Source organism: Mustela nivalis, assembly GCF_964662115.1.
Source record: "Mustela nivalis genome assembly, chromosome: 4".
NCBI lineage: Eukaryota > Metazoa > Chordata > Mammalia > Carnivora > Mustelidae > Mustela > Mustela nivalis.
The window spans coordinates 15,714,885-15,859,063 of NC_139023.1; the positions used below are offsets into that span (position 1 = coordinate 15,714,885).

At 33.0% G+C, this 144,179-nt stretch overlaps 1 protein-coding gene across 2 annotated transcripts; it reads left to right on the top strand.

Annotated features, from left to right (window-relative positions):
• The first annotated feature begins 13,069 nt into the window (after positions 1-13,069).
• On the top strand, positions 13,070-115,403 carry TECRL (trans-2,3-enoyl-CoA reductase like). 2 transcript variants are annotated; one of them, XM_082728035.1, is made up of 12 exons: positions 13,070-13,393; positions 39,774-39,825; positions 70,314-70,358; positions 76,297-76,385; positions 84,537-84,652; positions 89,784-89,889; positions 91,141-91,213; positions 95,361-95,404; positions 104,702-104,759; positions 112,852-112,937; positions 113,467-113,512; positions 114,405-115,403. In XM_082728035.1, exons 1-12 carry the CDS (start codon positions 13,160-13,162, stop codon positions 114,530-114,532), a joined length of 1,077 nt encoding a protein of 358 aa, XP_082584161.1. In that variant the 5' UTR covers positions 13,070-13,159; the 3' UTR covers positions 114,533-115,403. The 2 variants fall into 2 exon arrangements, with proteins under 2 accessions (XP_082584161.1, XP_082584160.1); XM_082728034.1 differs by having other exon boundaries at positions 76,297-76,400; positions 114,405-115,401.
• Positions 115,404-144,179: the final 28,776 nt, after the last annotated feature.

The following is a 144,179-nucleotide window of genomic DNA, read 5'->3' on the forward strand; positions in this document are numbered from 1 at the left end:
ATCAAATACTAAGGAATGTCAGAGGTGGATTTTGCTAAGAGAAAAATGAACATTTAGAAATTTGATGAAAGTACTGTGATATAATTATGCTGTGGATTAGGGAAAAAAGAAGAAGCTGCCAGCATAATGCATTAAATAACATATGCATAATTTAGTTAAAAGAACTGTTTCATGATTACTTACTCTCTTTTCATTTAACAAAAAATGCTTCCTATTTTTCAACAGCTATAAGCATAAAAAATAGTAACAATAATAATACAAAGAACACCTCTAAGCCAGATTTGCCGTTTTTTAACTTGTGTGTCTATACCATATTTTCTTAAACTATTTGGAAGTTAGTTTAAAATATCATGGTCCTTTCCCCCTAAAGAATTCGACATTTATTCCCTTAGTACACTCTCTTTCATAACTATGATAAAATTATCTAACTTAGCACATCAAATCTATATGATAATGTTGTTTTATATGTAATTCATGGTTTCTTCAATTATCTCAAATTCATCCTTTTTTTTTTTTTGAAGTATAATTGACACACTCTCTTATTGGTTTCAGGGATACATCACAGTGGTTCCGTATTTTTATATATTATGAGATGATTTCCATGATAATTCTAATAACATTTCACCATACAGGGTTGTTATGATTTTATTGATTAATTCTCTGTGTTGTTATGTATACCTTACCTCCCCATGACTTATTTATTGTATAACTGAAAGTTTCTACCTGATCCCATCTCTACTCAAAAATTAAATATTAATTATTGTTCATGTTTCTTGAGTCTTTCTTCATTTGGAGAAGTTATTTGCTCATTGACTTACATTGTAACTTTTGAAGAATTTAGTACAAATGTCCTGTTTATTTTTATCTGATATTTTCTTAGGATTATGATTAGAATAAGCAACTGGTTGGGGGAGGAATATTACAGAATCGATATTATGTTCTAAGTACATCATATCAGGGGATATAAGATAACAGTTAATTGCATTTTTGTTAATGTTATAGTAATAGATCACGTATGGTGATGGCCACTAAGTTTCTTCAATGAAACATTACATTTTCCTTTTTGATTAGTGATTACTTTATGGGGAGATATTTAAAACTATATAAATATCCTGTTTTGTTGTCCTTTGAAAATCTTTTGCCTGAAAAAGTTTTGTGATGGTAGCCAAGTCGTGTTTTTTTAGTTCTATTATTCCTTGTTAGTTGGTATTCAACTGTAAAAAATTGCCATTGTTGGGCACCTGGGTGGCTCAGTTGGTTAAGCGTTTGCCTTCCACTCAGGTCATGATCCCAATGTCCTAGGATTGAGTCCCTGTTCAGTGGGGAGCCTGCTGCTCCTGCTTTCTATAAATCAATCAATCAATCAATCAACCAATCAATCTTGGGGGGAAAAAAAGAATTGCCATTGTTTACTATTTATGTGATTATATAGACCACTAGAAGATACATTAGCCAGGATTTATCTTTCTGATAAGTGATTCCATATTTATTTATTAATTTATTCATTAAAATTTATTGAATGCCTTTCATTTTTGCATACTAGGAACTATGCCCTATTATTTCTAAGATAGATTAACTAGGATAAATTCTGAAACTTAAGAAAATAAAATTCTTTTATTAAAAACTGCATAATATATTAAATCAGAAGACAGAAAAAAATGACTATTCAGCACAGTGCAGTTTAATTTTCTAATATAGCAAACATAATGACCCATTAATGGTCTACCTCAGCCCTTAAGGAAATTGAGTAACTCCAGGTATCATTCGACTCAGGTAAATCCCAGAAAACTGTGATGTAGGAATGCAGGGCCAGTGACTCAGGGAGCAAACACAGACTGAATAAAAGCCGGAGGAGAGTGAGCCTATGCATTTGTCAGAGGACATTATATTTGCTATTTCTTTCTTTTTTTTTTTTTTAAGGTTTTATTTATTTATTTGACAGATAGATCACAAGTAAGCAGAGAGGCAGGCAGAGAGAGAGAGAGGAGGAAGCAGGCTCCCCGCTGAGCAGAGAGCCCGATGCAGGGCCCGATCCAAGCACCCTGGGACCATGCCCTGAGCCGAAGGAAGAGGCTTTAACCCACTGATCCACCCAGGTGCCCCACATTTGCTATTTCACTAAGACTGAGCCTGCCAAAGAATAACACCAATTGCTCTAAACCATCACACACACACACACACACACACACACACACACACACACACACTCGTACCCACAAACGGATGATATCCTACATGAAGGATCCCTGAGTTTTGAAAGTGTGCTGTTGAAAAATGCATGTGTGTCTACCATTTTGCAGTCGCAGTTCTATTTTAAGCACTGAATGTAAAGATAAATAATAGACCCTTACATATAATGGGTGTGGTCATGAGAAGTGACACCGGGAAGTGATTAGGAATTTAGCCTGGTTTGTCAACACTTTTTGACTATGGCTTTGGTCAAGTTACGTAAATTCTATGTGCCTCAGTTTCTGCATCTAGAATAAACCCCACCCTATAGAGTTGCTGTGTGGATAAGCAGGGAGCTCACTGCCTGGACCATAACCCTAAGGTTAGCATTCTGCAATTCTGTGTCCAAGTACTTCAAAGTACACACTACCCCACCCCCCAACGCCACCCCCGAAGAAGATTTAAACTATGTAAAACTTGTGGTATAAGATGTAATAAAATTCAAATAATATGACAATGCCAGAGAATCTTAAAACAAGATAGTTCAAATATCGATAGTCAATCGCTCTGCTTCCAGTTGAAAATATACTTTAAACACCTCAGGTCTAATTACTTAAATTTATTTAAATGTGCATTTAAAGGATTGAATAAAAATAATAATATTGAATTTCAAATTATGAGGGTGGTTAATACCCTCACTCTGTACTGCCTCATTTTCATGTCGCTGATGTATTTTACATTTTCTTGAAGATCTATGGAAACAAAGAAATTCACCTGCTTCAATCCTACCACCTGAATGAAAAAATCAGCTACATGTATTAAGAAATAAACAAACCGAGTTCTTGATTCTCAAACTCAACCTTAAATTTTTGTTTGACCACGATTTCCCTACAACTTATAAAAGTAGAGGGGAAAAAAGTTACCTAAGAAGTGTTGAATTTTGTTGCTCTTATTTTTTTTTTTCAGGTTCTTTTATGAACATTGATTAAGAAGCTCTATAGCCCACACCATTCCTGACAACAAATCCCCGAAAGAAGGATGAGAAATAGGCTTGGCCTCAGCTCCCAAAATAAAGGGTAGCCTGTGCCAACACACATCAGCGAACAACTGCAATCTTAAGACAGGCTCGGGGGAAGGCCAGGCCCGAATGATCTGGAAACTCTCCAGGAATGATTCAAAGAACGCAAGAGAGAGCATAGCCAACTGCCCTAATAAAAGCACAGTGTGCAATTAGGGGAAATGAAGCAGGCAGAGCTGAATTAGAGACTGAGATTGAATGGTTTGTGATGAGTTTGTAATTTGTATAAATGATTCAAAGGAAACTTTCAGTGTTCATTCAAATCAAAATTAAAAAAGATAAACACAACCAAGATAAACAGCAATGCATGGCCAGCTTGAAACTCTGAAATTAAGTTCTTCCCTTCCTTTTTGTTTTCCTCTTCCATGGAAATTTAATTTTACAAAAAACCTTGAACCTTAGACACACAAGATGAGCTATGTTTTATTCAGTTTTCTTTAAGAAAAGATTAAATCTTAGTTGAATGGATGTGCCTTTCGATGAACCATTAATTCCATCATAGTCTTGGTGAAGAACAGATTATTTTCACTCCAGTCTGATTTATTAATTAATAATAATGTCAAGGATTTCATCGTACATTTTTACAAAAATTACTTAACTGTCCAATAACCTTGTGAGGGAAGGACTATTATGGAGATTTATTTGTATTTTGTTATGGCTGACTTTAAACAGGAAACAAATTTTAAATATTACTTGGGTACAATGTAGGATTAGTTTCAGGTGCAGAATTTAGTGACTCATCACTTACATAATGGAATTTAAATAAAAACTTTAAAAAAAGATAAATAAACTTGGAGATCAGTTACAGGTATCATTTGAGATCATGCTGAGAATTTTCTCATTTCATGAATGTTATAACTACTATTAAAAGAGGCCACCCAGTTTATCCAAAATCACACAGCACACACTGGCAGACTTAAAATAAGAATCTATATCTTTTTCTTGGGACGACTGTGTGGCTAGGTTGGTTAGGCAGCTGCCTTCGACTCAGGTCATGATTCCAAGGTCCTGGGATTGAGCCCCGCATCAGGCTCCCTGCTTAGCAGAGAGCCTGCTTCTCTCTCTCCCTCTGCCTGCTGTTCTGCTTACTTGTGCCCTCTCTGTCAAATAAATAAATAAAATCTTTATTAAAAAAAAAAAAGAATCTATGTCTCTTTCTTTAATACCAGAGCTCTTTCCTATACGTTTCAGCTACACTGTCTTTTTGAATAAGGGAACTATGATTTATCTGTAATTTGAACTGATGCATTTAACATTATTTTTTAATTGATAATTGGTTCAGATCAACTATCCTAATCTTTTGATCAAAAATCTGTTTTTCTCTTCTGTCCCTTTAGTATTTAGAGTGGTTTATTTCATGTGACCAAAATAGTTTTTCAGTTACTATGTATATTTTTTCAATTATTATGTATCAGTTGAAATGTTAACATCAGTGATTTTAACCACTTAGTAGTTTCAGGACTTTCAGAAGCTTGAAAATAGATCAGAAAATAAAATATTATTTTGGGAAAGTTCATATCCTCTGAAGACTCAGAAAATAATTTATTTCTGTATTACTAAGGTCCTTCCTATCCGATTTTAGCCTGCTGATTCAGAGCCCATTTAACAGTTCATTGGTATCACTAAAACTGGGAAAATTGGAGAAAAAATAAGACCATATAAACTTCACAGAGGAAGAGGATAATATACTTGCAGATATTTTGGGGAGTCAATGGAACTAGGTTAGAACACTGTCCATCACTGTGGTTATTATGAATAAATTTCATTTTCCTCTGAACTAGTACTATAACTATTCAGGTTTAGAAAAGTAGAGAACAGAAATAATTTGAATGCTTGAATAAGTGGATGGGGTGAAGAAAGGCATAGATCTGACTTGGGGAGACATAAATCTGATTTTGGAGACCAACACTGAGAAAGTACATTGTAAGTATACACTGAGAGTGCCTGGTTGGCTCAGTCAGCAGAGCATGAAACTCCTGTGAGTATATATTGAATGTCTTCTAGTTTTCAGAAACTTCTCTATGTACTTCACATGCATTGTCCTATTTGACTTCATATAAATTTCATGAAATTTGTAACATTATCAAAGTGTGAAGATAATAGAAACTTAAGATCCCATAACTATTTAGAAGTAACTTCTTGAACCCATACTATTTCCACTAAATAATGTTATTTCCTAGACACATGTTGCTTGTTTATATATTTGCCTAGGTTCTAAGAATAGCGTACCTTGTTGTATATTTTGATATTCTGCTCATGCCTTACCTTCTTAAACTCTAATTCTTTGTAACTAATATATAAGATTTTCCCATAAGCATTCAAAGATGTTCTTAAACTCTAGTGACTACTTTAGTATGATACCATTCATTAATATCCCGGTTTAGAGGGAAAAACTTAATTTAAATGATGATTTGTTTATTCAACAATGTTGGATACTTACTATATGCCAGGAATTATTCTATGCCTTAAAGGTAGAGTGGTGGACAAAACTAAATCTGATTTCTGCCTCATGAAACTTAGGTGCATGACAGTTCTTGGTTAAATGTCACAAACATGTAAAGGTGACTACAATTTCCATTGTTTGGTGTTCATCTGACAATGAATGTTAAAATAGAGAAGTGAACTACTTCTCTATATTTATATTTATATATTTTATTTTTATATTTATTATATATTTTTAATTTATATTATATTTATAGGAAGGAGTAACAATCATTTATCCATTGATGGGCTTAAGGTCCCTTCCTTTTTTTTGCATTTTTGCCATTGATTCAGAGCAAAGGCATATCAGTTTTGCAAATCCCCAATCCTATGATTTTAGGAGAAATTCCATTGTTAATCTGCAGATATTCAAATTTGACAGACTATGATTTAGAAAATATACAATGCAATTTTGGAAACAAATGGAATATCTGTGATAAAAAACTAAACCAAGACACAGAAAAGCCAGAATGCCCTCACAGTACTGAAGAACAAAGTTGGTTGACTGACACTACTCACCATCAAGACTTACTCTAAAGCTACAGTAATAAAGATGATGTGACGTTGGCAGAAGAATAACCAGATCAATGGAATGAGTAGAGAGCCCAGAAATAGACCTACACAAATATAATCTACCAATTATAGGCAATGCAATGGTGAAAAAGTAGTCTATTCATCAAATGTTGCTAGTACAACTAAGCACCCCAAGCAAAGCGAATGAATCTATACACAGATCTTAAATATTGCACCTAATTATGCTAAGCAAAATAAGTCAGTCCGAGAAAGACAAATAGCATATGGTTCTACTTAAATGTAGAATTTAAGAAACAAAACAGATGAATATAGGGGAGGGGGGAAAGGAGAGCTAGAGGAAGCAAACCATAAGAGACTCTTAAATATAGAGAACAAACAGGACTGCTGGAGGGAGCTGTGCGGGGGATGGACCACAGGGATGCTGAGTATTAAGGAGGGCCCTTACCGTGTGGAACTGAGTATGATATGGGAGTGATGAATCACTAAATTCTACTCCTGAAACCAGTATTATACTAAATGTTAACTCACTAGAATTTAAATGTAAATTTTAATAAATAAGTGACTGTTGGAATAAAATATGTTTACAGGCCAAAAAAAAAAAAAAATCACATGAATTAACACAAATTAGATCATAGACCTAAATGTAAAATGTAAAAGCATACAGCTTCTAGAAGATAATATGGAGGAACTCTAGTTTTTTTTTTGTTTGTTTGTTTGTTTTTGTTCTTTTATTTTCAGCATAACAGAATTGTTTTTGCACCATACCCAGTGCTCCATGGAAGAACTCTAGGTTATCTGGTTTGGTGAAGACTTCTTAGATACGACACCAAAAACATAATCCATGAATTAAAAAAAAAAAAAGATAAGTTGGATCTCACTGAAATTACTGAAATTACAAACTTCTGCTCTGCAAAAGGTAATATTAAGAGAATGAGAAGGGAAGCCACAGACTGGAGGAAGATATTTGGAAAAACACATATCTGATAAAGGACTTACGTCTAAAATATACAAAGAACTCTTAAACTCAATGATAAGAAAAAACATTAAAAAATAGACAAAAGTTCTGAAGAGACACCTCACCAAGGAAGATATAGAGATGGCAAATAAGCATAAGTAAAGATGCTCCAAATATGTTTCACATCATTTGTCATTAGAAAATGGCATATTAAAACAATGAGATACCAAGTCACGCTTATTAAAATGGCCCAAACCAGACCATTGGCAACACCAAATTCTGGTCAGGATATGGGACAAAACAAACTCCCATTTATTGCAAGTGGGAAGGCAAAATGGTGCAACCACTTTGGAAGACTGATAGTTTCTTACAAAGCTAAACTTAGGCATACCATTCAATCAAGCAATCACAGTCCTAGTTATTTAACCCAGTAATTTGAAACTTATATTCATATAATCTTATAGCAGCAATCAAGATGTCCTTCAATAAATAAATTAATACATAAAATGTGTTATGTCCTTACACTAAGGTCTTATACACACATACATGCACATGTGAGGGAGAGAGGGAGAGAGATCTCAAGTTATGAAAAAGCATGGAAGAAACTTAAAAGCATACTGATAAATGAAAGAAGGCACTCTGAAAATACTGCATACTATATAATTTCAACTACTGATATGGTGGAAAAAGTGAATTTAAAGACAGCAATATCAGTCATTACCAGGGGTTGAGAGTGGGGTAACTGTGCGAAGTTGGAGTACAAGATATTTTCAGGTCAGTGAAACGTTTATGCATAATACTGTCAAGGTGGATACATGACTTTTTATCTTTTTCAAAAACTTAAAAAACAAACGGAGGATTTTGGAGGAGAGGGGGGTGGGGGGTTGGGTGAGCCTGGTGGTGGGTATTAAGGAAGGCATGTATTTCATGGAGCACTGGGAGTGGTGCATAAACAATGAATTTTGAAATACTGAAAAGAAATAAAATAAAATAAAATGAAAAAAGAAAAACCACCAACTTCAAACTTTGCACCATAATAAATGTAGTAGTTGCAAAACAAAACAAAGCAAAAACTTAACTAATTAGTTAAGTTTTAGTTTTAGACTAATCTCTAAAACAAACTGCAGATTTTAATAAATAAATATCTGTCATTATTAGTTCCATTTTAACAAAAATTTCACATTAATACAAGATGTTACTAATTGAAGATTTATGTTGTGGGGGAAACAGGGAGAATGTGGAAATCCTGTACATTCAATTAAGTATTTCTCTTCTGTAAACTAGAACTGCTTTAAAAATAAATCTATTAATTATTTTGAATAACCTAAGAAGAAATGATACTTCGAATGGAAAATGAGCTGAAATGAATAACTTTCTGTCAAAAGTAAATGAAAACTGTGACGGTAAAGAACAATAATATCTTGGGGCATCTGGGTGGCTCCGTTGGTTAAGTCTCCATGCAGCTCTAGTCATTCATGATCCTGGGGTCATGGGATTGGGCTCCTTGCTTAGTTGGGAATCTGTTTCTCCCTCTTCCTCTGCCCCACCCACCTGCTTGTGCTCTCTCTCTCTCATTCTATGTCTCTCTCAAATCAATAAATAAAAAATCTTAAAAAAAAAAAAGAGAACAGTTTCTTAACCCTTTTCCTTCAAACTTCATTATAAATAAATCCAATTAGAATAAAGACTCCTATTTGACACTTCATCTTTTTGTAAATTTTTCTACTTTTTAAAAAGATTTTGTTTGTTTCTTTGTTTGTTTGTTTGAGAGAGGGAGCTCATGAGCAGGGAGAGGGGCAGAGGGAGAGGGAGAGGGACAAGCAGATTTCCTGCTGAGCAGGGAGCCCAACATGAGGCTCAATCCCAGAACCCCAGGATCATGACTTGAGCCTAAAGCAGATGGTTAACTGACTGAACCACTAAGATGCCCAAACTTTTTCTATTTTAAACATATTTTAAATTGGAATCTATTTTACCAAGGTGCATCCCAGGTCTAATATTAAACAAATATTAATTAGGGATGTTATTTCATTAGTATCTATTTAGCAATAACCTTATAAGCACAACTTAGCAAATATAAATCATTTTTTTCAAGATTTTATTTATTTATTTGACAGACAAAGATCACAAGTAGGCAGAGAAGCAGGCAGAGAGAGAGGAGGAAGCAGGCTCCCCACTGAGCAGAGGGCCCAATGCGAAGTTCAATCTCAGGACCCTGGGATCATGACCTGAGCCAAAGGCAGAGGCTTTAACCCCCTGAGCCACCCAGGTGTCCCCAAATATAAACCATTTTCTTTTTAAAACTACTTCAAAAATACATAATGCAATAAGGAATAGCATAATATCTGAAAAATTTTTCGTTCTCTCCCCAAATTTTTTACTGGAGGTATTTGGCACAGTTCACTCATTAAGATGTCTTTCATTTCCATTGTTTCTCTTTCTCCATTCCTTATTTTACATGATGGTGATGGTGTGTGTTTATTTCATGCTTTGTATTTTGGAATAGTTCTACAAAAACATTGTAAAGGAGGTAAGGAGGGCGTTTAGTGTGCTTTTTATCCAGCTTCCCCTAAGTTTAACATCTTGTACAACCATGGTATTTTATCAAAATTCAGAAATTAGCATTGGCACAACATATCACATAAACTACAAATGTTATTCTCTTTTAACCATTTTTCCTAATTTCTTTTTCTGTTCCAGAAAACAATTTCGATGACATGGCATTTTTTTAGTCATGTTACTATATATTCTTTTTTGATCTATTACTGTTTCTTAATTTTTCTTATTTTTCAAGTGTTTGACAGTTTTGAAGACTATTAAGTATTGTCTCTCAGTTTGTGTTTGTCTGATGCTTTCTCATGGTTATAATGAGAAAGTGAATTTTGGAAGAATAAAGGAGGAAGTATCATTCTCTCATGACATTAGTGGGTGTACATGAGACCAATATAACTCTGCATGGTGATATTCAACTGGACTTCTCAGTGGAAATTCTGTCTGCCTGCTAGTTTTCTCCTCTATAAAGTTTCTATTTTCCCTTCCATTTATTATTTTTTACAAGTGTGTCTATAAGTGAAACCCACACTCAGGAGGAAAGTGTCCATATACATTGTTAGTAATTGTTGGGTAAGGAAAATTGTCCCTTATCCCTATTTATTTATTTATTTATTTATTTTAATAATTTATTCATACAAATATAGACTCATGGATATTTATAATATTCTTTGAGTTAGATTACATTACCATCAATATTTATTTTCTTAATTGAATTATTCCAGCTTTGTCAATGGGAGATCATTCAATTTGTCCTTTAGACTATTCTTTTTTAAAAACAGAAACTATATTTGAGGAGATATACAGGTTGTTTTTATGTCATCTTAATATAAGACAATAGTTTATCTGAGCATTCTGTTAGCATCACACCATTCTGCCCACAACTCCAAGATACACTTACTGTTGACTGTAAATATGTATGTTTATTGGGCACCTACTGTGTGCCAGACACTATTGTAGGCACTGTAGATGGTTTAAGGGATGAGATCAATGATATAACAAGGTACTGATGATACAGACCTTGTAGACATTTACATAGAACTTTAGTTTTTTGTTGTTGTTGTTGTTGTTGTTAAAAGACTCTGCTGTGTGCTCAGCAGATTATTGCATTATCTGCTTTAGCATAGACCCCGATCAGTCTAGCTGCTGTATTAAAGTGATTCTGGGGGCGCCTGGGTGGCTCAGTGGGTTAAGCTTCTCCCTTTGACTCAGTTCATGATCTCAGGGTCCTGGGATTGAGCCCCACATTGGGATCTCTGCTTAGCAGGGTCCTGCTTCCCCCTCTCTCTCTGCCTGCCTCTCTGCCTACTTGTGATCTCTGTCTGTCAAAAAAATAAACAAAATCTTTAATAAAAATAAAGTGGTTCTAGATTGGCCAGTGTTGACACAGGGAGACTAGTTTGGAAAAGCAATACAGATGCGATTGGTGTTTTGAAGGTAGCATGGGGTGGTGAAAAGGCTGTGTTCTGGATTTCCTTTATTTTTTTTTAAAGATTTTATTTATTTATACAAATATAGAGAGAGGCAGAGGAAGAAGGAGAAGCAGGCTCCCTGCTTGGCATGCGGAACTCGATCCCAACATCCTGGCATCACGACCTGAGAGGCTTAACCCTCGGAGCCACCTAGGCACCCTGTGTTCTGGATTTCTGATGGATTAGAACTGAGGTGTGGGAAAAAGGGAGATGTTAAGGATGATTCCAAATTTGAGTTCTGTTCAACTGGGGTGATGAAATTGCACCACACATGTGCGTCTGAATGTGTCTGTAATTACATGGACATGCAAACACACACACACACACACACACACAGATATATATATATCCCTGTCTTCTCTGTTTTCAAAATATTAAATATTGAGTATAATGGTTGTCTAGAGGACAAAAATGATAACCGAACCATGTGTAAATGGCTCTATATTGCATAATGTTTGGTCAAAATTAAAAATCAATATGTTAGAAAAAAATCAATATGTTAGATTGTTTAATGATAAAAGTAAATATTTGCCTCATAGCTGTATAGATTCACCATTCTATTATTATTATTTTAAGTACGCCCCACAATATGGAGTTAGAACTCACCACCCTGAGATAAAGACCTAAGCTGAACTCAACTCAATCACTTAATGGACTGAGCCACCCAGGAACCCCACAACTTTCTGTAATGTTAACCATTTTGCTTTTAATGTATCATTAGAAATGACATCTCAGAAGACTTTCCTGTAATATCCCTTTGAATCAGTGACAATATGTTTTGAATGTTTTTCAATGTTTCTTTTTTTTTCTTTTTAAAATTTTATTTATTTATTTGACAGAGAGAGCTTAAGCAGGGAGAGCTACAGGCAGAGGGAGAAGCAGACTCCCCAACTGAGGAGACTGATGGGGGACTCGATTTCAGGACTCTGGGATCACGACCGGAGCTGAAGGCAGATGCTTAACTGATTGAGCCACCCAGGCGTCCATCAGATACACTGGTATCTGAGTACTTGGAGTATTTTACACAAATCTCTCCAGGTTGTTTAACATTTTTTGTTGTTCATTTTGAGATTTCAATTTGCCATAGTTTACAGTTGTGGTACATGTACTGTTTAGTACTAATTTTGTATATAAATTCAGAGATTTGTCAATAATATATAATGTGTAGAAATGTTCAAATGAAATTTACTTCTCTTTCCTCAAGTTATAAAACAGCTTTTGACATATTCTGATCTCATGGATGACTTGCCAACTTTCTATTCCCTGTAGAAAGTGAAGAATTCATCCATTTGTTCCATATATATACACATTTATATATATAATATATATTACTTACATTACATTATGTTATATATAGCATGTTTGATATTTCTATATTAAATATGTTTATATATTTGCATTTATGTATATGTATTTAAAACATGCCACAAATCTTTATCTTAGGCAGCATTTATAAAAAAAATTGCTATGTAATTATGCAATAGATGTTTTTAAATTTATCTAAAAGATAGTCCTTTGCTAATTTTAAATACATCTAAATGTGAATGTGTGAATAAAAATATATGTGCTTGAAGATTAGTGCATACAGAATTCAAAGATAATAAAAACTCTTTCTACTCTTTTCTCGCTTCGGGATTTCAGATAGTAGTGACCATATTAAGAAGCAGAGTTAAAAGGAGAAGCAAGAAATAATTGGAATGCTGGTAAAGTAATCCTCTACACTGCCGCAATTTACAATAGCACGTTATATATAGAAATAGATCAGTCATTGTTTTCAAGCCGGCTAAATAAAACTGAACTCTTGGAAAGGCATAGCACTTGACCTTTCCTGGTTTCACCAGCAGTATTTAAACTGGTGCAAGGCAACTTACTTGCAAGTGTCTTCTGTTGACATGACAGATTCTCCTACTAGTTCACACAATGTTCAAAAGGCACAAGTCCCTTCCTTCCGAACGCAAGAGAGAAATATTTTCCCAAGGAGTTACCGGGTCCACGCTGAGGAATGACTTGAGAAACTTTCACTGTTTGTCGCAACTTGTGCTCTCAACAGGCCCCCTAAAAGCAGCTCCAGTATCTAAACATTCAAAAACTGTGCACTTTGAGATTGAAATACTTGATGCACAAACAAGAAAGCAGATATGTATTGTGGATAAGGTAAGTGACATTCATTCATTGAATTTCTCTTGTCTGCCCCAAAGATTGCTGACCAGTTCATTCACTGCTTAGAAGTTTGTCTCAAAATATATTCCTGGCTTTTAATGTTAGTTTTATGGATGGTAGGATAGATACTTCATACATTGTTCCAGTAGAAGATATGTATTGTGTCTTTCACAATCAGTTTAAATAGTAGCAAATAATTACTGGGTTCTGTTTTTTCTTGCTAACGCTGACAGTTGTCCAGAGGTAAAATTTTCAGTACTCAACTTCTCAGTGTCATAACACAATTTCTCTAGGTTATTCTCTTCATGTAGTTAATTACATATTCAAATTACCATAGAGTGTTATTAGTGCTCCTAGAAAATAACAAGCAAAAGGTGCTAAATTTACTAAAAAATATTTAGCATATATGATAAAGTTTAGTTGATTAAAAATTATTTGGAATTAATTGTCTTGAAAAATGAACATCTCACTTTTTATGAAAAGTTTACTTATTTCAAAGTGCTTAAGCTCCTAAAAAACAGTCTTGCTTAATATGTTACACTTTTATATTCATATCACAAATCTGTCACTCAGGCAAGATAAAGTTAGAAAATTAACACATAAATATACGTGTACATCATGGATATACATATGTGTATATAATATCTAAAATGTTTTCAGTGTTTCATAAGTTTGAAAAGTCACTGGTAGTTTAATTTATTGCGAAAGATTGGTATTTTTAAAAACAATATATCTTCATTTATTTTTCTTTAAAGACATTCTAGATAAGTTTTTTGTTATTGTTCTAAAAATAAAATCCAGTCACTGATTTCTTTTAACTATACTCAACCTATAATTCTAGATAAGAAGGCAAGAGACAAAACTGTTTACTGCTTTTAATTACAGAAGATCATGTGTATTTTCTCACTTAGTAGTTATGACGCTGTGGCCAACCTGTTTGTTGGGTGACACTAACTTTTATTTACAGATGGAAATAAAAAATAACTGTTACAAATTCATACAGGTCATAAGTGGAATGCAAGAGATTCAGAATTATTTCCAGGCAATTCTAAATCACATTCTTTTTCTATAGTACCACTAGAATGATATATAAATAATGAATATGTATTGCTAATAACACTTATGAATTTCATGCATGCTACAATTTATTTCTATTTTAATATCTCAAGAAAATTTTGGGGTTTTAGATATCATACATGAATAAGGAAACAAACTGAAACAATTATCCAAATTGCTAATGTTTGCATTATGTCACTCTTGAAAATTTAAAACTCATAAGAAAAATACAATAATGTATTTTTATTATTTTATTATTCCATTTCATTTTTTATTTTTACTTTTATATTTATTATTTTTGTATTTTATATTTTATGTATAACATAATGTACATTACATCATATCATATAAACATATATTTAATATCTTATATATAGTATATTTTATATATAATATATTTTATATAATATATAATATACTATAATATATAGCATATATTTTATATAGTATATATTTTAATAGTATATATTATATATAAATATTAAATATGATAAATATACAAATATATAAAATATATAATATAAAATATTATTTATAAAAATAAAAATGTGTTTATTATATCATTTATTAGATTGAAGGCAAAAAGATAATGAATAAAATGGATGTTAAATTGGTCAAGGATTCCCAAAGACCAAGATTCTAAAATAAGACTGGTTTTTGTGTCCTTTCTGGTATGTGTCTAAACTTTGATGCAAAATCTACCTTAAAGTAATGAGAACCTGCGAAAGGGCTGCAAACTAATTTGCCCATAAATTTAAATTTTGAAATTGAGATTGTATCTGAAGGTAAAACATGGAGTTTTACATTTTCAGTTATTTATTGCAAAAATACATACATACATGCATACATACATTAAATAAAATAAGCAGGCAGAGTGCCAGCATTTTATTTTTTTTAGATAGAAATAAGGATTTGCCTTAGGAATTTCGGTTCAGAAATTTTGCCTGCATTTGAATAGTTCTGGTAATAGGATCTCCAGTGGCAAACCTTTGGGGAAACTCAGTAGGCCAATGAGGGGATTACTTCTGGATTACACACCACCTTGATTGCACAATGATACCATCTGATGTGCACCTCACAATATAGAAATGTTTGGCTTGTCAGAAGAACTGGATTTTGTTTTCCTTCATTTTTGTTTGTAATTTGATAAATTCTCTCAATAATGCAAGACATTTAAAAGAAAAAAATCTGGATTAATGTACATCTTTTTTGCTCCATGACTCTTACAAGTTCAAATTTATAAACACGAGAAAGGTTGATTTTTTTTTTTGTTGTTGTTGTTGTTGTTGTTGTTCAAGATACTGTTTTTCTTGGACAAAGTAACAGCTATATTAGCAGTAAGGTCATCTTAAGTGCCTTAAACTTGTTCTTGGCTCTACTCAGTATACTAAATAAGTGTTGTTTATGACTGAGTCCTGGTCTTTCAGTAAGCACTGTGTTGAAAAGTAGTAAAAGTTAAAGGTCATGTACTTTGGAACTAAATATATCCAGACCAAATCCCTGCTGCCTCAATCATATTTATCAAGGCTCAGGGAAGTTGCTGAATTGCTGATCACCACCATGTTATTTAGAAAATAGGTTAATAAAACATATTTTTGTAGGTTTAGACTGAAAAATAGGAATAATATATGTAGCATGCTTAGCATGGTGACTTGAGCATAATGTGGGATAAGCTGTATTTTTCTTAGTTTTAATAATCATTTGGAGAGATAAAATTAATGTGCATAAATAGTCAAGAAAAAATAAGTGATGAGCGTTGTGATACTGGCACAGACTTTAATTTTGACCTCTTGGTAATTGCCCATTGACATGAATTGTTATGATGTTTAGGTTAGATAGAACTATTCAACGACCTTGAGTGGAATGTATGTGTTTTAGTAATATATGCTGAACTCTAGTAGAAATTTAGTTTACATCTAGATACTTTAATTTAAAATTCAAAATTGACAAAATTGTTTCATATTCATGAAACAAAGCATTGAGAGAATTCTTGGGGTCAAAGAATATATACTGAATCAGATTCTTTTACTTAATGTCATACACATAACACACACACACACACACACACACACACACACATGCACACCAAAAAAACAAACCCAAACCTTTTGTCTTCACTATCTTCTCTACCTTCTGCCCATTTCTCTGATTATTTTCATCCTGTTCATATTGCCTACCCACATTTCTCTCTTCTCATTCTATCCTAAACCTACTCCATTCAAGGATTTATATCCCTAGCTTGTAAGAATTTGAACTTGCCAAGATCACCAGTGAATCAGTGGTAAGTTCCTTGCTAAATCCAAACGTTATTCCTCACACTTTATTTTAGTGTGTCAGCAACATTTGCTACTGATAAGCATGTCCTCCTTCTTAAAACACTTTTCCTGTGTGAGTTTCAGGTTCATAGACACATATTTTTAAAAACCTACTTCATTGTTTCTCTCTTTCCTCTTTCCGCTGCTTCGTCATCTGACTGAATGGATTATGCATTGTCATGAACTCGGTCATCAGAAGTTCTCCCTATCTTTTCTAATCCATCTTATTGTGTCCAATAGCTTTGAATATTATCTATTCATGACTTATAAATATGTAACTGCAGCTCCTCCTTTTCTTCTGAATGAAAATTCATTTATTCATGTATGTAGACACCTATGCATGCCGCTGTGTATGTATTTACCTATACATCTCTCTGTGCATCTATTTATGTACTACCTGTCCATGCATTCGGATGTTTGCTGGGCATCTCAAACATAGTGTATCTGAAACTGAGCACTTGACCTCACCCCCGGATTTTATCACAGAGTTTCCCAAGTCAGTAAGTGGCAACTACATCCTTCAAATACCTCAAGCCAAACACTTAAGAGACATCATAACTCTTATCTTAATCTCACTCCCCCCACACGCAATCCATCTTCTCAGTGATACCTTCAAATATATCCAAAGTGACAAATTTTTACCACCTCTACTGTTAGCACTCTTAAATCTTTCCTCCACTTCTGTTCTTAGCACCTTCAGTACATTGCTTACATAGCAACTAGGACTAGCTTGTTATACCATTTCAGCTACTATCATTTCCTACATAAAATTAGACAGTGTCTTCTTTAGATCTATTTAATTGTCACTTTTTCTTCGGGGCTGTTATTAACTACTTTTTTTTTTTAATTGTAAAATCCACCAGTATTATCTATTACCCTTTCCTGTTCTATTTCTTTGCTACTACTTAATACCCTCTAACACACTGTTTATTTTTCTTTTTTCATTTTGCTTATTATTTGCCCTGCTCCTGGTATGCCAACTTCACAAAATATGGGATTATTTTTTTCAAATTCTTGTATCTCCAACACTTTGAACAGTGATTGGCACAAAGAAAGTATTTAATAAACATACACACAAAAAGTGCTTAACCAACATGTATTGAATAAATGATGCCAGTTCAAGAAATGTGTGGATTTGACAATGCCCACGTGTTTAGAAGTGATATTTTGGGCTGGAGGAGTAGGATGGTTGAAAGTACTTTTTACTATACTCTAAATAAAATTATTATTGAAAAAATATATTCACAGTAAAAGGCATTTGATTAAACCATTTCACTAAATGCCAAAATTCTTTCTGGTTTGCCCCCAACAAAGATGTATAGGATTTAACTTTGTGTTAGTGTATAATTTACTGACAGTCATGCTCTGATAATAAAAAGCTAATAAGCTTTTCATGAGGCAGACAATGAAGATGGGGATATTTATTTAACTAATTTAGATATGTCCCATTTGTGATTAAAATAATATGACTAATCAAGGTTAAGATAGGGAGCTGACATAAAATATAAATACCATTCTTGGTTTTATTGGACCATAAAATATATATGAAAAATAGTTTTTAAAACTTTAACAGTGAGTTATTTTCAGTTGCTCACTATCCCTGTCTCACTTCTATTTTGTAAAATGTCAGAAGCTTATCTAGTGATATATTGATGATTCAAGAGCACTGCAAGAACTCTAAAAGCTAGGATTGATAAATGTTTCCAATATCTTCCCATTCTTTTTTCTTTAATCTTTTCTCCAAGGAACTTGACCTCAAGAGCCCTCTTTCTCTTATTATTTTATTTGCTCTATGTCAAAACTTTAAAAAGCATTTTAAGGACTACTTATAGGAGTACACTTACTGTGATGTGCACTGGGTGACGTATGGAATTGTTGAATCACTGTATTGTGCACCTGAAACTAATAAACCATTGTATGTTAAAGAAAGACAGTTATAAGTAAAGGAAAGCACTCAGTTATTTCCTAATCCCTCTAATGGTAAAAATATCAGATATCAGTTTTTACCAGAAAAACTAGAGAGAATTATAGGGTAGTCAGATTAAATAAAAGTTGCAATTTTGATACTTTAGTTAGAAATTTTGAGAATTCTTTTTTTAAAGGTTTTGTTTATTTATTTGACAGACAGAGATCACAAGTAGGCAGAACGGCAGGCAGAGAGAAAGGAGAAAATAGGCTTCCCACTGAGTAGAGGGCCCCATTCGGGACTCGATCTCAGGACCCTGGGATCATGACCTGAGCCGAAGGCAGAGGCTTTAACCCACTGAGCCACCCAGGCGCCCAAGAATTCTTAATTTCTAATGCTGCCACTTAATATTTTACCTTGGGAAGCTTGCAGCTAACAATATATAGGCCTCAATTTGTTCATTTATAAAATGAGAATGGGGGACGCCTGGGTGGCTCAGTTGGTTAAGCAGCTGCCTTCGGCTCAGGTCATGGTCCCAGCGTCCTGGGATCGAGTCCCGCATCGGGCTCCTTGCTCAGCGGGGAGCCTGCTTCTCCCTCTGCCTCTGCCTGCCATTCTGTCTGCCTGTGCTCGCTCTCTCCCTCTCTCTCTCTGAAGCAGGCTTCCCGCTGAGCAAAGAGCCCGATGTGGGACTCCATCCCAGGACCCTGGGATCATGACCTGAGCCGAAGGCAGAGGCTTTAACCCACTGAGCCACCCAGGTGCCCTGTACTAATACTTTCATTAGCCCAAATTCTCATGTTCTCTTTAATTTCATGATTGAGACAGAACATCTGATTCTGACTTCTGATACAGACAATGTGTTTCAGGACAGAGGTGTTATTTTCTTTTCTTTCTTTTTTTTTTTTTTTTTTTCATCCTTCAATCAGCATCTTCTTTTTTTGTTTGTTTTCTATTTTTAAAGATTCAAATTTTTATTTTACTTTATCTAGTTAACATAGAGTATGATATTGGTTTCAGGAGTAGAATTTGTGACTCAGCACTTCCATACAACACCCAGCGCTCATCATAAGTGCCCACCCTCTTACCCATTATCCATTTAGCCCATGCCCCACAACCTCCCCTCCAGCAACCCTCAGATTGTTTTCCGTAGTTAAGAGTCCCATTTAGGATTTGCCTCCCTTCTTGTTTTTTCTTTCCCCTAGGTTCATCTGTTTTGTTAAAGGTGCTATTTTTGAAGAATATCTTTTTCTCTTATTTGATATGAAAAAAAGTTTCCAAAGTTTGTTTTTATTTTTTATATAGAGACATAAAATAACATTAATTAACATTCAAACCTAGAAATTAAAAATATCTTTGAAGTATCTTATATAATAATAAATTAAGCAACAGATACGCTCGACATGTTTATGTCATTAAAAATTAAAGAATTGAGATGAATGATTCCTCCCCAAATAAGTAATTAACATAATCATTTTCTGTGAGCCCAGAGGAGGCTCAGTGTCCACTCCTTTTTTTTTTTTTTTTTGATATACTTGGAAATTCCATACTACACCATGAAATTCTAATTTCAAAGGAATCAGTGTACTTTGATCTTAGTATATTTTAGTATCATCTGCCCTGCCTTAGATTTCTTTCCGAAGAAAAGAACCTATTTTATTTAACAAATACATAATGCCATGAAAGGCAATGTGATGCAGTGGTTTATGCCCAGAAGTCAGGCATCTGTGTCTGTATTTGAGCTGTGCAAACTATTAATGTTTTATCCTTGTAACATGTTACTTAACTAGTCTAATTCTTGCTTTTACAAGTAGGGTAAATTACAAATCAAAGCACAATAAGTATGTATCTTCCAGGAATATCTAGGGTTCTTATATTCTTGTAAATATGAAAAACATAGCAATGTGTCTACCACATGTCTTATTTTCTGTAAATGAATGTTATATTTTTAAATAATGGCAGTATATCAGTAATATTATTATTCCACTGATGAGGAAAATAATTAAACTAATATTATAACTGTAATAACTTTGTCATTTTTTATGACAGTCATTATGATTCCATTCTGAAATTATTAGGAAGCCTTAGAATTAGGAAGTATGAGGGGCACCTGGGTGGCTCAGTCGGTTAAGCCTCTGTCTTCAGCTCAGGTCATGAACTCAGGGTCCTGGGATTGAGCCCACATTGGGCTCTCTGCTAGGTAGGGAGCCTGCTTCCCCCTCTCTTTCTCTGCCTGCCTCTCTGCCTACTTGCTATCTCTCTGTCAAATAAATAAATAAAATGTTATAAAAGTTAGGAAGTATGGTCATAGGGACCATCTTTGTAACATCAGTTTCTATATCCAACTATCTTTTATAATATGCACTGGGTACTTGCGCCATGATAAACCATGAAAGGTGCCAATGGATATATAAGAAAAATATATGTTTATAAAAAATAAAATTATATTAAAAAAAAACAAAAAAAAAAAACAAAAACAAACAAACAAAAAAAAAAGAATTGAACATCAATATATAGTAGAGAAAAATGAATATACTTTAGAAAACTATTCAGGTATAGCATTTGTAAAGCAAATATAAACTATTGAGTGTATTCAATTAAATTATGTCTACATTTTCCATTTTTGAAATATATCACCATGGAAGAAAACTGTTTATATGGTGAAGGTATAAAGAAGATGTCATTTTAATTCCCGTAATATATGAGATGCAGTGATACTCTTTTAGAAGGTCAAACATAGATGAATAAGTTTTGGAGGATGCATCTTGAAAGAGAAGAGTTGAAATTTACCAGATTCACTGGTTCTCCAACTCTCTGTATATTTTGATGTCTCATAGTGTCACAAAGAACCTTTTATTAATTCAATAGGTATTTGTTAAGACATTTGTCTAGTGTTCTATTACATGTTCAAGATAATGCACTAACTTGACCAGATATGCAATTCTTATTCTCATAGATTTCTGTTCTTTCCTGTGGAAGCCAAGCACTGTATAAGTAATGTTAACTGCAAAGGTATCTACACAGTGAGAGGAAACAAAGTAATTTGAAGTGGTAAACAAAGGGAGATAATCTGTGAAACAGATGATTTTCCTTGGAGGAATGATGTTTATGTGTGAGTACAATGGAAGAGAAATATGAGAATATGACAGATACAGGAGATAGAACAGGACTTCTTTGCTTGTAAAAAATAACAGCCAAGTATGATGCAAGTATGATGTTAAACTCTTATTTGAGCAACTGAGATCCTGAGAACGGCATAATTTATGAAGTCATTTTTATTGGTTTTTGTTTATTTTTTGCTTCTTTTTTTTTAAATCCTTTTCAAGTTGTTATTTAAATTCCAGTTAGTTAACATACAGTGTAATATTAGTTTCAAGTGTGCAATTGTTTGCTTTCTTGTTTTTAGTGCAGACAAGTAGAGAAGCAGGTAGGAAGCAAGCACTCAGTTTTGTTCTTTTTAAGTTGAGGTCTTTGTGAAATATCCAAAAAGAGATAACCTGCAGGCACTTGGGTTTGAAGTTTTAGAACTCAGGGAAGTGGTCATGTTTAAATATGTCGACTTGGGGATTACAAATGTATAGATGTCTCTTGCATCTACTGTAGTATAGAAGTTAAAAATTTAGAAAGAACAATATAATGAATAAGGAAAGAAAAGAACCAATGATAGAGGCCTGAGGAATTCCAGTATGTACAGATCTTAAATAAAAGCGGGGATTGAAAAAGAAAATAAGGAGAAGTTTCCAGAGAAACAGAATAAATATGGTAACTCTTTCCTCACAGAAACCTAGAAGAAATACTTCAGTGAGAAGGGAAAAACCAGTGGATACAGCTGAGAAGCAAAAAGAAATAAAACAAGTACCCCTTGTAGTAACTGGGATAATGTTCATTGTTTACTTTAAGCAGATCAATTTAGGTACAATGATGTGGGGAAAAATGCAGTCTAGATGAAACTCTATGGGTAATATGACATTTGAGTTTCCTAGGAAGCCTTTCTTTCATAGGCAGCAGAAGTCTTGAAAGCTTTATTGTGTCACCTCCTTCATTCTTCAACTCTATATTGACTCCTGTAGTCTGATTCACATACTTTGGTTTATATTTTACCCTTCTTCATTCTTCCATTTTTAACATTCTGTATTACTCATCAGCCCCCCCCCCCAAAATACTGTACATTTCCATTCTTTGGGTTTGGGTAAAATTTGACTCCTCTGCCTGGAATGTTCTGTCACAATCTTCTGTCCATTCCTCATGATCGAACTGAGATGACAATTTCTTTGTGTGCCATTTACCATCCCCAATAAGCAGATATATTATATGTCCCAGGAACTATTGGCTGAAATTTCCATTAAATAGCCTAGTATTTGAAAATGAACATTTGTGAGCTATCCCAAGAGTTTGAAAGATTAATTTTGTTCTTGTTCAATTATACATTTTTTTCTAAATGAGAAATATAACTAGTTTATTAAAATTTCATTTTTTCTAGCAATTTATTTCATTGTATTTTACAAATATATCATAGAATTTCTTAAGGAGTAATATTTTGTTCTACGCAATTAGGAAGCATTGAGCTGCATGACATGAAAATGACCTAAGTGCTATTGTGCAATAAACAAATATGTATTGGATGCAAAATTGGAATGTCATAGCCAGGCTCCTCTTGTATTTCATTCTAAAAATTGTATGTTCTTGACTAACAAGGTAAAATAATAACTTCCAAACATCTGAATTATAAATATACTACAAAAATTATAGCTGAAATAACATGTCTTCAGATCAAAGAAAGTAAATAAATCATGTTTTTCTAGGAAATGTAAATATAGGATGAAAAGAGAAACGTTAATGCTAAGGAAGAAAATTATGAGGGAGTATTATACTATTAAAAGAAATCCTGTTTCCTATTAAGTCAAAGCTGAATTAAAATAGTTAATTTTAGAAATGCAGGTTTAAAAAAGTGCACAAGACACAGATAACAGTATATGTAAAGAAACTAACAATGAAATTGTAGCTATAGTTGACTTTTGAGCAATTTTGGGATATGGGGTATTGACCCCCATGCAGTTGAAAATTCATGTTTAACTTTTAACTCCCCCAAAACTTAAGTACGAATAATGTACTATTGACTGGAAGCCTTACTGAAAAGATAAATAGTTGGTTAACACATATTTTGAATATTATATGTACTATATACAACATTTTTATAACAAAGTTACTAGATAAAAGAAAATATGTATTATTAAGAAAACCACAATGAAAGAAAATACATGTACAGTGCTGTACTGCAAAAACAATCTGTGAACAAGTGGTCCCACACGGTTGAAACCAATATTGTTCAAAGGTCATATATCCAAGAAATATGTTATTCAAATTAGATAAATAATTACTTTATGAGAAGCTACTATACTTTAGATTACTTGTGGCTGAAAATTAAACATATTTCCTTGCCTCTATATACAGGAGTCAAATTGGAAATATAGATTACGAATTTTAAAACAAATTATAACATGGCAAATAGCATATATAAGTTTAACACGAATTATATTATGAAGACTAGAGAAAGAATACTTTTTTTATCTGATAGAGGTTTAGGCATAAAGATGAGAAAAGCTAAACTGAGTGGAAGGAGGGACTCAAAAGGATTTTAAAAATATATATGTTACAATTAATTAGCATGGGTAAGGTAGAGATAACATCCCAGAGGGTGCCTGGGTGGCTCAGTAAATTAAGCTTCTGTCTTCTGCTCAGGTGATGATCACAAGGTCGTGGGATTGAGCCCTGCATCAGGCTCCCTGCTTCTCTCTCTATCCCTTCCCCTGCTTGTACGTGCACTGTTTTCTCTCTCTTAAATAAATAAATAAATAAATTTCAAAAAATAAAAAGAAACAAGAAGGAACATCCCAGGAAGAATTAGCATAGTGAAGATATCACAATCCCAAATTTCTACTACAAAGCTGTCACAATTAAAACAGTATGCTAAAAATAAATAAATAAACAAAATAAAACAGAAAACCAGTATGGTATTGGCATAAAAATAAACACACAGATCAACAGAACAGAATACAGAACTTAGAAATAAACCTACACTTATGTGGTCAATTAATCACGGAGAAAGGAAACAAGAATATACAATGAGCAAGTCTCTTCATCAACAAAACAGTAAGATAACTTACTTAAGGGAAGAAGATATATGACATACCCAATAAGGGGTCAATATTCAAATGCATTAAGAACTCATACAACTCAATACAAAAAATCAAATAATACAGTTAAAAATTGACCGAAGACCTGAAGAGACATATTTTCAAAGAAGACATGCAGTCAATAGACATATGAAAAGATGCTCAATATCACTCATCATCATGAAAATGCAAATCAAAATCACCCTATCACCTCAAACCGGTCAGAACGGTTAGTATCAAAAGGATAAGAAATAGCAAATGTTGGTGAGGATGTGGAAAAAAGTAAAACCTCATGTGTTATTTGTGGGAATTTATATCGGTGCAACCAGTGTGGAAAATGGAAATACCATATGATCCAATAATTCCACTACCGGGCATTTACCCAAAGGAAACACACACACACGCACATACACATATATATATGCCCTCCTGTGTTTATTGCAGCATTATTTACAATAGCCAAGGTCTAAAAGCAACCAAAGTGTCCAGGAGTAGTTGAAATCATATAGAAGTTGGTACACACACACAGATGCACACTTGCACACGTGCCACGATATTATTCAGTCATGAGAAAGAATGAAATCTCAGCATTTGTAGCAACATGGCTGGACCTAGAGGACATTTTGCTCTTTTCTTGGCAAACGCCATATTATTTCACTTTTGAGTGGAATCTAAAAAAACAAAACAGAGAATAGAAACAGACTCGTAAATTCAGAGAACAAATGTGGTTGCCAGAGGTTGGGGGTGATAAGCAAATTAGGTGAAAGGGATTAATATGTACAAGCTTCTAGTTAAAAAATAAATAAGCTGTAGGGATGAACAGTACAGCATAGGAGTTATAATAAATAATTTTGAAATAACTTTGTATTGGGACAGATAGTATCTACACTTATTGTGGTAAGCATTTCATAATGCATATAATTGTCCAATCATTATGCTGTACATCAAAAACTAACATAATATTGTATGCCATCTATACCTCAGTTCATATGTGTATGTGTGTGTGTGTATAAAAAACAATAAGCTAACTTACTAAATGCGAGAATCAACAGATTTTGTGTGTGTGTATGAGTGTGTGTGAGTGTGTGTGTGTATATATATATATATATATATATATATATATATATATATGGTGGACAAAGAGCATTCCAGGAAGAAGAATTAGCATATCAAAGGCAAAGAAGCAGAAAAGTAGTAAGCAAGCAAGCTTTCTGGGTTACTGTAATTAAGTTGATGGTTTGATGATGCAAAATGGAACTAACAGAATAGATGGTTTGGCTGGAATGGAGGGTAGAGGCCTAGTTAACTTTCTAGCATCTGGCCTTTTTCTTTCCTTTCAAATCAGGGAGATAATATTTTAAGGTACAACATTCAAAAAATTAAATCTGGTAACAATGTGGAAGATAGACTGGATTATAGAAAGACTGAAGACAGGGGCGCTGGGTGGCTCAGTGGGTTAAAGCCTCTGCCTTCAGCTCAGGTCATGATCCAGGGATCCTAAGATTAAGCCCTACATTGCATCAGACTCTCTGCTCAGCAGGGAGCCTGCTTCCCTTTCTCTCTCTCTGCCTACTTGTGAACTCTGTCTGTCAAATAAAAAATACATCTCTAAAAAAAAAAAAAATACATCTCTCTCTCTCTCTATATATATATATATATTTAAACATTTTAAAAAATAAAAAAAAATTAAAAAAAGAAGATAAAAGAAAGACTGAAGACAGAGAGCTTAGTAAAACTGAGAAGCAAATCTTCTGGGAGCCTCTTCTGGGAGCCTGTTCAGACCTGCCACATTTAGGAGGCACCATAGCACCATGGTCTTTGCTTGGGTTTTGATGATACCCAAGCACCTCTCACACTTAACCAGCTTGTGACATTGGGCAATGTCCTTATTTTTCTTTCCCTTAAAATTTTACTGAGACCAGCTATGTCACTAGAATCATCTGAATAAATGCCATCTTCTAGTAGAGATTTACATAAGAAAATGCTATGGCACAGAACCTTGAATATTGCTAACGAATTAAAGTCTACAAATGTTAAAATAAAACAAAAGTTTTCATATCATTTAAATATATTAAAAACTATAAAATGAAGGAAGGTTTAACAAAATTTTCACACTGTAATAAAAGTGTGGAAGTTAATTTATTTTCTTTCTGTATGTACTTATAACCCATATTGAAGGAGTAAATAAAAAACAATTTAAATCAAATATGGGGCACATCTTTAAGACATTTCTGAGCCTTAAAGTAATTAATACATACACATATATTTCTGATTTAATCTTTACTAGTCAACACCCTTTATGTAACAAAAGAGAATAGTTATGTAATAAATATACTGTAGTTTCTATCTAATGTTGTTATGATCCACATAGATTAGACAAGTGTATACATCTGGGTACAATAGAATAGAATGCAGTAGTATAGGTAAAAGGAATATGATATTCCATTACTATTTTATTATAGGTAAAAGGTATATGATATCCCATTATTATCTTATTGTAGATAAAGGGAATATGATATTCCGTTACTGTTTTATTGTAGGTAAAAGGTATATGATATCCCGTTACTATCTTATTGTAGATAAAGGGAATATGATATTCCATTACTATTTTATTTCAGTTAGGTTTGGTTTAACAGGGATTTTGCTGTTTGAACTTATAATGAATCAAGACAATCTTCTATATCCAAACCTGTTACGAATTTGTCAAATTAACACCCAGGGTGCCTGGTGGTGAGCTGAGGTTTGACAACAGACCACAAGAGAAGTGAAAATAAGGAAGCTGATTACCCACAGGCTCTGGAGGACGTCCCCAGCGGGTTTCAGGGAGCTACACGGGAGGCGGGAGGAGACAGGGTGCAGATAGAGACAGACAGGACCGGAGGCACATGTCTTTATTAGGTTATGTGAGTGGAGTGCTGGGGACTCCTGGATTAAGGCTGAGTTAGTCAATTCAAACCAAAAGATGGGGTTTAGTAAACCCCAAAGAAGTCTTACCATAAGGGCACATTAAGAAAAGTCATTGAGAAACAGGGAAGACTGTTAGTCCCAAAGCCTGTTGGAAGCGTTCCATCAGAATGGACATTTAGTTGTGACTCCGAGGGCTGCTATCTTGGGCCTGTCCTTGTCTGAGGGCCTAGTGTCAGGAGAAGGTCACTGCAGGCTGCTTGGTCACACAAAACAGACAGCAAAGCGGCAATATCTCAGCTTAGCTAAACTCTTGAAAAAACCTGAAGATGAGCAGAGTGTCTTGGTTATCAGAAAGTTCATGTTGAAGGGATTCCTAGTTCTTTCATTATCTCACAGTTCAAACAAAAAAAAGATTAAAAGTTGTGCTTACATATTTCTGAGAAATAATTTTGCTTTGATATGCTTGTGCTTTTCTTTGATTCCTTTCTCTAAATAAACTAAAAGAAATTATCTTTTAGGCATGTACCTTACCAGATTAACATTTTACTGGTACTTTTGGGTAGCCCAGTAAAGAGCTATCAATATCATTACTGAATGAGTTGCTGTGAACTTAATGTTACTTAAATATAAAATACTATTTTTAATTGTTCCTTTTATAGACCTTACTGCTCAAAATTATCCAGTAACAACTTTCTTTCCTGTACTGTAACTCGTAACAGTTGTATTTAACAAATGAGGAATAATTTAAGGCAATGTTAAGAAATCAACATTCCATTTTTGCTTTGTTTTGTTTTTTCAGTTATCTAAAGGCCTCAGGGCATGAGGTCTGAAGGTATAATATTGCAGAAAGTGGAAACTGACGTTGCTATTATTTAAGCCTTTTAATATCCTCACAATAGGCATTTGTGCTTCTTAATAACACAGAAAATAGCAGTGATGAAATTTATATTTCTGTTAGAATTTGTGTAATTATACATAAATGTGAGTGATCTTAGATTTATGTTCGCTTATATTGCATTTTAGCATCTGCTGTGAAAACTGTGCTATTTGCATGGCTACATGATAAGAGCTCAAAGGTTTGGAGCCAATCATTGTTTTAAGGTGGTATTACCCATAAAGTAAAATGGATTTGCAAGTTCTTACAAGAGTATCTTTCAAGGGCAGAACCCTAGAATATGAACTTTCTCTTCCCTTCCTCCTCCTTCCTTCTTTCCTGTTTCTTTTTTTTTTTTTCTTTTTTTTTTTCATATATATTGAAGAGCACCGATCTTCAACTATAATAGACCCTGGGAACACCATCATGAAAACCAAACCAAACCAAACCAAAAATATGTTCCTTCCTCTTCGGAAAGTCTCTGTATTTTGATGGATAATCACATGTAAGTTATCCAACACAAGATAATATGACACAAGCCAAAATAGAGGCACGAACGAACTGCTGACTGAGTCCAAGTGGGTGATTTTCTCTCTCTCTCTTTTTTTTTTTTAATTTTTTATTTTTTATAAACATATATTTTTATCCCCAGGGGTACAGGTCTGTGAATCACCAGGTTTACACACTTCACAGCACTCACCAAAGCACATACGCTCCCCAATGTCCATAATCCCACCCCCCTTCTCCCAAACCCCCACCCCCAGCAACCCTCAGTTTGTTTTGTGAGATTAAAAGTCACTTATGGTTTTCTCTTTTACTGCAGAAACTGAGAGTGGCTTTAGAAACCTCCTCCAGTTATAAACAGTGAGGGCAATCTGACAGATCATCCTGAGGGTATCTCTTAACAGTAAAGGGCAATCTCCTAAAGTAGAAATTATCTCCTCTAAATGCCTTATATCCTCAGCTTTTCAGCCTTTAACGAAGGCACAGAGCTACAGAGATACCTCTGGAGAATTGGGGAAGGAAGACAAAGAAGAATTCTCTACCCACTTTAGAGGTTCAAATGTGCAAACTTTTCAGGCTCCGTAACATTAATATGTTATATTTTATTAGTGGATTTTTAAACTGACAGTCATCAAATAATTTTCAATCCCTGTTGATCTACTGGGATTCAACTAAGTAACCTGAGTCCACCAGTCTGTCACCACATAAAGCCTATGAATGTCACACTCATTTATTTTCCTATGAGAAGTTAGTTCTCTTTTTAGAGAGATTTATTGTGAACTGACTACTATATCAACATATTGGATATTTTATTTGAAAATTTATCTTATTCTTAAGTCAAGAAAGCTGTACCTCTGCCTTCTTATAAACGCATCATTTTAACACCATTTTGTGAAAACCGTGTATTAATTATCACCTGTCTTTTTTCTTATTGCAGTTGAAGTTGCCTTATTACACATTTTCACTGCCTCCAAAATAAACATTTTATATTACTTCATGTTTGGGAGTTTCTGACTTTTTAATTATTGGCTATTTGATTTCTTAAAAATAAAAATGTAATGTAATTATTTCTTTTAACAAAACATTCCATGAATTACTGGCTATATAACTAAGTACTTCATTTGTCAGTACTGGTCTTTGTGCCATTTAATATCTATTTATTATCTCATTAACTTCATTTAATAAAATCCATTTGTAACCTGAATTTAATTTAATAAAGACTTTAACATAGAATGCCTGAGATGTTCTAGATATATTCTACTACTTTTGTACAGTTAGGAAAATTTCAAAAAGCTTTCACACTAAAATTCCTGAGAAACTACTTTTGCCTGAAGAGATATTTTATGTATCTCTTCAGGCAAAAGTAGTTTCTCAGGAATTTTAACTCAACATTTTAAGAAGCATATAAGCAGCAAGAACAACCACAAACCCTGAGCTGTTGCATGCTAAAGGGAAATCTGCTTAATTTCATAATGAGAATAAAAAAAAAATCAAGTACATTTTTCTACAACTATAAAAAAAATAGATCCATAATTGTCTTGTTTGCTTTTACTTTCAATCAGCATTTCTGGCATTGCATAGATATAATGTTTTCTTTTTTAGATTCCTTTTTATTTAAATTGGGTTTAATTAACATAAACTGTATTATTAGTTTCAGGGTAACATAATGTCTTCTTAGATTTTTATTGGCAATAGAATTCCTGTAACTTAAATTAATGGTCCATGTATATCATGATTTAAATATGTAAGTACAATTCCACTAAATACTTATTTTTTGAGCGATTTCTTCTTGGATCTATACTGTGCTATAATAGAAAAAAAATCTGGACTGACAGTTTAGCTCTCTTCTGCACACAATGACACTATATCCCCTCTGCCAGATTATGTCTTTTGTAAATACTCACATCATTCACCATCACATCCATCCTGAAAGGAGGGACCAACATGTGGAGTTCTATAATACATAATGCATGTGAGATGGAATGTGATATTTTTTCAGATGGGCCCCTGCTGTTGCCTCATGGTTATTCATTTGGGAGGTTGGAGACTCTAACACTCAGCAAGCGATTGCAAGATGATCAAAGTGTTTCCATCAGTAGAGAATTCACATGTGAAGCTAATTCTTAAATGAGCTGACAAAGAAAGTCTCACCTTACTTTATCAATCTGCTTCGATTCTCTAGAATTTTTCCCTGTCTGTACTAGATTCAATCAATCAGTAAATCGTTTTATTCTATATATGATATACCTCTGAACTTTACCATCTTAGTTCAAATCATTACCACTTCCAACATACCAACTGATCTACCAAACCCCATGGCATGTGTAGCAAAACAATAAACATACTAGAGTCTGTATCTTCTGTACTTATAGCTCATACCTGTTCCACAGCATCACCAAGTGAAACAGAACTTGCAATTTGTTATTATAGGTGAATCGTTAATTATTACATTATCATTTTAATCGTCACCTAGCTTCTGTTCAATTTACAGAAGCCAGATTGATTCTTTTAAAACTTGAGTTATACATGCCACTGCTCTGATGAAAACCCTCCAACAGCTCCGTATATCACTCAGGAGAAAAGCCAAGAAAATTCCCTATTCTTGAAGGTTATTTCTTACTCCCAACCTTCATCTCTCTGGTCATGTCTTTAAACACTCTGTTCCTGAATTACTCTGCTCCAAACACACTGGCCTGCTTGCTGTTTCTCGAATACTCTGGATGTGGTGATCCCTCACAGTCTCTGTCCTTCATGCTACCTCTGCTGGAAGACTTTTCTTCAAGCTCTCTGCGTAGTTTGCTTTCTAGTTTGGGCTTTTGCTCATATATCTTTTTCTTCCTATCAGAATCATATTTCTTCTTTCCATTATGCTGATATCTTACCTCTTTTATGTTTTCTTCTTAGAACTTATCATCCTTGAATATATTGCATATGTATTTATTCTCTATCTCATTTCTTAAATATTCTTTATAATTGAATATTAGTTCAATGTGTGCCATTGTGCCATAGTATTTTAGAAAGTGCTTTCAGGTATAAAACTACTTATATTTAACCCAGTTCTGCTTCTTATTGGCTATGGGACAGGACACAGCTCTCTTAACAGGTAAGTGCATCAGTCTCCACTCTGTTAACCAGGACCTAACTCCGGGTTGTTAGGAGTTCACATGAGTTAACTGAATAGAAAAGTACCTGGTACATATAAGACACTGTGTAAGTGTTGGTTATTATTTTAAAATAGAATGAGAGAGAGAAAGAGAAATAGAGAGTTTTTCTGCTCTAAGACGTAGAAAATTTACTGGTACATAGTTGGTGCTCAATTAATACTCTTGAATGAAACAAAAAACTCCACACATATTTACATATCATAATTGTTGTTAGCTTGGATCCTTTTATATTAACAAAATAAAATGTTATTTGCATTTGTATAATGGCAATTGATTTGTAAAATAAATATCTAAAATATAATGCTTGGAATTAATATTATGAATAGCATGACATGACAGTGAATACTTCCTCTTTTTTTAAATTCATATTATTTAAGTTACTGGTCATGTAACTTCAGGAAGATATTCATATTTCATGACTACAATTTCTTAATCTTTTAAAAAGTCTCAGTGTCATTTACTTCATAAGATTGCTTATGATGACCAAGTGCTATCTGTATAGTTAATAAAGCAATGTTTACAATGATAAATATTCAATACATTTTCCTCCATTCCCCTACCTTCACCTTTTTCACCCACTCTGTTTTGTCGTGTACCATGGTGAAGAGTAAGTTTGGAACCAGGGTATTTGCATTCAAAGTCCATTCTTGTAAATTGTTACCTGTGTCCCCAGATAAATTACTTAACCACTCAGAGTCACAGTTTTCGTTCATGTAAAATGAAGATAATAATGTTGTATCTGAAGCCATAAAGATGGTATGTGAATTAAATTACTTAGTAAAGGTAAAGGTCTTGGAATTGGGGTGGACGCTTTTTCAGCATTCAGTGATGTTAGTTACGACTGTTTGCAGTATTCTTAATGGTTTTCAATGTGGTTTCTCCATTACACACTAATTTAAAACAAAAACGAGATACACAATTTAATTAAAACATTACACTAGCTAGCAAATGCATATCAGTGATGAAACATGATGATCTATATCAAAGTAATAGATGAAAGAATAGCAAATAGTATATATGAAGCATTAAAATTGATCTAAATTCTAGGTTTCAGTAATACTCAGATTCTTTAGGTCCATAATAGCTGTTTAGGGCACTTTATGTTCAGAAGAGAAAGTGGTAGAACTCCTTACCTGTATTATACATTTTTATTCAAGTTTCATGCTTTATTTAGTATTTACACTTAAAATTGTCTCCATTGAGATTATAAATTACATGGTTGCCTTTTCTACATTTAAGCCTTTGAGAAAAGTGCATTCTAGAAGCCTGTCCTTCAAAACAACTTTTGAAAGAAATTAATAAAAGTTATTGTTAAGAAACAATGTTTAAAATATATATTATTTAACCTACCTATATATCTGTATCTCTCCATCAAGAAGATGAATACTAAAAAAAAAAAAAAAAAAAAAAAAAAAGATGAATACTTAGATGAGGACATAAGGTGTGTCTTTTACAATGTAAGGGATATAGGGTCAAATATTTGATGATTGGAAGGATAAACTCTTGTAAACATTAACGCTGTTTATTAAGAATTTTTGGCAGGTTCTCACACAGGAAATTGGTAAAATTAAACTTGCCTACTTCTTTGAAGTAACTTGTTTTGTGCTTTGAAATGAGGGTGAGAGGCATGCATTTATTTCCTGAGGGAAGCTTTCAGAACATAATCTAATTTCACCACTTTTTTTTTTTTTTCAACTTCTGCCTAGGAAATAAGCAATGTTCCATATGATGTCTGCTTCTTCAGTATAGATCCTAGAGTGAGGAAAATGCACAGTCGATCCACCAGCCAGTCTGTGATATACGTGTAGTGTATGAGAAAAATAAGTGTGTGTTATTTTCAACCACTTTTTCTGGCACAACCTATTTTAAGAATGCATTTAATGAAACTTGAATTAGCATGATTAAACGTTTTCTTAAAAAGTGATAGTTTAAATGTTAAATATCATTTCATGATTTTGTCAGTTCATTACTAAAGATCCTTTAATCATTAGAAAAACTTAGAACAAAGATAGAGAAGTTTTCTATATCATTGTCATTTTTTCCTCTTCCATTTAAACTGTATAGAAGAACTACATCAACCTTAAAAAAAAAGTCACAGAAAAGGAAATTATCAACCAAATGAAAAAGCAACTTATGGAATGGGAGAAAATATTTGCAAACCACATGTCCACTAAGGGGTTTGTTTATAAAATAGACAAGGAACTCATACCAATCAAAGCAAAAGATCAAATAATCCAATTTTAAAATGGGCAAACAAGGTTAAAATAGTATTTTTCCAAATAAAACATACACGACAGACATGAAAAGATGCTCATCATCACTGATTATCAGGAAAATGCAAGTTAAGACCACAATACAATATCACTTTGCAACTGTAGACAAAAAATATCAAGTGTTGGCCAAGATGTGGAGTAAAAGGAACACCGTACACTGTTGGTAGGCTGTAAATCAGTACAGTCATTGTGGAAGACAGTATAGAGGTTCCTCAAGAAAATGAAAATAGAACTATCATAAAAAATAAAAAAATAGGGATGCCTGGGTGGCTCAGTGAGTTAAGTGCCCAACCTCAGACTAGCTGGGCATGAAGCCTGCTTAAGATTCTCTCTCTCCCCCTCCATCTGTCTCTCCCCCACACACTTGCACCCTGTCTCTCTCTCAAAAAATAAAAATAAAATAAAATAAGTTAAAACATAGAACTATCATATGATCCATTTATCCAATTTTGAGATATATATCCAAAGAAACTAAAGCTGTCATCTCAAAGAAATTCCTGTAGCCCCTTTTTATTGCAACATTGTTTACAAAAGCTAAAGTATGGAAACAACCAAAGTGTCTATAAACAGTTGAACGAATAAAGAAAATATGGTGTATATATATGTGTGTGTGGCGGGGTTGTGTGTATAAAATGGAATATGATTCAGCAACCAGAAAAAGGAACTTTTGTGATTTATAGTAATTTTTTTTTCTGCCGTATTCTTTCTGTAGGATTGCTGTTTTATTGTTGCCCTTTTCTGTTACATGGGGTGTATACATCAGGTGGTAAAAGGTACAATACATTCTACAGCTGAGCACCACTTTCTGTAACTGAACAGGCAAAGAAATTACACTGAACATCAGCATCTGGCAGTATTTTTCGGAAAAAAAAAAGTGACTAAAATGGGTTTAAATTGATTAACACGATTAAATCACATCTAATATTTGATACTACATGATTCAATACAGCTATACGATACAATTATACAAAATGTGTTAACATCAAAGAATACAACCAAAATTAAGATAGCAAACAAAACCTATATAACTTTTTTTTTTTACAGGAAAATACTTTTGAAGTATGCATGTAACTGCCCATTCTTTTAAAGAAAATCTACTGCAAGCAAAGTTATCAACCTCCAGAAAAATCACACATAGCATTACTAAGCATATCCCCAAAAAGTGTACAATATGCACACTTGGAAAATACAAAATTAAAAAAATTGTAAGCAACAGGTGAGCTTCATATTTATAAGAATGTGAAAAGAAGTCCCATTTTTAGCACTGTTGTATAAAGAATTGTCTTTTGATGCGAAGTTCATGAACTGTCCTCCTGTTGGGACCATACTTTACAAGTTAAATAAGTCACATGCCAAGTTAAATAAGTCACAGTGAAAATGACAAATACTGAATGATATTACTTATGAATGGAATTAAATAAAAACAAAACGAAACAAAACAAAACAAAAAGACCTAACTCCTAGAACCAGAGTAGAAAAGTGGTTTCCAGGGGCTGGAGGGTGGGGGAAATAAGGAGAGGTTGGCAAAATGGTACAAAATTTCAGTTATAAGATGAATAAAGTCCGAGAATCTATTATATAACCCGATGACTATAGGTGATAACACTATATTGTATGGTTGAAATTTGATGAAAGTGTAGAACTTGAATGTCCTCACCATAGACAAATAATATGAGGTGATAAATGTGTTAATTAATTCAATGGGGGAAATTCTTTAACAAATAATGAGTGTGTATATCAAATCCCCACATGGCACATTTTAAATATCTTACCATTTAATTTTTCAGTGCTACCTCAATAAAGCTGAAAATGTATCATAAAAATATTTTAGTTATGATCTGAAGTTTATTTATAAGTAAGATAATATTTGTTCACTCAGAGTACTTCTTATCTATTCCAACTAAAATCTATGCAGGATACGCAAGTATGTATTCCATTAGCTAATGTAAAACCTTCCAATGGAAATTCTTAGAGGAATATTTTTCTCCTTCTTGAATGAATTAATCTTAAAATATGATTCTCTAGGTTAATACTCTTCCATGTATCTCAAAAACCAGGAACAAAATGTTCATGCCAGTTAGCAATACTGCACCAGATATTTTGCCTGTGTGTGTATGTGTGTGTGTATTTTCATGCCTCTGTATTTATTCATTTCTATTCAATTCATCTTTTATTCTGTTTTCTGTCTTTATTGTTGGACACATTTCTTTTCTACACAAAGTTTACTGACAATTTTTGGTTTGTGCGTTGTAATTACTGTCAAATGAATTTCAAAGAAGTTGTTGTTTTTCCTTATCCCTTAATTTTCATTTCTTTAAGCAGGATAAGCAGTATTCTGAAGACATCTGTTCATTTCAAGGAGATCCTGACAGAGTAGCTAAAATTTAGTTCTAAAAAGTAGCAATAGTACAAAAGAGTTTAATTGTGTAATATTGCAGTATGTGTGTAGGTGGCAAATTCAAGCAAATCCTAGATTTCACTTCAATGTGAAAAGCTTTAAGTCTATCAATTCAGGGGCACCTGCATGGCTCAGTGCATTAAATCTCTGTCTTCTGCAGAGTTCATGATCTCAGGGGCCTGGGATTGAGCCCCACATCGGGCTGCCTGTGGGCTCTCTGCTCAGCAGGGAGCCTGCTTCCCTCTCTCCCTCTGCCTGCCTCTTGGCCTACTTGTGATCTCTTTTTCTCTGTCAAATAAGTAGATAAAATCTTAAAAAAAAAAAAAACTCTATCAATTTAGAATATTGGATGAAGTAATAATGACCCAAAACTCAATCATGATCAGTTGGAATTAGAAGTAAATTTTGATTCAACTAACAAACACCATTTACCTTGTCTACTTAACATTTTAAGATTAATTTCCTCTAATGAGAAAGAAACATTAATGAAGAGAATTTCAGGATTTCAGATGTCAGAATACTTATCTCTCCCATCTGCACAATTAATTGTGATTTATAAAAGTGAATAAATTATTGTGATGATAGTTTGTCTTTTTTAAGAGGTATTAAAACTTGCTAAAAAGTAGAAGTTATTATGAATAAACTTCCTGATGAAGCTACAGAGACATGGATTTTAGTAATCAGAAAGTCTTATATATTCTGTTAATTATCATCTTTTCCTCTCTTTGTGCTCTGAGTACAACTGAAGGGCTGGAGGAGTTGATCAAGCACAGTCTTGTGGCTAATTGAGCAATACTGTCTGAATCATTTAATAGTTAATTATTTTTTTTTCTTCTGTATTTGACTAAAATTGCTCCAGCTAGGGCAGTTCTCAAAGATTTATTCAAAATCAGCACTTTTCTAACATGTGAAAGTCAAATGTAATTTTTAAAAAGTAAATTAAAAACTTTGTTAAAAGCTTGCAAGAACAACCCTTTTCTGCATGTAGGTTTCTTTCAGGAAAGTATAATCTTCGTTTTGAAAATTTGCAAATTCAGAGAAAAAAATGCATATATCAAATTAGAAGACTTTCATTTAAATTATTCTGGTAAAGCATGTAGCTTTTCCCCAGAAATGTACTCGAGAAAGACTTTTCATACCAGATTTAAAAACTTCTGTTTTCACATGACTTTGCATTCACAGCTTTATTTTTTATTTCAACAAAAGTGACTTTAAACATTATTACATGCAATATGGTACACTAGATATTGAAGCACAGACTAAAATAACACCAGGTCATTGTACTCAAGGACTTCAGAGATAGTTGGAACAACTAGCATGTAAACACAAGATAATATGCATTCATCAAGTGATAGCTGAGTAACAGTGAACTCTAAGGAGTTATTGATCATGAAAATTATTTGTTTTTCCAGATTAGATGGCTCTTGAAATGAAGGGTGGACAAATAATTGATACTCTAGAAAATAGTATGTGGATTTTAGGCATTCTTATAAGAAGAGGAAGCAACATATAAAATTGTTCTGTAATTAAGTAATGGTAAGATAAAGCCATGAACAATGTTAAAACAAAGCACCATGTTTTAAAAAATATAATTCATATATAAAGCTAAATTATCAATATTAAAATGAAATATAGTTATGTTCAAGTATATAAATATATATTACCCTCTCTAAAAACTGTTTTAAAAATATTGTCTACCATCTTCCAAACAAGAGCAATATTAGGAGTTATTTGGAATTTTCAAACAGATTTTTTAAGCTCCTTTGCTTATTTACAGCACTACCCAAATGAGAATTAATATCATAATTCATTCTGTGCTTCAATCTAAGAACATTTTTATTTAGTAAACCATACACATAGAAGAAATCAGAAAAAAAAAATTCTGTGAATAATGTAGCACACCCTTGGTTGTAAGTCTATTAATAAGAGAGTGGAATATGGTACAATCAGTGCACTCATTGTCATACTTTTAATATTTATTTAAATATTACATATAATAATGTTAATTAGAATTGCCTGGAGTGTTATTCTGTGCCATCCTTTATGCACTTTATTCTTCACTTCACTCTCCCAAAATAGCTGTAAGATTTAAGTATAGCAATAAAATACACTGTGAACACAATAGTCTATATGTGTTTAGAGAACATATGGTCATGGATATGTCCTTTGCAATAGATCTTCAAGTATTGTTGTTGTTGTTTTTAATAAGCCCGTGAAAGGGATCAGGGGTGGAGAAAAATTTCAGTTTGCAAGTTTGGTATGAACAAAGTCAGATGGTCATAACAATCACAAACTTAATTATACATCTAATATATATAATGTTAATTTTGATAGAACTATAACATTTTGGGATAGGATATTTAATAACGTTACCAGTAAGGGGGCTTGGATAGGATATTCTGAAGTAAACAATTCCCTCTGTTGCTCATATAAATCAACTTCATATACTGAAGCTCTTCTGTTACAAACTCTTTTACCTTCTGTCTATCTCATATATTTAGTCATATTTTAATTGGCAATCTTACCAGTTTGGAAAGCAGAAATTGAATATCATGGACAAAGAAGATTCAAACATTTATAGAAGCTCATAAATTAACACAATTATTGCATCATACAAAAACAAAATTTAAAAAAGCCATACAGATGCAATATTTCAAGGCTGTCAAAGCAGTAATGATTAAAAAGTCAAGCAAAACACCTTGGTTATTTCATAATAATTTTATACTTTAATAAATTATGTTTTCTTCTTAAAATACAGGAAATAAATACATATTTTTCTCTAAATATTTTATTTTCCTTTTTAGGTGGTGCAAACATCTACTATTCACGATGTTAAACAAAAATTCCACAAAGAATGTAAGTTTTATATATAATTTAGAATTTATGTTACTGTTTTCTCAAATTAGTTCAAATGTATCTGTAAGAATAAGTTCCATATTAGAATGGAAAATTGTATGGAAACCATATTTTTATAGAAACTCAGAAATAATATGATATATAATTCTTGACTGTGAGCATTTTCATATCTAACTCTAATGTACAATACTCTTAGTTTTTCACAAAATTATTTTCTCCTTCATATTTGCACATTTTTGTTATATCAGGAAACATTCTATTTGAGGGACATTATTGAGACCAAGTATTTTCTTATATGTAAGGAAAACATTAATAAAAAATTTTACTCCAAGTATTTATACTGGCCAAATCTCTCTCACATAGGATTCCTTTATACAGTAAATTAAAACTATATTATTTACTTTGATTAATAGCTAAATTTACCTCATTAAGAAGTCTCTTTGTTTTTTACTTAGAAATATTTATATGATGTTTATTTAAATTAGATTTTTATTTTATAATTTTCCGATAAAGTTTATTCTTAACTTAAACAAAGTCAAATCAAAAATAAAGTCAAAAAATTGCAGGGAGACCAGAAATCAAGATCAATCAAAACACCTGAGAGAAAAAAGAATGAAGATAAAAGACAAATAAGGAGAACTCTCCCCCTGGAAACCTAGTCCTCTGGTGACTGTGTTTCCTTCTTTACAAGATTAATAATTCCTATTATAACTGCAGGGCCTGCAAATAAACAGAATCAGAGGTATCATAATACAAAATTTATTCTCTGTCAGAAAGTAAAGAAGTAAGTTTATAAAAAATCTAACAATTGTAGTTACATACATAAAACTACTATTATTTGAATATATTTATGAAACTTAACATGATATTCAATGTTATCGGGTTTTAAATATCCTAAACATAAAATATTAAGGCAATCAAGACATAACTTTGTTTTGTTTCATTTTTACCATTGTAAATTATTAGTATTAGTGCCACTTTTCTGATTGCTTTTTATTATTTGGTACATACATTAAACGGAATCTCCAATTGATTGCCTGAGGGTAGGGAAATAGGGAGATGGATAAAGTAGGTAAAAGAGATTAAGAAGTACAATTTTCTATTTATGAAATAAATAACACATGGAGATGTGTTATACAGCATAGGAAATATAGTGGACATAAAAGTGGTGTATGGTGACAGATGATAACTTTACTTCTCAACATGATCATTTCATAATATATATAGGTATTGAGTCAGTATGTTGCACACCTGAAAATGATGTATTATGTGTCAGTTATATTTTAATAAAAAAAGAAATACAGTATTCAAACAATTTTTATTCATTGTATTTCACTTCAAAAACTTACTGGTTTTTAAGTTTTACAAAGCACAAAAACATTTTTTGCTGTGTTACATTACAGAGAATTATCTGTAAGTCAATAAAATTGGAGATTCTGTTTAGCTTTACCTTTTTCTTAGTTCTATTTTCAAACTTTCCTTACTGTGATTTTCTTGCCCTGTAAAGTGACTATCTTTTCCTCTTCCTGGTTTTGTAATTTTTTAGTTCAGCTTGTTTTAAGAGTCATCTTTTAGATTACCCTGATGATACCACAGCAGTCAGACTAGTGAAGAAATAGAATAGGAAGGAGACCACAATTAAAATATTAGCTGTTAAAATAAGAGAGAAAGAACAATGGTTTCATGAGAAAGAGATTCTAATAAAACTTTAAATTATATGTGTTCACATACATGCAATTTCATCTATTTCTTTTCTTCTCCTTTGTAATCTCCAAAAAAAATTTATGAAATGCCTCAGCCTCAATACTCAGTCTTTCTGTACCTCCACACATGCTTTTTTCATACTTGTGATGATTGTTCTTGCTTGTATCTTGAAGCCTCTCCTAGAGACTCTGAGACCATCACACTCACGGCCCTATAGGACATACTCTGTTTACTCTCATTTTCTCACAAAGGTTGTGCAGAAGAATTAAATCTTGTTAGGGCTGAGCTGAAAAATTAAGAATCATGGAAATCTAGGTGGCACTCTGACTAAAACTATGTAAATATTTTATAAGATTTCAAAAGATTAAAAAATAAAAACTCTATGTTAAAAAACAAACTCAGGGCACCTGTGTGGTTCAGATGGTTAAATGTCTGCCTTCGACTCAGGTCATGATCCTGGGGTCCTAGGGCAAGTCCCACATCTGGGTCTCTGCTCAGAAAGGTCTGCTTCTCTCTCTACCCCTCCCCGCTGCTCATGATCTATCTCTGTCTAGTTCTCTCTCTGTCAAATAAATAATTAAAAAAAAAAAACTCTATTACATATTAAAGCTGAGTAGCATAACCTTATTTCATGTTACTCAAATCAACAACTATTCCATGATTTATTTATTTTAAATTTAATTTCAGTCTCTTTTTGGGGTACAATATGACTTTATTAGAACAATTGTTAATATTTTAGAACATTATAAGGACTTATAAGAAGCCACAGGCAACTGTGTATGTACTAATTTAAATCTGTAATGTTATATTCCACTTTGTGGCTTTGATCAATCAACAATCAAAATGTTTTCGAGAATAACAAGTAATTATAGTGGAAAAATTCTGCCCAAATGTTACAATTTATTTTGTTATGCTTTATCACACTCAAAAGTATTTAAGTTCTTATAGTCTAGATTTCCTTAGAAGACTGATGAATACAATAGCATAGTTAAAATAGAAGATATATTAATAAATAGAATTTAAAGATTTTTAAAAGCAAAGGTCTAGTGAATATATGCTTTCAGAACTCTGTCATTACTTGTCTTAGGAAGGAAGGCAAGGAATCTAAAGCAGAGATTAGAAATACCATTATTGTACAAAGTTGTATAAAGGTAGGATTTCATCTAAATAGTTTTAAAAAACACCTTTTTTTTTTTCAAATCTTTAAAAACCTTTACTGATTTTGTAGCTAAAAGTGATTTGCAATCACAAGATAAAGTGCTCTGAATACTATTATAATTTCATGCATAATCTCTAAAAGAACTAGCCATCAACCACTTATTGTGAATGATGACTTCTGTGATTGTTTGGTGAAAGTAAATACCATAGTTATAATTAAAATGAATGAGGAAAATACTCTCTAAAGATCTGGTATATAAGAGAAGCCATTTTAGCTTTCTTTCTAGGTTAACAGAACTGTATATAAACTTCATTTAAACCAAAGGCTGATTAATGGCTTCCCTAAGCATACCTTGTGCACCTGCTTATAAATGAGTAGCCTAAGGGAAAACTATCTATTCCATGGGTATCAGTCAGTGCTCCTACTGCCTCAATTCCTTAACATTAAAACTTGTGATTCCTGCCTATATGTTAATCTATAATCTTCTGAACTTTTACAAGAAGTACAAAGTATATAACCATATAAAAACTCTTCATTCTCCAGAGCACTTTCTTTCCTGTGAAGAGCATGTTTCCCTGGCAACTATCCTAACTTAGACTCAAATAAGACTCTCTCTTGAAAAAAAAATTAAGTATGTATATATGTGTATATATTTATAATTTATATATATGTATATATATGTATGTGTGTATATGTGTTGTATGTGTATATATATATATATATATATATATATTCTTCTAGTAGAATTCTTCTCCTGAAGTCAATATTGCACAATATGTTCACTAACTAGAATTTAAGTAAAAATTTATATATAAATATATATTTATATATAAATAATAAAAAAATAGTAAATAATAATATATAATATATCTTATATATTCATTTATGTGTGTATATATACATATATATGTGTGTATGCATATATGCACACATATAGGTACATATATGTATATATGTGTACATATATACATACACACATGTATATGTATATATGTACCTATATGTATATGTGTGCATGCATATGTATATGTATATACACATATACACACACATGCATGCACAAATACACACACACATATATATCCCTTTTTTAGTACTGTGATATATCATGTTGATTGATTTGTGAATATTGAACCAGCCATGCAGTCCAGGAATAAATCCTACTTGATCAAGGTGAATAATTCTTTTAATGTACTATTGGATATGATTTCTTATCTTTTGGGAATTTTTGTGCTCTGAATACTATTATTCATCAGTGGTATTGACCTCTAATTTTTCTTTTTAGTGGTGTCTTTGTCTGGTTTTGGAATCAAGGTAATGCTGGCCTCATAGAATGAGTTTGGAAGTTTTCTTCCCATTTATATTTTGGAGAAGAGGTATTAACTCTTCTTTAAATGTCTTTAAATGTCTTGTATAATTCCCCTGTGAAGCCGTCTTGCCCAGGACTTTTGTTGGGAGATTTTTGATTACTGATTCCATTTCTTTGCTGGTTATGGGTCTATTAAGATTTTGTATTTCTTCCTGTTTCAGTTTTGGTAATTTGTATGTTTCTAGGAATTTGTCCATTTCTTCCAGATTTCCCAGTTTGTTGCCGTATAATTTTTCATAATATTCTCTTATAATCATTTGTATTTCTTTGGTGTTGGTTGTGATCTCTCCTCTTCCATTTGTGATTTTATTTATTTGGGTCCTTCCTCTTTTCTTTTTGATAAATCTGGCTAGGGTTTTATCAGTTCTATTACCTGTTTTGAAGAACCAGGTCTTAGTTTCATTGATCTGTTCTACTTTTCTTTGTTTCTTATTATTTCTTTCTGCTGTAATCTTTGTTTAAAACTCTCTTATGTTTTAGAGACTCTAAAAGTTTTGTTCATTTAACATTGACAAATCCAATTTTAAAATTGGTGGGATATAAAATCTAATGAACATTTGAAGAATACTGAATGGGATTCAATCTTCATGTAATAATGAATTGCATAAGATTTGTTAAATGTTTTCAGAGTTACATCAATGTTTATATTTTCAAAGCATATATCAAAGTTTGTATATAATTGACAAGAATAACCATGTGAGATTTTGATTAATATGAGCATTTGTACCAAACACTTGATGATTAGTTTCTTTCTAGATAATTCATCAGAAATGTTTTGGATCTTTATTTGACACTAAGGTTTGAACACTTCTTCTTCTTTTTTTTTTTTTTTTTTTTTTTGGAAAATTGTAGGTAGTAAATGGTTTTTAGTGTTTCTAGATCATGCTTCTTCTTAAATTATCAGAAAAAATTAGGATGCTGTGACATTTTGATTTATAGTAAGAAATGTATATTTGGTTTTCATCTCAGTTTCTGGCACAGAGCTCCTAAAAACCTTGGGATAGCTTAAGTAATGATAGCAACAAAAATTGTCTTTTGTAATGTTAATGAGACAAATTTTGGACTACACCTAAGAATGGGGGCTTGTTGCTAGGAGGTTTGGAACTTTCAGTCTCACTCCCAGGCCTCTGGGCAGGGGAAGGTCTAAAGTGTGAATCAATTGTCAATAACCGAGAGGACTGAATACAGAGAGCTTCTAGAGAACATGTGGAGATTCAGGAAGTATGTTTTATTTTTTCGGACAAATCATTGAAGATCTGAGACATTTCTCCATCCTTGTATTCATCTCTTCCACCAGACTCTTTCTGAGTTATATCCTTTTGTAATAAACTGGTCACCTAATAAGTAAAATATTTATCTGAGTTCTGTTAGCAGCTTTCTCAAATTATTGATACCTGAAGAAGAGATCATGGGAAACTGTTTTATAAGCAGTTGGTCAGAAGAACAGGTGACAAACTGGACTTGCAACTGGCATTTTTTTTTTAAAGATTTTATTTATTTATTTGACAGGGAGAGATCACAAGTAGGCAGAGAGGCAGGCAGAGAGAGAGAGGAGGAAGCAGGCTCCCTGCTGAGCAGAGAGCCCGATGCGGGACTCGATCCCAGGACCCTGAGATCATGACCTGAGCCGAAGGCAGCGGCTTAACCCACTGAGCCACCCAGGCGCCCCTGCAACTGGCATTTGAAGTAATAGAAAGGTAGTCCTATAGGACTGAACTCAACCTGTGGTATCTATTGGTACCTCCAGGTATACAGAGTCAGAATTTAGTTAAATTGTAGGATGCCACGGTGGTGTCCCAACCGCAGATAGTTATGGAGGAACACCCTCCCTCCCCCTGACACATGTTGAAATTGGTTGCCAAACCCAAAATAGATGTTTTAAGCCCTCCAAAATCAGAAATAATACCACCATGAGATAAGTATTCCATGAATTTTTCTACTCACCAATTTTTTATGGACTGGTAACATAATCGTCAAAATTGATAAACAACCATGTTTAAGATAATTAGAGGAAACCATGAAGGGCAAGGAAAATGAAAAGAAAAGCTCTTTTCCTGTGATTTTATCTTGTTATTGTTTTCTCTTCTTTTTTCAAATTAAGGTGTCTCAATTATTAGTATCCTTGTGTTCTTCAAACATTATTCCTAAAAAACATAGCTCTCTTAGCTTTCATTGCCATCCCTGGGCTACGGAAATCTATTTTTATTGAAAAATCTATTTCTAAAACCTGTAAACATTTTCTCCACATAACTGTCCCTTGATAGTTAAAACCTCTAATTCTTCTTCAAATGTATTTCTTATTGTTAAATTGCATACTTCCTGTCAATGATTACAGCATTATTTTTTCTTTTTTTTTTTTGGACATTTGAATCACTTTAAAAATTGTTTATTAAATTTAAAGTGTCTCTTAAAGTATCCCTTTCCCTTCCCCATGTGTGCTCATGTTTTTCTATATTATTTGGGATAATCTATCTTTAAAAGATTCACTAAATCATCAAGATATAAATGCCTTTTTGTTCTCTATGAAAATATTTGATTTTTCTTAATTATACTCTCATTTTTAATTGAAATATTATAGCTGACATCAAAGTTGAGTTGTTGCTATCAAATATTGTGCCTTATAATATCTTTGTATGTCTTATTCTAGTTCCTTTGCATTGATGTTTATAGTAAGGAAAATAAATATAGCCAACTTTTATCAAATAGTCACTCCTTGTTACTAATATTGTAAGAATATTTCTGGGCAGCAAATATTTAAAAATACAACTTTTTGATTATCTAGTAGTATTTTAGTTTTTGTTTTACGGATAAAATTCTTAGAAAGATTAAATAACCTGCCCAGGGTCACATAGCTAATAAATGGCAAAGCTGGAATTCAAACTCAGGGAATATGACTCTGTAACCTATACTCAAACCACTAATCTCCATTGTCTCTATTTTACTGAGTCATAATTTTAAGTTGTTTTTCCAAGAAGAAGTTCAGATATTACCTGTATATTTTACTTCAGAAATGTTATCCTTATTCCCCCATTTGCAAATAGAGGACTAACTTGAAAGTTAGTTTTAAGAAATTATGTAATGAATAATATTACTATAATTCTATGCATAGTTCACATTTGGTTATAAAAATTGAAATCTCTCTAATGTCACATGGCACCATATAAGATCAGTTGTTAAATTAAAAACAATGGTTAATAAAAATGATGATTAATAATGTTAATAACAATAAGAGGAGTGAGTGCAAATAAGGTTTGGAATTGTCAATGGAATTTTCTCCTGTAAGACGGATCTCAGCAATAGTGATATGTGAACTGAAGTAAAAAAGTGAATAACAATCAGTTGAAGTGTATCTAGTGCGTTCTTTCAGTGTCATCAAAGAAGTTTCTGAAAGACAAACCAAGTCATTTTACCCATGGCCTATGTTTTATCTATTAGTTGGTATCACCATACAAAGTTTCATTGATGTTTATAATTTATTGGACTACTTGTCTCTGAGTTCCCCCAGAGAGCATGAGGTCAGGGGAGGATGAGGGGAGTAGGAGAAAGAAGCAAGAAAAAGCAATGGAATTAGCAAACCAATCGCAGTTTCAGACACATAAAGGGATGTATAATTTATTGTGGCAGTTGAAATGCATATAATTCTTTGCCAAAAGGCCAGGAGGACATAAACAATGATACACTTTGAAAGGTTCAAGGAAAATAACTCAAAACAAAGATAACACAGTAGAAGGATTTATGACACATAGCATAGAATGATGAGTATTCTCTACGCAACCTGAAAGGAGCCTCCTGGACAAGGCTGTAGAATTCCCTGATCTCTCTATGAAAGGAGCTAGAAAAATGATAAATGTAACCACGGGAAGAAGTGGCAGAATGTTTTTCTTTAAAAAGCTAACTATTAACTCTATACGTAGTTAATATTCTTTCTATAATAGTTTCCTCAGCAGCAGAAATTATGAGTCTCACCAAGAATTTAGATAAAGGTATGGAAAAATTTGACTGGTTATTCAGTCTTGTGTTAACAGACTAGGTTACATTTTGTGAATGTTATGGGAATTAAGTGGCTAGTTCCCTTCTAGAAATCTAATCACCACAGTCCAGTAAGACCCTACACTCATGGGCAAACATCTCACTAATTTTTTTTAATATTACAGTTAAATTTTAAGATTGAGATAAGTTAATAAATCCTGTTAATACTGATGTACTGAAAAAAATAAAAAAAAATACTGATGTTCTTGTCATTGAAGAAATTCTAAGGAATGTGCTACTTGACATAAAAAAAAAATAGATTATATGGGTCTCCCTGAGCTAGAAATAACAAAAGAAATATATTAGTTAACCACATTCTAGATAAGTCTCATGCAAAATATTTCAGGAAAAGAGTGAATTTTTATAAATCTCATTTAACCCATTTAAAATTTAATAGGATTTTCAAAATATCTCTTCTTATTAAGCATGTTATATACATCATTTTAACCGTTTTTACTCCACATATTCTTGTTTTCTTCAATAAAGAAAGAATTGATACAATTTGAAGCCCAATAATATTTGGTAACTTAAAAAATAGGAAATATTTTTCAAGTTTTCCCATGATTGTCTCACAAAATTATAGTTTAGGTTTTTTTTGTATTTTCTTTTTTTATATAAAGATTTTATTTATTTATTTGATAGAGAGAGACACAGCGATAGAGGGAACAGAAGCAGGGGGAGTGGGGGTGGAGGAGGAAGAAGCAGGCCTCCTGCAGGACAGGAAGCCTAATATGGGGCTCCATCTCAGGATCCTGGGATCATGACCTGAGCTGAAGGCAAACACTTACCAACTGAGCCACCCAGGCACCCAGGTTTTTTGTATTTTCAATTTATCTTTTAAAAAAATCCTTTTTGGGGGGCACCTGGGTGGCTCAGTGGGTTAAGGCCTCTGCCTTAGGCTCAGGTCATGGTCTCAAGGTCCTGAGATCAAGCCCCACATCAGGTTCTCTGCTCTGCAGGGAGCCTGCTTCCTCCCCTCCCCTTTCTCTCCTTTCTCTGCCTGCCTCTCTGCCTACTTGTGATCTCTCTCTCTCTCTGTCAAATAAATAAATAAAATCTTAAAAATATTATATGTATTTTTTTCTTTTTGCTACTTGAGTAACAAAAATTATTTAATTCAACTTATTTCAACAAATACTCATTCAAGTTAAATTATCAAGTACTATGCTGTACTGCTATGGATGGATATTCATTGTCTAACCATCAAGACTTTGTAGCATACAGAAACACATCTGTCTATACAAGCATACACACATACACACAAATTGAATGATTTTCCAGAATTGCTTAATGTTGAATTCATTCATTAAAAAAAATAATTAAAATTTTATTTTACATTAATGTTAGTAAATGTTACTCTGTATGGTCACAGATGCTCTCTTGATTCTTTTTTTTTTTAAGATATATTTATTTATCTATTTGGCAGACAGAGATCACAAGCAGGCAAAGACGCAGGTATAGAGAGGTTGGGGAAGCAGGCTCTCCGCTGAGCAGAGAGCCTGATGTAGGGCTCGATCCCAGGACTCTTGCGATCATGACCTGAGCTGAAGGCAGAGGTTTAACCCATTGAGCCACCCAGGCACCCCTGCTCTCTTGTTTATTAAAAGGAATTGACAGGATATATCCAACTTTATTTTTCATAAGTCTATTTCAAAATAGTCAACAACTTATATATTAAGAGAGAGAAATGAAATCATAAAAAAAAAGTAATACTGGAAGAAGATTGCTTCTCTAATCTTGAAATTTTAGAGATATTGAGGATTAATTTGTTCAAAAGTGGCAAGTTGAGGTAAAAAAGGGAACTAAAAAATGTATCATCCACCAACATATTAAGAACTGCAAATGTTTTGAGATAATATTTTGAAAAGGCACTACATGTCACATTTATTTCATTACAGTGTACATAGGTACTGCAAGCACAAAGTGGAATAATATATTGTTCAGAACATGGTTTCTTATGGTATCTCATTAATGCTTTCTATTGTGAAATTCAGCTAATGACATATAGAAAAATACAATTTTGTTTTCTCTGTTGTCTTAACTGACTAAAACCCTTGTCATAAGTACTTCTCTTAACTTCCTTACTTAAGCCAAAAATGTTTTTGTGGCTTCAGTTCCAATCATAGGGTCAACCACTGATATATATTAATGCACCAGGTGTTGAAAATAGACCTCTTCTCATTGTGACTACTTTAAAATACTGGTCAAATTTACATTGCTGTGTACTTACTGTTATCAGAAACTCATAGAAGTGTCAAAAATTCAGTTTACCTATGTGATGCATTATTGTTTGCAGAATCTTAGGAACTAAGTTGTTAGGAACAAATGCCCATTTGCCAGTCAAGTTTCATATAATACAACTATCATAACTAATATAATTCCCAAAGTGCATGAGGTATGATCTTGTTTGTAAGTTGTTTCATCTCTCATATTGGAACATTTAAATCTGTGGATTACTCTGCAACATTAGGGCTGCTTTGATTCATCTTTAATGACAGGCTGATATTCCCAAAGGCTGATATTATAAAATAATTTTGTTTTATAATCTCCAAAGTTCAAAATGGTTGAGATAGAATTATTTGAACTTGAGCAAGTGACTATATTATAGACTTGCCAAATATAGAATAAAGATATTCTATCTTTAACAAATGAGTGATTTCAAATTTATATTTGAATATGTGATTATGTGAAGAAATTTAAATTCAAAGGAAATAGATATCTGGACAGTGAAATATCTGGACTAGTTATGATACCGTATAAGGGAATATTCTCAATAATGCAAAACCAGAAAACACAGAATACTAAAGCCACTGGTATGATGTCATTATCTTGCAAACTTTAATGAAAAGGCAATGTTCTTTTTGTTTTTTACTTTCTTTTCCTTTCTCTGTTTTTGATTTTTCTTTTTTGCTACTGTTTTTTGGTTAAATTATGAACATAAAAGATTATGGACATAAAATGGTGTGAGTAATGTAAAATAGCAAGGGAGCCTATTAAGACATGTCTTAACAACATTAGTCCTCTCTTTTCTGAGACTTTGTCCCTTAAGGACATTTTCAGAAAAACTTAGAATGCGTCACATTGAAATTCTATGTAGACAATCTAAAGACAAGAAAATGACCTTTTTGAATGCTTTATTAATGATATTTCATGATTACAAGAAAATGTCTAAAATAGGTTATTCTTATATATTTTGTCATCTAGTTGATTAAAATATCTTTAATTTTTCATGTTTCATAAAAAGGTCATATTTAAAGTTACTTGGATCTTACCTCAAATATTTTGAAAAATAAATAATCTCATTGTTAAATTCAGATGTGCTAACGTGTATCACAGTAGTTTCTATAATCCCAAAAGATATTAGTGTGCAATGTCTTCTTTTTTTTTAAGATTTTATTTATATATCTAAGAGAGAGAGATAAAGAGCATGGTTGGGGGAGAGGAAGAGGGAGAAGCAGACTCCCTGATGAGCAGGGAGCCATACCTGGAGCTTTACCCCAGGACCCTGGTTCATGATTTGAGCCAATGGCAGATGCTTAACCTACTGACCCACCCAAGTGGCCGCAAATGTCTCATTTTCATGTATAATTTTTTGGTTTGATATGTATGTATTTTGTTGGCAAAGCATCAGATTCAATTAATGAGATTATTTTTGCAAGATAACCATAGCTTCACCTTATACTATAATAAAATAATGAACACACAAGATAAATTTCCAAAAATACAAAAATTCACAAAGAATATTATTAATGTCTTTACTAAAAGCTAGAGATTCTTCTCTATGACTATATATACAAATTCACATATCTTACATAATGTTCTCCAATAGCTTTTCTATCAACATATTTTCTAGGTATATATTGATCATCACTGGAGATATACTTTGGATGGTTGATAGACTTTTTTGGATACACATTCAAATTGTTCTATAATAAAGAAATATTGTGTTTACTTACTCAACGATGTTGAACATTGAAAAATGTTTATTGAACATTTAACATGTACCATGCATCAATATACTGACCAGAATAATTCATGGTTTTGAACTTCTTTAGGTGTATTTGTAAAAATAATAACAGAAAAGATTGCTATCATAAAAGAAACCTTATTTGAAATCCTAACATGTATTTCCAAATTTTCTCTCCTGGTTTATAGACTTAAAACAGTAGTTTAGAGACCTTCCTTCCTTTCCTCAATGGCCCTGGATATTAACAAGTTAATAAGTTTTGATATTTGATGTGTGGAAAAAATAATCAGTATTTATTGATTCACTTGTGAATTTATATTTTCTTATTTGAGATTTTAATATTTTATTCTGGAAATTGTCCATGGTCTTAACACATATCTTTACCTACTTTGATGTTTTTGCTTCTTAACAAGATAGAAGATCTTTATGGGTTAGTATATAGGACATAAACACTTTCCCCCAATTTTGCTAGAAAAATTGTTTTTATTATTCCAATTAATTATTTATTTTGGTGTGTTTTCTGTTTTGTGTAGCCTATTAAGAAGTATTATTTTCATCATCTAATCTTTAGAGACATTGATTTATGTCTTATTCTCACACTTGTCAGTTATAGTTTTATTTTTCACCTAACTTTAAAAGAAAATCTGTAATTTATACTGGTATAGGGGATGGAGTACCAAATTCTCACCATTTTAATTATATTTTATTTTTAGGATTTTATATTCTAATCGTATATTATTATTAGTGAATTAATAGAGCTATTTTCTTTCTTTCATATTTATTTTTATTATATTCTTCAATTTTTTACAAAACAATATCAAAATGCTAGAGAATTTCTTTTATGTTACTTCTTTGATATCATGATTTTGCCATTCTTTTACTGATAATTTTGGTTAAATAACTCCTTGATATCTTTTTCATGTATTGTTTAGGGTTCATAAGCTTGAGTTACAAACATTTTCAGGGACATGATATTGTGTATATATAATAATCCAAACATTTCCATATTACCATTGCATTTATTTTTCCAGTAATTACCAAAACTGAGCCTGCATACCACTCTCATCTTTCCACCAGTTACTTTAATGAGTACTAATTATTTAATGAAATGGGTTGGAGTAAAACATTCTTAGAATAAATCCACATTGATAAAGCTTTAATTATAGTATCTCCTAACTGATAGTATGGTGATACTATGTACTATCTGTATACCATGTGCACTTTAATATACAGACCTCAGGGGTACATATGTGTGTGTGATCACATGGTAGAGAATTGTCATAAAATTTATATGTAGTTAAAATATTTACATTTTCTACTATAGAGCTGAGAAAATATAGAGATTATCTAAAATTTGTTTTGAAAAAATTAACGAATGCATTTATATGAAAAAATAAATCTTTTAACTAACATTTTTAGTGTAGAAAAAACATTTTCAAGAACTCCAAACAATATACATTATAAATATTTTTTAAAATTTTTTATTAACATGTCAAAACTTATTATAGCTTTATGTTCTTAAGAATAGGTTATCTTAATTCCCCTTTAGTGTCTTTTTAGTCTAAAAACTTAATGTTAATAATTTCCAAGATGGGGGCACCTGAGTGGCTCAGTTGGTTAAGCTACTGACTTTGGCATAGGTCATGACCCCAGAGTCCTGGGATCGAGTGGTGCATTGGGCTCTGAGCTCATCAAGGAGTCTGCTTCTCCCTCTGACCCTCTTCCCTCTCATGCTTTATCTGTATCTCTCAAATAAATTAAAAAAAAATTCCAAGATGTACATAAATAATGTGAAAAAGTAAAAGCTTTAATGTAGGAAGAATATTTTTGACATTTTTATAGTATCTTTTTGAGGTTGGCCAAATGTTTATTAAGTGAAATCTATAATTTTGTCACAATCTGCAGTACATCTTTTTTTATTATTATTATTATTAACATGTAATGCATTATTTGCTTCAGGGATACAGGTCTGTGATTCATCAGTCTTACACAATTCAATTCACAACACTCACCATAGCACATACCTTCCCCAGTGTCCGTCACGCAACCACCCTATCCCTTCCACCACCCTCCCCCCCAGCAACCCTCAGTTTGTTTCCTGAGATTAAGAGTCTCTTAGGGTCTGTCTACCTCTCAGTTTCATCTTGTTTTATTTCTCCCTCCCTTCCCCTGTGATCCTGTCTTATTTCTCAAATTTCTCATCTTTTATTGAGTTTACTTTAAAAATTTAAGTCATAAAGTTTTCTCTCACTTGAAAATCTCCATGCTGTAAGATGCATGTCATTTGAGTATATTATTATTCATTCTTCTTTGTTTGTACTTACCTACCCAAACTTTCTCTATTTTCTTTGAGGCATCTAATAAATTCTGGCTATTAGAGTTCTTCTTCATTTTAAGCCCTGGCATTACTTTGAAAATTACATCTAAAGTGATAATAATCCAATGTCTCAAAACTACTTGCTTTTTCTGGAATTTTCACTTCCACTCTGCTTTAGCTACTTACCATTTGTCCACACCATGTGATTTGATATTAGTTATAATTTTAATATTTGAAGCCAAACAAACAACTTGTCCATCTATGATTCTAAACATTTCACTCTTTTGTTCTGGAACTCAGAGAGATACAGTCTCTAGAACACTATCTTTCTTCTGATTTATCATCTAGCTTAAATTATATTTTGTACTTTATCTAAACTGAGCTCTTACTAGTTGATCCATATCGGTTTCTAACTTAAAACTTCTGTATATTATCTAAACTGCTCCCTTACAGATTAATCCAGATCAGACTCTTAGCTCCACTGGGCAATCGTCTCTCTAAATCCTTAGTCGATTTACTCCTTTGAGTATTTTTTTTTTCCTGTATCTTCAAAAGCTTTCTAAAAATTCTTTCATCAAGAATTCCCCAACTTGCATACCACTTACAGCAATACCATGACTCTTCCTTTCTCTGTCACTCAGCACTCACTTCAAAACACTTTACTTTGTCAGTATGCCAAAGACCTTTCTAAGGTCACTGGCAGTTTCCCTTTTGTTGGGGCAGTAGATCATTTTTAGTTATGTGTAACCTGAACTCTCAATTGCATTTGACTTGGTATACAGCTTTCATTGTCTTTTTCTGTTTATTTGATTCTAACACCGTCCACTTGATTCTAAGACAGATTTTTTTTTTTTTTTTTTTGTCTTCTCTCTGACCCTTCATTCTCAGACTCTTTGAGGACTTCTCATTTGGCTTCTTAAAAGCTAGTATTTCCTAAGTTGTCTTCAACATTCTTCCATTTAATTTGACATACTTTTTTTTTTCTTTTTTTGTGTGCTCTCAACAATTCCCATGGTTTAGAAATTAACACTAATGAGTGAATGAAATTAAAACTCTTTCCCAGAACTTTCAGCCATATAATAATAAACTGCCAATGTAGCTTTTCAATATATTGTATTTTTTGCAGACACCTCAGCAAATTTCTTAGAATTTTGACACACAAAGCTAAAGGAATAAATTCAATCTGGAAACATTCAAGGTATATTCCCATACTTCAAGAACGGATGAAAATGGAAATGAAGTAGCTCAAGGGACAATATATAATGAATTTAGTCCATAGTGAATTATTTTGCAATGTAAAAATGCCATTAAAATGCTCAAGGTTTATTAACATAGAAGATTTTGAACTGAATTATTTATCTGCCTCTGCTGAAAGTTGTTTTTGGATTTCTCACTATTTGCCACAATTTGATAATGAGAAACCATACTCATCCTAGGCATTCCTCTTTTCTTTTTTTTTTTAAGATTTTATTTATTTGACAGACTGAGATCACAAGTAGGCAGAGAGGCAGGCAGAGAGAGAGGAGGAAGCAGGCTCCCCACTGAGCAGAGAGCCGGATGCGGGGCTCCATCCCAGGACCCTGAGATCATGACCTGAGCCGAAGGCAGAAGTTTTAACCCACTGAGCCACCCAGGTGCCCCCATCCTAGGCATTCTGTTTATATTTGAACTACTTGGTTTGGGAAATGGAAAATTAATGTATTTGCCTAGCCCCCAAATAAATGAAATAGACCAGTTATAAGAAAAACTATATGTGTATGTGCATAGGTATGTGTGACTGTGTAGATATATGTACATACAGCCATATGTATGATTATACCTTTATTTACTTAATTAAATTCTTAGGTTGGGTGTTAAAATACAGTTTTCTGAAAGTAGTGTCTAACTATTAAATAACTGACTGCGACTAAAGACAAATACCAATTCTGTACAATTGGTATATCTGAAATCAGCACATTACCTTCTTATAGTCACAGTTCAAATCTGTGTAATTTTTCATGCAGATGCCAATAATAGTCTTTTGGATACATTTTTCTCACACACTTATTGGCTCTAGTATCTTATCTCTGCTTATCCCTCTGACATCAAGTTCAAGCTCCTGATTGCATATAAGGCCTTCAAAATTTTCTCACTCTCTATATATCTACATGTGTATATGTTTCTTGGTGGCAGCAAAGAAAACTCTATTTAGTAGATAATTTGAAGGGTGGGGTGAGGAATGTTTTCTTGGTATTATTCCCAGATAACAACTGTATTTTCCTTATGAGATTATTTCTATTTGATTATTTACTTGCTATATTGTTTCTGTGATAATAATCAGTTCACATATGATTGATAAATAGAATAATATTAGCCTAATGTGGAATTTACAATTATTCATATACATTTTTTTTTTCTGAACATAGTATCATTTTGAAGGAGGAATGAACAGTAGTTAAATGCAGAGAACACAACATGAACACATTACCTTGTGGACCAATAGATACTATATCACAATACCTATTTCTTACCTGGCTCAATTTGCCCACATGTTCTACCTTGGAAGTGTGGATTGTCTCTTTGCCTCTTATTGTTATTCAGCTGTTGAAAATATTTCTTACACACAATTTCATCAACCTTTCTTTTACTTTATTAAAACAAAGTAAAGCCGCACATTTTCTGTAGTTCATTTTTTTTTCATTTATTTTAAACATCTTTTCAACTGTGTGGTATTTTTATTGTAATTATTATTGGTTTCTCTTAGTGATCACAATACAGAGTTGTACAGATTTTGTGTACAACTCTGTATTGTGTACAGATTTAAAATAATATACCCCTCATTACTTCTCATAACCCATTATTTTCAGGGTATGATTTTGCAGAAGCTATGTTCCAAGAATGTATATATTTGTTAGCAGAAAATCTTATATCTGTACAAATGATTGAAAGGTTTTATGTTGCTTTGTTTTAAAATTAAAGTTAATATCACATTTTAAACTAGTTAATAGTAGTTTTGGGTACGTTGTAAATAGTATTTCATTTAACACTCACAACATCCCTAATAGTTAAGTGCCTTTGTTATATTTTAAGAAGGTTTTTTCCCTTAACAGGTAAGAAAAGCAAATAACTTGCTTAAATTATAAGATGACTAGTAGATTGTAGTAAGGAGTAAAATATAGACCATGAATGTCTACAAACGTAGTTAACTAGCAAAGAAACATTGACTTTTTTACATAGAGAAAAGGATTTATTATGTAATAACTAATATCACACTTGGTTAAATATATATATAACTTCTACCAATTCTTTTTCAATAAAAGGCCATATATTTATTCAAATCTTATAAAATCACATTCCTATGTGCCAGGTAATCTTCTAATATCTTCTAATCATTGCATATACAATAGTAATAAAAATTATGTCTATCTGTTCTCACAGAGGTTGTACAATTAAAAAATGTACAAAAAAAACTTTAGAAGTACATAAAATCATTTTAGATAGGAAGATCAAAAGCAGAGTAATAAAAAAAAGTATGGGATTGATATGGGGATTGATATGGGATCGGATTGCATCAGGGAGATTCTCTGTATAGGAGTCATCCAAAGAACGCAAATTTTATACAGGAAATCAAATAGTTGAGTAAAACAAGGTTTATTTAGTGTTTGCCCAGGAGTGAGACAGAGGAAAAGTAGTGCAAAGTAGTTAATCATTGATTAGGTTGTGTGTTGCAGCTCTAGACCCTTGAATTGAGCTTAGAGATGAATGAACATGTGGGAAAAATAATTAATAATAGAATGCAATTGTTGGAAAGTACTTGATAAATCAAAGAATATTTTAGTTAGAAATAGTAGTTTAAGTCAATAGGAAGGAGAAATGGCTGTGATGAGAAAGATGCTTGAAATTTGTGTTTAGGAGTGGTGAGCATAAGACTCAGGGAAAGAGGCGCACCTGGGTGGCTCAGTGGGTTGAAGCCTCTGCCTTCGGTTCAGGTCATGATCCCAGGGTCCTGGGATCGAGCCCCTCACTGGGCTCTCTGCTCAGCAGAGAGCCTGTTTCCCCCCGCCTTTCTCTCTGCGGACTGGTGATCTCTCTCTGTTAAATAAATAAATTAAAAATCAACTGAGGGTTGCTGGGGGGAGGGGGTTTGGGACAAGGGGGTGGGATTATGGACATTGGGGAGGGTATGTGCTTGGGTGAGTGCTGTGAAGTGTGTAAACCTGGTGATTCACAGACCTGTACCCCTGGGGATAAAAATATATGTTTATAAAAAATAAAAAATAAATAAATAAATAAATAATATATATATATATATATTTAAAGACTCAGGGAAAGAGTGAGTGAATAGATAGAAAATCTTAATTTGAGTAAATTGAGGAACAAAAAGACAGGAAATTAAAGTTATACTAAAATCACCAACAGAGATTCAGAGCTCAGCAGTAAACAGAAAGGATGTTCTGTGTGGCACTCAGAGGATGGACAAGATGCTACTGATTCACAGGAAGAGGAGGAGCTCTTAATGCTGTACTGTGAGCCAGATGTGAGGTTCACTCCCAGATCCCTAAGATTATGACTCGAGGGGGAAGCAGATGCTTAACTGACTAAATTCAACTGTCCTGTGTCAGATGTTTTCATAATTATTGGTGTTTAGGGATAGAAGAAAGGGCTGAGCTCTTCTCTAATGTGGCTCTGGGTCATGTGTCTCAGTCTAGACCTATCTGCAGGTTGTAGAACGAATTGTGTGTCTAGATTCTAGCATCAGCTGTTACATGTTACCTGTGTAGTTTCAGGAGAAAGTCTCTAACCCATGACTGATTGTTTGAGGGTCTCACTAGATGTTGTCTCCTGCTCTGCAGAGCACTCAGGGTAAAGATTACCTCTGTGATATCCTGGATGCTGAGTAGTCACATGTGTCAGGCAAAGACAGCCACTGTGTAAATAACCATCATAATATGAAGATTTGAATTACTGAACTCCATGCTCCTCAAGCGGATAGTGCACTAAGACTCTATAAAACATCTATGCTGCTTCTGCCACTGCTGTCTATGTGTTTCTCAAAACAGAGATCCAAATCTGCAGAGTTACAAGGCACTCCTGTGGCACAATGGAGGCACACTAGACTTAAGCCCATGGTCTTTTTTTTTTTTTCTTTTTGAGAGATAGAGTACAAGAGAGAGCAAGCACAAACTGGAGTTGGGGGCAGAGGGAGAGGGAAAGGCAGGCTTCCTGCTGAGTGGGGAGCCCAATGCAGGGCCCTATCTCATCCCAGGACCCTGGGATCAAGACCGGAGCTGAAGGCAGATGCTTTAACCCACTAAGCCACACACAAGCAGCTGCTAGTAAAAATATGGACACTGGGGGGCTTGGGGGGCTCAGTCTGTTGAATGTTTGGTTTTGGCTTGGGTCATGATCTCAGGGTCCTGAGATTGAGCCCTATGACAGGCTTCCTGCTCAGCAGGGAGTCTGCTTCACCCTCTCCCTCTGCACCTCTGCCCATGAGTGGTCTCTCTCAAATAAAATATCTATAAATAAATAAATAAAATATAGACATTTCCTTGCCTTTATAATTCCTAAGAAAATGACCAATGCTTTAAATACTTAATCCATATTCAAATTTCCCCTACTGGCTCATAAATACCTTCTTAAATTTGGTTCAAATCATGATCCAAAGTTCCAGGTTTCACATTTATAAATTTTCAGTTCCATTGCTTCTTGGCCTTTTGGCTAAGAACAAGCATAGGAATCTTCAGTTCCAACAGGCTTTTTTTTTTTTTTTTCCACTTTTGTTTTTTGGATACTACTTATTGAGGTGACTAAGTCATTCTCTTGGATAATTTTCACATAATTGTGCTGCTTCCTCATAGTGTCATTTTGCTTACTCCCTCTCTACTCCCTGTGTTTGCTATCACCTACAACGTAGCTGCAAACGTTTGTTGAATTCAGATCCAAATTTTGCAGCAGGAACAATTCATAGGTGATGCTTTGTTTTTCTAAAAACATCAACTAAGTGCCTACATAATGTCTAGCTGTCCTGCTTTAGTGATGTGATGACTGGTCAGTGAGTTAGGGTGGTGACAGTCCAAAGCCCAATTATACAGTCTGGAACCAGCTCCGTAAAATGGCGCTGAAAACATCTAAAGCACGGAAAGGAAACAAAGGTATTACCTGCAAAAATGTAATTGTCTTTTAGAAGACTCACAAGAATCCAGATAAAATTGAGAGGGTATTTTTTTTTAAGATTATTTATGTGTTTATTTGAGAGAGAGAGAGAGATTAAGAGAACTAAGGTATTATCTGCATATCTGCAAAAACGTAATGGTCTTGGGGCACCTGGGTAGCTCAGTCGTTAAGTGCCTGCCTTGGGCTCAGGTCATGATCCCAGGGTCAGGCTCCCTGTTTAGCAGGGTGTCTGCTTTTCTCTCTCCCACTCCTCCTGCTTGTGTTCCTTCTCTCACTTTGTCTCTCTCTGTCAAAGAAATAAAATCTTCAAAATAAAACAAAAATAAACATGTAATTGTTTTTTAGAAAACACCCAAGAATCCAGATAAAATATTGAGGGTATTTTTTTTTAAGATTATTTATTTGAGAGAGAGTAAGAGAGCTGGTGGGAGGAGGTGCAGAGGGGGAGCAGGGAGCCTGAAGAATCCCAGGACCCTGGGGTGGTGACCTGAGCTGAGGGCTGTCGCTTGGCCAACTGAGCCACCCAAGTGCCTTAGGGTGGCAACATTATTGTAAAATGTGTGCGTGTGTGTGTGTGTGTGTGTGTGTGTGTGTGTGTGTGTGATGTGATGTGTATCAGTGTGTGATCAACAAACAAACAAATAAATAAATAACATGAAGTCAGTAACAATGATAAATGAGTAATTGTGGAGAGCATGTTCTGAGCTAAAGTAATGAATATTTTAAGTGGAAAGACCAGTCCAAGAGAGAAGCCAACAGAAAGAAAGAAAGTTAGGTTTGATTATATGAAATCCACAAGGAGAATGGAGGAAAATATTTTGGAAACAACATTTAATAGCAAGGATTCCTAAGACATTTTCATACCTCTAATTGGAAGGGTTTAGTGTGAAGAACAAATACTTAGTTAAAAATCATGCAGGGGCACCTGGGGGGCTCAGTGGGTTAAGCCTCGGTCTTCGGCTCAGGTCATAATCTCAGGGTCCTGGGATCGAGTCTCACATCGGGTTCTCTGCTCAGCGGGAAGCCTGCTTCCTTCCCTCTCTCTGCCTGCCTCTCTGCCTACTTTTGATCTTTCTCTGTCAAATAAATAAATAAATAAAAATCTTAAAAAAAAAAAAAAGAATCATGCAGAGAAGTTTTCTATTAAAAGAAGAAGATGGAGGGACTTTTTTGAGTGGAAATTGATCATTCAGAAATTTTTTTGCTATTGTCAGACTGTAAGTGCCCTCAAGTGTATTCAGGGAGTATTAGAAGGCATGGAGAGGTGGACAATTGGGTCTGATTAGTGACTGTGCAAGGCAAAATTGGAAGAAGTATCATTATGTTGATAAATATTCTGGGAGACTTGATAGCTAATGGTGTCCAGTGTAAATGGGTATATAGGCATGATGATCAATTCTGGTAATTTCTTAGAAGTGTGGTAGGTAATTTGGAGAACAAACTGGTTATGAATTTAAGTCGGTGAGGATAAAGGAATAGTCTGTTTATAATCTGTGTGCTCTTCTCCTGGCCCCACATTATTCTTGCTTTATGCTTTGTATTTACTGTGAAATTGGCTTGTTACTTTATGCTTCTTCCTTTCATGCTCTCTTTTATAATTCTGAATATTTTTATGCAGCTTTAAAATTTTCCATTTTTAGAACCATGTCTGTTTTCCTGCAGAAGCCTTGCTTTGTGATTGCTGATTATACAGTGTGATAGCACTCTGTCTTTCTTATTTGAGCACTTCATAATAGCAAATTCTTTAGCAGATGCATTTTCTTTTCAAGGTCAGCAAAATTATATGCATTGGTTGGTGCCAGCTTTAGTGTTAACACTTTTTGTTGTTGTTGGGATGAAATAAGAAATGGTTCTTTTATTTTTCAGATGTATAAACACTATCACACATATCATATCTTACTGGCTTCCTTGATTCTATTTTATCTTGATCACTTAATTATGTAGTTGGCATTTATAAGACTGCAAATAAATGGTTTACAAGGAAAAGAATGGTCCATTTAGTTCTAGTGAAATACTGTGCTGAATGAATCATTTGTACCAAATGAAACAACTGACTCAACAATATTAAATCAACAGCCAGTATTTTAGTGAATAAGGAGCTTTGTATAATATGTTTGGTGTTTATTTATTATAAAAAAGGAAACAGAATTCATGTGTCTTCCCTTTTGTTCAGGTTTTCTTACAGGATTATAGTGTTTGGAAGGACTATAGCAGTACTAATTAATAAAGTAGTGTAACCAAGGAGTCAATGCAAAGAGAACAGGACATTCTGTCATGACATCATGTTTCCTACTTAGCATTCTATTACTTGATTGATATCTCCTATACTTTAATTTCATTTTGCACATATAAGAAGTTTTCAGTCAGAGCGTATCTTTTGACTGAGAGAAAAAGAGACAGTTGTATACTTTGGATATTAGAAAAAGGAATATATGTGGAAGTTATTAATAAGAAAAAGTTTGGCTTAATAGAAACAGGTTTACAATATCTGTCAAAATTTAAAAAAATAATCTTTTGGGGATCCTGGGTGGCTCAATAAGTTGTGTCTGATTCGTGATTTTGTCTCAGCTCATGATCTCAGGGTCATAAGTTTGAGCCAAATGTCAGGCTCTGCTTTGGCTGTGGAGCCTGCACAAGATTCTCTCTCTCTCTCCCCCGCTCTGCTCCTCCTTATCTCTTTCAAATATAAATAAATAAATAAATAAATAAATAAGAAAAATCTTTTTATCAAAATCTGAGATTAGTCAATGTTTCTATATTCTTCCTTAATAATCCAATGTAATTAGAATTATCTAAGTCTTAAGAATGCTTTCAATTTTAGGGGTGCTTTCCATTTTGTATGCTATTGTTGTCCAGTATTTTGTTTCTGTGTATGCATATACGTTATTATTACTGTTATCTATATTATTTTATATAAATGAATTCCATATATGTATATATATTCTGCTATTTTATATAGAAGTATCCCCATATATGCCATTTCCTTTGTTCAAAATTTAGTTTACCTTATCTTTTCATCCTTGAATTAACTTATTTTTCTAAAAGTTGGTCCTTTATACTAATAAGAGGCAGAATGAGTCTACTGAGTGTGAGATTTCTCACTCTAGTAATGTCCCTGTGTTTTCTTTAAAAGATACACCATTTAGAAGAATTGTCCAATGCATTTTATTATTGTTATTTAGAAATCTGGTACCAGTTTAATTGCCATCCATGAAAATTTGAAAAATGTGAAAATACATAAATATAATAACAGACTCTATATGGAGTTATCTGCCTCCAGAGGTTAATTAATTTTGCTTCCTTGGGCAGGACTGTGGAGGTTACAGGTCACTTGAATCCAAACAGGAAATGAGATGATTCAAAATTCAGCTTCAATTCTTGTAGGAACTGACTTATTTCTGATTTGCTCTTATTTTTCAAAACCAATTGGGATATTGTGCTTTTACCAGGGCTTCTACCTCTCAATTGGGGATGTAGCCCATTCCTTCTGTTACCTTAGGCTTATGAGTTTGTGGGAAGTCCTGCTCAGCTGTTTCTTCCCATAAAAGCTGATATCTCTAGGGGATTGTGACTTCAGTTGCTAGACTCAGCTTTCTGGACTTTCTGCCTTCCCAGAGCTTGGTTTTATAATTCTTCATGTTTTGTGGGAAATTTAAGAAAATATTTTCCATACTTTTCTAGTTGTCCTCAATATGAGGTATGGGAGGAATATATATACTTTACCATTGTAATTAATATTTTTTCTTATGCTTGCATATGCTTAATATATTTTTCACTTTTAACCCCTATTTCTTTTAAGCTGTTTCATATTTTCTTAATCATTTCATGTTTCTACTTTCTGAGTAATTTCCTCTGGTCCATCTTCCACCTAACTAATTCTCTCTTCTGCCTGGTCTAGTTGTCTGTTCTATCATCCCATTATTTTGTTATTACTAAAAATAAGTTGATGATAAATTTGATTTCTATAAATTGTATTCAGTCTTTTGTCAAATAAGCTACTGTGTATATAAACAACAATAAATTATGTAAGTATATTATTATGTTATATACTATATAATTATATACACATATGATTTACTTTTTCTTTCAAGAGGTTTATTAGAAATAACAGTTGGTACACTTTAATTCATAATGTTGTTTTCTTGGAGTGGTACAATATGTGACTCTTGATCTCAGGGTTGTGAGTTCAAGCCCTACCCTGGGCCTAGAGATTATTTTAAGAAATAATAATAATGCTACATTTTCTTGAGGATTTTTTGTTTGTTTCTTGTTCTCTGTTTTTTTGTTTGTTTGTTTGTTTGTTTTCCCTGACAGGAGTCATTGTTATTTTTTCAGCACAGTTAGAATCTATTTCCCATCTTGTATATATTAATTATTTGGAAAATAAGACTTCATTGTTTCTAAATCTTTGGAACTGTCATCTCCAAGATTAGCTTTGATTGCTACGTTAGTATCTAGTGGCAGGTCACAGTGAATAGGTCAGACAAATTTGTTTATTTTCTTCTACAACCAGTCCTGGAATATTGAGGAATTAACCTGAGCCATGTAGAAGCTTGTAGAACTTCATCTTTCTTCCATTAAACTCTTGAACAGAGCCAGCTCTACATAGCATACTTCTTAGGTCTATATTCTATTTCTTTTATTCTTTATATTTTCTCACACAAGCCATAAGGAACCCAGGATGTAAACAACAAAAATTGGTCATAATTTCATTAATTCTCAGAAGTCTCTGTGGTTCAATATGGAGGTTCCATCACATTTATTAAATTTCTTTAATCCCTAACTGCTCTCAGAACTTATTCTTCCTACTGGGATTGGTGAATCAAGAAAAGGGTCAGAGTAAAGGGCAAGTTTTACTGAGGGTTATAAGTGAGGGCCTAAGTATTCTAGGATTCATGGATTTCAAAACTTTTTGATGGTGATTCAGAATAAGAAATTATTATTGGTCTTATAAAAATAAAATGTACTTATACAATTTAAACTATTGAACAAAAGTTCAAGAAACAACATTTAACCCATCTAGAATTTATTGCAATACATTGTATCCAGGGTCATGTTGATCCATCTCTACTTATTCTATTCTATTCTATTCTATTCTATTCTATTCTATTCTATTCATTTAAGTGATGCTAAGAATAATACACTAATTCCATTTTTCAATTTATTAATAACACAATCAACAGTTTGGAAAATACTACTTTGTTAAAATAAATATATTTTAATTACATCTTTAAGTACATATATATTGAATTACATATATTATTCATTTAAGATATTATTCCTGGGACACCGGGTGGCTCAGTTTGTTAAGTATCTGCCTTTGGCTCAGGTCATGATCTCAGGGTCCTGAGATCAAGCCCTGCATTGGGGTCCCAGCTAGCAAGGAGTTTGTTTCTCCCTCTGCCCATCCTTGTTAGTGCTCTCTCTCTCTGATAAGTAAATAAAAACACAAATGAATTAAAATAAAATAAAATAAAATAAAAAGTAATAAAATAAAATGTTATCCCTTAGTGATATAAACACTTCCAGTTTTCAAGAAATGAATTATAAGTCATGGTTAGAATATGAAAAAAAAAAGTTACACAAATCAAGTTTAGTATCTTGATAATTTTGGAAACTGGCAGATGCATTAGATCCTCTATGTAGTTATAATTCATATATAAGCCAGTTGTCTAACTTTAATGTATTCCACGATATAATATTCTAGACTTTTCATCCATGCTAAAAATCCTTATGCAACATATGTTCTTTATCATTTATATTGTTTTTTTTTCTGCCATTCTTCAAACCTATTCTACCTTCCTACAACAAGCACAGAATATTTCAGCAAATGTATTCTGTGCTCTTTGAAAAGGTGACTGAAACCAATTTAAAGGCTTATATAATCAGTTAATAACTATGTTTCACTAGGACACACTGTTAAAAGGTAACAACCTATAAATGCCAAGTTTATTCCAAAAGTACATTTATAGTTTATCCATGTTGACAGAGTTAGAAGGACATGGGTTTCCCAGTAAGTGTTTAGAATTTCTAACTTCTCTGATGTATCATTGTGGGTTCCGCCAGTATTCAGCCATTTAATTCACAGACAGATATATGGGTTTAGAATGATAGTTTTTCATTTCCACCATATGAGGCAGTACAAAGTGCTGTTGAAAGCAGGATCTCATGTGCATATTATTTAAATAGACATAAATTGGGAGCTTTTATATACACCTGTCATAGGTGCTCAATCTCCATCTGTTCAATATAAATGGATTCCAATTATATTTGTATTTTCTGCAATTACCCATATTCAAAACTCAGTTAAAACTATGGAAGTCTCGGGACGCCTGGGTGGCTTAGTGGGTTAAGCCTCTGCCTTCAGCTCAGGTCATGATCTAGCCCTGAATCAGCTCTCTGCTCAGCGGGGAGCCTGCTTCCCCCCCCTCTGCCTGCCTCTCTGCCTACTTGTGATCTCTGACAGTCAAAAAAATAAATAAAATTTAAACAAAATTTAAAAAAATCTATGGAAGTCTCTGTTGTATGCATTTTCATCATATTTTCTTTGTAGCAGATTTTCACTATGAGTAACAAAAATAATTATTTAAAAATATCTTTCAGAAAATAATGTTAGTATACATTCCAGAACAACCAATAGCTACATAAATAATAATAATTTTATTAGTAAATACAAATACAAAAGTGTCTTTACCTTCATATCCTCTAATTTAAAAAATTAATATCTAAGTTAAATTTTGTGTCTGCTCATTTGTAATGCTATTATCACATTTTGTTGGATATGCTAAATAGTTTTATTTTATTTTTTAATTTTTTAAATATTTTATTTATTTATTTGACAGAATTTTCAAGTAGCTAGAGAAGCAGGCAGAGAGAGAGGAGGAAGCACATTCCCCCTGAGCAGAGATCCCGATGCGGGGCTCGATCCCAGGACCCTGGGATCATGACCTGAGCCAAAGGCAGAGGCTTTAACTCACTGAGCCACCCAGGCGCGCCTCCTAAATAGTTTTAAATATGTGATTACAATTTTGATTTATAGTCATTTGTCCATGATAATGTGCATATATACATTGTCTTTTTGCAATAAATTTAGAATCTATTGAGATAGTCTAGTTATGTCTTATTATCATCATTCTTATTACCACTTTAAAAAGCAATGTTTTGAAAACAAAAGAGCAATGTAGAATGTTTCTTTGATGGTACTCTTCTTTTATTATAAACCGAGTTAGTTTGCTTAATACTGGATATCAAAGTTAAGAGTTAAATTTTCAATAAAATCTTTAAAATGATAGCAGAGTTCATTTTAAGAGAAAATAAATATATTTTGGTAATTGTGATCCATTTTTTTCTATTAGGGCTGTGTTTGGTAAATGTATTTTGATTTTCTTATCCAGGTAGAATTTTTTAGTAAACTATGTATTTATTCCTAATGACAGTATAAGGAAAATATACTAAAGTGATTGTCTGCTATGATCAATGGGCTTCCAATTATTAAAAGTCAATAATAAATATTATTCTAATAGTATATATTACTCTTGGTAAAGAAAATAACCCACTTTCAGGTACCAATATAAAAAAAAAATAAGATCAATATTCCTTAGTTTTAAATGAAGGTGTTTAAACATTGTATTGAAGAATAACTTACATAAAGTGCACAAGTTCTATGTCATATACCTTAGTACATGTCCACAGGTTGAACATCTATGTAACCAGTCCCCAGGTTGAAAAACTGAAAATTAGGAAAAAATTAGAAAAATTACAAAAACAGAAAAACCCTAAAGCTCTTATCATAGCTATCCACCATGCTTATCAGCACACTGCCAAGATTTATCTCCACTTATGACACTGAATAACTACTTTATGCACTTCCTAAGATTGAATCTGTCTTCCAGAAGAAACTATTAGATTCTTGGCATGGGGAGGAAAATGTATATACATATATTCTGCCCATTTTTAAATTGGATTATTCATTTGTTTTATTTAAATTCCAGTTAGTTAACATACAGTGTAATATTGATTTCAGGTATAAAATTTAGTGATTCAGTGCTTACATACAACAGCTGGGGCTTATCATAAATGCACTCCTTAATCCTCATCACCTATTTAACCAATCCCTCCACCTACCCGCCCTTTGTTAACCATCACTTTATTCTCTGTAGTTGAGAGTCTTTTTCTTGGTTTGCTTCTTTCTCTCTTTTTTTTTTAATTTTTTATTTTTTATAAACATATATTTTTATCCCCAGGGGTACAGGTCTGTGAATCACCAGGTTTACAGACTTCACAGCACTCACCAAAGCACATACCCTCCCCAATGTCCAGAAGGGGGTGGGATTATGGACATTGGGGAGGGTATGTGCTTCTTTCTATTTTTACCCTATGATAATTTGTTTTGTTTCTTAAATTCCACATAAGAGTGAAATGATATGGCATTTGTCTTTCTCAGACTATTTCACTTAATGTGATACTCTTTAGCTCCATCCACATTATTGTAAATGGCAAGCTTTAATTCTTTTTTGTGGCCAATATTCCATCCAACATATATACTACCTCTTTATTTATTCATCAGTTGGAGGCACCTGGGTTGTTTCTATAATTTGGTTATTGTAGATAAGATAATGCTGCTATAAACATTGGGGTGCATGTTATTCATTTGAATTAGTATTTTTATATTCTTTGGGTAAATACCTAGTAATGTAATTGCTGGATCATACAGTTAAAGACCTAAATGTAAGATATGAAACCATAAAAACCCTAGAGGAGTAACAGATTACTGCCTAGAGGCAGTAACCTCCTTGACATTGGCCATAGTAACTTCTTACTATATCCATCTCCTGAGGCAAGGGAAACAAAAGCAAAAATAAGCTATTGGGAATTCATCAAAATAAGAAGCTTCTGCACAGTAAAGGAAACAATCAACAAAACTAAGAGGCAGTCTTCAGAATGGGAAAGGATATTTGCAAATGATAATTTCTGATAAAGAGTTAATATCCAAAATATATGAAGAACTTATTAAAACTCAACACCCCAAAAATGAATAATCCAATTAAAAAAATGTGCAGAAGATATTTTTCCAAAGAAGACATCCACATGGCCCACAGACACCTGAAAGGATGTAAAGATGCTCAATATCACTCATCATCAAAGAAATACAAATCAAAACTACAATGACTTATTTCAGAGAAAGACAACTATCATATGATCTCCCTGATATGAGGAAGTGGTAATGCAACATGGGGGCTTAAGTGGATAGGAGAAGAATCAATGAAACAAGATGGGATTGGGAGGGAGACAAACCATAAGTGACTCTTAATCTCACAAAACAAACTGAGGGTTGCTGGGGGGGAGGGGGTTTGGGAGAAGGGGGTGGGATTATGGACATTGGGGAGGGTATGTGCTTTGGTGAGTGCTGTGAAGTGTGTAAACCTGGTGATTCACAGACATGTACCCCTGGGGATAAAAATATATGTTTATAAAAAATAAAAAATTAAAAAAAAAAAAACTACAATGAGATATCACCTGACACCAGTCAGAATGACTCAAATTAGTAAGACAAGAAACGAGAGGTGTAGGTGAGGATTGGGAGAAAGGGGAACCCTCTCATACTGTTGGGAATGCAAAGTGGTGCAGCCACTCTGGAAAACAGTATAGAAGTTCCTCAAAAAGTTTAAAATAGAATTACCTTATGATCCAGCAATTGCACTATCAGGGATCTACCCCCAAAATATTAGATTTTAAAACGTGTATTGCACTTGTGCTAACAATTAAATGCTTTCTTTTTCATTGAAAGGTCCACAGTGGTATCCTTCCCAAGTTGGCCTTCAGCTAGAACAAGGTAAGAATCAATTTTCACTGATTTATTTATTTAATTTGGAATCTATTTTCTGTCATCAATAGATAATGTTTATTTATCACTTACTAAATGGTAGGCATTGTAGTAAGTGCTCTAAGTCAGTTATATTGATTCTCCACATAAGTTTGTGATTCATTTTTTGCATGAGAAATTTTAGTCTCAAGGAGATAATTTTCACATATCCACCATCGTGTACGTTGGAGGCAGGATATGAGCTAACATCTTTCTGTTTCTAAAAGTTTTACTGCTTTATTCCCTCATTCTATTATCACTTAAAATGTTCTCAGGGATACTGCTCAATAATTTTTTCCTTCTTTCCCTTTTCTTTCTTCTTTCCTCTTTCTTTCTTTCTTTCTTTCTTTCTTTCTTTCTTTCTTTCTTTCTTTCTTTCTTTTTTACAGCAGAATAAATGAGGTAAGGAAGAGCAAAAATGAATGAATTTAAGGGAAAATATCATATCCAGTATTAAGCCTCAAGTTTCTCAAACTATTAAATCCTATTTTCCATTAAAAATGTATAAGTAGATACACTTCAAAGTCACTGTTACTAAGAATCATTTTCAGTGGGGCCCCTGGGTGGCTCAGAGGGATAAAACCTCTGCCTTTGGCTCATGTCATGATCCCAGGGTCCTGGGATGGAGCCCCACATTGGGCTCTCTCCTTGGCGGGGAGCCTGCTTCCTCCTCTTTCTCTCTGTCTGCCTCTCTGCCTCCTTGTGATCTCTCTCTGTTGAAAAAATAAATAAAATATTTTTTAAAAAAAGAATCATAGTCAGTGATATTACATCAACTTGACCTTAAATTTGGACTTGTTAAATAAGAGCTGTGGTAGCATATAAATTTTGGAAGAATACTTACACGAAGTCAATAACAGTAAGTTTACAAGAGGCATCTATTAAGGAATTTCAGTCTCTAAATTTTTCCATACAGTGATGAATTGTTTTTTTTTTTTCTTTTTTCTGGTACCTTTGCTAATACTCAGTACTTAAGGACAAATGATGATTTCCTCACATCTCTCTAAGGTGTTTTGTTTGTTTTCATTGTTTCTTAGACATTCCAGGTTTCTCCAAGACCTCTATGCTGAAGAAATAGGAATCATGGTATTCTTGGACGTCATACTTTCTTCATGATCTCAAATTCTTCCAAATTCAAATGTGCAAGACAAATTTCTATCTGGCTAGAGATTAAAGGAGAAGATTCATTATCTTCCTTATTTTTGCCTCTGCAGGGCCCAGTATATGACAACTATATAAACTCCTTTCAACACATGAATGTTCAAATAACATAAAATTATATAGTATTTTTACTAAATTGACTTTTATATAATGAAGACTCTAGAATGCCATAAGCATCAATATAAAATATAGTTCAATTTGAAGGATACTACAAGAAACTAGGAATTTCTGTTTATTCTTCCTAATGAATGTGACTTTTTACTTTCTCCTCACATATATTTATTTTTTTCCTTCCCATATATGTACAGGATATGATCTGAATGAAATATAGTCATTAAGTGTCCTTGAATAGAAATGTGATGACATATTTGAAAAAAAAAACAAAGGGTCAATTATTTTAGCAAGCTAAGCAGGATGTGGTACAAAGAGGTTGTTTGGAGTAACACAGAATTTTGAAACCTGACTCTTCTTACCTATCTATAGAATCTTCTTTCATGAAGTAGAGCTAATAAATAAAAAGCTTAACCCATGGTTTGGTTTGTGTTTTATAAGTGTTAAATAAGGTCATATTTATAAAGCACTATAATGATTGACACATGGTAGATAACTTCATCAATTAGTTATAACTGATGTTATAAGTATTAATATTAGGGAAATAAATCTTAACACTAAAACTAGATAAGGCCTAAATATTACATTTATTTCCTGCCATATTGCCCAGAATGCTTATACTATGAACAAGGACATCATGCAGATTTAGTCTTTACAGTTTCATCACACAAAAGACAGCAGTAAAACATAAAAGGAAATAACAAACAGACTTTAAGAGCAAATTAACAACTTTTTTTTTTTTTTTTTTAATTTTTAAGCTCAGTGGTTGTGCTGAGCTGAGGTGGTCTTAGCATTACTTGTGTGGGTCCACTCAATCAGCTTCAGTCAGCTGGTGGGTTCTCGGTGACTGGTTGATCTAGGGTGGCCATGACTGTAGCCAATCCTCTCCACCCTATTTGGTTTCTCATGCTTCAGCAGAATATTTGGGACTTGTTCTCATGGTGGATTCAGGGGTGCAAACAAATGAGCATAAGCACTCAAGAATTCTTAAGGCCCAGGCTTGGAAGTGTCCTATCCCTTGCCCTACATTCTGTTAGCTAAAGTGATTGACTAGGCTAAGCCATATTCAAGGGAGTGCAGAAATAAGCATCAACTCTTGTAGGAGATACTAAAAGTCATACTGTAAATGGTGTGCATATGGGAAGGGTAAGAACCTACAGTCACAACTGTAATACAACGGTCATAGAAACTGGTAACTAAAATTTGTCCTTTCTTCCTACCTTGATTAATATACTTAATAATGTTCTGGAAGCACAGAGCTGAATTTCTAACACTTAAACTCATTGGATTTCTACAATAGAAAGGTAAAACATGGGTAGACTTGGTCATTTCCTTCCTAACCCTGGCTCTAATCATCTATGCCCCTTATATAAGAGCCTTGACAACCCCCTAGGTATATACCCTAGCATCTGGCCCATTTAGGGGGAAGAAAAGCCCAAAAAAGAAGATTTTTAAAAAAACAATTTGGCAGAAAATTTAGGGGCCTTAAGTGGCTGAAGCCTGATACCCATGGCACTGGTTCTTTTTTATGAGTATGTTCTTGGCGCTACACATTTGTTTCCCTTTGGTAAAGGACATAGGCATAGAAGGCCAAAAACAGGTTTCCCTGTTTACTGAGTCTGAGTAGTATGGTTAATGATATGCCTGGATTCTCTCCTTCTACTCAAATGCCATAATGATGGGACTTCATTTTAAAAATATGCCAATAGTCTGTTTCTCGAAGTCATCAAGAGTGATACAGGAGTAGAAACTAATCCCCTCCCCCAAGGTGTCAATAGATGTATGTTGGAAAGATGTTTTCAGCGCTTTCAGGTTGTACAGAGATTTCAGATTATTTCGTCTTTATTAACATTTCTTGTTGTTATACATGATTGTCAAAATGATAATGGCCATTTGTATATTGAAGTCTTTACCTTGATCCATGTTGCATTAACTTCCTATTGCTGTGTAAAAAATCACCATAAACTAGGCTTAAAATAACACTCATTTATTAGCTTGAAGACACAGTATGGCAGGATTCTTTGTTCAGAGTGTCAAAATCAAGTTGTTGGCTGAACTGAATTCTCATCTTAAGACTTTTAGAAAATTCTATTTCTTTTTTTCATTCTTAGTTCATTCTTATTGTCTGAAGATTTTTTTTTTTTTTTTTTTTTTTTTTTGTGGCTCTATGACAGAGGTTCCTATTTCATTGCTACTTGTTGCATTATATAGGCCATTACAGTTCCTAGAGGCTATTTGCTTTACTGGCCATATGGTTCTCTCCATCTTCATCCAGCAATCTTTTTGATACAGTACCAGGATTCTAGTACTTTGAATCTGAATTCTTCTCACTTACCTATTCATGCAGATTCAAATAATACATGATTAACTCAGGCCTACCTGAGTAATCCCTCTTATAAAGCCACAAAACATGACCCAGACAAGGGAATGATAGTCTACCATATAATATTGGCTTTATCAAATATCATTTTCAAAATTAACACATAAAAATTGCACATTTTTACCTTACTATAAAATATCTGTAATTGTAAATCATTGTAATTGGATTCTGAAAATCATCTAAAAATAGTCATAAATTTATATTTTTTGTATCTTGGAAAAATAGAGAATGGAGTGTGCTTCAGTGGTTCAATCAGTTAAACATCTGCCTTTAGCTTAGGTCATGATCCCAAGGTGCTGGAAGGGTCCCCACTTTGGCTCTGGGTTCCCTGCTCAGCTCTCTCTCTCTCCTTTTATCCCGCCCCCACGCTCATGCTCTCTCTCTCTTGCTTTCTCTCTCTCAAATAATAAGTTAAATCTAAAAAAAAAAAATAGAGAATGAAATGGCACTTTTTCATGACTGGGGATAAAGATAAATCACAGATAGATTGGCATAAAGAATAATAAAAATACAAACAACCACAATGACAATAATAATGGCTTTATACTTCTGAGATTCATTTAGCCCTAGTCCACTTTTCTTTCTGTGTGGTATATCTTTCTTTAAATAAAACAAGATATATTTACCATTGTCTCATTTATGAAGATTTAAGGTTTTACAATTGTTTTGTAATTATAAATAATGCTAAAATGAACATCTTTGTACATATCTTTCAGGACACACATGTTGGGCTTATCTCGTGTTTATTATTAAGAATGGAACATTTCCTTTACATGTCTTCTAAGACATTAGTTGCTTATTCTTCTCTGATTTCATGAGAAACTCCTTTTCAGTAATCTTTGCTCTATGTTTCTCTTATTACTTTGAAAGCCATAGTGTTAGAAATCTCTTTCAGTTTCCATTTTCTTTTCAAACTGAACACTTAAATAATCTCATCACATGGCATGGCTTTACATGTTAATAACTTTTGAATATCTACAGACACACCTACCCAACTGCCTATTTGCTAGCTCCTACTTGAATGTCTAATAAATATCACATACTTAACATACCTTAACTGAAATCTTAATTTCTACCCCCAAATCCTTCTCCTTCCCCAGTCTTCTCCCTGCCAGTTAATGAAATTTAATATTCCTAATTGCCCAGGCCAAAAATCTAAGAGCTGTCTTTATTTAACTGAAATACTTTCTTCTCAAGCTGAACCTGCTCTGTGTTGAAAACATATCTAAAATTGATGAACTTTTAACATTTCTACCAGTGCCATCTTAATCCAAAAAATTTCTTCTTGATGAATTTCTTCCTAAGTATTCTTACCTCCCTTCTTCCCAGCTTCCACACAGCATCCATAGAGATCTTTTAAAACATACATCAAGTCAGTCTGTTGATAATTACAATGACCTCTAAAATTTACTTGCCCTAGTTTATCATATAATAAAAGAATTTAGAGAACAGTTGACATTTATGAATACTGACACCCCAAATTATACTTTAAAAATACATATATATGTATGTATGTATATATATATATATATATATATATATATATATATATAATTTATTTATTTTAGAGGGAGAGAGGGCATGAGCAGGCAGCGTGGCAGAGAGAGAGAGAGAGAGAGATGCACTGAGCAGGGAGCCCAACACAGGGCTTGATCCCAGGACCCTGAGATCATGACCTGATCTGAAGGTAGACACTCAATCCACTGACTCACCCAGGTGCCTCCTACCAAATTATGCTTTAAAAATACCTTGTATCATATTCAATTATGATATTATCTAATATTACATTTTCTCAGAACACAACAGGATAGTAGCTAGATGTAGGCTGCACTTTGTTTAGGTAGAGGTGGGAAACTACCATATATTTGAAAAATTGTGGGTCACCTGGGTGGCTCAGTGGGTTAAAGCCTCTGCCTTCGGCTCAGGTCATGATCTCAGGGTCCTGGGATCGAGCCCCACATCGGGTCCTCTGCTCAGCAGGGAGCCTGCTTCCTCCTTTCTCTCTCTCTGCCTGCCTCTCTGCCTATTTGTGATCTCTGTCGTATAAATAAATAAAATCTTAAAAAAAAAGAAAAATTGTTAGATATTTTATAAAATGGGTTTGTTTACATTTTGCTTTACTTTAAATATTTATTATACATTGCAATTTTTATGTATGATTTATCCTTACTATTCATAATTTTTCACATTAAAAATTATTTGTTAAAATCACTATGCCTTGAAATTATATTAAAATATTTTTCCTTATTATTTAAGGTGGGCCTTTTCTGAAGGACTACATATCGATTCAAAGCATTGCAGCTTCCTCCATTGTCACTCTTTATTTTACAGACCTAGGTCAACAGGTCAGTTGGACTACAGTAAGTATCAATTTGAAATGCAATATACATGTCCCACATTTTGATAGGAAAAATTTGACAGGACTATTTTTATCAAATAAATCCATAATGAAACAAAATACTGTACAGAATGGCATTTTAAGTGCTTACGATGAACTGTGGCCAAAATTTTATACAGGAATTAGAGCCATGGAAATACACCGTTGGAGGAAGGAGAATAAATTCTTTTTCTGAAATGTTGGCTCTTTTTCTGCCTTCTCTGTGCATTGTTAGTTAAATAATATTTATTCAGTTTTTCCTTCTAGGAACCGAGAGATAAGAAGAGTCTTTTGACATTGGAAAAAGAGGCAATAGAATATTCAATAAGAAATGTTCTAAGGCAAAGGTTTTGGAAAATCAGAATGCGGTAGTGAGACTTCTTTGAGTTGAGTGGTCATGGAATGCCTTCAGCTCTCCTTGAAGGAGGAACTTTCAAAGTGGTGGCAACTGACTCCAATGGCATTAGAAGAGTGAAGACTACAGTATGGAGAATTAAGAAACAGAGATTAAGATATGGAGGATTAAGAAACAGAGAAAATACTTGACACTAGTTCGAAAGCATTGACCTATTCATGAGATATGGAATTGAGAGATGGAGTAGCTTTAGAATCAAGAGGAAATACTAACTGACTTTGTGGCAAAAAGTTAATTGATAAATAATTTTGACACTGACTTACAAAGGATAGTGCAATCATTCTATTTTTTTCAATTCAATTGTTTTATTTTATTTTTTTTAGAGTTTTAAAGTTTTTCCAATTACATTCTACTTCATATCTGTGATGGGATTGCACTTTTAATATTTTATATATTCAGATAGCTTTCCTTTTTGCCATCATTAACAATCCACATAATCAGACATAGTGCTTTAAGTTTTCCGTAAAAACACTCAATTTTTAAAATTATTGCAAACACAAGACAGCTAATTTGTTATAACTTAATTCTCAAATAGAGAAATTCAAGTTTGCATTTATTAGAATATTGTCACAGCTTTTATTTTTCAGACAATATCTCCTTTAATAAAAATTATTTTTCTGTACTTAGCTCATTATTTATATTTTGGTGTTATTGGTAAAGTAGTTCCTTTAGTTTTCAAAGTTCCTTGGTTGAGCTTTTCAGTATTAGTTTGTTGCATAAAAAAAACCTGAGTTTAGAGTATTCTGAATCCTTGTAAAGTATAATATTTATAAAAAAGCCTGCTAATGCATGAATTATGTAAGCAAAGGGTTTAATACTTAAATGTGATATCAACAGACCTTTACTAAAGGAGATTTTGGACAAGCACTTTCTGATATCCAAAGGTTAAAATATTCATAGCCTCTGTCCACATTATGATGAAAAGGAAATTCTGTCTACAGAAGTTTTGTCATGACTAGTGACATTAATGGTGAGTTCATTAGAAATTCCAACTGCATCATTTGGATAAGCACTGAGCAGAGAAAGTAAAGTGCTAAGGTGGAATTCTAGGACAATTGTACTAGAAAATTACAGCTTATTTGAAAGGAAAATCATTTAGGTGACAAAGAGAACTCTGGAAATAGAGTGAATATTTTTAAATCAACCCTATTGTTCACACCATCTTTTGCTCCAAATGAGTCAATCCTATTAAATGCTAAAAATATACGCATTACATTGCAATCATACCCACTTTATATCTACTAAATTATACAATAAAAGCAATATTTACCACTCATAACATTCTTGTACATTTATAAAATACTTCTATATAAAAGCATTATCATAGGGTTAGGTTTTCTTGGATTTCTGTTTTTTTTTTTTTTAAAGATTTTATTTATTTATTTGACAGAGAGAGATCACAAGTAGGCAGAGAGGCAGGCAGAGAGAGAGAGGAGGAAGCAGGCTCCCTGCTGAGCAGAGAGCCCGATGCAGGACTCAATCCCAGGACCCTGAGATCATGACCTGAGCCGAAGGCAGCGGCTTAACCCACTGAGCCACCCAGGTGCCCTGGTTTTTTTTTTTTTTTTTTTTTTTTTTTTTGATACAATCTCTATAGCAAGGTCAAAATTAAGATTTTAAGAATATTTTTCATCAAGTAGCAGTGTGCTGTCACAGAATATTGAGAAAATATTTGCCTCATTGAACTTATTGAAAGACAGGATAGAAGGTTAGTATAATAATCCTCATTATATAGATCTTATTAATTAAAGATCCAATTCACTTTTCACCATTTTTATGTTCATTCCTGTGTGTCCTATAGTTCTATGCAATTTATACCTTGCAAAGATTCAGATATCTACTACCACAATCAGATACAGAATTGTTCCATCCCCACAAAAGAACTCTTTCATATTAATCTCTATATTTATACACTCGTTTCCATATTCCATATCCTGGGGCAACCACCAATCTGTTCTTCATTTCTCTTTTTTGTCCTGTGTCAAATGCTATAAACAAAATTAGACAGTCTTTCAATTTTTTTTATATAGATGTTTAATTTTCTCTAAGTGTAGTGTCTTTGGGATCCATCCTGTTTATTATATGTATCAATACTCAGTTCCTTTTATTGGTGAGTAATATTTGGTTGTAGGAATGTAGCAGTTTGTTTATCCTTCACCCCCTGACAGGCATTTGGGTTGCTTTCAGTATTTCACAATAAATAAAACTGTTATCAGTTTTGTGTAGGTATTTTATGAACATAAGTTTTTATTTATCTGGTACCTTTTACAGTCTAGATAAAGTATTTTGTCTGCTAAGTGGTTTGCAAATATTTCCTCTTAGTCTTAGCTTGTCTTTCCATTCTCTGAATAAGATTTATGGTTGTCTTTTTTTTTCTTTTCTTTTTTTTTTTTTTTGTGCAAAAAGTTTTCAAGTTTAGTGCAGTGTAAATTGCTAGTGTTTTAAGGATTTTGTCTTTGCTGCCATATGTAAAAACCCTTTGCTTTGTTCTAGATTTGGGAGTTTTCTCTTATGTTTTCTTCTAATAGTTTAATAGTTTTTTATGTTTTACATTTTAATCAGAGTCTATTTTTATTGTAAAGAAATACCTAATTTTATCACCAAGCTTAGTATTTTCTTTCAATTTGTTTCCTGTGTTCTACAATTCTCCTGTTCTGTTTTTATTTTTTTTCCCATTTGGAATTAGTTGTTGTGTTTTATTTTCTATTAGCCTCTTGGTTATTTTGGCTATATGTATATATATATTTTTACCAACTGTCCTGATTACCCAAGAGATTATAATATTCATCTTTAAAATACTGAACACTAATAAAATTTAATTTAGGTTTACTGATGTGAAAATACTTCATAGATAATTGAATGACTTTATGATATTTAATCTCTTTCTAACTAACCTTCTATTGTGGTATATTTTAGTTTTCTAGGTACTGTTAAATAAAAATCCACTATTATAAATTTATATGTCAATAGTTATTTAGATTTATAATTTTTACTTTAATTTAGTTATTCCTTCTAATGCTGAGTTTATATCTGTGAGCATTATCATTCTTCATGGAGAACAACTTTAGTGATTTATTCTAGTTCTGCTGTTGATGAATTTTCTCAACTAGGTTTATCCTAACATGTATTTATTTAACTATTTGGGGAGAATGTTTTTGTGGAAAAAATAATTCCATATAAGCAGTTATATTTGTCTTCACTTTACAAAATTTCATTATGTTGATTTTTGATTCCCAAGTTCCTGTTGAAAAGTCCACTATGCTCTTTTGAAATAATGTGTCTTTTCCCTGGTTCAAATTAAATTTCTCTTTTGTTTGACACTGTTTGACTATGATGCCCATAGTTACAATTATGTTTCTATTTATCCTGCTTTGGGTTTATAGTGTTATGCTGTTTGGTATAAATATTTAATTTGAAAAATTATCATAATCACTTTAGCATCTCATTTCCCACTGTTCTCTTTGTATTCTCCTCCTGTGATTCATATTTCAATTCCATATTTTTCTTATTGGAGGTCTCAAGTATCTGCTAAAATACTCAAAACTTTTTTTTATTTTTTTGAGTATATAAAATATAATTTTTAAATGTGTCTCATAATTCTACTATGTAGATCTTCGGTTTATCTCTTTTGAATATCTCCTGTTTCTTTTGGATATGATTACAGTATCTTTACTCCTTTTATACATTTATATTTCTGACCTAGTGCAGGAAATTATATATGAACAACTTGGTGTCTTTTTTTTTAAAGATTTTATTTATTTGATAGAGAGAGAAAGAGTATAAGCAGGGGGAGTGGCAGGCAGAAGGAAAGGGAGAAGCAGGCTCCCCTCAGCAAAAGGGGACCCCTATGTGGGACTTGATCCCAGAACCCTGAGATCATGACCTGAGCCCAAGGAAGTTGCTTAACCAACTGAGCCATCCAGGCACCCATGAACATCTTGTAAAGGCAACTTGAGGCGTAGAATCATGTTACTCTGCTGTCAAACTGATTTGACAAATCTGATCATCCTCCAGGTAGACTAATGCCATTCGGTCTAGGTGTCTTAATCCAGTTGATGGCTGTAATGATTTCAGGCTGAGCTTTAGTACCTGTAAAGACAGATCTCCTTCTGCTTCATCATGGCTCTAGATCTTAACCCAAATCCTGGTGATTTTATAAGACCATTTCTGTCTTTAAAAGGTGCCAACCAACAATTTTTGTCCCTCCCTTCTCAGGCACCCTCTAAAGATTTAGTCTTCTTAGGATGCTATCAGACTTCAAATCCTAGAGTCCATCACTATTCTTGAGTCCTATTTAAAAAATCCTGACCTTCTATTTCTCAATGACTCAGTAGCTCTTTGAACCCTGAAAAACATTTTGATCAAGTTTTCAAGCTGATGGTTTGAATGGTTTGAATAACAATGGTTTGAATAACCTAGAATAAAATTCTTCCTTACATGTTATGAATATAATGGTTGAATTAAAACAAAACAAAACAAAAGAAAAACTTCTTTTAATATTATATTAACTTCAGTGATTTTCATTCAGTACAAAGTGGTATCACTGCTGAGAAATTCTCTCATAATTTAAATAGCTTTCCCATCATTAGAAGATTAAGGATGGTACCACTTTATTTTATCAGTAATTTTCAACAACTCTGAAATATGCAATTTATTTTGTTTTCAACTGTCAGTTGTAATTTTAAAAAAGAAGTAAAGCCAACACCATCCCAATAATAATAGCACTAAGAAGTTTTCTTTTCTTCGAGAGGATGAAATGCATTAAGCCCAGTCTAAGCACAAAGATTCTAATCAGTTCTCAACAATTGTAGCTGTGTGTTTCAAATTACATTTCTAAAACATCTTATTGTCTTCTTCCTTTTTCGATTTAGACATCCCAAGTTGAATATTCCACTGAAGTTCCAAAAAAAACTCAGTTACCTAGGATGCCTTGTATCCTATGCCTTCTATCAGTTTAAATTTTACATTTACTTATTTTTTTAAAAAGATTTTATTTATTTATTTGACAGAGAGAGATCACAAGCAGATGGAGAGGCAGGCAGAGAGGGAGATAGAGGGAAGCATGCTCCCTGCTGAGCAGAGAGCCCAATGCCGGACTCTCGATCCCAGGACCCCGAGATCATGACCTGAGCTGAAGACAGCGGCTTAACCCATTGAGCCACCCAGGCGCCCTAAATTTTACATTTAAAGCAGCACATTAGTTTAGTACAGTGATCATTCTATAAAGGCAAAGCATGAAAATAATTTCATATTAGACATAAATTGGAATTTAAAAGTAGTATAATATATATAATTATATAATTATAATTTATTTATGGTATAGCTATGTTATATATATACATATGAAAGTACATTATATATAAATTATAACTATGATTATATATATTATAATATAGATGTTATATATATTTATCTTCAAGGTAAGAAGAAAGTATATATGCTTATTTTGAATATATAACTTCTAGCAAACTTTTGGTTTATAATGGACTTCCTAGTCTTTATAAATTCATCTGATATCCTACGGCTTATAACTGTCATATTTATTTATTTGGCTTTGGTTTTGGATTTGCTTCTTTTTAGTAGGAGAAGAATTTTTTCTTTTCAGAAGTATGTCTTATTAATATTTGTCTATCTGGTCCTTGTTTTTTATTTAATTTAAAGCCATTTTCTGATTATTTTCTAAGTTTAATAAAACATTTCTTTCCCCTTTTTTTTCCCTATTTGCACCCAAATGGACCTTTTTTTTGAAAGATGTATTGTCCAAATGTTATTTCTTATCATTCTCTACTGCTTTCAGGTCAGGATATAGCCTTCATACTTTACTACTGTTTTAACCTCTATGTTTCAGCATGAATAATATTTATGATAAAATATTGGGCCTCCCTGAACATATTACTGTAAGCCAGCAGGTTCTCCTGATTTATTGTTAGGGTATGATGGAGATAAGACTGTAGTTTAATTTCCTGATCCAAAGAAACTTCATATTTGTGATAGCATTTTTATTAACTTAATAAAGAATGACATGTGGTCAAGGTTGACTATTTTTCATAACATTTTTCATTACTGATATATTACTAGAGGATTTGCTCAAAATTAACTTGACTAGAGATGGCATTGAAATAAGTATTTTAAGCTTTTTGTTGTAATAAAATAATTACTCTAATTCAGGAGTATTAACTGAACTCTATTATCAGACATGCAAAAGTGGTAAATACTTTTCTTTACCTCTGAATAGTCAGGCATATTGTATGCCATAAATTAATACAGTTTAACAGTAAAAAAGTTGCTTTGCACTGACTTAATCAGATGTTGCATGTTTACCTCATATAAAAGTCTTCCATGGGTAATGGGATGGAAAAAGTATACCTTAAGAAACCTACGTATAAAAATGTTTATACTTGGGGCACCTGGGTGGCTCAGAGGGTTAAAACTTCTGCCTTCATCTCAGGTCATGGTCCCAGGGTCCTGGGATCAAGCCTCGCATCAGGCTCTCTGCTCCTCGGGGAGCCTGCTTTCTCCTCTCTCTCTCTGCCTGCCTCTCTGACTACTTGTGATCTCTGCCTGTCAAATCAATAAATAAAATCTTTAAAAAAATATTTATACTTGTGTGTATACATACACACAGACATAATTATATATATATATATATATATATATATATATATATATATAACATGCATATATATCATGCATTCTAATCATGTAGTTATACAAAGTTCTAATGAAAAATAACATAATTCCTAATCAACATGCACACCTGAATATTTGAGTAAAACGTGCAGCTTTAAGTTTTTCTTTCTTAGAAAATGAGATTTGGCAAAGACAAAGCAAAGCAGTAATGGCAGTTGAATTTATCATTGTCATGTCTGAATTCTCCCTCTTTGAACACTCAGAGATAAATTATTTTATTTTTTCTGTATCAATTCCAGAGTGACTTTAACCTGGTTTTAGCATCAAAAGAAAACTAATAATGGACCATGATAGATTTAGAAAACTATCAGAAAGCCAGTTGCCAGAGAATCTTTATACAATCAATCTTGTTTCCAATTATCTTTCCAAATCTTAATGATTATCTCTCTATAGATCAGATATCTCTCTCCATATATAAGGTTGACTCAACTCCAGAATTCAGAAGGCCATCCTTTTAACTATCTACTCAGACTCATTAGAATTAAAGTCTAAAATTTCCAGAAGAAAAAATTAATTTTTTTCAATTTGAATCGATGTCAAATCAATTAAATTCAAGACGACCCAGCTGTGTAAATTGGGAAAAAAAAAAAAAAAAGTCACTGAGGCTAATTCCATTCAGTGATAAGAACAGTTCACATTGAAGATGGAGTGTAAATGGGTCTGGGGAGACACAAAGAAATATGTTTATGATAGTTTGGTTGGTTAAATGAAAACCACTGTGTACAAATTATGAAGAAATAATTACATTAGTTTCATTATTTGTTTTTATTTTAAATTCACCACTTACAATTGTCCTTTCCTTAAGTCTTAGCTAGTTATTTTAAGTAAGACTCCGTGTGAATTATATTAGCACCTAGTATAATTCATTTTAAAGAACAGATAATGCTATGTGTCCCTTTTACAAGTTCATTCAGCAGGCTAAGTCTGTAGACATACTTATTGTGTTTTTATGTAAATCTTAATAATATCTACAAAAATTTATTTTTTTTATTTAAATCAGCTTCTTATTTTCAGGTATTTTTGGCTGAATACACAGGACCTCTGCTGATATATCTCCTCTTTTATTTGAGGATCCCATACATATATGACATGAAGGAGAGCTCCGGAAGATTACGCCATCCAGTGGTACAGTACGTAATATATGTAGTACCTCTAGATAAATTAATACACAGATAAAATTTTAAAGTTTGTTTATAAACCAAATTAAAGTGGGTTACATTTAAGAAAATATATTTTAAGTAACTTTAAATAATGTATACACATGAGCTTGCAAATTTATAAACAAGGAGCAAGTAAGTATACCTTAAAGCATAGATAATGTTAGTTCATAATGATCACAGTGAAAGAAATCTGGATATTTAAAGTTATAAAGTTGTGAGGTCATATATAAAGGGCTTAAGATATAAAACTAAATAAAATAATAAAATATGTACTTTTCATGGGCAACATTTATAGGAAAGAAACAATAACCTAAAAAACAGGAAAAAACAGAAGGGTTTTATAAGTTACCTTTAGTAACAAAATTCAAAATAAATTTTACTTTAAAGTAAAAAGTAAAAGTAAAGTACAGAAAAAGGTGAGGGTGATTATCCAAGCAGAATATATAACATACTGTGAGAATAATCTCTCTGTGTCTCTCTCTCTCCCTCCACCTACCAATTGAAAAGTAAGAGAATAATTATAATTATATATAATTATATATAATATAATTATAATTATTATAACACCACTGAGATGTGGTGTTAGCAATTTGTTAAAAACATAAAAAAGAACCTTATTTAATGACTAAACTCTAAATAAATTAAGAAACAAAATTTAGGTCATAAGCATACTAAAAGAGAGTGATACGACTCCTAACTTTCTCACATCATAAAGAGCTTTCCTTTACACTTAATTTCTGTACCACAGCTGCACTTTCTTGTCTCCGATACCTACCATGTTCCCTTTCACGCATTGACATTGACACACATTATCCCTCCTCCTTCATCCCAGTAACCTCTTTCTTATCTCTTACCTAAGCTTGAAATAGAAGTTCAGTATTTCTTACTCATGATAGCTATTCCTATTCTTCCCAATGCAAGTATGCCACTGAAATGTTCTTCCTTTCTACAATGTATTACTTTAAAATTATATGTTCACATAATCACTTGTTTGTGTATTTCCCTCTATAAAGTCCTAAAATGGATGTACTTTGGTGTCCATTTTATTTTCACTGCTTAACATTACCTGATTTACAGGAAACACTCAATAAGAATATTTTGAATGATTAGATAGATGAACCAATTGCAAATATATTTATTTCACATTGAGAAATTCTAGGTTATAAAAGAGAGGAACCTGACCTGGGTGGGAGTTCTGAGGTGGCTTTTCTAAGAAAGTGGCATTTGAATTATTTCTTTGTTTTCTGGAGCAATGAATCAGATTTTAAATAGGAAATTTCATGTGCACATGATTTATGGTACAAAGAAATTTGGTGCTTTGTAGGAGTAAAAAGAAATCTAGTATGGCAGAAGCGAAGAGAGGCAAGGGAAATTGTGTCTTAGGGATGATGGTCAAGTTGTGCAGGGCCTAGTGGAACATTACCAATTTTCTCTCTAGTGAAGGGAATAAGGGAATGACCAATTTGTTTAGAAAGTCTGGGGTGGAAAGTTCAATATAAAGACAATATAAAGACAATATAAATGTACTCATATTTTAGATCAACATATTACATCTACTAGATATATAACGCATCATAAAAAAAAAAAAACACTTATTTTCCTAGTGGCATTCTAAAGAAATTGACTGACAGTTGGTTACTATTCTTAAACACAAACACAGAATGTTTTATAACATCTCAGTGATAAAAATGTGCACTATGTTGTTCCAAAATAGCAAATATGTTAAGTTTGTAGGAAATCATTTCAGAGCAGATACACACAAACACACAAACTACTTGTGAAATTTAAGTGTCTAGCAGAGATCTATAAAATAATCACATGGTTTCTGAGGCAACCCAACTTTAAGATGAGTGACTACTATTTCTCAAAGTTAAGAAGATGAAATTTCAAATGCTGTGTCCATTTGCTCCACACTCTGTTAATTCTCCAAAATGGCTTTGAATCATTTCACAGAGTTCAAAAATATTTTTCTGCTAGCTTAGATCTATATGTGACTCAACTACCATAAAATTCTTTGGATTGCTTAGAAATTTTTGCACACTGGAACTAAGGCAGTATTACCTATATTACCTCCATCCCCATCAAGTAATGAAAAGGGGAAGAACCGTTTGGTGAAACAGATCCAGTTAAACTTGTTTGAACTTTATTCAATCAACAGTAGTTAAGATAGGGGACACATACTTGAAATTGTCAAGGTCTCTCTTGCCTTAGGGATCAAATGAACTGCTTGCACTGAGGTGAGACCACACCTCCCTAAGGACTTCTTAACTGCATCATCAGGGATGGAAGAGCAGTCCTAGAAACCTTTCCTATACATAGGACACACAGCTGGACCATCTGCCTTGACTGCAAGAAGATATGTCTATTTGGACACTTAAATCTCTGCTTAGGTCCTCCACATTATTAACCTCATACTTTCAAGCCATCCCTCTTCTCTCACACATCTTGATAAACCCCACAGTTCTCTGTGCTGCTTTCACAGAGTCCTTCCCAATTCCTGGAATTCTTCTACCTCTGCAATTCAAAGTCCGTTAATAGCAAAATCTCTTATGTCTTCAGCATTTTATTTGAACATTGTCTTCATATTCTTCCACAACAGAAACTTGGCATAGTTCTATAAAACTGAGACAGTGTTTTCTCTTTTCTTTTCTTTTCTTCTTTCTTTTCTTTTTCTTTTCTGTTCCTTTCTTTTTTCTTTTCTCTTCTTTTCAAGATTTTATTCATTTGAGAGAACCAATGAGCTGGGAGAGGAGGAGGGACCAGAGGAAAAAGGAGAAGCAGACTCCCCGTTGAGCAGGGAGCCCCCTGGGCTCAATCCCAGGACTCTGAGACCATGAACTGAGTGGAAGGCAATTGCTTAATCAACAGCCACCCAGTGACCCCGAGACTGTGTTTTCTTTCACAGTACTCTTATCTTGAAACATATGTGATAAGGGATGAGTTTGTTTGTTTGTTTTTAATTATAATTGGGAAAAAGAACTGGACTCAAACCTATTCATGGATATTCACCTAGTTTAGCACTGCACAGAGAAATAGTGGATATTTGAAGGGAAGTCAACCATAATTAAATGGAAATATTTGCAATGAAATCAAACATGGTGAGTTACCAACACTGTGCAAAGTAACATATCATATGGTTTCACTTATTTGTGGAGCATAAGAAATAACATGGAGGACATGGGGAGATAGGATAAGGGAGTTGGGGAAAATGGAGGGGGAGACAAACCATGAGAGTAACATGCATCCAAAGAGAAGATAGAGCTGTATGTACTATACCAGTATAACATCAGAAAAATAGGCTAACTAATTTAATCATAGCATGAACTAAAATTTCTCGTTTAGTCCTCTGCTAAAGAGCTGGACGTAACCTCACTTTATGCTTTCTTAGAAAGAAGAAAATTTTATCATTCAAGTATATATTCCTATGAAGAACAAAAAAGGTAGGAGAGATACTGATTCCCTTATGAATCCTTTGAACCTACAATTCTCAAACTTTCTCCTAAATCACAACCTTTCCTTTTACTTGTCTTCCTGTCTAGAAAGCTCTGTCCCTGGATATCCATACTTTGTTTTTGATTTCTCACAGAATTTGTCTATTATTTAGAGAAATACATACATAGAAAATGCCTCTCCCTTAATAGGTGCACACTTTTTTTTTTTTTTTTTTATGAATTAGTGAGTAGTAGTAAATTCACTGATGATTTAGGCAGGTTGGTTTATGTTTATCTATTCATTTTTCCAAAAGTCACTATTATTATTAACCAGAAATCATTATTTCATTCTGTTAAAATAAAATCCCATGAATATTCAATGTTTGTACATACAGTAAATGATATGCTGATTTTTCTGTTCAAGCTTTATTGATTTAAGTGTGCAATTTTTGATCCATATTGATTTTCTTGAATAGCAACAATACTTTTTGAAATTTTATATTTTATCAAAATCAATATGGATTTTAACAAAAATATATTTTAAGCATAAGCCATAAAATATACTTCTATAAATCATATCTGACATTTACTTTTAAAGCAATTTATAGATGACAACAAGAGCTTTTCAATTGGAAAGCAGAAACAAAAAGAAACACACAAAGAGACAACGAAAATACTACAATTTGTTAGGGAGGGAAAAAAACAAACATAAACTAAAGGAAACAAAAGCTCTACTGACTCCATAAATAAATAAATTCAAACCTTTCAATGTATGGTTCTTGCTAAAGGACAACCAGATGATAAAAAGTTATTCTGAATACTATAAAATGTCAAATGAATTCTAAGTAGATTTTGAATATTTTTAAAACTTGTGCATCTTTTTCTCTGGCATCAGTTTGTTCCCTGTATTTATAGGTCTGATTTTGCTTTTTTGTGTGTTTATTCATTTTATTTTTTAGACTCCACATGAATGAAATCATATGCTATTTGTCTTTCTCAATCTGACTTATTTCACTTAGCATAATACCCTGTAGGTCCATCCATGTTGTCTTCAATGGCAGAGGGGAGACGATTGAGGAATCAGGAAAAATGGGTAAAGGGGAATGGGAGATACAGGCTTCCAACTACGGAATATATACATCACAGGAGTGAAAGACACAGTATAAAGAATACAGTCAGTGATATTATAATAGCATGTGTGATGATAGATGACAGGTACAGTTGTGGGGATCATAGCATAATATAAAACTTCTTAAATCACCATGTTATACATATAAAATTAATGTAACATTGTACATCAGCTTTAGAGAAAAAAACCTTGTATATTTTCTGCTTCATTTATAAGGCATTTTGTTATGAGTACATTTATAATCATTATATATTGTTGGAGTAGGTGTGAGCATACAGATGATGACTGGTATAATAAAATATTTTGAGCATCATTAGAAGTAAATTTATAGAAACTATTGTGACAATACTGTTCTTGTGAAATAAATTTAGAAAATTTCTAGAATAAATGTATTAAAATAAGCATTCATGTTTTGATTATTAGAAACATTTCTTAATAAATATATAATATTTTAGTAAACTAACAAAAATTGTCTTGTGTCTAAGGCAAGCCAGACTTTTGGAAGGGAACTTACTATGTTCATGTTTTATTTTCTTTCTAGCTTGGCTTGCTTCTGTCATTGTATACACTATATCCGATATCTTTTGGAAACCTTATTTGTCCATAAAGTTTCTGCAGGACATACGCCTTTGAAAAATTTGATAAAGGTGAGATTGATATGTTTTATAATTTTAAGTATTATTGGGAAGTTTTGTGTATTGGGTCATCCATAAAATGGTACAATCATATTTATTTTCCTCATGCTTAGATTATTCTGTTCAACTGTGTCATCATATCTTAATCAGCTGCTCCTGAAATGCCACTTCCTGAGTGACCTGTTTCACTGGAGCAGTGTTCAACCAATAACTCTACATTAAAGATTTGCCATGTCTTTTTGTTACAAGCCATGCATGCTCAGGCACTCTTAATTTTGGAAATACTTAGCACTGAATTCAGATTCTTTACATGCTGCTTAAGGACGAGGGATGTCATACATGAACATTCCTATAAAAATACATCTGCGTGATAACATTGATGAAACAACACCGTGTATTTATGACAGCTGTCAGTGAGATGACAGTCTTTGTTCTTCCAAAAATGGTGAATTCAGGAGTTAATAACCATCCCATTAAATAGCTGTCAAGAAAATGGGAAGTTTTATGAAATATTGAAGTGGAAATATACATTGGATGACATGCTGCAATTCAATTTTCCAATTCTATTTCCAATTTGAAGTTTACTTTCCATAGGAAATATTTCCTTATTAAAAATTTCCTGTATTTTTTGGCAAATACCTGTTTCTTTCTATTGTTTTTCTATTGTTGTCATGGTAATAAAACAAAAAACTCTGAAATTCTTAGAAACCTCAAAAAAATCCTTTAGACTAGCTTCTATTCTGGCACAAGATATTAAAATTTATCATATCAGTACAAGATCAGTTTTATAGTCTAGGATTTTTGGAACTAGGATGTTTCCCTTTACAGTCTGTCAAGATATGTTTTACCAATGATTAAATAATTCATTATTTTATTCACTTACTGTTGGAAAATGAGTATTAGTATATTTTATGCAATACATTATATATTATTTTATTACTTCATCCATATTTATTGCTTTATAGTCAAAGACCATTGAAAAATATTTCTAAAATATATTGTTACATTTGCCTTATATCCTAAGTACCCATTTATATTAATAAAGGTTGAGCAAAGTAATCCCTTTCCTTAGTGATATCAAATAGGTACTTGTAAAATGCTACTTTATTGGGTGAGGAGTCATTTCTTATCTTGCTTAGAGCATACCATTTTTCATACCAAAAAAAAGAAAAGCTTCAGTGTGTCGTGTAGGTGTATGGGATGATTTCAAATGATATGATAGATTATATATGTTCGCTAACTTATATTATGTTTTATTTGTAGGGCTGTGCCTTTTATTGGGGATTTACTTCTTGGATTGCCTACTACATTAATCACCCACAGTACACACCACCGTGTATGTAGGATTTCTTTCTAATGAAACAATACTGATTTGACAACATCAGAACTCCCTTCTAAACTACACAGAAATGATGAACAACCTGGCATACTTAAAAAAAGAAGCAAATAATGAAAAAATATCAATTTTAAATAGGTTCCATATCACACTCCATTACATTTTTATGTAGACTTAAAAGACCAAATTTGACTGACATGCTTTGATTTATTTTTTCTCCGTAGGAACTCTCACAAAAATATGAATTGATTGTAAACCTCCTAAAATGACAGATAGCAAAAATGAAAGAATGAAGATTAAGAAGAAAAATTCCATATAATCACATAAACTCACCTATCAGGTTTTTAAAAATAGACAATAAATATGGAATTATTATATTAAATGTAATTCAATAAGAAAAAAATAGAAGCAATTTGTTTCTGTAACATAAAGTTTATAACTTTTGTAAATGTCTTGACCATTGACTCAGGTGAAGCACTTTGGGGGAAAGTACAATGCACCAAACCTAAATCCTCAGTCCCTAAACTTGGATAGCTGTTCTCATCACAGAATTCCATTTCTTTTATTTGCTGTGCACTTTTCTCTCTTCGGTTTTTACTGCAGCCCTCAAGGCACACACAGGGCTCTAGTGCTATAGGGTTGAGGTTTCACAGGTAACTGACAATTATTTTTTCTGGTCTGTTTCTGGTGTTTATGAAATTTGAAATGGAAATAAAGGGAGTAGTCAGGGTTTATTTTAGATTTGATAAAATAAGTTAAACCATCTTAATATCTGTGCTTGAAATACCAACAATAGAATCTGTACTAAGATCAGCAAATCTAGTCGAGCATGCTAAAAGTAAATCATTGTGATGTTCAAAACTTAAATTCTTCTAAATACTAACAACTATGAATACTGAAGGGGAAAATTACTTAATATCATACAGCTTCTAAAAATATTTTATCAGAGAGGTACCTACTAAATTTAGAATATTACAGACAGATATTTTTGCTCCATAGAATAAGAGGAGCCTCTGAAAAATACTACTACCTTCACATGTCTTTTTTTTATTTTATTTTATTTATTTATTTGTCAGAGAGAGAGAGAGGAGAGAGAGAGAATGAGCACAAGTAGGGGAGCAGCAGGCAGAGGGAGAAAGAGAAGCAGGATCCCCGCTGAACAAGGAGCCCAATGCGGGACTCAATGCTAAGACCCTGGGAGCAGGATTTGAACCAAAGGCAGATGCTTAACGGACTGAGCCACCCAGGCATCCCAGCATTCACATATGTGATGCAAAATAATAGAAGCTGATTGTTGTTAACATATGCAAAATATTTACTGAAAACTTAATGTTTGTCAATAGTTGTAAAATTTTCTATTTCTTTTATCATAAGAAATATTATTATGTAAGTGTTAATATTCTCTATTACGATTAGGAAAATGAGGACTTGAAAGTCTAATTTTATTTTTCTCAAGACTCTTAAATGCATAAAATGTAAACAGACCCCAAATTCTGTGAAAACATATGTAACATTACAATACTGATTCCAACTGGAAAGTGAAAAAAATACCATGTATAGTCCTGGTCTCAACAGATTTGACTGCATAAAATTAATAATATCTGTACATTTACACACCTTAACTTGAATAAAAACAATATATCATGAAATTCCACCACATATACCACTAAGGAAATCATTTTTCATACTTCTTGAAAATATTTTAAAGTAAATAAGAAACAAATTATCATAACTGAAAACTTCCCAATGGCAGGAATATTCCATTAACTGCTAACTGGCATGCATATGTTCAGAAAACTTAATACATAAATATTAGTATCAGCAGCAATCAAAGAAAAACAACCTTTTTTTTCTTGCAAAATGTAAAATATTATAAAAATTATAAAAAATATTACAGAAAGTTATGGGACACCTGGGTGGTTCAGTTGGTTGAGCCTCTGCCTTCTGCTCAGGTTGTGATCCCAGAGTCCTGGGATGTAGTCCAGCGCTGCTTCCTTGCTCAGCTGGGACCCCCCTTCTCTTTCTGCTAGCCCCTACCCCTGCTGTGCTCACTCTCTCTTCCTCCCTATCTCTGACAAATAAACAAATGAAATCTTTAAAAAAAATTACAGAAAGTTTTAATGATGGCTAAATTATTTTCTAGAAAATTTGTTTCAGATTACACTCTCTGTAACTTTGCTTTTTGGAAATAAAAAGCTAAAAATATTTAAAATTGTACTTTTTGTCCCTGTACTTGGTTTTATCACATCATTATTTGTTCTCATTTAAAAATGAAAACAAGGTATGTCTTTACTGTCCTGCTATGTGAAATGTTCTGAACTTCTAAACCAGAGTTCATCCTTGTACTTGAGAGCATTCCTTGATCTCCCTGATTAAATCATTCATTTTAGCTCTCACATTAAATCCTAGAGATCTTTCTTAGTAACACTTAACAGGGTTGCAAATTTTCCTGTGTTAACTTGTGATTATTATTTGCTTCCTTGTCAGACAGTAATTTTTATTAAGATAAGAGTTGCTTTTGGCTTAGTTTATAATTGATTTTATCACAAGCACACAGTATAGTGCCTGTCCTTTTCCTAATAAGTATTATTGAATGAATGAAGTCTAGTCTAGAAATAGGCACAAATAAAAAAATACAAGTATATATATATATGTATATATATATATACACACATATATATATATAATTTAGCTGGAGAAGAATGTTTAATTACATGGCAAATGTTACTTAGTTGTATGGCAAATATAATATTGAGGAATAAGTGATTATAAAAGTGTTCAACACTTTCGTGTACATAATAAATGTATATATTCCCAGGGGAAAATCTGAATTTTAACTGATTTACCATGGATAATGGGATTTTAATATTTTTATTTCCATTTACATTTTTATCTGCTTTCCAATTTTTTTCATTAATGTATTAATGTATTTTATTTCATAGTTAGATATAAACACTTTGTTAAAAAAAAACTTCCAATACTTCCACATATTTAAATATGTGCATATGCATATATATACATACATATATATTCTATATATGTATTTGTGTATATATCTCTATATCTATACATAGATACATATATAACATACATATAACATATATAACATATATCAATACATAGATACTTATATAACTTTTGACTAAATTATCCTTTAAGTTTCTAGCCCATGGAACTGGAACTTCCATAAAAGACTTATAAAGAAAGATGTTTGAAGCAGTATTACTTATCATATATAAAATTAAAGTAGCACTAATTATGCAGCCATTAGATAATATTTAATGTTTTTAAACTTAGCCACATTATACATTACAATGCAGATGTTGTCATAGCTTTTATCATTAAAGTTTAATAATATTAGAAAAGCCTTTAAATATATTCTTATAAAATATGCAAGATTTAAAATGAGACATTGCAATTTTGTAAATGTGTTTACATAAACGCAATTTATATGTACACATACGTGAAAGAAAAGGAAATGCAACTGTTAATACAGATGATGAGCTTATCAAAAAATTTATTTTTGGTACTTTTGTATATTCCACCTTCTCTGCCATGAGAAAAGTAACTTTAGGACAATGTCTTTAATTCTATTTCACTCCTTATTCTATATTATTTGGGAATTTGCATAACCTATATTTTTCTTTTAAGATGAGAACATTAATACTTGCCTCATTTATTTGTTTTTAGCAGAAAAATTTAAAAATACTTAAAATATTACCTATCATAAAATATCAATGCAAAAAATAAAAGTTGTTTTTATTAGCATATTTCTTTTGTTATTAAACATTAAAAAACAAGAGCTATCATTGGGTGCCATCATATATTATGCTATATTACGGGCTGTTAAGGTAACAAATGAAAGATTAAATCTGCCTTTAAAGAGTTTAATAATAGAAATTTAAAATAGATACCTGTTGTATTTCAAATATAATTAGGTGACTTAGAAAAAAAGTGTATGTTGAAAGCAAAAATGTTTTTATCCCTTCAGATTGCATAAGTATTATCCCAAAGGGTCAATTACATACATCAGTGTACTTTGGATTAGAGGGTAGTAATACCCAATCAACATTGCTTTAGTTGTGTTTATAGTGTGGCAATCCAAAATATGAATGTTTGAATTAGATCTTCTTTTTCTACTTTCTAGCGTTTGGAAACCGGCAAGTCGCAGTATCTGCTATCAATTTTTTGGTATGTATTACTTTTATTACTTGCTATTCACGCTCTAATTGTAGTGCTATTAAGAATGCAAAACAGGGGCGCCTGGGTGTCTCAGTGGGTTAAGCCGCTGCCTTCGGCTCAGGTCATGACCTCAGGGTCCTGGGATCGAGTCCCAGGCTCTCTGCTGGGCTCTCTGCTCAGCGGGAGCCTGCTTCCTCCTCTCCCTCTCTGCTTGCCTCTCTGTTTACTGTGATCTCTCTCTGTCAAATAAATAAATAAAATATAAAAAAAAAAGAATGCACAACAAATTATATTTGAGGATTTCACATGTAGAAAATATGATCTCTTTTTGTATTATATACTTAATGATATTAAGTGGAGTAAGTTAAATGATTACCCTGAATCAAGCCATTAGCTCTCTAAATTTTTTTTAGCTCACTAAATCTCTTAATCAAAATGTTCTACTCATCTATGAAGGATGATTAGAATAATTGGGAATCTAGTAGAATTTGAAAAAAATCCTACTTAGTAATTCTTCCTATTGTCTATACACTTACAAACCTCTAAGAACAAAAGTATTTTGAGCCTAACAGATGGACATCTAAAAAGCCCCTTGGCATAATGTTAATTTAACTTATTCTGAATGAAAACAGTCTGCTTTTTGGGATGAAATGTCTTTTCTAAGCGTTCTCAATCCAGTTATTTAGATCATTCTATTTAGCTTTACATATGCATTGTTGGAATTGGGAACATATCAATCTGAATACAACAGATTATTATTTCCAAAATGCATTATTTCATTAAACACATATTTTCCTTCCTACCCCATAAAATTCCACTATATAACCTATGCTTCTATTCTTTATTTATGTTCTTCTTCATTGTCCTTGATAGATTCACTCCCATGATTCCTGGTCCCTGGTGTATTGATAAATTCCTTTGATTTATATATAAGTCTATATCCTTTGTGAAGCTGGTATTGCATAACTTATACCCCACAATTTCAAACAAGGCACAGATCACACCACTTTGTTAAAAGTTCTCATGCTTATGTGTGTGTGTGTGTGTATTTTAATTAATACTTTAGTTAATAACATCTTCTACTTATTGGCTGTGGCAGGGGCAGGTCCTTCTTTAATATTTTAAACACCTAGTTTTGTGCATAACAGAAATACTCCTTGCTTGAATGAAGAACAAAAATCATTTCTTTATTCATAATTTCTTAATTATGAAATTATTATTCATAATTTCTTAATTCATAATTCTTAATTTCTTGTCAATATATCACCACATTTTAACATTCTACATGTGTATATTGCTCATAATTAGCAAGGTTTCAGTTTGTTTATTTTGATGTCTTTTTTGTTGATCCTCTTGTATCAAGTCAAATGATCTCTATATAGTAAGTACTCAGTAAATTTGAGCCATTGGAAGAATTAATTAGTGGGTAAAAAAGCAATAACCACATATTTGGTTTTTTTAAAAATATATTTTAGATTCATATCTGTTTTCCCTCATTTTTCTCCTCCTCATAATGTTAGCCACTATACATTTTTGAAACTTATTTTCTGTTATTTCTGTATAAATATTTAACATCTCCCATTTTATATAATATTCTTGATTTATTTCCTTTTCTCTAACATGGTATAGCTATGAATCCATGTTTCTAGTATAAAGAAAACTTTTATGAAAAGTTATAGGGTTTTTTTGTTGTTTGTTTTTTGTTTGTTTTACTTTTTAAGATTTATTTATTTGAGGTGGAGGAGGAGAGGGAGAAGGAGAGAGAGTCTCAAGCCGACTCTGCCCTAAGCACAGAGCCTGACATGGGGCTCAGTCTTAGGATCCTGAGATCACAACCTGAGCCGAAACCAAGAGTGGATGCTTAACTGACTATTCCATCCGGGCACTGCAAGAAAAGTTACTGCATTTTAAAACACTTGCCATAGCAGTTATAGTATTTTTTTTTAAGTGAGAAAAAGAGGCATAATTGAAACAAGCAAAATTCTAATGGTTTGTAATATATATTTTCCACGCAGACTTTTAAAGACCTTGCCTCCTAATTAAACTACTAGTACTTAAACTTTACACAAGTTTTTATTAATCAGTACTTTTTAAAATACCTTTCAAATGGGGAAAAATAAGAAAAAGGAGAATTAGGCAAGTCATAAAATTTTATCACAGTTGCTGTCTTGTAAGTAGCTAAGGTATCAAAACAAATAGTGATAAATAGTAGCATTGTCTAAATTCAATACAGACAATAGGTGTGATAACTTTAATTCCACATTCCTAAGCACATAACAAACATTGACTATTACATTCATAGACTTAAATTAATATAAAAAGAACAACCTATTCCTTTAGAGATAGTACTATATAGAGATAGATACTGTTGTATATATGAAAAAAAAAACTTATGTAAAAGTCAAAATTTTGAATGTAATTATATTCTGTTGCAAATAGAAATTCAAAATGAGACAGAAGGGTCATGCAATCTCCTAAAATTATAAATTTTGATGACAAATTAAAAAGTCCTGCTAGCCCTGAATTTCTTAATAATGTTACATATTGGCAAAACACATTTAATTTTCACAAGTAAATATGGTATTAAGATGTAAGTTTCAGGAAACTGATTCTAATACAGGATTTAAAAACAAACGACTTGTTTGAGTTTGCACATATATCACCTAAATTGAAGATGCCTACTGTATCATTGAGAACATAACATTCTATATTTCAAGGTTAATATTTTTTTCATTCACAATAACTGAATGCCTAAGTGTGTGCCTTTCACATTTATCATAAGAAATGCATATGCAGGGGCTCCTGGGTGGCTCAGTGGGTTGGAGCCTCTGCCTTCGGCTCAGGTTATGATCCTGGGGTCCTGGGATCAAGCCCCGCATCGGGGTCTCTGCTCAGCAGGGAGCCTGCTTCCTCCTCTCTCTCCGCCTGCCTCTCTACCTACTTGTAATCTGTCTGTCAAATAAAATAAATCTTAAAAAAAAAAAAAAAAAGAAATACATATGCAAATAGTTTGGAAAGAAAAGCACCTGTGTTTAAGTCAAGTGCTTTTAATATTATATTGTATTAAGATCATCAACATATAAGATAATCATTATTATGTAGAAGGGAAAAAAGGAAATTCATAGGTCAATCTTATATAATATAAAGTGAATAGAAAATGCTAATTTTTCTAATGTTTGCACAACTTCCTGGATTTTGTTTTGTTGATATATGTATCCCCTTAGCATAAGAAAAAAAGAATTAGCATAAGAAGAAAATGGAAAAAAAGTTGCTGGAGCAACTAGATATATACATACAAAAAAAAAAAAAAAAAAAAACAACAACAATCTAGACACAGACCTTATACCCTTCACAAAGATTAACTCAAAATGGATCACACACCTAAGTACAAAATGCAAAACTATAAAACTCTTAGATGATGATACAAGAGAAAACCTAGATGACTTTAGGTACCATAATGACTTTTAAGATAAAACACTAAAGAAGGATCCACAGAGGATAAAACTGGTAAGTTGGACTTCATTCATCTTAAAAACTTCTGGTCTGTGAGCAATGATGTCAAGAGAATGAGAAAGAGGGGCGCCTAGGTGCCTCATTGGGTTAAAGCCTCTGCCTTTGGCTCAGGTAATGATCCCAGGGTTCTGGGATCGAGCCCCACATTGGGATCTCTGCTTAGCATGGAGCCTGCTTCCTCCTCTCTCTGCCTGCCTCTCTGCCTACTTGTAATCTCTGTCTGTCAAATAAATAAATAAAATCTTAAAAAAAATAGAGAGAGAGAATGAGAAAGAAAAGCATAGTTTAGGGAAAATATTTATAAAAGATACATCTGATAAAAGATCATTATCAGAAATATACAATGGATTCTTAAAATGCAAGGATAAGAAACACACAGCTAAATTAATAAATGGGCAAAAGACCTTCACTGACCCTTACCAGTAAAATACACAGTTAGCAAATAAGCATATGAAAAGATGCTCCAAATCGAATCCTATCAGGGAAATGCAAATTGAGATGAGATAACACTATACACCTGTTCCAATGGCCAAGAATCTGGAACACTGACAACACCAAATGAAGATACGGATGTGGACCAACAGCAGGAACTTTGATTCATTCCTGTGGGAATGCAAAATGAACTAGCCATTTTGGTAAACAGTTTGGCAGTTTCTTACAGACCTAAATACACTTTTACCATATTATCCAGCAGTTGTGCTCCTGGGTATTTACCCAAAGGAATCAGAAGCTTATGTCTACACAGAACCTTACAAATGGATGTTTTTACAACAGTTTTATTCGTAATTGCCAAGACTTGGAAGCAACTAAGACGTGCCAAAGTAGGTGAATGGACTATAATACATCCAGACTATGATACCTCCAGACAATGGAATATTACTCAGTGCTAAAATGTAATGAGCCATGAAGCCATGAGAAAACACAGGGAAAGGTTGAAAGAATATTACTCAGTAAAATAAAATCTCTGAAAAGGCTAAATATGGTATGATCCCAACTATATGACATAACAAATTAAAAAAAAAAAAAAAAAGAACTGTGGAAACAGTAACAAGATCAGTGGTTGCCAAGAGTTGTGGAGAAAGGAATGAAGAAGAGGTGTACAGAGGATTTTTAGGACAGTGAAAATACTCTGTATGATACCATGATGATGGATATGTGGCATTGTATATTTATCCAAACCCAGGATATACAACACCAGGGGTGAACTCTAATGTAAACTCTGGACTTTGCGTGATTATAATCTGTCAATGTAGGTTCAAGTTGTGACAAAAGTACCACTCTGGTGGAGGACATAGATAATGGAAGAAGATATGCATGTTTAGGAGGAAGGGATATATGAGAAATCTTGGAACCATCCCTTTAATTTTTCTATAAGCTAATCTAAAAAATGTCTTAATGAAAAAACTGTTGGTTAGTATATATATTTTCTGATAAACCCATAATTAACATAGTACATAGTTGCTCTGGAACACAATGCATGTTGTCCTTTTTTTTAATGAAATGTATATTTCCTAATTTTAAAAAGTAGAGATTAGGATTTAGAAAAATTTTTATAATGTTATCATCATGATATGTTATCATTAGTTATAAAACTCCTGATGCAAAAACTGTGTAATATTGGCCTATATTACCAAATAGCATGTCTGTGCAAATGTGTTTTATCCTTTAGAGTAGAGACTAACTTCTCAAGATTATAATAGTTGATGCATATCATGATGAAACTTTTCGTAACTATCGAGTAATCCAAGATTTTCCTTACTCTTGAAATATTAAGATAAATAAGACGACTTATAATAATTATTATTATCATTAGAAATAGAGAAAATTACCTGATTTCAAAATTCAAAACAAACCTGATTATCAGAGAAACATTTTAGCAGATTCAATTTTTAAATTATATTTATAAAATGGCTGTTACATTGCTCAAATTATAAACTTATATCTGTCAATAATTAATAATAATTATAACATATATAAATCTTTGGGCAGAGCAGATATATACAGAAATAATATAGATCATTTCATTCCTATAAAAATGTTATTAGATCTCAGAATAAAGATTATTTATTTTTACTGTGGAAACCAAAGCAATTTTACTAAGACAAAATGACAGAGCCTATTTGATGGTTACAAATTTTGCATTAGTGTGTTTAGATTTTATTATTATTTTATTTTAATTTAATTGTATTTTCTCAGTGTTCCAAGATTCATTGTTTATGCACCACACCCAGTGCTCCATGCAATATGTGCCCTCCTTAATACCCACCACCAGGCTCACCCAACCCCCGACTCCCCTCCACTCCAAGGCCCTCAGTTTGTTTCTGAGTCCACAGTCTCTCGAGATTTGTCTCCCCCTCCGATTTCCCCCAACTCACTTCTCTCTAGCTCCCAATGTCCATTTTTTGACGTGATTATCTGGTTTTTTGAGTGTTGAGTTTGAGGTTATTATTATTATTATTATTATTATTATTTAATAGTATTTATTATTTAATAATATTTAATATTTTTAATATTTAATTTATTTATTTAAAAGAAAGAGAGTGCAGGAGAAAGAGCACGGCAGGGGTAGGGCCAGAGGGAGATGGAGAGACTGACACCCCACTGAGCAGAGAGCTGGATGCAGGACTCAGTCCCAGGATCCTTGTATCATGAACTGAGCCAAAGGTAAACCTTAATGGAGCCACCCAGGGGCCCCTCAATTTTATTCTATAGACTTATTGTTTTCACTGATATAGTAGAGAATATTCACCTGCTGAAGCTTGCAATAAATAACATTAGAGAAATTACATAAAAGTGGATCTCTGTAAGTTGGGCTTCTTCTAACACATCTGTATGTTTTACTATATAAGATAATTTAATATTTAAGTAAAGGAAAAATCAAACCTAATGATAGCAACTTCTTCAAACATTATTTTTGAAATCATTGTGTTTATATATAATGTGCCAAATGAAGATATCTGATTTAGTGAGGAATTAGTCCAGGAGAAATGTGTAAGTCATGCTGGAAAATGTTCCAATGTTTCACATTTAATGTGCTTCTGAAATTGTATTCAGTGATAGACCCATATATTGAGTTTTATAGCACTGACTGAATTTCCTAATCTTATTCAGCTCTGACCCAAGAGGAAATTATATCAACCACTTTTATCCAGGTCAATTAAGCTATAGTGGACACTTTCATTCTTCATAGTTTTAAAGCCAGTGTTTAAGGTGAAAGATGAAAATAGTTACAATTGCTCTTTAAAATACATTACAGATTTGCTAAATTGATGATAAACTATTTCTCAACATATAGATATAGCTGATTTTTCTCTCTCTACCCCTAGAATGTATATAGATATGCATTTTATCTGTAAATAGCAGATGGAAAAGTTGGATTATTTACCACTTTTTTATCTCCTTCTTTTATATTTATTTAAGTGTGTTTTATGTTTTATTTGTCGTGCTATGGGGAAGGGGCAAATACTGATAAATTATGACATTAGTATATGGCTAGTGGTCTAACTGAAGCCTAAATGCTCATTTTTCCATGGCCTATACTTTGGGTAGAAGATTGATGGTTTGTATTTAGTTGTGTTGTGAAAAGTAGGAAAGAGAAAAAAATTTGGTGGTTGAGTGAGTTTAAAATATTGATAATCATAAAATGAATATGTCTTATCAGAAGAAAAAACATAATTTTTTAAAAGACTTTTTTATTCAACAGACAGAGATCACAAATAGGCAGAGAGGCAGGCAGAGAGAGAGAGATAGAGGGAAGCAGTCTTTAGGCTGAGCAGAGAACTTGATGCGAGGCTCGATACCAGGACCCTGGGATCATGACCTGAGCCAAAGGCAGAGGCTTTAACCCACTGAGCCACTCAGACACTCCTGAAAAAAACTATAATTTTTAAAATATTGTTTGTTCACAAAAATTTGGTAAGTTAATTGGCTTATTAATAAGATTTTTTATCAGATATTCCATTTTGCATTTGGCCCTGTGAGTGATTAAAAATAAGTATGACATGAGATTTGACTAAAAGGTGAGCAAAAGATAAGAAGACAACAAATATGACAAATTATTAATTTAGTAATTACATGTTTTGTAGTGCTGCCATTTTGTAAGATAGAAATTTAGGTAAGATTAATCAATGTAGAGTTATTCTCTGAAGAAGTTTTTAATTAATGACATTGGTAACTAAATTTATCATAGTTTTATTGGGTAATTCATATATCCGACACTTGATTTCATTTAATCATCCTAAAATAACCATCATGAGACAGGATGTAATATTAGCATTTAGGTGAAGAAATGGTATTTCAGATGTCTTAATCATGTAACCTCTAAAAAGTAAATGATGAGACATTTGAGTACAAATTCATCCAACAATGGCTCACACTCTTACCCCACATTCACCTAAAATAAGTTCAACTATAAAATTATTATCTGAAAATGTAAAATTCAGCTTTTATTCCTAATGATAATTTGAGAAACTTGGAACCTTTTCTAAAATTAGAAAACTATTACATGTGAAGAAATCCATACAGAAATTGTTGAAAAGAACAAAATCAGATATATGGTAAGAGATTAATAGCATGAAAGATACATAATTAAAAACATGCTTAATTTATAGGACATATTATAGTGAAAATTTGGATGACTTTAAGCAATAACGGTTTTGGATAACAATCTGTTATTAATAAACAAAGTATTAAATTTTGAATATATACATTGTGTTAATCAGATGAGGTGTATATATGACAAAAGAAAGGGTACTAATTTCTGAGGACACATTGCAAATTGGGAACTTTTTTTTTTTAAGATTTTATTTATTTATTAGCAAGCTAGAGATCACCAGCAGGGGTTCAGGGGCAGAGGAAGAAAAAGGCTCCCTGCTCCGGGAGCCCCATTATGGAACTGGATCCCAGGACCCCAGGATCAGGACCTGAGCTGAAGGCAGATCCCCAACCGACGGAGCCACTCTGGCTCCTGCAAACTGGGAACATTATTAACCCCAACCCTGGAGATGTCGGTAAGACTTAACGATTCTTAGATGGTCATTGTGGCCTATTGACTGGAAAGGTCAGATGACAGACAAGCAGCACATGTCTTTGTCGGACAGTACTGTTTACACTCAGTTCTCTAAACTACATTGAAACCAGATGGGCATCATACTACCACCGTTGCAGTAACAGGGTTGCTACAGTGCTAATGAATTTAGAGCATGCGTACCTATGTCAAGTCTGTATTTCCTGACCTGACTTTTCGCTTCATGGCATGGAAACTTAACCTATTAAACAAGTAGAAAGCATAGAATCAGCACAACCAGATTTTTAACAAAGGAACTTTAACCCAGTTATCAAAAGGGATCAATAATATCTTCAAAGTTTCTAGCTCAATGTGACTCATTATGTTAATTCAATATATATCTACAGTGGCTTTTTTCATCATTGTTAGGGTACGAATTTCCTTCTCCCTGCAGTTAGAGTAATAATATATCTCTTGGATCTTTGGAATTAATATATCACATGAATATTGGTAAGTTTATGAAATATAATTTTTAATTTTTTAAATTTGTATTTATTTGAGAGAAAGAGGGGCAGGGAGAGGGGCAAGGGGAGTAGCAAATGGAGAGGGAGAGGCAGACTCCCCACTGAGCAGGGAGCAGGTCTTGTGGCTAGATTCCATGACCTTGGGATGTTGACCTGATCCAAAGGCAGCCACCCAATACACTAAGCCACCCAGGTTCCCCTATAGAATATGATTTTAAAAGAGGAATATATAGATCACCCTGAAAAGTTTAAAATATTTTACAGGTTTGTGAAGCTGGAAATCATTTCATCAATGTAATCTTGGCTCATCCCAATCATACAGGTTAGTCCCTTTTTTTTTCTCTCTCTCTCAACAATGTTACTTACTATTTTTAAAAGCCTTTAGTAAACAATTTTTAAAGCAATAGTTGGAAACATTAATGACAATATGTCACAATTCTAGCTCTTATATGCCTAAATTTTTCAAATATTTGAACTAAATCATATTTTCTAATAATGGTTTCTCTAAAATGAAATGTGCACGCCCCTCACATCAAATGGCAATCTCACTTAAATCTGTAAAAAATAAACAGAGGATTAAGAATTAAGGCAGTACAAAATCCAGGATAAATGCCAATATTTTAGCTTGATTCCCAATCTTGATCTAATTTACATTAAAATTTATATAATCCCACTGTATTTCAAGTGACTTAAACTTTTTTCTAATAAAAGTGATCTTTGTTTGGCAAATTCCATAGCACTGAAATAGCAATGCCAGGGAGGACATTTTGAATTTAGTAGTTAGTTTAAAGTATTTCACAAAATTCACAGTGTTTATATAATGATATTCTTCATAAATCAATCCTCTCATTCAGGTTTAATTATAGGTATGGATTCATACTGTTTTTTGTGTATGATACATAATTTAATTATTATTTTATTTTATTTTATTTTATTTTTAAAAGATTTTATTTATTTATTTGACAGAGATCACAAGTAGGCAGAGAGGCACGCAGATAGAGAGGGGAAGCAGGTTCCCTGCTGAGCAGAGAGCCCTACGTGGGGCTCGATCCCAGGACCCTGGGATCATGACCTGAGCTGAAGGCAGAAGCTTGAACTCACTGAGTCACTCAGGCACCCCTAATTATAATTTCAAATGGCGATGTACAACATTTGGAATTCATGCTGTTATCAGTCTAGTTGCAAATATAAAGCTGCATTGCCTCAAGTGTTTTTTAACATCTACTGGTTGTCTTAACATTTTCTTGACTTGCATATTTCTGGCAGGTTGGTGAAACATTGTCCAAAATATTTTTTTTCATATAATATATAGAATTACAAAGGAAAACTTTGCTCAAGTTTCTTCATCTATTTGGATTATGGTATCATGATTTGAAAATGAAAATTTTCAATCATTATGTTTCTGAAGTCAAACAGGACTTTGGAATTGTTCATGTGAAAAAGACTTTTCTTCAGTATTTACTTCATCTTTTATCTCGTTTGTATGTAGCTTGAGAAAGCAGATGCCAATCTAATCTTGTCTTCTCTACTAATTGACTGATTTTTCCTTTTGCCTTGAGACTCAAAAGACTTTTTCTTTAACACTAATTCTATTAATTTTGTCAGATATGTTTTAGAGTCCATAATTTCAAGACAATTTTCCCAAAAACATGATGCAATCTTCCAGGAGGTTGATTCATGTCTTTTTTTTTTTTTTCTTTTTTTTTTTTTTAATTTCTAGAAGTTTAAAATTTGTTTTGTTGCATTGTGGGCATTATCAGGGGGTAAATTATATATAAGTTATATCTTTATATGTTAATATATTTCATTTTCTATTTTTTTTTTTTAAAGATTTTATTTATTTATTTGACAGAGAGAAATTACAAGTACACTGAGAGGCAGGCAGAGAGAGAGAGAGAGAAGGAAGCAGGCTCCCTGCTGAGCAGAGAGCCCGATGTGGGACTCGATCCCGGACCCTGAGATCATGACCTGAGCCGAAGGCAGTGGCTTAACCCACTGAGCCACCCAGGCGCCCCTCATTTTCTATTTTTAATTTTTGTTTGTTTTTGTTCATCTACTTAATATTCCCTATTATATTAAACATTCCACTCTTAGGCAAATTGAAATGTCTGTATTACTGAGAAGTCTTTTTTCCTTTTCTACAATTTCTTTCTTGAGGACAATCGCCTTTCATATTCTTTTTTTCTTGGCCATATCTATTTTGAGTTTTGGAATTCTTTTTTTTTTAAATTATTAATTTTTTATTATTTATAAACATATATTTTTATCCCCAGGGGTACAGGTCTGTGAATCACCAGGTTTACACACTTCACAGCACTCACCAAAACACATACCCTCCCCAATGTCCATAATACCACCCCTTTCTCCCAAACCCCCTCCCCCCAGCAACCCTCAGTTTGTTTTGTGAGATTAAGAGTCACTTATGGTTTGTCTCCCTCCCAATCCCATCTTGTTTCATTTATTCTTCTCCTACCCACTTAAGCCCCCATGTTGCATCACCACTTCCTCATATCAGGGAGATCATATGATAGTTGTCTTTCTCTGCTTGACTTATTTTGCTAAGCATGATATGCTCTAGTTCCATCCATGTTGTCGCAAATGGCAAGATTTCATTTCTTTTGATGGCTGCATAGTATTCCATTGTGTATATATACCACATCTTCTTGATCCATTCATCTGTTAATGGACATCTAGGTTCTTTCCATAGTTTGGCTATTGTGGACATTGCTGCTATAAACATTCGGGTACACGTGCCCCTTTGGATCACTACGTTTGTATCTTTAGGGTAAATACCCAATAGTGCAATTGCTGGGTCATAGGGCAGTTCTATTTTCAACATTTTGAGGAACCTCCATGCTGTTTTCCAGAGTGGCTGCACCAGCTTGCATTCCCACCAACAGTGTAGGAGGGTTCCCCTTTCTCCGCATCCTTGCCAGCATCTGTCATTTCCTGACTTGTTGATTTTAGCCATTCTGACTGGTGTGAGGTGATATCTCATTGTGGTTTTGATTTGTATTTCCCTGATGCCGAGTGATATGGAGCACTTTTTCATGTGTCTGTTGGCCATCTGGATGTCTTCTTTGCAGAAATGTCTGTTCATGTCCTCTGCCCATTTCTTGAATGGATTATTTGTTCTTTGGGTTTTGAGTTTGCTAAGTTCTTTATAGATTCTGGACACTAGTCCTTTATCTGATATGTCGTTTGCAAATATCTTCTCCCATTCTGTCAGTTGTCTTTTGATTTTGTTAACTGTTTCCTTTGCTGTGCAAAAGCTTTTGATCTTTATGAAATCCCAATAGTTCATTTTTTCCCTTGCTTCCCTTGCCTTTTGCGTTGTTCCTAGGAAAATGTTGCTGCGGCAGAGGGAGTTTTGGAATTCTTAATAGTTATGTACTCTGGTATCTGCAAATGCTTCTGTGTAGGCATGTTCTGTTAAAATTTTTCAATTTTCTTTTTTAGGGGGATGTTTTTATCAGCTTGACGAAAATACCTTCCTATTTTATTGACATAGAAAGCTTATACAAATGCCGATCAACTTCTGTTCATTTTCAAGTGTATGGATTGTCCTAAAAGAGGAATAACAGATGGGAAGCTTGAAGTAGAGTCCCTAAAGTGTATTCTGGAGGGGATGGGGGGTTTCTTTACTGGGTCTTTTGATTCTTTAAACACTCCTTTATCCTAACTTCACAATTCCCAGAACTGTTTTCTTCTTCTCCTTCTCTTCCAAACCTCCAAGCTATGTCTTCCCCATGTACTGCTCTTTGATACTACTTTTCTTTTCATGGAAGCAGTGTTTTCTAAGATGAAAACCATCTGGTCTCACTGCTTCCAAATCATTTCATCTCCTTTCAGTTCTTCATATCCAGTGTTCTGACCTATCAAGTATCAGACCATTTCTCAGAGTAGACCTTCTTTTTCTTATCATGAATTCTAGATTTCTATAATACAGTAAATTCTTGTTTTCTTACATAAACTCCTTTTTAAAAATACCAGTTATTTTGTTGGCTTTGAAAAATTTCTGCTACTTTTGAATTTTTACTCCCCATTATGTATTAATTGAAATTTATAATAATATCTCTTCCTTAGAAGTGCTTTAGTCCTAAGTTATGTATAGGGAGATCATTTAACGTTTATTATTTAAACAAGATGTCACAAAATGTGCTCCCCGGTAGATACAATCTGATATAGAATAAGTTTAAAAGAAGTTTCTTACAAAGTATGGAAAAGAAGAAAGGAAGGAGAATTTTGCTAAGTGAGAAATTGATGCTGTCTCATGGTGGCCTCAGTCAATTCTATAGGGGTATCTGATGCGAGGATAATCTTGCTGACTTGTGTCTTATGTTGGAATGAGTAGGAAAAAGGTAACTTAGGTGTGGATCTCTCTGGGAAATGTGAATGACAAAGGATAAGGCAGCTCTCTTTAGTAAAAACCATTCTCTCAGAGGGTCTGATAATTGAAAACTTTCTGCTACGAGCACTCCCAGCATTTATGGAAGAAGTACATCATACCTGCTGGGGATCTTGACAGTGTATCACAGAAACCATCACAGTCTCTTTCTTTTTTTTTTTTTTTTTTTTTTCACAGATCCAATTTGTATACTTTTTGTAGTAGCCTTGTGAAGATGCCAGTAGGCCTCTCTTTCTGGGGGAAATGTAAAAGAGACATGCTAGTGGGAGAGTACACAGCCTTAACCACTGTACATGGTCTTGGTAAAACAACTGATTTGTGCTAATTTTCTTCTCTACAAATTGGTAGATTCCTTTTACCCTCAACATTCTCATTTAATGTCTCAGGGGATTATCTATTGGCATAACCTAGATATTCTCTCTCTCTCTCTCTCTTTTTTAAGTCAGCGGAAGGGGAGAAGGAGAGAGGGAGGGAGAATCTTAAGCAGACTCCATGCCCATTATGGAGCCCAACATGAGGCTTGTTCTCTCAACCCTGAGATCATGACCTGAGCTGAAATCAAGAGATGTTTAACTGACTGAGCCAATCATTCAAGTGCCCCTACTAAATCCTCAACTGGAGCATAAAATTTTCATGGATACTTGTTCTAGTGTTGCAGGGTCGTCTTTCCTGAGGTCCCAGGGTGCTCTTCCACCAATGAGGTTAGTGTCTTACAACTGGTTGAAGTCCAAAAACTGGGAAAGGATTTTATATTAAGTCAGCTGCCCCAAATCTCTTTTCATCTCTATTCATCTCTTATTTTCCTTAAATTCAGAAATAGTGGTCTTGAGTAAACATCAGCTAGTTGCTACGAATGTTTCATTATTTTAACTGTCCATAATCCTTTGTGGATCAAACTTCTTCTGAATTTACTACACATTCTGGCTTATGACAGCTAAGTACTGCCACTAAAAATGCCTTGATTTGGGAGAAGGGGAAGTATGGATCCTTAAATCTCGATCACTACTAGTTCATCCTAATTCTAAGATGACATCACTTATATGCAGACTGGAACTGCAGAAAAACAACACTAATCTTAGTGCTGGTGTGCCCCTTTCACAAAAACATTCCTTATAGCTTTGAAAAATGCTCTAAGTTCTAAGAACATTAAAAAAAAAAAAAACATGGATATATGGGACATGAAAAAAAATTTTCCCATAGAAAGGGGTCTTCCTTTTTCAGCCTTATATAGACTAGTCTAGGATCCCTGCTCTTCCAGACCATTTGATACCTTTTCCCCTGCTTGCCATGGAATTCCAACATTTCTTCCTCACTTACTGTATGCCATTACTCTGCTCATGCTTCCAGGTGCACATTAGTGTGTTTGTACCATTTTAGCAGAACATTATTTCCTATATCTCAGAAGACTGTGTCAACATAATAAACCTACTCTTGTCCAATTTTATATTATGCCTTTTTCATCAAGCACCCCAATCACATGCTATAATATGTCATAATATGCTACCACATGGTAGCTGGGTTTTGTATGTCCATTGGGGCATAATCTTTTGTTGTTGTTGTTCCCTTATCAGATCCAGAGCAAACTCAAGTAGGTTAATTTGAATGGGAACCCTAGCCTATAACTTAGGAGTTAAGAGAGGGCATGGAGAATATCCTAGAGGGGATTTTCTTGCAACATAGTGGCATATGTATTGCCTTTAAGCAAGGGAGTGTGCTAACTTTTAATAGGGGTGAGTGGATGACTTCTGCAGGTTCAGAGAGTACATGGAAATCTATATATATCAAGATTTTGTGAACAACAACCTTGGCTTAGCAGACCTAGTTTGGATCAGAGTTCTCTTTTCTTTGAAGCCTGACTACTCTTTAAGTAAGTCCTTGTCCTGGTCTTCAGCTCTCTGTCTTTCTCTCATTGCAAGAGATTAGAGCTTCTCAGATGAGGTCCTCTAACTTTCTCACAGCTGGATTTTAATTGCCAATTGTCAATTTCAATTTCAGAGCACTGAGAGTAATCCCCACTTAATTTCATTGGACCAAATAAAGCATTCCTTTCCACCAGTATAGCAGCCAGCATACCACTGGTGAAAGTCTTTATATTTGCAGAGCTACTCTTGTAGCCACCCCTATCTGAGACCTACAGTCAACGATGGAGTACTCATTGCAGGCTATTCATTAGGTCATCCCACTTTAAAATGCCATTCTAAAAAAAAAAAAAAAGTGCTGTTGGTTCAGTTTTCTGGGATGCAGATGCTGAAGTGGAGCAGATGCTGAAGTGGAGATTAGCATTCAGGAGGTATCTTAGAGAGTGATTTTATGAATGGAAAAAAAATAGTCATGTTTAGGGAGAAAATTGAGAGTCTGCAATTTCAAGGGGAGTTTCAGATGAACCTATGGGGCATGCTACAGGTGCAATGAACAATCAGTGTTATTCTGAGATGAATCCTTCACTTACCACATTGGTCAAATATTGGATTGTGGCTACACCAAAGATTAAGTATGATCTTGTGTGAGGTTGATATCTTCTGCCTGACAATCTTCATAGAAGATGCTGAGAGTTTAAAGTTTTCTGCCAGCAGTTATTGCTGAAGCCGTGGAATAAATTCATACCTGAAGAAGAATCTGGGAAGTGCAGCACTGCAATGTAAAAAATCTTCTGACTTTTATTTAATAGAAGTTCTACTAGAAATAGTAACTATTGATTGAGAAAACCTTTCATGGGAATGCAAGTACTAAATTAGTAACCTCTAGACTTACATCTTAACATTAACAGTAAGTAGATACAGGAGATAGTATCTATATACATATATTTTTCTGGGTCCCAAGACATATTGGTTATTAAATCTACAAAGTAGACGAAATGCATGTTTGTGAATCCCTGAACATTTCCACTACCACTAGAGGCTGAACAGTCATAAAGTAGGTTTAACCCAGATTATCCTTTGTGCATCTTCCACCTCTGAAATGCAGTTTTTATAACATGGATAGTAGGTTTCTCAATCACCTTTCTTCTAATGAATATATGGATGTTACAAAAAGGCACTTGCATGTACGATATCAAGAGAATCTGTAATATTAAATGGTATATGTATTTATCCTTATCTTGAAATAAGCAGTACATGAAATCTGCACAGTACCTAATATATATTTTTACTTTGATATTTTAACAATAGTTACATTTCTGAAAACAACATACTGACATTTCATTATGACTTTAGAATTATAACTAAAACAGATTAGTTGATGTGTTATCTGATTAAATTTGCTATGGAGTAATAATTCATATTTACTTTTACAAATGTCACTGCTCAAAGCTCAACTTGAAATCACTATAAATTTGTTATCTAAAACATTTCTTGAAAGAAATTAGAAGGCAAAATAAAATCACAAAAATCAAGTGACAATATGCTAAGTATAATGAAACCTGTAAATAACAATTCTGATTGCTAAGCAGAAGTAATTTATGTGGTATTTATGAATATTAACTATGCTGATATTCATTGTAATCCTCTTATGAGAGATTTTCACACTTTTCTAATATAAATGACATCCTTATAAAATTCCCTTTGGATTTTCACTAATTAAATAGAAAGGGAGGTTTGAAGTATTTAATAATCTCAACCAAAAACATCATCTTCTTTGATACTAAAAAAGAAGAGGCATGCAGTTGTTAAAGCACATTTACTATTTCACTATGCAATTCAGCTGCATCTATTATGCAAAATAACCTTTATATATTGGAATTTAAAGAACTGATTATCATGGTATATTCTGTAATTTTATTGTAACATAGCTATAGACATACAAAATGACAGATATTCTGTTTGAGTCAAAAGGTCATAACATTTGAAACTAGGATTCTTCTGAGTAATTTAGGAAATGGGTTTCTATAAATACGTGATGACATTTTATGTAGTATAAGTTATTCCAGGGAATTTAGAATTATATAAGACATATGATTAAATTTGCAATATGTATCATCATTGATATTTTATATCCTTCTTTCTAAAAGGAATTAATGCATGTTTTCCAAGTCCAAATTATAACCCCTTCACATGGATGTTTTTCCTGGTGTCATGTCCTAACTACACCTATGAGGTATGTTATTTATTTATGTAAATAATTAAACTTTATCCCATGATATACTAAATGCATATGTTTATGTGTTCACATATATATTAAACTTTAATATATATGATTATAAACAGGTTTTATCTGTAGATTTGGCACAGGGATATAAATTATGATATATGATTTCAATTCAAGTTATAGACATAGGAAATTGGAACATTTAACCACAATTTTTCCTGCAAAAATTGAATATTTTCACATGTATTTACTTAAAAATATAATCTTCATATAAAATGTCTTAAGATATTTCAGGATTCATTTTTATATCTTCAAAGTATTTGGAACAAAATCTTTCATTTTGTTTTATGAATATGATACTGTTTATGGAATTATGACTATCATTTTTAACAACAAAAGTATTATTTGGGGGAAATTTATTTCTACCCATAGTTTTCCTACTGTGTTTTAAGCTTTCATATTACCTATATAATATCACAAATGAAAAAAACTACTATATTAATCTAGGTATTTATTAATTTATGTTTTAATCTAATAGATTGGATCATGGATTAGTTTCACAATCATGACACAAACTCTGCCAGGTAAGACCTAGGTTTTTTGATGTTTAAGTAAATGCACCTTTGGGAGAAGTGGTTTCTGAGAACAAATTTCTATAGTGCTAAAGTTTGGCATTTATGCAAAAGGATTTGGGGCTTCTATGTTTATTTTTATCTTGGATATTTTTAGCAGTATTAAAATATAATGAAACAAAATTATCTAGGTAACCGTAGCTTAATCCAACCTGGAAAATGTAGCCCAAACATATTTATTAAGCACCAAGAATTTGTTAACAGAAATGGCGGTAATAATGCACGTCACTTGAAACTCTCTCTTGTGCACGAACACAGACATGTGTATGTGTTGTGTCCTTCAAGTGTCCATGATGTCTCTGAAGGGAAGGCTGGGATCATGAGTGTGTGATCTTAAATGCTGGGCATTTTAACACACATAGGAGATTTAAATTGAAATGGGCTGCATGTATTGGAAAGGTTATGTCTTACATCCATTTCATCCATTATTTGTTCCACTGTATAAAATTTTTGAATCATAATTAATACAGTTTGCCATATGCATGTGTGTGTGCATATGTATATTATATACATACCGAAAGCTCCTACTGAAGAATTCAGAGTTAAAAATTCCTTATTTGGAAATACTTTGTGTCAGAAATTTTAAAAAAAATGTGGATTTATTTTGACCTCTGCTATGTACTTTCTATGTTTATTCAATCATACAATAAAAATAGTTCAACATATATTATGTTCGGTAATTAATATGAGTAAAGAAAATTGATATGGAAGTATGAAGTACTTGAGAAATATTTTCAGAGCTAAATATGATAGTTTTTTTCTAATATAACTTGCTATATCTATCATAGGAATAAGAAAGAATAAGAATAATTATTTCCTTCTTCTTTTTTTTTTTTTCTTGTAGTTGGGATTTTTACACTTCTGATGAGTATCCAGATGTCTCTGTGGGCACAAAAGAAACATAAGATTTATTTGAAGAAATTCAGTTCTTATATGCATAGAAAATCAGCAATGATTCCATTCATACTGTAGGAAAAGTGTATAGAAGAACACTATACAATCTCAATAAATCAGACATGGGCAATTGTTGACTATACTTAACAGAATTTCAAAAACTACAGTACTTTTACTGAGGGGCACCTGGGTAGCTCAGTGGGTTAAGCCTCTGCCTTCGGCTCAGGTCATGATCTCAGGGTCCTGGGATTGAGCACCACATTGGGCTCTCTGCTCGGTGGGGAGCCTGCTTCCCCCTCTCTTTCTGCCTGTCTCTCTGACTGCTTGTGATTTCGCTCTGTCAAATAAATAAACAAAATCTTAAAAACAAAAACAAAAACAAAACTACAGTACTTTTACTGAGTAGAAGTATTAAATGGTAGAATCTAGCTAAATTTAGAAGAATAGGGGCACCTGGGTGGCTCAGTGGGTTAAGCTGCTGCCTTCAGCTCAGGTCATGGTCTCAGGGTCCTGGGATTGAGCCCCACATCAGGCTCTTTGCTCAGCAGGGAGCTTGCTTCCTCCTCTCTCTCTGCCTGCTTCTCTGCCTACCTGTGATCTTTCTCTGTCAAATAAATAAATAAAAATCTTTAGAAGGATAAACCTGAGGCAAATAAAAAGTAGAAACTACAAATATGACTAATAAAAAATAGTACCCAATATATTTTCAAAAGGTTGATCCTTAAACAAGATTTTACTTCATTCAATATTTTATAATACTATTTGCTTAAGACAATTAAACACCTGAATTCTAAGGTTAAAAAAAAAAATTGTGACATTTAAGTCACTTGAATTTTACATATTTTGATAGTAATTTATTATTTTCTTTATTGTTCAACATGTTATTGAAAAGTACATTTCAATTTCTTATGAAAATTCTACCTATATTAAAAGTTAAACATGTAACTTATCATATTCATTTACTCATACATACATCCTATGTTGCCATTCTGAAACTATAAAAATTAAAATATTTTCTAGACATTTTACTAAATCATTTGAATGTATACTGCATATTAAATATATATTTATATTTCCATATAAATAATCTTTATATATAAATATATATTAAAAATATATATATTTCAAATTGATTATATGTGATGACAGAATACACTGAAGATCTTTTGAGATTGAGAGTGGAAATATGTCCTATGTCCTCTCAAAGCTTGTTTGCATATGTGTGAGTGTGTATTTGAATATGCATGTATATGACAGGGAGATGACTGATAGAAAAATCAGTTAAATATTTATTTTTCAAATTTGAGTTTTTTTCACTTTTAAATTGGGATTCTTTAGATTTGTTAATTTCTAGAGCCTTTCAAATTTCTCCATATATATCAAAATAGCCTCGGGACGCCTGGGTGGCTCAGCTGGTTAAGCAGCTGCCTTCAGCTCAGGTCATGATCCCAGTGTCCTGGGATGGAGTCCCAAATTGGGCTCCTTGCTCAGTGGGGAGCCTGCTTCTCCCTCTGTCTCTGCCTGCCATTCTGTCTGCCTGTGCTCGCATTCTCTCCCTCTCTCTCTCTCTGACAAATAAATAAAATCTTTAAAAAAAAATAGCCTTATTAAAGCTGGTTAGATTATATGCATATTTGACTAAATATCTTTGGTTAGTGTAAGTATGTATTCATCTGTGGGTATCTATCATTAATATGTGTGTCAAATTATTCAAAAGATAACAAAAGCACCATTTTAAAAGCTTTGTTATCATTCCCAAATGTATAGCATTAAAATATCTCAGAGGAAGACAACAAATTGAACTCCCTAATACCTATTCAGCAAAGTAGCACAGAATCATGCAAAAGTCTTAAAAGGAGGTACTAATGTTTTAAACCACATACGCCAGATACATCTATGTAATCAACCACCTGTGATAATTATCTTTGTTGAAAGACAAAGAATATGTTATGTATTCTTAACTAGATCCTAATTGATGCCAATCCAGGAAGTTTGCACATTCTTACAGCACTAGAAGCTCTTTGATGCAGCAAGGAGGAATGGGATACATATAGGACAGACATCTCTCTTCCCATGGTGCTACATTCCCTCATATCTATCTCGTACCAATCATTTCCTTACAGTTGAGAATCACACCTTGGTTAATGGGTTATGACCTGCTTTTTGAAATTTATTTCTTTTTAATTTTTATTTCCTGGAGGAATCATCGCCTCAAAAAGGGAGCCTGAGCCTGGTGGTGGGTATTATGGAGGGCACGTATTGCATGGAGCACTGGGTGTGGTGCATAAACAGTGAATTTTGGGACACTTAAAAAAATAAGATAAAAAAAATTAAAAAAAAGAAGAACCTGATAAATGTACACCATTTTGTTATCAACATTAATGCTGCAAATATAACCAATAATCCCACTATCAGGCATTTACCCAAATATAAGAACACTAGTTCAAGGGGACACATGTTTACAGCAACATTATCTACAATAGCCAAGATTTGGAAGTAGCCCAAATGTCTGTCAATTGATGATATAAAAAGAATATAGGTATATGTACACACAGATACACACACACAGACACACTATTCAGCCATAAAAAAGAAAGAAATCTTGCCATTTACTATGACAAGGATGGAGCTAAAGAGTATCATGCTAAGTGAAAAGAGTCAGAGAAAGAAAAATACCATAGGATTTCATTCCTATGTGGAATTTAAGAAACAAAGCAAACAAGCAAAGGGAAAGACAACCATCTGATGTTACCGGGGCCAGGATGGATTAAACAGGTGACAGGGATTAAGGAGTACCCTTTTTATGATGAGTATATGCAACTGTTGAATTACTATATTATACTCCTGAAACTAATTTAACACTGTATGTTAACTAACTGGAAGTAAGTAAAAACTTAAATAAAATTAAACAAAACAAAAACTTGGATCCTAGGATTTCAAAGCAGGCTATAGGATCTATCCTTAATACAAGAATAATAATTATTCTAGGGGCACCTGGGTGGATCAGTGGGTTAAAGCCTCTGCCTTTGGTCCAGGTAATGATCTCAGAGTCCTGGGATGGAACCCCGCATGGGGAATCTCTGCTCAGCGGGGAGCCTGCTTCCTCCTCTCTCTCTGCCTGCCTCTCTGCCTACTTGTGATCTCTGTCAAATAAATAAATAAAATCTTAAAAAAAAAGAATAATAATTATTCTAAATGAATCAATAACTCAGCAGTCACACTATTATTATTCTAAAATGGGTGAGTGGTTATGATGCCTCAGCAAAAAGGATATTGTACGAATGAGATGTTCAAACAGCTAAGTTTGCTTGAAGAAAAACTGAATAGAAAAAATCTTCTGTAGGGACACAGTGTCTGTGACCTTTGTTTCTATATTTCACAAATGGAAACATGTAAAATGAGTATTTCCTCTCTATGAACTGACATAGTAATATAGAACTACCGACCAGCCCTTTATGGTTAATAAACACAACATAAAAATAGCCTGATAGTAGTATTTTCATGACTATTTCAAAGTAATACATAAGTTCTCCAAATATCATCTACACTCTGATTTCAAACATCTAAAGATACTATAAGGTTTTTTTTTTTATGTTTTTTCTTTTTTTTCTTTTTTTTTTTTTTTTTTGACTTCAACAACAGAAATTTATTCACAGTTCTTTTATTCACTTGGCTGCATGGATAAAAAAGCAATAAAGATTACCTCAAGCTGTAAACGCCTGTTCATATTATGGAACTGGGAATGCTCAATCTTCTCTCAGGCCACTTAATATCTTAAAATTTCTCTTCATTTCTATCACTTTTGCAGAACATACCATTTATAAAAACAAAACAAAACCCCCTAAAATCTAAAAAATAAAAATATATTATTAATGGTTATAGATCTATAAAATCATGTCCAATGATATCTTCATAGAGTTATTTATTGATTTAATTGATGTTTTATAACTCCCTTCTACACATCTAGAGACAAATCAGTTTAAGTGTCTTTAAGAGGATGAAACTCAGTTTAAGGGTCTTTGGGAGGATGAAACTATGCAATGTAGAAAAGACCAGGTTGGCAAATGAGTCTCACACAATGGGTCCCTCCATTAAGGTAGAACTTACTATGTCTTCACAAATAAGGGCCCCATTCCCAACAAAGACTGGAAATAAACTTAAGTAGGAGGAGAAAAATATAATCACAGATTTTAGCCTCTATCATCAAAACCGTTTACCCAAAGAATATAATTATTAAGAACCCTGTTAAGCTATAGCTTTGCACCTTCCATTTGGAGTTTTTAAGAATGGTAGCCAATAACAGATTTCAGTTTTATGAATATAATTAATCATTTAAATACACAGTAATTACATTTAGTTACAATCAGAATTTTCTGATTTATACTGGACTTGTGACTACCTATATTAAAATATAGTTCATTTAATCTAATAATTATACTAATAGTTACTTTTTTTAATCACTGTCTGGAATAATACTTTCTCTAATTCCAAATAAAAATTTGCAAACAGTGTTTTTAAAATATCACATCTTCATCTCTCACATATTTCTTGTAAAAAGTAGCTGGAGAAAGAAAATAATGAAAAGAGAACAACAAAAGTTAAGTCAGCTGCTATGCTACCCCAAATTATCACAGCATACTGCTCCTGCTCTCCACCCCTTCATCATGTCTACCTCAAGCTGCTATTTTATAGGTGTTTTCAGTTTGTTTGCATGTGTTTTTAAAAAAAATGTTTTGCCTCTAATTTTGAATAAAAATAGACATGCAGTGCATTTTGCTTTTTAGTAAGCTTTGTGGAAACAAAAGTTGTTCTCTGACTCATACACAGACACACACAGACACACACACTGCAATTCCAAGCACTATCATTTCTAAAGAGAAAAAAATATGTCAGGACAAATGACTTTTAAGTAAATGAAGCATATTCTTATTTTATAAATGTGCATGTTTTATCTTCCCTATAGACATGTCTAATCTCCAAACATTATCAAATCAGAAATTTCAACATTATAGTTGAATATCTTGTATATTGACCTTTAATCTTTAGTAATTAAGCATATTTTCAAGGTATTTTAAGTTCAATTTTAAGTAACTAGTATTCAGCACATGTTAAGTTTTAGTAGTTGACGTATTGCAATTAAAACATTTATTCTCATAAGATAAAATAAAATGACCTGTGAATTGATAATAAGGGTTCTTTCTACTTTTATTTTAGTAAAGAAGAAAGGAAAACCTTTATGTTCCTCCTGGATATTAAGGGTGATTATAGCAAATGTTACTTTATAAGCACAATTAAGGGCATTTATGCAGCTTTTGCATAATGATAATAATTAAAAACCATTTATTTTAAAGGCTGCTTAAAAGTTAATTTTCACCCAGGTGCATACTGAAGCCTATAATTAGCCTTCCTTCAGAGGAGGTTTGGTTGACGAAATGCATAAAAGCATTTCCAGAGGCAGAAGTTCCCTGCTAAAACGAGATTTTGGTTTTTAACTTTAGCTTGATAATGGTGCTTAAAATATGTGAGGAAAAATGCTCAGACATATTTTTAATAAATGAAACTATAATCATCCTAGATTAATTTTATTGAGAAGACATAAAGAAGACATATTTACATACACTTTGTCTATTTGAGAAATGAGGTTCTGTAAGACTGGTAGGGGGAAATTGTTATTATTTACAACAAATATAAGAATTGTTCAAAACCGGGGCTCTGGGGTGGCTCAGTTGATTAAGCAGCTGCCTTTGGCTCAGGTCATGATCCCAGGGTCCTGGGATCCAGTGCGGCATCAGGCTCCTTGCTCAGTGGGAGCCTACTTGTCCCTCTGCCTTCTCCTCCCCATGCTTGTGCTCTCTCTCTCTCTCTCCCTTTGACAAATAAATAAAAATCATTAAAAAGAAATTGTTCAAAACAACCACAAAGAATAATTTCCTGTGTATTTTGTAATTCCACTGGCCTGGAAATCAGTGTTATTCCTATGATAAATTCTTACAGTTCATTCTTCCTCTCCTGATTTCCTCCTTACTAACCAGTCACCAGATGGTTTATTTTCCACAAGCTTTTTCATGACAGAAGCTCCGAGTAGAGGAAATCATTACACTTTATCTATTGTTCAAAAGAGAATATAATAGGATTTATAATCCAATAAGATTTAAAAAAAAAAAACAAGTACTATTACTTTAAGAAGTTTATAGAAATAAGAAGTAAATCCCTTAGGAATTATTGTGAAATATCTGATACTGGCTAAAGTTTGCCCTGTTTAGATATGAGCATTCCTATCTATAAAATGAGATATTTGAGGTAAGTAACCTATAATATCCTTTCCGAATATTCTTGTAGAAAATTGTTATTTCAAATTATTGTCAATTCTTATTGCTCTCAAAAATTATATATCATAAAATCCATGTTTGAATTATATGGCCAATGTTTCTTTTTATATAACATAATTTCTACTAATTTATTAAGTATATTTATGAGTATGTGGTACCTAAAATACAGGGCTGAGCTTTCCTCAACAAATTAAAATTTCTTCTTTCTTGGAGCATTTGAGATACAAAATTGGAATATAAAAAATAAATAAATGAGTGACAAACTAATTTGAACTGTGATCAATGGTATAAGGAAATGACTTATGGGCTATGAGAAAGTAAAATAGGAATGTGAGGGATAAGATGAGGCAGATATTGTGGTCAAGAATTTACTCTGTAGGGGGATAACCTTTTAGCAGACATTCAGAGTATTTAGCAAGGTGAAAGACGGCAGAAAGAATATTTTAGGCAAATGAAATTTTATATACACACACACACACTCACATAGTCACCTATAGTCACTATATGTGTGTGTGTGTGTGTGTGTGTGTGTGTGTGTGTGTGTGTAGAGCCACCAAGACAGGAAAAACTTGGCATGCTTGAAGATCAGTGAGCTATCCAGTTTAAATGGAATATACTTAATAAGAGAATGAGTCATGCCCACTGAGCCACTGAGTTTGGAGAAATAGTGGAGACACACGTCATGCATGACCCATAGGCCTCTAAATCTCACATTACTTGATGCATTATTGTAGAAAACTCAATTCTGCTATAGAATATGAGAATACATATGTGTTAGAGGAGACACATAAAGAAATTGCATCAAGTTAATTTACAAGAGGATAATACTTAGATCTTTTTTAAGATTGTATTTATTGGGGCGCCTGGGTGGCTCAGTGGGTTAAGCTGCTGCCTTCAGCTCAGGTCATGATCTCAGGGTCCTGGGATCGAGTCCCACATCGGGCTCTCTGCTCAGCGGGGAGCCTGCTTCCCTCTCTCTCTCTCTGCCTGCCTCTCCGACTACTTGTGATTTCTCTCTGTCAAATAAATAAATAAAATCTTTAAAAAAAAAAAAGATTGTATTTATTTATTTTAGAGAAAGGGGGGGGGCATGAGACTAAGCAGTGGGAGGATGGAGGGGCAGGGAGAAAGAGGGGAAGACATCTTCAGCAGACTCTGCACTGAGCAGGGAGCCTGACCTGGGGCTCCATCTTATGACCCTCAGATCATGACTTGAACCAAAACCAAGAATCAGACGCTTAAGCAACAGAGTCACCCAGGTGCCCCAATATTTAGATTTTATTCTAACTGAAATAAAAAAGATGCAAGACAATAAATAATATAATGTGATGTGATATTCTTTTAAAAATTAATTGTTTCTTATGTGCAAAAAGTTGTGGATAAAGAGAGGACACAGCAAAACATTTAGAAGAATCCGGTAATATCCAAAAGGAGAAATGTTTAGTTGCTATGGGATGCTCTGGGTTTTGCTTTCATTTTATAAAGAAGAAAATTTGGAAGAGCCCTACCTCCATCCATGGGACGTTAGAGATTCTAGGGAAGAGTTGAAGTGAAGGCAAGGTGGACCTAGATTTCGAATCTTTAAGAAGTCATTTACTGGACTGAGTGAACAGAGCTAAAACCATTCCCGTACCAATAAGTCTAAACTGTAAGCGTAAGAGCTTCCCATAACCACTAGCATACCTGTATTTGCCAAACATGTCCCTGAATGACATTCTGTTAGAATATGCAGAACTTTATTAAAGCCTATGGGACAGCATCTTTCTGAAAATGCATCCTTTTTTAAAAATTTTTATTTATTATAAACATATATTTTTATCCCCAGGGGTACAGGTCTGTGAATCGCCAGGTTTACACACTTCACAGCACTCACCAAAGCACATACCATCGCCATTGTCCATAATCCCACCCCCCTTCTCCCATCCTCCCTGCCCCCAGCAACCCTCAGTTTGTTTTGTGAGATTAAGAGTCACTTATGGTTTGTCTCCCTCCCAATCCCATCTTGTTTCATTGATTCTTCTCCTACTTACTTAAGCCCCCATGTTGAAAATGCATCTTTTTGAAAAGCCTGGAAGGACACAAAACCTCATTTTTCTGGGTACCTAAACTGTCCCTGAAGAAGATACCACTCCAGAAAATTCTGATAGGTCCCATATCTAAACAGTTTCATATGTATTGACCAATCTGAACTGTGCAACCATGAATACAAACTGTTCTGGAAAGACTAGCCATACAATATTGCTATACAAAAATCTGGGCATAATGAGGACAAAAAGTGCTATAACAGCTTCATAGGTAAAATAAATTCAGGTAAATTAATTAAATCTTAGTTATTGATTTTAAGTCCAAAGAAATCTCCAGTCATTTTCTCACCAAAATCAATCAGGCTATTATTATATCTTAAAATTAGGATATATATTCAAATTAACACTGTGCATCAAATAATATTTCAATCTCCAGAATTTCATCCAGAAAGTATTGATATAGGCATAGTAATATATATGCATAAGCATGATTACAATACATAAGCAGACATTAAAGGTAGACTAAATGGCTATTGGATCTAACAAATCAGTTCATGCTCTAAATCATGGAGTACCATGTAGCTTTAAAATATATATTTTATGAATTTTAATTGGCATAATTAAATCCTCATGTGAGAGATTAAATGAATAAAACAGAGTGTAAAACTGGATAAGCACTTTATCTAAACCTACAGGCATTTTACAACACCAAAGTAAAAAAAAAAAAAATTATCAAAGATGATAAGATCAAACATATTTATATATAAACAGAGTAATAATATAAAAGCAAGAATACCACAAAAAGATATCAAAATATTAAGAATTATTTTGGATTAGGAAGATTGATATTTTTTCTATTGTCCTATGCTTTCTATATTTTTTTGCATGTACAAGTATGGTCTATTTCACTATAAATTAAGAAAAGAATAACCATTATTAAACATACCAAACTCTTCATAGGCTGGTTCCTACATTTCTTTCTCTAGCATCTTTTACAAATATATTTCCTCATATTTTATATGTTCATATAATCACTGATCAACTTAACATGTGTTGAACTTTTCATGTGATTTTATATGGCTAAATATCTGCATACATTATTTTACAATAGGAACTCCTTTAAAGTTTTTTTAAACTTTATATTGAAATTTTATTATATACATATACCAAAAATATATATATTTTTATAAGTGTTAATTAATTTTTCATATTAAATGTACTTAGGGTGTTGCAGAAAGAGAATATTACCAGCAGCCCTGAGTACCCTACCCACTACCTACCTTATAGTCCCTATCCATCCTAAAAGTAAAATTATGTGACTTCTAATAGCACAGATTAATTTTACATGTATTAAGATTTACTCCTGTGTTTCTTTATTCAAACCATACAAGGTTAATAAGTATTGTTACATGTATTTTTGCATATTTTTCTTCTAACTTTTGTGTGATACCTTTTTGATTTTTATTTGATTTTTTTAATCGGTTTTAATTTTCATGGGCATTTAATTTTAATGGGTATTTAAATTTCATGGGTATATATATATATATATATATCCAAAAAAGTATTAGTATGTTCATAGCTGAGCTATTTGTGATAACCTAAAACTAGAATTTATATATAGTTTATATATAGTTTATATATAGGCTGATTGAATATGTATCTAGCAACTGAATTGCTGTATAATGCTGTATAATGGGTATCCTTATTTTTCAGCTTTAATAAATAGCTTTCACACATTCAGTTCTTCCAACAAACGGTATTTTCCATTTTGCATTTGGTTGAGTATGTGCTGATATATCACAGTGTATTTAATTTGCATTTTTCTGGTAGCTAATGAAGTTAATCACCTTTTCACATGCTTAATAGTCATATGGGTATCCTCTTTTGTGAACAGTTGTCTTTTACCCAAAAAGCTATTGAATTTCTTTCTTATTGATATATAGGATACCTTTAGTATTTAAGTTGTGAGTTCCTTGTTTTATACCCATCTATATTTTCTCTGTTGTCTCTTTATTTTTCTATGGATCTATGAACTAGTGTGTTCTCTTGTTCTGTGAGTTTTCTAGTCCCTCAATGCATATTTTAATAGCAACATTAACATTAATATAGTCTAATCATTTTCTCATATATATATATATATATATATATATATATATATATATATTGTGTGTCTTTTTCAAAAGTTTTTTTGCCTCTTAAAGTTTTCTGTTAGAAACTTTAATATTTTATCTTACACATTTGAGCTCTAATCTATGTGGAATGGATAGATTTGTATTCAGATTAAGATGGAGGCCAAAATGCATTTTTATTACAGATAGCTAATGTCCTAAAACTGTTTATAAAGAAAAAAAAAATGCCCATTGCCTTTTACCTGCCAGGAATGACCAGTATTCACTGTGTGGATGGAAGAAAGTTTACTCCAAATTTGCTTTCAAAGAGAGGAAAAGACAACAGGGTCAATGGTCAGAGATGAAGACCCTTTGTTCTTTTTGCTTCCACCTTTATTGGTCCTTTAGGATAATCTTAAGTCTTTAACACTGTTTCTCAAGCACGTGATGTGTGTGCATCATGGGGTTTTCCTGGAACTAGGAGGATCAGTTTACAGGAATGAAAGATATGATGTGCTAATTTGCATGTTCTAAGAGTTCTGAAAAACATAGCCTAGGAGACAATGCATACATTTCTTAGATCACAGGGCTGCTGTTTGGCCCAAGATAGCTTTGGGGAAGAAACTCCATGGGTCATTCCTACAGCAGAGTTATCACGCAAGCCTTGGCATTCCAAAGGTCTATCCCTTCTCCAAAACCTTCCATTGCCCCCAGCGACCTCCATGTTACTAAGCATCCAGGTATTTTGGATGAATTCATGCTCTACCCTAACCCCAATATATATCTTTACAAATTGAGTGAGTATATATGTAAGTTTATTTTAGAGGTTCACAATTTTATTCCACTGGCCAGACATGCTTTTTGTGCTTGGCTTCAGGTTTAACCTTGCACTAATTTTACCTTCATTTAATCATCTTTCCAAGTGACATTTGTCCTAATCACACTTTCCTTCATCTTCTTAAAGAGTGTTTTGGTTATATTTGGGCCATATTTTTTTTTTTAATTTTAGAATCACTTTGTAAATTAAAAAGAATCTCCTGGAATTTAAATGGAAATTTTATTGAATCTATAGGTCAATTTAAGAAAAAAAAATGATCTTTGAGATACTTGGTTTTATAATTCACAATCTCTCAATTTATTTAGATGGTCTTTACAATTTATCAATAAAATTGTTTCCATGTAGAGATCTTTATGAATTTCATTAGATATATTTTAACAAATATTTTTATCACTATTTTAATGTATATCTTTTCTTTCTAATCTTCCACTTGTCAGGATGGGAACATGGGGCATGTCAGTATGGGGCATCTGGGTGGCTCAGTGGGTTAAGCCTCTGCCTTCAGCTCAGGTCATGGTCTTGGGGTTCTGGGATCAAGCTGCTCATGGGGCTCTCTGTTCAGCAGGGAGCCTGCTTCCCCTTCTCTCTCTGCCTGCCTCTCTGCCTACTTGTGATCTCTCTGTCTGTCAAATAAATAAAAATCTGAAAAATAAAATTACCTTTAAGTATTTGCATTATTCTTTTTGTTGTTGTTGCTATTTGTTACATTATTTCTAATGGTTTTCTGGAGATAATTTGGAATTTCTTGGCATTAATCATGCAATGTGCAAATATATAAATTTTCAGTACAATATTGTATAAATGAGAGATAATTTTCATTTTTACTTAGAAACATTTCCAAAGTTTTATCATTGATTATAAGGTTTCCTTTAGGTTTTTGTAAGTCTTCCTTATCAGACTATGGAATACTACATCTATATCTAGTTTGTTAAATGTTTATGATAGTTGAAGAGGAAGAATTTCCTCTATCCTTCAATGTTCTTCTAGCTGGTGAAGAATTAAATTGATATAAGGCAGATTAACAGGAGCAAATCTAATTTGATAGCAAACAAATGGAGACTCTACACAGATATGGAAATTCCAAAGACAGACAACATGCTACTTACATATGCTCAGAGAGGGACTTGATACAAAGGGGAGAAAGATCCTTGTCAGGAAGGTGAAAGATGTTTCCAAAACAAAGGTTGTCCTACTGTGCAGATAAATTTCTTAGTAAAGAGGAATCTCTGTTAATAGCTCTCTTCCTGGTACAAAGAGGCAATTGAGGGGAAAGTAAAGAGATTTTCTTTAATCTGCTGGGTTTGATAGATATTAACTCAAAATAATGTTCATGTCAAAGTGACCTATCTTGGGGCTGCCTGCCCTTGGCCCCCACATGATGGAATATTGAGTTTCCTCAAATGATTTCTTCATCTATTGTAATGATCATATTTTTCCTTCTATTTCCTTTTTTTTTTCCCCATTCTTTCTTTTCTAACTTTCTCAGAATGGACCCAAAATTATTTTTAACATTTTCAATTTTATAATAAATGTTTCACTAACCACAGCTTTTGATGTGGTACCAAAGTTGTGATGTGTCATGCATTTATTATTTTACATTTTACATTTTAGTAAAAATATATTTTAATTTATATTTTTCTTATTTGACTCATGGATTATTTAAGAGTAGGCTTTTAATCTCTAAGAATTTAGGCTTCTTTTCTAGATGTTTTGTTTAATCTAGCTTAATTCCATGTGGTCAGAAAACATACTCTAAATTATTTCTTTACTTTTTTTTGTTTTTGAAATTTTTGAGACTTTGTTACATAGCATATGGTCTAATTTGGTAAATTCTTGTACACATGAAAAATGTAAATGTTGCAATGTGTGCACATTTTATGTAAGTTCACTGTAATTTTATGAATTCTAGTTTTATGAATATTTAAATGTGCACACTACATTATTAATATATATGATCAGCAAATAACATTGGCTTGTTTGCATACCTGAAAACTTGAATATCTTATTGAAAAAAATTCAGATTTTAGTAGGAAATGATATTGCTCTTCTGATGCACCCAAATCATTTTCTACAAGTTGTACATTTAGAGTCTAGATATGGGTCTATTTTGATAATACTTATAATATCTATGTCTATATCTATATCTATAAGACTCACTTGCCTTACATATCCAATACCACAATACCATGTTTTAATTTTTTGGTATATAGCTAAAATTACAATGCTAACTTTTGTTGGTTTTCCCAATAGAAATGAAAGGGAACACAAAGGTCATTAGTTTGGGGTATGAGGAAAAGCTATACAGTATGGTGGGAGAATTTAGTTAGCACAAAATAATTGATGAAGTATAGGTATTTTTGAAGTCTACATAGAATAAAAAATGATTTTTAGAAGGAAAAACTTTGTTAAAGACTTGCACTGGCTATTCCAAATGATAAAACAGTAGAACAGAAAACCTCCCCCTAAATAACAACATGAACTTCATAGTACAGAATAAAATCAACAACAGTAAAGAGATAAAATTCAACCAAATAAAATTGATAAGAATGTTTTTCATTTCATTGACAATAACGGAGATTTACGTTTGGAGATTGCCATTTATATGTGTGAAATGCTTGATCTTGAGTTTAGTTTTTTACTTTTAATGAGGGAATTGACAAATTTGCAATTCTTACAGAAAAGAAGATTAAAAATCTTAATCCATCTCTAAGGTCTCAAAAAGATTTGGCAGCTCAAACTATAAAGGAGTATAAACCTATTTGAATATTAATTCAAATAGAAAAATTTTATTATCAATTTTTTTAAATGTGTACATTCACAGTATTTTAGTTTGTTATTATTTGATTCCAGTGAGTCTAGGACATAAGTCACAAGCCATGCTAAATTCTGCAATGCAGTTTGCAACTGAAAATTAAATATTACCTTTTAATATACTTTTTGAGCTCTATTAGGAATTCAGAAATTCAGTTGTTTTTAGGCCACACAACCTATATGCAGTGCCTATTAATTACAGCAACATTCTCCGGAGCCAGGAACTTCCTAAAACATTCTCCATATTCTGAAAAGACTCCTGAGAAGACTCATTAATTAAAATTTTAAAAAATACCTATATAAAGATGTTTGTGTATGTGTGTGTGTACTCATGTGTGTAATAGATTAATGTCTGTTTCTGTTTGTAACTGATTTAGAGCTCCAAACTCAGAAACATTTGGCATTTTACCATAAGAAACTATGAATTTCTTCTTTGTAGTTTCTTGATAGAAATCATTTCTATTTTTTTCAATTTGGAGTTAACGTCTTTGAAATAAAATTACAGCTATACACATATAATACTTAAAATTCATAAATGTTAAATAAAGATGTAATCATCAATTAATTTCATTTATAAAAACATTTGTGGTATAAATTGAGAATATCTGAAATATCAAGTGTATTCTAAATATATAAAACAAGGAATTTTTAAAGCACAATTTTAATAATTTTAACCCAGTCTGAATATAATAAACTGAATATTTATATCACCTCAAAACTTTTTTGCAAAATTCTAACCCCCGATGTGATACTATGATGTAAAGTTTTGGGGAAGTGACTAGACCCAGAGAGTGGAGTTCTTATGAGTGGGATCAGTGCCCTAATAAAAGATAACCTAGAGAGCTCTCTCACATCTTTCTACCATATGAAGTTACAAGGAGACGTTGGCAGTCTGCAAATGTTCCACATCAGAACCTGACCACTCTAGCACCCAGATGTCTGACTTGCAGATTCTAGAACTGTGAGAAATATTTTTTTTCCCCTAAGTCATCCAGCCTATGATATTTTGCTAGAGCAGCCCAAACAAACTAATGCACTAAAATTCTACAGGAGAGATCATTTCCTAGTCATCATAAATATAGTTATCCCTTTCAATAACTAGAGACTAAACATAAGAGGAGTTTTTAGAGTTTATCTCCATCTGAAGCTCCCTTTCTTTGACAGCAGGTCATAATCAGTTACAGTCTAGCTAAGATGCCAAGAAATAATTTGGAATTTCATTTGTATTAAATAGAGAACTAGAGAACCTCTTATCTTCTAGCATCTCTTTTGATGCTCCAACAGCTACCCTTTACTTCTCTGATTATTTATTCAGTTATGGTTCTTCAGTTATTCATTCAGTTATGGTTCTAATAACTACCCCTACATTTATGATATATTTCCATTCATATAATTACCTTCTTTTCATTTAAGAGAACTATTCAGTGGGTTCAAATTGCATAAGAAAATTTATAGGTTCCTCTTGGAGCTTTGCTTTCTCCATTATCTCAAAACACAGAGTTATACCTACTGACCTGAGTTTATCATGTCTTCTCAATCTTCTTTTCCCCAGAAGAATCTAACATAATCATAACTTCCTTTGTTCCTAATTTATTTTTCAGACAAGTAGAGAGAAACATGTGTTTATATATTTAATTAATGAAGAAATCTTTATGAAATGTTATCTCCACAATTTATACATATTTCAAAAAGTAAACAAACCACCTGTATATATTAAGATATATTATAAAGAAAACACAACAGGGGCGCCTGGGGGCTCAGTGGGTTAAGCCGCTGCCTTCGGCTCAGGTCATGATCCCAGGGTCCTGGGATCGAGCCCCGCATCAGGCTCTCTGCTCAGCAGGGAGCCTGCTTCCTCCTCTCTCTCTGCCTGCCTCTCTGCCTACTTGTGATCTCTCTCTGTCAAATAAATAAATAAAATCTTTAAAAAAAAAAAGAAAAGAAAACATAACATAAGTAGCATTAAATGGCAATCAGAAACAACATATTTTAATTTAATATTCCCAACCATCTATTTCAGTATAAGATCCTATATTATTGCTAAAGACAGTGAGTTTATAGAGGGTATAACGCAGTGGTTTACAACAGAGTTGACTTAGTTCCCCAGGAAACATTTTGCAATATTTGGGAACATTTTTGATTGCCATGAATAGGAGGTCATGACTAGACAGTGGAGGCCAGGAATGCCACTGAACATCCTATAGTTCACAGGATGCATTCACCTAACCAAGTTTCCCCTCATTCACACAAACACTGAAGATTACCCATTTAAAAATATTAATAGTGCTGACACTGAGACTCTCTAATATATAGAATAGTTTGTCTGCAATCACACTGTCAGTAACTAGTAGTGCTGGAATCAACATTTTCATAGAAGGTATACATTATTTGTTTAAAATTTATTTTGAAACTTATTTCTTAAAAGTCTGTCATAAATTGTTCTTTTCTCTATATTTTGTGGTTGGTAATGTTCACTTCTATGACATTATTAAAACCAATCCTAGTCAATTTAGACATTCTTCAACAAAATGGATAGAGTTACATATACTTATCTAGATATATCTCTCCCTTAATTAAATCCATTAAGTGGATCTTTCTCAATACAAGAATTAAGACCAAACTGGTCAGTTTTGTTTTGTTTTGGTTTTGGGTGTTGGATTATTCTTCCCTAATACTGTTGCATATAACTGACTATTATAACATTGTATATGTTTAACATATGCAATATGGTAATTTGATACAAATATATGTTACAAAATGATTATCAGAATAAGGTTAATCATTCATCATTTGCCATAATAACTTTTGCATGTGTGTAAGGTGAGAACATTTAAGATCTATTCTTAGGAAATTTCAAGTTTATGAACAAGCTTTCATATGTTACTTCGGGATGTAGGTTTCTCCACAATCGGGTTATAAGCATCTCAAATTCCACTCCGCCAGAGCAATCATTTATATTTCCTTGGTCATAATATAGTGTTTCTAATATGTCTATTTTCTTTCATGCATTATACTTGGTTGTAATACATTTTATTTCATCTCAACTTAAACGTTATGTTTATTCCTGGAAATGTGAGGATGGTTCAAAAAAACAAAAATTAACTAATGTAATACACCAGATTAACAGAGGTAAGATAAAACATGATCTTTTCAACTGATGCAGGAAAAATATTGACCAAAAAATCCTTTTATGATAAAATCACTCAACAAGTTATGTAATACAAGGAAACTACTTCATTATAACGTTATCCATATATAAAAAATCCACAGGGACTATTATACTGAATGTTGAAAGACTAAAATCTTTCCTCTAAGATCAGGAACAAGGCAAATACACCAGCTTTGCCACTTCAATTAAACAGAGCACTGGAAGAAGAAATAGGCAAGAAAGGAAATAATAGACATTGAAACTGAAATGAAAAAGTAAAGTTATCTCTGTTCACAGGTGATGTGATTTTATATGCAGAAATCCCTAAAGATTCCACAAAAAAAAAAAAAAACCAAACTTGTTAGGACTAATAAATGAATTCAATAAATTAGCAGGATACAATTTCAATGCTAAAGAATCAGTTCCACTCTATATACAAACAACGAATAATCTGAAAAGGATTGCAAGAAAACAGCTCCCTTTACAAAAGCACCAAAAATAAAATACTTAAGAATTAATTTAGCCAAGCTGTTAAAAGACACATATGATTTAAACTATAGAACATAACTGAAAGAAGCTAAAGGAGCCATAGATGGAAAAATATTCCATGTTTATGGATTGGAAAATTAATATTTTAAGATGTTATTACTATCTCCAAAATGATCTACAGTCTTAATGCAATCTCTTTCAAAATCCCAATGATTTTTTTATTGTTGTTAAAACAGAAAAAGCCATTCTAAAATCCATATAAAATCTCAGCTATCTCAAATACCCACAAAAAATCATGAAAAAGAAGAACAGAGTTGAAGGACTCACACTTCCTAATTTCAAAATTTACTATGCTACAGAAATCCAAGCAATATTATACAATAACTATAGACATATAGACCAGTAGAGTAGAATAAAGTACCCATAAATAAACTCTCAAAAAACATGAGTTTTGACAAGGTCTCAAGATCATTCAAGGACAGTTTTTTCAACAAATAGCACCTGGAAAATTGAATATTCTCACTAGAAAAACATAATAAAGTTTGGAGTATTATCTATCACCATATTAAAAAAACAAAAAACGAAAAAACTCATGGGAAACCTGGGTGGCTCAGTGGGTTAAGCTGCTGCCTTTGGCTTAGGACATGATCCCAGACTCCTGGGATCAAGTCCCACATCAGGCTCCTTGCTCAGTGGGGAACCAACTTCTTTCTCTGCCTCTGCTGCCACTCTGCCTGCTTGTGCTGTATCCCTCTATCTCTCTCTGACAAATAAATAAATAAATAAAATCTTAAAAAAAAAAAAAGAAACAAACAAAAAACAAACAATCTTATAATAAACCAAAGACCTGAATGTAAGGCCTAAAACTAAGAAACTCTTTTTATTTATTTATTTATTTATTTATTATCTATTTATTTATTTGACAGACAGATATCACGAGTTGGCAGAGAGGCAGGCAGAGAGAGAGGAGGAAGCAGGCTCCCTGCGGAGCAGCCCTGCGGAGCAGAGAACCCAATGTGGGGCTCAATCCCAGGACCCTGGGATCATGACCTGAGCCGAAGGCAGAGGCTTTAACCCACTGAGCCACCCAGGTGCCCCTAAAACTAAGAAACTCTTAAAAGAATATTTAGAGCAGAGATTACAACATTGAAATTGCCAATGGTTTCTTGGATACGACAACAAAACATGGTAAGTAAAAGGAAAAAAAATAGACAAATCGAACTTCATGAAATTTAAGAATGTTTTGTGCATCTTTACATTTTCAGAGTAAAAGGCAAAAAAAAAGTAGCTTATAATTCAAAAATGGACACAGGAGTTGAATAAACTTTTCTTCAAAGAAGTGTCAGATAACTGCAAGAAAAGAAGTTCAACATCTCTAATCATTAGGGAAATGTAGATCAAACTTATAGTAGATACCACCTCACACATATTAACTACTACCAAAACAAAACAAAATAGAAAATAAATGCTGACAAGAGTATGAAGAAATTGAAACGCTTGTGAACTATTGCAGGAATGTAAAATGGTACAGCTATTGTGGGGAAAAATATAAACAAAATAATAAATAAAAAAAATAAATAAATATTTCCTCAAAATATTGCAGTTCTGGGGGTTGCCTGGGTAGCTCGTAGGTTAAGCAGTTTGACTTCAGCTCAGGTCATAATCTCTGGGTCCTGTTAGAGAGCCCTGAGTTGGGCTTCTCTCTATTTATCTCTCTCTTCCACTCCCCCTCCCCACTGCTTGCTCTCTCTCTCTCTCTCTCAAATAAATGAAAAAAACCTCAAAATCTTAAAAAAAAATTTGCACTTCTGGGTCTACCCATAAGCTTTGAAGATACGGTCTCAAAGAGATCTTTGTTACACCCATGTTCATAGTAACATTATTCACAAATAATGAAAATAGCTAAAATATTTATAGACAGTTGAATAGATAAGAAAAATATATATAAAAATTAATATATATAATATTGAATATATATTATAATAAAGTATTATTCAGCATTATAAAGGAAGGAGATTGTCACATATGTTACAATATGGATTAACTTTGAGGACATTATACTAAGTGAAATACGGCAGTCTCAAGAAGACAGAGACTATATAATTCCACTTATACAAAGTGCCTAGAGTAGTTCAAATCAAATAAGGTAGAATGGTGTTTCCAGAGTCTAGGTGAAGAGGAGAAAGAGGAGCTATTGTTTAATGGGTACAGAGTTTTAGATTTACAATATGAAACAAGTTCTGGCAATTTCTGATGACACTGCTTCCACGATATGAATGTTCTATACAGTTGTATACTTTAAGTGGTTAAGATGGCAAATTTTATGTTATGTGTGTTTTATTATAATAAAAATGAGAAAATGAATGTGGCAATATCAAATTTGGATAAGGGAAAATATAATTATTAATCATGTGACATGTCAAAATTCATTTTAATCCCTTCAAAAGATAAATAGACATTTTATTTTAAATAGGTTTTAAACAGTAAAGAATATATTTAAGGAAATTTTTCAAAACATGGAGAATGAGGGATTGACATGCATGAATATATTATTTGCAGAGGTATAACATTGAAACATCAGAAAATAGCTAAGTATCAATAAAATGAAAGTTCAATAAATTATATTGTGATAACTAAATTAACATAAATTTTTCATGAAAACTATATAGATAATGAAAAATAGCTATGCAACTCAATTTATTGTTTTAATTTCCATTCAAAAAAATTCATTCCCTTTAGTAGACAGTTCTGAGTTGTGACAGATACATAGTCATGTAACATATGCCATCACAATCAATTATACACAACAATTCTATCATGCCAAAAAATTCTGTTATCATTCTCCTTGATTTGACTACTCAACTCATCCTCAAACAATGGAAAGCAGGCATCTGTTCTGTCACTATAATTTTGATTTTCACAGAATTTCATAGGAATGGAATCATATAATATGTGTATTTTCCAGTCTGACTTCTTTCACTTGCAATGAATTTAAATTCATCTATGTTGTTTTGTGCATCAAGAGTTCATTCCTCATTATTAGTCAGTAGTATTCTATATACTATTTCATGTAACAAGATGGGTTATTCTTTCAACAGTTGAATAACATTTTAGTTTCCAGTTTTGATGTTATGATTCTACTACATGAATAGAGTACAGGTAATTTAATCAGTATTTGAAGGGTGTCATACTTTAAATTAGAACACTTTCTACTTCTTATCTCATCATCAGATTTTCAGACATAGGCAATTATGAGTTTAGGAAAAATATTAAAATTGAAAGTAAAATTTTTAATTTACTCATTATTGTCCTTCTATAAGAAGTTAGTTTTGTTTGGAAGTTAGTTTTGTTACTTAGTTTTGTTAGTTTTTCTTCTATAAGAGTTAGATTTGAATATATTTTCTCATAAATAAAAGACTTCTGAGCTAAATCAGTTTTTAAAGATTGAGTTTCTTCCTCCAAACAAAATCTTATCTTACTTTTAGGAATTTGGAGAAAAACAGAATTAGAAAAATACAAAAAAAAAAAAAAACCAAAACAACAACAACAACAAAACAGCTACATAATCATAGAGATAATTTTTCTTGATTTTCTATTAAGAGTTAGATCAGATATCTAAAAAGTAATATAAAATAATTATTCTCCAGTTCTCTGAAAAGGCTCAAAAGAGATTGGGGCGCCTGGGTGGCTCAGTGGGTTAAAGCCTCTGCCTTCGGCTCAGGTCATGATCCCAGGGTCCTGGGATTGAGCCCCACATTGGGCTCTCTGCAGGGAGCCTGCTTCCTCCTCTCTTTCTCTCTCTCTCTCTCTGCCTGCATCTCTGCCTACTTGTGATCTCTCTCTGTCCAATAAATAAATAAAATCTTAAAAAAGAGAGAGAGAGAACTGCACTTCACAATGGAAAAACACCTAAATATCCTCTTTATGCATTTTTTTTCTTTCTTTTTTTTTAAAGATTTTATTTATTTATTTGATAGACAGCACAAGTAGGCCAAGAGGCAGGCAGAGAGAGAGAAAGAAGCAGACTCCCTGGTAAGCAGAGAGCCCAATGTGGGGCTCCATCCCAGAACCCTGGGATCATGACCTGAGACAAAGGCAGAGGCTTTAATCCACTGAGCCACCCAGGCGCCCCTGCATTTATTTTTTTCAAAGGTTTATTTATAATGGTAACTCTTCTTACACAGAATCACTTTCATCTTCTCCCCGTATTTTAGATCTGCCTTTTTCCTTGAATAAGGAAATATGTTTTTTAAATGTAAATCAGTTTAGATGTTCAATTTATCTATCATTAATATGATCAATGCTCAAACCTCCTACCTTGCAAAAGTAAACCATGATGCTCGAAGGTCTTAAATGAAAGAGTAGTATTAAACAAATCAAAACAAAACAAAACTTAGATACAGTTATTCCAGTAAAGATGATCTATGATTCTAACTGACCATAACTGATGGCAAAGAGAACAGATGTAACAATGATTTCTAATTCTTATTATATTTTATATTTTATATTATATTTTTATAATATATTTGTATTTATACTATTTTATAAATACATTTTATATTATATTTTATAATATAATTATATTATATTTGTATTCATTAATCTTAATTGCTCATGCTTATTTCTAATATATTTTGATGGAGGAATCTTTCTCATTAGCATCTTTAATCTTTAAAAGTATTGGCAATTGGAGGTACATGGGTGGCTCAGTTGCTTAAGGGTCCAAATCTTCATTTCCACGTGGGTCATAATCTCAAGGTTGTGAGATTGAGAGCCCCCTGCGGCTCCACACCAAGGGAGGAGTCTCCTTGGGATTCTCTCTCTCCCTCTCCTTCTGCCCCATCCTCTCGGCTCTTGTGTGCTCTCTCTTTCTCTCCCTACAATAATTACAAATCTTAGAAAGTGTTGAGAATTGTAGTTGAATATTTTTCTAAATAGAAGCAATTATTTGTGCTATTTCATTGAAAAAAAGGGTCAATTCTTCTGGTATAAAACATAAACAAAATGAAAATGAACTCTCATCACTAAAATTTCTACACATTTCAATAATGAATATAGCCAAGTGTTTTAATAGAGTTAAAAAATAAGAGAAGTTATGTTGTTCTTCAGCAGACCATCGCAGCTTGGAAGGGCTCACATATTTATTTCACTTCAGAATATTCTTATCTCTGATATACCTCTCCTGGAGTTTCTATTGTTTTCTCTTGCTCTATAGCATTGAAGAGTGATTAATCCCACCCAGTATAAAATTTAGCAAGTACTGTTCTTTGGCCAATCCAATAAGCCTGAGGAAGTCTGCTTATGAAGTCTGCTTCATTACCTTGAGACATCGTTCCTCTGTGTTCATTGTATATTATTGATTCAAGTATATAGGTCCAGATTCTGCTGAAATAAATGTACCTGGAAGCTGATGTGAAAATATCTGAATAGCTGATGGCTGGAATTGACCTTAGAAGTTTAATAGCTTGATTTCTCAGAGGGGGTCACTGATACTCATTACATCTTATTCAAACCATTAGACTCATCAATGCAGTATTGTTTTTTTATGATTCATTTGCTAGACTTTTCTTGAAACTGAAGTCATAGCATTTTCAAGCTAGAAGAGATTTTACAAATGATAAAACTAAAGGTACAGGAAGGTTAACCATCTTTTCTTCTATTCACTCTTCTGAAACTGGATTCTATTTTATTTTTAATTTGAATGCAATATAAGGGGAATTAGAAATATGCCCTATTAGCTCTCTTCTAGCCTAGCCCAGACCTATTTGCTAGATGAACAGACTCCAAAAGCTTGATTTTATGGTTTAAAAATACTTTGATAGAGAAAGCCATCTAAAGAACAAAGTCATTCAAACAACCATCAAAAACTTGTTGGGGATTTTACATATGGCATATAGTAAAAAATCAGTCAGTCCTCTGGCACAGACCTTTGAAAAGTTTGATTACATCACAGCCCTGAAAAGTTTTTGTAACTGTCCTATATCACAGGGTCATATGTCACTATAAGAAACATAATGAAAAATTCTGTCTTATAATACATTCATTTGTCACATTAGGTTATTTATTGATTTCAGCAAATGACATGGGTCTACTATTATTTCTTTTAAATCTTATTCAGTATCCTTCTGTGTGTGATATAAAAATTATCTTTAAATGTTAATTTAAAGGTTTTAAATCCATAAGCAGAATAATTTTTAGAGTCTAAATTACCAAAATCAAAACATAAATAAAACTGAAAAGTTATATTTTCACTACTAAAGTCATAGCAATCATTTTTCTATTGGTGATCATCTTGGTTCATCATTCAATTTTTTTATCTACTGATGTCTATATACAGACTTTTATTCCCATCAGAAAAAAAAAAATGACATGCACAATTGTGCATATGAACTCAGAGGATTTAAGGTTCCTAAAATACATCCACATATCTCACTGAACTTCAGATTAATAATATCTGCATGAATTAAATTCAAAGATGAAAATATCAGTATTTACTTCAGAAGAAGGATGACATTCATTTTAAATGCCTAAAATTTAAGCTCAGTGTAATTGAACAATTGACAGCTGAAGTTGACGGATAGTGCTTTAACATTTTTAATAATGTCATGTCACATGAAGGGAAAAAAAGCAAATCCTCTTAACCAGTCACTATTCCAAGCAGAAAGAGTAATAATATAAATATCCAATAGTATTTTCACTCTCGAATATAAATAAGAATGGATTTTGTAACTTGAAATATAATTTTCTTAGGGAAATGTGTCATATTACTCAAAATTCACATTAGGAATATTTGCAGATTAATATTTTTATTGTTTGAGTGGCAAAAATAATGTGTGTGGATTTAAGCCAAGTAATGATCTACACTAAGCAGTTCAGTTATGGTATAAGAAAGGAACAGCTGGTTGTCAACAGTGTTTACTGTGACTTTAACAGACAACAGCAGCTACAGAATGCAGCCTTAATGAAGGAGAAGCTCTAAAGCTGCCTGTGGATAGAATTACAAATGTTTTGGGAATGTCACAGTAATTTGTTTTCTTCTAAGGGTAACCAAATAAATCTGAGATTTCATTGCCTAAAAGAGGTGAAGTCCACAAGATATGAATGTTAACAAATTCTTCAGGCTCTTTGAACACTAGTTTCATTTATTCTTTCTATTTTTCACTCCGTAAGTGCTATATTATTAGCATGGAGCAAAGGGAATAAATCCTCACAATTGTTTGACAAGCTAAAGTTCAGTACTATGGGGCTGCATCAATTTGAATTTCATGTATCACTATTTCCCTTGACATTTTACCATAGGGGAATCCCACACATTTACCAGGCTTCCATAAGAAGTATGGGAGGATATTTGGAGCATGTAATGAATGGATACACAAGAGATTGTGAGAACTTAAGTCAATGTAATTTGTCAATTGGTATGTAGAATTAGACTTTAATTGGAAATGAGCTGAGTATTTCAAAAGCAGAAGTGCAGTATCTAAGTTATTTAGTGTCAGGAGGAAGATGAATGTGTGACAGAAATTAGGAGGCGATGAAAGATTAAGGTGGGCAAGTGCAATAAAATATGCTTTGGCTCATAGTGGTTGTGTGAGTTGAAATAGAGGAAAATCCAAAGTAGAACAGATACTCAGATTCTCTTCTTTTCGGTTGTTTCAACATGATTCTGTAAAACATCGTTTGCTAAAATGAAAGCTAACCAAGTCTATCGACTAATTCTGGACTATTAACAGATTGTTGTTGCATTGTTTAAGTTTTATTAGATCACAGTGACAATCATCTATTCAAGTATTGCCTGTGACTGATTTAGTACTGCACGGGCCAGGCTGAATAACTGAAACAGAGACTATGTAGCCTCCCAACTCCAAAATATTCATTGTCTGACCTTTACAAAAAAAAAAAAAAAAAAAGTTTGCCAGCCCCACTGTAGATGTGAGAAAGTCATTGAAGGTTTGGGATCCGTGAGTGGCTCAGTCACTTAAACATCCAACTCTGGGTTTTGACTCAAGTCATGATCTCAGGATCCTGAAATCCAGACCTGTGTGGGGCTCTTCACTCACAGGAGAGTTGGCTTCCTTTGTCTCTCTCTCTCTCTCTCTCTGCCCCTCCCCCCAGCTTGTGCATTCTCTCTTTCACTCTCTCAAATAAATAAATAAAATCCTTAAAAAAAAAAAATTGAAAATCCCAACTCCCAATGAGTTTGTATTCTATAAGGACAAATAAGGAAACAAAGTAAAAACTAACTAAATAACTATGAATTAGAAAAAATAAATCACATGAGAGAAAAAAAAAAACGAGGTAATTGGTATCATTAATGTGGGTATGGTAAAATTGAAGGATTGCAACACTGTACAAGATGATTAAGTTAGCCTCCTTGAAAGGCAACTTTTTTTTTTTTTAAGATTTTATTTATTTGTGTAGATTGCTTTAGGTAGCATAGACATTTTCACAATATTTATTCTTCCAATCCAGGAGCATGGAACATTTTTCCATTTCTTTGTGTCTTTCTCAATTTCTTTCATGAGCACTTTATAGTTTTCTGAGTATAGATTCTGTACCTCTTTGGTTAGGTTTATTCCTAGGTATCTTATGGTTTGGGGTGCAATTGTAAATGGGATTGACTCCTTAATTTCTCTTTCTTCTGTCTTGCTGTTGGTGTAGAGAAATGCAACTGATTTCTGTGCATTGATTATATATCCTGACACTTTACTGAATTCCTGTACATGTTCTAGCAGTTTTGGAGTGGAGTCTTTTGGGTTTTCCACATATAGTATCATATCATCTGCGAAGAGTGATAATTTGGCTTCTTCTTTGCCGATTTGGATGCCTTTAATTTCCTTTTGTTGTCTGATTGCTGAGGCTAGGACCTCTAGTACTATGTTGAATAGCAGTGGTGATAATGTTTATTTGACAGAGAGAGATCACAAGTAGGCAGAGAGGCAGGCAGAGAGAGGAGGAAGCAAGCTCCCTGCTGAGCAGAGAGCCCGATGCGGGACTCGATCCCAGGACCCTGAGATCATGACCTGAGCCGAAGGCAGTGGCCTAACCCACTGAGCCACCCAGGCGCCCGAAAGGCAACTTTTATGTACAGATGTCATAGTTGTGAAGGAGTGAGCCAAATATATTTTTTCCAGTCAGAGGAAACAGCCTATACAATTCTCTTACGGGGTATACCCCCAGCCATTCTGAGATACAGCAAGCTGTAGAAAGGTAACCGAACCTGAATGAGAGTAATAACAGATGAAGTCAAAGAAGACATAGGAAGCTAGATAGTTTTGTAAGCTTTTGGCTTTTACTCACATGAGACCATGAGTTATGACATTATCTCCTTTCTGTTTTAACATAGGATTATTCCATTTTATTGAGAATGGAGTTGGTGGAAAGAGACAATTAGGTGACAAGCACAGGACTCCTGGAGATAGAGTGTCTATATTCTGAATATAGGGAGTGGAGTACAACCACTCTGGAAAACAACATGGAGGTTCCTCAAAATGTTGAAACTAGAACTACCCTATGACCCAGCAATTGCACTACTGGGTATTTACCCTAAAGATACAAATGTAGTGATCCGAAGGGGAACGTGCACCCGAATGTTTATAGCAGCAATGTCCACAATAGCCAAACTATTGAAAGAACCTAGATGTCCATCAACAGATGAATGGATAAAGAAGATGTGATACATATACACAATGGAATACTACACAGCCATCAAAAGAAATGAAATCTTGCCATTTGCGATGACGTGGATGGAACTATAGGGTATCATGTTTAGCGAAATAAGTCAAGTGGAGAAAGACAACTGTCATATGATCTCCCTGATATGAGGAAGTGGAGATGCAGCATGGGGGGTTAAGGGGGTAGAAGAAGAATAAATGAAACAAGTTGGGATTGGGAGGGAGACAAACCATAAGTGACTCTTAATCTCACAAAACAAACTGAGGGTTGCTGGGGGGAGAGGTGTTGGGAGAAGGGGTGTGGGGTTATGGACATTGGGGAGGGTATGTGTTATGGTGAGTGCTGTGAAGAGTGTAAACCTGGCGATTCACAGACCTGTACCCCTGGGGATAAAAATATATTATGTGTTTATAAAAAATAAAAAATTTAAAAAAAAGTCAAAAGAAGCTCAAGAGCATAGATGACATACATCTGTTCCATCCAAAATCACTCCACAATTTTGGCTCCTTATTCAAAGCAAATGGCAACCATCTTCTGTTGAAAGTTACTTTTGGGCCGAGCTTAAATATACCTTTTGTTTTACTCACACAATTTAAATTTTTAGCAGGTGGACATGTGTTTCTACATAAAATAATGGAGTGAGAAGCATCATTCTTTGACATATCATTTTTCTATTTCATGTATGTTAAATATATTAATAAAATGAATTAAGGGCCAAAAATTAGGTAGTGGACTACTCTGTCAATGGGACTGGGTTTGAGAGAAAAATAAAGAAATAAAGTGGGACACTAACAATTTTGGTCTCATCAACTGGAAAGATGATATTGTAATAAACTAAGGAAGGAAGGGCGGCAGACATAGAATGTTTTAGAAACACCTGTAGATCAGTAAGGTTTTAATGACAATTAGACTCCAGATTATAATAGAGATGCTAAGTAGAAAAAAATCTGGGTTTTGAAAGAGAGGTCTGGTTGAAAGATACACAACTTTGATTTGACAGTATTTCATGACAAGAGGCCAAATGAGTTTGCCAAGGTAACATTTGTAAACAGAAGAGAGAAGATAACCTCTTAATTCTAGGACCCTTCAATGATTTTCAAAAATATGAAAGGATTCAGCAAGGAAAATTAAGTAGCTCTCAGTAAAATAAGACCCCCCCCCCCAATAAAATAGTACATGGTTTCTTAAGAGCCAAGTAAAGAATTTAAATATCTATTCCTTATAGTAAATTTGTTTCTTTTTCTATTAATATAAGATTTTTATTATGAAAATATTCAATCATTTAGTAAAATTGAGAGAATTTTATAGTGATCACATAGATTCACCATACACATTTAGCTATAAACATTTGTTACATATGTATCCATTTTAAGAACTCTATATAGATGGAAACATATAGTATTTGCTCAGAAGTTTATCTCAGTCAGCATAAGATTTTGAGAGGCATTCAGGTGGTGTGTATTTTCCACCTAAACATACTTCCAATCTCTTATTACTGAACACCAAAGTTGTTTCCAGTGTTTAACTTAAAAGAAAGCTTCTGCACAAATCAGTCCAATTCATTTTCCATTTTCTTGGGTAACTACCAATGAGTGAAACTGCTGGATCACAGTGTAGATTTTATAAGAAACATTTAGATGTTTATGTTCAGTTTTATAAGAAATGGTTAAAATTTTTCCTAAAGATACGGTCATTTTTGCACATTCACCAAGAAGCTGTGAAATATCCAGTTGTTTCACATCTTTACCATTTTATTAATTCCAGTGGATGTGAAGTGGTCTTTCATTATGCTCTTAATTTACATTGTTTAATGGCTGATTATGTTTAGTAATGCTGCCTGTATTTACTGGACATTTATATGGTTTTGATGGAGTGTCTGCTAAAATTTCACTTATTTTACTGGGTTGTTCCTTTTTTTTTTTTTTTTTTTTTAAAGATCTCATTTACTTATTTGACAGACAGAGAGAGAGCATCCATAAGACGAGAATGGGGGCAGCAGAGGGAGAGGGAGAAGCAGGCTCTCCACTGAATAGGGAGCCTGATGCAGGGCTTGATCCCAGGACCCTGGGACCATGACTTGATCCCAAGGCAGATGCTTAACTGAGTCACTCAGGCTTCCCTGGATTGCTTCTATTGATTTTGTTAACTTTTAAGTATTCGAACTACATGCTGTAAATCAGTATGGCCATATGTTATAAATCTTTGTCAGATATATACTTTACAGATAATTTTATTCTAGTGTGTGACCTGCTTTTTAAAATTTCTTAAATGGGGACACCTGGGTAGCTTAGTTGGTTAAACATCTG

What these genes read in the sequence shown, in the direction of transcription:
- TECRL (XM_082728034.1), top strand. Translation starts at nt 13,160, where the DNA reads ATGTTCAAAAGGCACAAGTCCCTTCCTTCCGAACGCAAGAGAGAAATA. An exon ending in AACAGGTCAGTTGGACTACA is followed by an intron (nt 76,401 to 84,536) that starts GTAAGTATCAAT and finishes TCTTATTTTCAG; the next exon opens with GTATTTTTGGCTGAATACAC. An exon ending in TTACGCCATCCAGTGGTACA is followed by an intron (nt 84,653 to 89,783) that starts GTACGTAATATA and finishes TTTTCTTTCTAG; the next exon opens with CTTGGCTTGCTTCTGTCATT.